This window comes from Artibeus jamaicensis, unplaced genomic scaffold (assembly GCF_021234435.1).
Source record: "Artibeus jamaicensis isolate MK-2021 breed Jamaican fruit bat unplaced genomic scaffold, CSHL_Jam_final scaffold_461, whole genome shotgun sequence".
NCBI lineage: Eukaryota > Metazoa > Chordata > Mammalia > Chiroptera > Phyllostomidae > Artibeus > Artibeus jamaicensis.
Window position 1 is genome coordinate 13,963,119 of NW_026522045.1, and position 144,179 is coordinate 14,107,297.

Sequence of the window (144,179 nt, forward strand, 5' to 3'; positions counted from 1 at the left end):
AGGCAACATAATGTAAATCTTACTCTTCACTTACAAATCCTTCAAATTGAAGTCAACTATTATTATCAACCACCCCCTCCTCAGTTACCTTGTCTGCCCATCCCAGCTTCTCCATAGCTAGGCTCACTGATCTACTTCAAAAATTCAGCCCTGTTTCAGTTTTCAGAGCAACCAATGCTTGAATTTGGAAGTGCTCAAGTGACTGGCTTTAGCCTCTTCCATTTCAAATTCCAATCATTGGTGGTTTTTTTTTTAATTGTTGTTCAAGTACAGTTGTCTTCATTGGTGTTTTTCATTACAGCACTCTCTCCTCTTTCTGATAGTTTCTGAATCCCAGTTTCTTTCTTCACCTCTGTCCTAGTTTGTAAAATGAGATATGAACCTAAAGCTTGAGCACATTAATTCTATAAGGGGGAGGATCAGGCAGAAGAGGAGAGGTTGCAATAAAAGAAAGGGAACTTCATGAGTGGATCAAAGTTCCCAAGGAGATGAGGATAAAGTCAAGAGCAAAGCTCTAAGCAGTGATATCAATCTTGATCTGGAAAAAGGATGCCTTATCCTCACAGACTGGAGAAAAAGCATGAGTTGAATGGAGTTGTAGGTAAGTCTGCTGTTTGAGAGGGCTGGAAGTTAAGATTGTTTCTGAGGCTGATTATGAGCTGGTTAACACCAATGTGGCAACAGCAGCTATTTGCAGACAGCTAAAGTGATTTCTGAGTGATCAATGGCAGTAATCTATCTATTGTTATAGATAGAGGTTTTAAAGACTTTATTTTTAAAATATATTTTATTGATTATACAGTTACTGTTGTCCCATTTTTCCCACGTTCTCCCCTTCCATGTGGTACTCCCATGCCTTCCAGCAATTCCCGCACCCACCTTATGTTCTTGTCCATGGTTCATGCATATAAGTTCTTTGAATTCTACAATTCCTACACTATTTTTAACATCCCCCTATTTTGTACCTACCAATGTGTGCTTCTTAATCTCTGCGCCTTTCCCCTTTTTTTCCTCCTTCCCTTTCCAACTAATAACCCTCCAAATGATCTGTATATCTATGATTCTGTTCCTATTCTTCTTTGCTCATTTTGTTATTTGGATTCAATTATTGATAGTTGTGAATTTATTGCCATTTTAATGTTTATAGTTTTGGCCTACTGTTTCTTAAATAAGTGCCTTTAACATTTCATATAATAATGGCTTGGTGATGATAAACTCTTTTAGCTTTACCTTGTATGGGAAGCACTTTATCTGCCCTTTGATTAAAAATGATAGCTTTGCTGGATAGAGTAATCTAGGTTATAGGTCCTTGTTTTTCATCACTTTGAATACTTCCTGCCAGTCTCTTCTAGCCTGCAAAGTTTTTATTGAGAAATCAGATGACAGTCTTATGGGAACTCCTTTGTAGGTAAGTAATTGCTTTTCTCTTGCTGCTTTTAAGATCCTCTTTATCTTTAATCTTTGGCATTTTAATTACGGTATGTTTTGGTGTGGTCCTCTTTGGGTCCATCTTGTTTGGGCTTCTCTGAGCTTCCTGGACTTGTATATCTATTTCCTTCACCAAAATTGGGGAAGTTTTCTTTCATTAATTTTTCAAATAAGTTTTCAATTTCTTGCTCTTCCTCTTCTCCTTCTGGTACCCCTGTGATTCGGATGTTGATGTATTTAAAGATGTTCCAGAGGTTCCTAAGCCTCTCTTCATTTAAAATTTTTTTCCTTCCTGCTGCTTTGATTGAATGCTTTTTCTTTCCTTGTGTTGCAAATCATTGATTTGTTTCTCTGCTTCATCCTCTCCACTGTTGTTTCCCTGAAGATTTTTCTTTATTTCACTTAATGCAACTTTTATTTCTTCCTGGGTCTTTTTTTATGGCATTAAAGTACCCAGTAAGTTACCAGAGCATCCTGATAACCAGTGTTTTGAACTGTGTATTTGCTAGGTTGCCCTTTAAAAAAAACACAGTTTATTTTGCTGCCCCAACCCCCACTGGATTTTACCACCAGAAGTTTTGGGGATTTATCTTCTTGGTGCTGGGACCCTGGGCTGGGTGGTCTGGACTAGAAGTAGGATCCCTCACTCCTGAGGTATTTAGTTTGTACTCTAGGTGTATTTTTTTCTAGAGTTGCAAGCAGAAGTGAGGCATGTTTACCTATGCCTCCATCTTGACTTTAAGTCCTATTGTTATATGTTTTTAATATAAACTTTGGTTTGCCAAATGAAAACTTTGCTTTCACACTGAAGTAGAGTTGAGGCTATCTGTGAATAAGGGAGGTGGGTATTTATAGGCTGTGTGAAAAGAGAGCTATGTGTGGAATACTTTCTAGCAGGAACAAAAAACTGGCCAAGGGCAAATACAGCAGTTCCCAGCTAAAATTGGAGCCTCTAGAATGTATAGCAGTACCAATCTACTCATCTTTCTCCAGCAACGACAATAGCTCAGATACAGAAGTGGAGAATGCAGTTTACTAAAAAGAAATATAATCCGAGGGGAGAGGGGAGGGAATTTCAGGGGAAAGAGGGAAAGTATTTACAGGAACTAGTATAAAGGACACATGGACAACAACTAAGGGAGGTGGAAATGGGAGGGAGGTGTGGAACACTGGGGGGTGGGCTGGGATGAGAGTAAAAAACAGAAAACTGTACTTGAACAATAATTAAATAAATTAAAAAATGTATATAATCAGTGAGCACCTACTTTATACCAGGCACTATTCTAGGCTGTGAGGATATAACAATGAACAAAAACAGGGTCATTTATATTAAAATGGCTGCATAAATCAGCATTTTCCATTTCACTTCTTGAAAATCATGCAAGAGCAACAAGGGAATTGAGAAAAGAGTACAAGTTTCATTCTATCTACTAAATAGATAAACTCTACAGACTCAAAAATAAACTTGCAGCTGCCAACAGTGTCTGAGATAGGGAAGGAATTGGGAAGAAGGGATGAGAAGTGAAGAGACAGAGTACTGATAGTGTAGAAAGGGTACAACAGATCTTGGTAAGCTTCAACAGAAATATACTTCCTGAAGGTGACTAGTACATCCTGATGTATCAAAGCTATTTCTCTAGTTTGCAACAACAGGACCAGTAATTAAGATGCATAGTGCAGTAAACCTTGTCCAGATGTTGTCCTGGACTAGGTTTGGATAAAAAAGACTGATGAGGTGGGATTAGACAAAGAACCACACAGAGGAGCCATATTTGCAGTAAGATGTGCATTTTTCTGCTTGCAAGGGATAGAATTTTGGGACAGTGTAGCATAGAAGAAGGCTACCCTGGCCCATTTTCCATCACTGGAATCTCCTGCAAATAGCTAAGATAGAATAATCCAAACCATTCTAAGATGGATAATAAAAAAGGGACCAACGCAGTACTGATAAAAATACTCCACACTGTCTTTTAAAGGTGAAAATTGCAAAAAAACAAACATCATACAAAGTGTTGCCACTGACTAGATAAAAATTATAACCAAACATTCCTCCACAAAATTAAAAAATGAGATAATCAACTCTCTGAATGAAAAAGTCGAAGTAGAGATTAAACTTTGGAAAGGATGGTAATGCAACAGAAGATAACGTAACTAATAAAACACAGTGGAAGAGATCAGACTCTGGATATATTTTAAAGGTGGATAAATAGCATTTGCTAATAAGTTGGATGTGGGATATGAATTTCATGTGCTCATCATCCATCCCAATGCCCTGGGAGGGTCCTTAGCAATTAGATCACATGGTAGTGTGTTTCTATAATATTTGCAGAAATAAGAGTGCATAATTTATTGGTTAAAATTGGTTAAGACTACTGTGATTACAAACTTGATCTGTCAAATTGAGTAGGCTATACTGTGCAGTTGTTTGGTCAAATACCAGTCTAGTTGTTGCTATGGATATATGTTTTAGATATGATTAACATTTAAATTAGTAAACTTTGAGCAAAGCTGATAACCCTTTATAATATGGGTGGGCCATATACCATCAGTTGAAGACCATAAGAGCAAGCACTGAGGTTTCCCAGAGCAAAAGCAATGCTGCCTTAATATTTCAAACTTGCCATATATACATATACATATACATATACATATACATATACATATACATATACATAAGCACATAAGCACATACACACCTGGATACATACATAGATACATATATACACGTGTATCCACATATACATGTATATACATATGCATGTACATTTCACATATATAATTATTGTGTGTTCATTTTTCTATAGAATCCTAATTAATATAACTGCTATCTCTTTCCAGTCTGATTTCCCTCTATTACACTTTCTCTCATGTTTGAGATCCAGCAAAGGGAAAGTTCAGTTGGAGATATATTTAGTTTGTGTTTAGTGACATATAGCTATGTGGTTTGCACACAGTTCTGTGTATAGACAAATCATTGCTAAACCATTCTGGTACAGGAATGGCTTTCAGATATGTTGATTCTTGCTCTGCTGACTTACGCAGCAAGGCTATACAAAGGTGCAAAGCCAGAGGTCTTATCACTATATGAATGTATCTTGTGGAACTTGGCACTGAAAGTACCCGGGTACTGAAAATAGTTTTGAAATGTATGGGTCCAGAAGCTAATCTGGAAAACTCTGTCAATACCTAATGTGCAAAATGGTATGCAGTGTATTCAGTTATCCCTAATGCCTAAACACAGACTGTTTTCTTCTGTTAGTAATATACTCAATAATAATAATAATAATAATAACATAAATAATAATATACTCAATTGTGTATATAATTTTATTTATTCTTTTATGGGAATTGCATAAAATATATTTTATCAGGATTCCTATGTTTATATAACACAAACTTGAGTAAGTTTTATAAGCATCAGCTGTACTTCAAGTGTGTGAAGTTGCATGCTTTAACTTTCCAACTACCAGTAAGAAAAATACACTTTAATCAACCATGCTAGTGGAAAGACTAAATTATCTTCCTATTTTCTTGACAGAAAACAGTACAAAATCCTTGTCATATGAAGAAACAAATAAAAATATGAAGCCAAAACTATTAAAAAAAAGTACTGTAGAGGTGTGTTAGGCTGTTAATTTTTTTAAAAATTGTCTTTCTTTTTTGTTGTGATGTTTATTGCATTTTCAAAATTTTTAATTAGTTGTGACTTCTAAATTCTAAATATTTTAATATATGGTTGTGTATTCATATTTTTAAAAATACTTCATAAAGAGAGCCTTTCAAATTGTCAAGTCTCCAAGATTCACAAGATGTGGATCTGTCCCTGGATGTGAGAGAAAAAAAAAGTTTTAAAAGACACATACTTTTTTATTTTGGATCTTTTCAATTTGATTTTTAAGAAGAACGCATATGTTATGTGTTTGTCACACAACTAGTTGCTAACACATAGGAGGTTACAAAATGTTTCCCTTTTCCTAGCTCTAGTTAGTCTCATGGGTATCATGGTGGCTCAGTGACTTCCATCCTTCTTTGGCCATCTACTGAAACATGATACATGCCTTAATTATTTCCTTTACTTTCCCTTGTTTATGCCACTCAGTCCTCTACAACTGGATAAATGCAAATGACCATAGAAATTTATCTTAAAAAAATGTTAACTGTTCTTGCCTTTCCCCTATTTTGATCTCCTTATATTTGGGAGGAAATTTATCCTTGTGGACATGTCTTTTTTCAGAAATAACATATGTAGTAGAAGAATGGAGTAGGTATAGCTAACACAGAATAAAATATCAAGTGTGGAAGAACCAGTGGAAAGAAATTAAAGCTTGATGACTAGATCTTAAGCTTGTGGAATATTTTAGTATATTCGGATTTCAGAATTTTTTAAAAATCTGTGCCACATAGCCAATTCTGGATCCATATGAAAGAATTTCTGAACTCAGAGGTAGTATTTAGTCTCGTGGAATCAAGGAATGTAAGAGCCAGAAGAGATATTAGAGATCACAATCCAGTGACTTCATTATTACATAACAGTCATTAGAGCTACATGAACTGGCCAAGATCATAAATATGGCTGTGGTTGTCTCAAGGACTGCAAGCCATGTAAAACCAACAACAAAAGTAACCAACATGTCTTATTTGATAAGAGCAAAAAATCCAGCCACTTAAGAGTCATATCTGGTTGACAAAAAGTCATATCTGAGAATAGGCAGATATTTTACCATAAATATTGGGTTGACCAAAAAACTCACTTGTTTTTTTTCCATAAGGTAGCTGTAGTAGCACTTAGTTGTCTTTAACTTCATTCAAAACAATTTTGTTAGATTGTATGGTGACAGCTGTCATCTCAGCATACATTTAAAAAATCAAAATTGGTGAATTTTTGTGCCCATTTATTGAAGATGGAAAAATACACAACATTTTCAGCATATTACACTTTATTATTTCAAGGAAGGTAAAAATCCAACTGAAAAGTTAAAAGAAAAATTTGTGTAGTGTATGGAGAAGGTGCTGTAACTGGTCGAAGGTATCAAAAGTTGTTTGAGAAGTTTTGTGCTGGAGATTTCTTGCTAGATGATGCTCCACAGTTGGGTAGACCAGTTGAAATTAGTAGTGATCAAATCGAGATATTAATTGAGAACAATTAATGTTATACTATGTGGGGGATAGCCAACGTACTCAAAATACCCAAATCAATAAAGTTATTGGTGAAAATGAAAAATGTGTCTTTTCTTTTATAGAAAAACTAAATGGACTTTTTTTGTCAACCCAATACTGAGTGAATGAAGAAAATAAAATGGCCACCTACTGAAGTAAGCATATGTGTGATAGTTAATGTCCAAATGGACTTAATTATTTAACTATGTATAGTGGGGAGTCTATTATGTAGCAGGGGAACTGAAAAGGTGACAAGAAGATAAATACCAGGAAATCCTTGGTCAGTGTTTCTCAAAGTATGTAGTCCCAGGATGAGCTGAATCAAAAACTCCTGCAAGCTTGTTAGAATGCAAATTCCTGGGTCTTACCCTAGAACTACAAGATAAGCTTCTCTACAGGCAAGGCAAGGAAGTGCATACTGAATAAACACCTGAGGTGATTTTAGTACAGATGGTTTTAATCAAGGAAACAAACAAGCAAGCAAAATAGAACCAGTGACATGGAAATAAAGAACAAACTGACAGTAACCAAAGGGGAGGGAGAAAAGGATAATGGGGCAAAGAAGGGAAAGGGTCAAGTCAAGGAACATGTATAAAGGACCCATGGACAAAGAGAATGGGAGATGGAGGATTGAATGTGGGAGGTGTGGGTGGGTAGGGCAGGGGAGAGTAATGGGGGAAAATGGGGACAACTGTGATTGAACGATAAAAGGACCCATACCTACCACCCCAGTGAGTCTGTAAATGTTCATTGTTAAAATTCAGAGTAGTTCTCTAGGGCTTTTGACATTAGCAACATAGACTTCATTTGACTGCAGGTCTGACATAAAAAGATTGCTTTTGCACATCTTACTCCTTTTGCAGGGAATGTTCATCCCCATCCCCCAGTTCACCATTTTAATGCTTACACATCCTTCAAAGCTCAACTCAGAGTCCTGCCTTCACATTCTGTCTATGCCACCCCATCCCCTTCTTTGCATTTTCTGTATCTTGAAACTTGTTCCGTTTCATATATCACCAGGAATTCCAACTGTGTATGTGCATGTGTGCATGCAGTTTTCTCTAATAAATTAGAATCATGGCCTGTTTTAAACTTTACAGCCTTTTACATAATGACATGTAATATGTAATTATTCAACAACTCAAACATGCCTGAAACCATTGGTTGAGACAACAGCAAATGTAAACAACATGGGAGCCAAAATAAATACCATGGGCTTGGTCAGTTTGTGCATCTAAGGTATGAATACTTGTGATGTGGTATGAAATTCTAAGGTTGTGGAGAACATTTTCTTCTTGGAAACTCACTGACTTAGGGGTCTTCATTCAAATGCCAGGGCAATTGCCAATAAATATAGAGTGTTTGAAAACCAAATCACTTATACTTTTTTCCTCCAATAAAAACCTTCCTGCAGGAAAAGGTGGAGGTAGAGAAGGTAGGAAACAGGAAGTGTCTGTTTCTGCAACTGTATAACTCATGGACTTTACGAATTGCTTATCACAGTAGGGCAGGTCCACAGGAAAGGAGATAAAGTACCACACAGATAATCAGATAAGTTACAATACTGGATAATATTTAGAAAGGCATCAGTGTGATATTTTTGAAGGAACACTTGCTTATTCTTCCCACAAATGACTATTCATTAGGAACCAGGCACAATATACTTCTGAAAGGAATGCTTCACAAAACTTTGTAAGAAGCTGTGGTTGACTTAATACCATCTTCTTTGTCCTGAAAAGAGGGTTGGGCTTTCATGTACACAGTTTTCAAAGTGCTTATCATAAGTATGGAGAGGAATGCAGCCCATATTAATTAAAAAATAAAATTCAGAATGAATTATATGCCTTCTCCCATTTATTTTGTAACAACCATCAAGTCTATTTTATTGCAGAAACTGTCATTTACAAGCCTGTGGGAATCTCATCATCTCAGTCAAGCTGGGACTGGGTGGTAAACAGGAAGCACAAGGAGTGCAGTGTAAAAGGCAGCTTTAACATTTTCAGTGAAAAGAGCCAACTTGTTTGTGGTATTGATTTGCTTTTAACAAGCTCCCTCAACCAAAACTGATGAATTGGCATAAGAACAAGGGTACAAAGGAAACATCAAGGGGCCTTCCAAAATGCTAACCAAATGATGAATTGTCTGCTTTGGGTGGCCATCACTTTATCCCCTGGAACCAGGAGGTAAAAAGATGCAAAGCTGTTAATACATGCTGCCTTAAAGTATTTAAAAATACATACACCCCCCCATCAGAGCATGCAGCCAATGGTGATGTCTTAATACTTTATAATCAAATTCCATACTTTAAGCAAATGCAAATTCTTCTGCATGCTGCCTTTAAAGAGAGATTTCTCTGCATACTGAATTGAAAGTAACCACTGATACAAGCTCAGGTAAAACACCTGCCTGGCCCTCACTAGAGTAGCTCAGTGGATTGAGCACGGGCCTGTGAACCGAAGGATCGTGGTTCAATTCCCAGTCAGGGCATGTTCCTGGGTTGCAAGCCAGTTCCCAGCAGGGGACACATGAGAGGCAGCCATACATTGATATTTCCCTCCTTCTCTCTTTCCCTTCCCCTCTAAAGATAAATCTTTTTAAAAATCTGTCGGGTAAACACCAAAGCATTTTCCACACAATAACACATTTTAAAATAGCTAACTTTATTGTCAGTGAAAAGATAGGCACAAAGTGGATTCAAACCTGCTTAATTTTATTTGAACTAGCTCAGTTGATTACAGAATAGGGTCTTAATTATTATGGCGCCATATACATTTCAAACCAAAGGTGATTCTTCTCTAGCTATCTGCCAACCCTAGCTATCCATTTTACAAACACATGCTATTAATCAAAAGGGATATCAGAAAGAGGCTTGATGGCTTTATGTAACCCATTGCTGCTACCAGAAAAAAAAACCCCTCCAAAACAGTGGTCCTACTGATAATGGATGGCACTTGGAAGATACATTCCAAGGATCATGCCGTGTTGAAATTGGTGGCAATTAGTCTATGGCTGATGCCTTCCTTTGAAAACATGTTCAGTAAGAATTCACACATTTAAGTAACATATTCTATATGGGAATGAGCAATTGAGATAACAGGAGATTGTATGACTAACAGACATGAGGGTATAATGTATAAAAGTTAGTGCATAAGTATACACTTTAAGTTGCCACATTATTAATGTTTAGACTTTTCATAAAAAGTAGTCTGCACAATAAGTTTGTTCATTTTCCAATTGTTGTACATACCCAACTGTGTAATAAGAAAAAGAGAATGTGACAGGTCTCTTAGCATATGTCCTATGGCAGATGATGGCAGGTATTTCAAGTTCCTGCTGTCCTCTCATCCTGAAGCTCAAAAGCAGCACTGAAAACAAATCCTTCATTAAAACAACAATCAAGATACATGATTTTATAAGAAAACTGAAGCTACTTTTATTTAATAAAAATCATTAATAAGAATTTTATATCAAGTAAATTTTGTTCTAATGAAGTTTTTCTGTACATGGGACATTGAAGTAAATCTGACTTAGAATGTCCTCAGAGATTGCCTTGCAATATAAGACAAGGTCACCCTCCTGTTCTGAGGTGCCAGTAAAATGCATAGATACGTGGGAGTGCAGAAAGATCCCCCAATATCACATTGACACAATTGTGAAAAGGTGGCTACCTTGAGATTTCTCCCGTAAACCTGAATTTTAAAAATGATACCTATTAGCGACCTTCTAAAAAGGCTTAATCTATCTTCTTCGTAAACATAATACACTGACATGGACTTCTTCCATCTCTTAGATGTGCAATTTATTTTAGCAAATTACCTAGGATTAAAAACTGAGCCAAAAAGGACCCCCTCTGGTGTGATGCAGCAGAGATGTTGTGGAAAGTTCAAAATAATACTTAATTAAGAACTTTTTCCTTTCCCCAAAACATATGAACCTAAAGAGATGGCTGCCACATAGTGTGGAATGCATGACATTTGTCACCTTAGAGAATGTAATTAAAACCATGGCTCCCAGAGCTAGCAAAAATTCTGGCAATATGTTATAACCATAAACAGAGTAAATGAAAAGGTTGATTTTTATTTTTACTTATTTAATTAGATAGAAAGTAGCAGTCCTAAAGTTTGCTACTTGATGTTTTTACTATTTAAGTTTTTTCTCCCTATAACTAAAAGGTAGTACAAATGAGTAGGAACACAACTTTACTTTTAATTTCCATTTGGGATTCACTTAATAACTGAGGATTTTAATGTGTAGGATAATCACTTCATTATTTAAAATGTCAAGACTAGCTAAAAGAAAATCACATCCCTTTCCCTCTTATCTCTTCCTTGCCCCCAAACAAAATCATTTTTTGGAAGGTAATTAGGAATGACACAAGAATACTATTATATAGGTCATTCCTATAGTTACAGAGGAACCCTGTAAAATAATCCAAGACAGCCAATCTCACAGCAATAGAAGTGAGGTTGATTTCTTATGGCAGATGTTTCATGTGACTCCATAATGAAGTCAGAGTCAGGAAAGAGGAAAACCTTGCACAAGGCATTGCAGGAGTGGCAAGACAGGAACTCATAACCCTAGAGAATCTCCTCAAGGCAGGAACATTTTAGAAAATTCATATGCCCTGGGCTGTGAAGATACCTTTTCTTAAAATGGGACTTTTTATATATGAATGTTCCCAAAATAAGCATGGTATTTGGCAGAGTGGAAAGCTGTGTTGTATGATCTTGAAAAGTCACTTAAACTCTCCAGATGTCAGATTCCTCATCACTAAAATGATGGGGTAGGGCTATTGTATTGCTAAAGTTCCTTCCAGCCACTGTGCCTCACAATGTAATGTATCAGACATATTCTTCTATTAATCTGGTTTCTAACTAACAGATCCCCAAACTTCTTCCTCTCACCCTTACATATTACCCCCATTCCCCACACCTCCCCCATACCCCTTGAAAACCAATATTGACATTGACTGTGAATTTATCTTAATGAAGGATAAATGACACAGAGCAGGGCCTGTGGCAAGAGTCAGCCCTTCTGTGTCCCTGAAGGCAACCCTTAGGCCAAGCTTGGAGCCATGACCTCCTTGGTCCCTGTCTACATGTGCATCTCCTGCTGCTCTACACAAGTATTTCAAGATGGAGTCACTGGCCATGAGAAGAGGTAGCTGAGGATACTGCTGCATCCCACCTCTCTTCCACTGCAGCATAGTACTTTGGACTTCTGATGCTATTCCCTTGGAGGTGATAGTCAAATATGCCTAAGAATTTAGGAAAACAAAATGAGTTATTTCAAAATAGTCACCAGAAATTCAAAGCATTCAACCTGTCACCAAAAATGCCTCCTCATTTGGCAAATGATTGGCAATTTGAGACTGGTGATACAACCAGTGAATTTGTGCTAAAGAAAAAACAGACATTAAGTAGGCTGGTCTTAGGAAAGGCAAGCAAGCTATTCATGGCTAGACACAGACCACAGAGGTCTACATATAGCAAGCCCCTCACATAATTCTCTATCAAGGCTTCTAAGAGAGTAAGTTTCAGCTAATTTACTATCCTAGCAGCTGAAAGCAATATATTAATTACCCAAGTGCATAAATTACTCCAGAGTGTATATATATATATGAATATGTGAACCTCTCAGAGGGAACCAAAAGAATCTACTTCCAAAGCACCACTGAAATGAAGATAAAAACAGTCCCTTGGCACAGGGTAGCTGAAAAATTGGAAGGGAAAATTAGCTCTAGCACCCTTCCACACCCCAATACTCCCTGCCTTTCTTCCAGTTTACATGGCTCCCAAAACTATTCCCTTTCATGACACTGAAGTAAGAACTCTCTCTGGATGTCGTCTAGATGGTAACTCTACAAAACAGCACACAGTCAAATTTTCTCTGGCTTTCCACTTCTGAACTACATGATACATACTGTCTTCCAAACCTACTGTGCTCTTCAAGAAAAAAAATATCTGGAATATGAAAAAGATAAACAAGTTTAAGCACATCAAACACATTTGGTGTATCCAGCTATTAATATCCCAGTATTTGTATGAATCCAAGTGACAATCTCTAGAGCACATTCTGATTAATCTGTCTTTAGAGGTACTCTCTAAATGTACCAAAAGAGTTGGAGTTCATAAGTATTATAATGTCTCAATAAAAAGTCCCTTTAAAAACATTCCCCCAACCCTTGTCCTCACCCTCAAAATAAGAACAACAAATGGGAAAAAATGATTAAAATCATTCTTGCTAATAAATTGCAGCTCTTGATTAGGCCATTTAGATGAGATATTCCACCATTTCTGCATCAGGCTCTTGACCCAGGATCTGAACAGCAGCTTTTCTTTCCAGAGTACTGGAGTGGAAAACGGGACCATCTAAATAGAAATAAGGGATTAGAAAACACTTAGGGACAGCACAAACACACAAATTTCTAGAAATGGACAGCTTTAAAGCCCGTATAGTCAATGGCCAAGTGAGATTTGCTTGGCACTCTGTCTTGTTCACCTGAACATTTATTTACCTCTATTTGGAGAAAGGCCTTGACTCATCCCTGTTCCCATCCTGGTGTCAGGTAAGTCATTTACAAACTCCCCACTCTCCTCTCTTCTGATTAATTCTCTTTAGAATATGAAGAACCTCCCTCCAAATGATCAACTATGCCCAAACAGCAGGCCTCAACAAACAAATCTGTAATTGAGGGCAGAATCAAAAGCTGCCTGGTACAGAAAATTATTACCTGTCTTATCTGGATTACACATCAAATTTGGTATAGACAAAGGCCGTGGTCCACAAGCAGCAGCCGGAGTTGTAGGAGCCTCAGCCTGAACCAAAGCTGGAGCTGGAGCTGGATTAGCAGGTGCAGCCAGAGATGGGGTTGGTATCTGAATCTGAGCCTGAGCAGAAGCCTGAGCCACTGTTGGAGTCAGAACCAGAGCTGGAACCGGAGCTGGAGCAGCTGGAGCAACCTGAACAGCGGCAGTGGCAACAGTAGGAGCAACAACAGTAGCAGCAACAGGTGGAATCTGAACAGCGGCAGCTGGAGAAACAGCGGCAGCTGGAGAAACAGCAGCAGCAAGAGCAGCAGCAGCAGCAGTTGCTGAAGATGGGACAGCAGTGGCAGCAGCAGCAACAGCCACTGGAGCAGCAGCTACCGTGGTGGTGTTGGTAGCAGCATTAGCAGTGATGGCAGCGGCAGTGGCAACTGTAGCAGGAATGGAGATGGAAGTAACAGCTGAAGTTTTGTTTGGTTCAATTCCTCGTTCTGTTTGGGTGCTGCAATCTCGGCTGCCTGTCTTAGAGTGAGCTGAGAGCAAGGGAGTCGAGGGCGGCACGGGCGAAGGTGTAGAAGGGACAGAGTCTGCACGGTAGTCTCCACCCAGGAGAATGCCTACAGAGTAAAGACAGAAAAAGATTAGAAAACTATATTTTATTCAAATACGGACATGCCATTATCTCTTTTTCCTTGTAGGAGGTTCAGGAGAAATATGAAAGGGTCTAACTCTTTGTACTCATGCAAATCCAAAAATAAGTTCATCAGGTACCTCTCTCTCATCATGGCTAAAATTTTCTTTCAGACTTGATACATCCCTTCTGGTTCTTATTCTCCAAGCCCCAACACATTATATTAAACCTTTAAGTGTCTTGGGTAGATGTTTTGATTTATTTTCCCAACGGTGATTGATTTCTACTGAGCTGTCAGAATGCTTCTACTTGGTTCCACTTATAACCAATACCATCCATTACTAGACAGATGGAAAGGATTGGTGGAAGAAGTCTGTAGTTACTGATGAGTGTGATGAGTGTGTAATCTAAGGTTCTAACCATGAGCATGGTCCCCAAAATGCCTACTCTAAACAAAGAACACCGCACGTGTCAGAGAACCAAGAAACGTATTAGAAGCAACAAAAAGAGCTAAAATTAAAATACCACAGCTTACTTCCTCAGGCTGTAACAATGTGCCTCATGGTATCTCAAATACTTCTGGGGTTGGACTAGAGGGGAAGCAATGGACAGGGAGGAATTGAAAAAGTACATTCTATTCTCACATCAGAACATTCTGGTAACAAAATGCCACCCAGCTCCAGTTAGCTTAATAAGAACTCTTGAGTCCTCAAATTTTATGGGAAAAAAAGAACACAGAAAAAAGTTGAAATTAAAAAAAATACTGCAAGAAGGGAATGCTGCATGGGCTTTGAACACAGACAAAAGATCCCACATGGTAAAGGCCAAATCTGAGAATTTTTAGAGGAAAAAATTATTTTTCCTTCCACTTAAATAGAACTCAGGATTCTTATCTTCTAAGGCCTTGGCTTCCACCAATGTTCTCTCTCAGTCAGACTTCACAGTATGGGGGAGCTCCTGATATGCAGCTAGCATTTCAGGAGGACAAAACCCCAATGCTATATATCTTCCTCTTTAGAATCTGGACTATGACTCCTTTCCCTTGCTATGTGAGCACATATCTAAGGCGGAGCTCTCTCTAAACATGTCACTTTAATCTTCCTTATTTGTTGTCACTACCTAGGCTCCCCTTCCAGCTCTTGTCATCCCGTTTCTCTTCCATGATAGGGGTGCCAGTCAGGGTGGAAGAGTGGGAGAGCAAGCCAGATCCAGCATTGGAAATGGACATCAGAGACTTTGCTGGCCGCATGGATGACAGCTGCTCCGTCTTACTAGGCTCCTTCCGGGAACGCTGCTGGAGTACCTTGATCATGGCATCCTTCTCAATAATCTGGGCATGGAGGGTCTTAATCCTGGGAGCCAAAGACAAAAAACATATAAATACCATGTTGCCATCTCCATATTCTGGTTTCACTGCCTACATGGGCTTGAGCTTCTGTTATTCGTTTGGCAAAAGGGTATCCTAGTTATCTCTCAGTAGTAAAACAAGGGAGAGTATGCTACATCTTTTTAAAGTGCCCTTCTGCACATCCAAATGGATAGCGCAGAACATCCAGGAATTGTTGCTTAAATTTTAGGAAGCCAAAGTAAAATATTGGTGAAGAGAAAGCTGTATATCAGAGTAAACAGCTAATAGTGGGTAGTATAGTAAAGACCCTGAGTCAACAGAAATGAAGTCAATGAGAAGGTGAGAACTTCTATAGATGGGCGACAACCTTTAGGTAACAAGTAAATGATCTTGAGTTTATAAGAGGCATCAGGTACCATATGAATGGATGTCCTTTTACTGAACACTCTGATGTGTCGTGCTAGAAAGAACACCCCAGAATGCAAATATCAACAGTTTAGCTCTGGCAGAGGGCAGATGGAAAGCAATTATCAAGGCCAATGGAGGAAAGAATTACTACTTGGAATTCCACAGTGAGTGAGAATACAGGGTAAAGGTCATTCATCTCAAATCATAAGTAACAAGGTGGCAGGGGCATAGGGGTGGGTGGAAGGAAGTATATTACCAGGTTTCCCAGTTGTGAATGAAGATGCTTGTCCTTCCCTATTGACCTATTGGGTCTCCATACTAATTTCTCAGATCCACCATGGTCCAGATCAACATCTTACCTGCCCTCCATATCAAGGCAACGCTTGTTGGCCATCAAGATTTCTTCCTCCTCCTTCTGAATGCGAGCTTCTAGAGCTGTGTCATAGCTGGTGTTAGGAGAGTGACTGATGACGGTTGTGTCCCTGGGAAGGAAAATGGCAGTAATAATAATGTGAGGGCAGCAAAATCAATAAACCCTATCTCCTTCCTAAGTCAAAGACATTGCTGGAAAAGCCCTAAACTGAAATCAAACTTATTAGGAATGATTGGTTTCTGGATGACTTACTGATGAGAGCTTTCAAGATAGAAAAGTCCAGCTTTCAGAGTTAGAAGAGGTCATTGGCATGGATGAAGCTGCAAAACTCAGTAAGGGGGCCTATGAGAGGTGTGCACAGGTTTGCCTTCAACACCAAGCAGACAAATATCCAAAATCTTCTGTTTTTTAGATTATGCTCAGGTGATGGAAATATATGGATATTTATATGTGTACTTTATATTATATTACATATAAGATACTATATTTCCATTTTATTCCCATGATAGTTATAAAATAAAAAGCTATACTTTGAAGAAGTTGAAGAATATACTAAACACCTATTGCTACAGAGAAATAGCAGTAACTACACTTGAGAGCTAGAAAGAAAGTATAGACACATCAACAGGTAGGGCAGGTAAGCTGAGTGAGAAGCAGGACCTTTGAGTCAGTGCCATGTGATCTCTAGGTAACGTAAATCTGAAACAATCTGGTTCCAAACCATTGAGTCTCCCCCAACTGACTGTTCTCTTGCCAGCATCTCAACAGCATGACGGATCATCATGTTCTACCTTAAAGTGTCTCAGGCCACTGACTCAAAGAATAATTAATGAAAAAAGTATGTGTGTGTGTGTGTGTGTGTGTGTGTGTGTGTGTACATGTAAGTAACAGTGAGAGGAGAAAAAGAAGAGGGTCTAGCCCATGGGTAAGGCTGATGCCTAAATAGCACAAGTCAAAAACATATGGAAATCTTTCACCCTGTCATAAGTCAGGTCATGCATGTTCCTTCAGTTCATTTACAACTAGCAGTAGAGAAAAAAGGAAACAAAAGGAAGAAAACTGGGTCTTATTTGAATAACTTTGAAAAGGAAAAGAGATTAGGAAGAATATTGGTGTAATTATATTGCTCTCAAAGGAAATCGGACAATAGGCTGGAAAAACAATGACCTGGCATTGCTTCATTATATTTCCTATGAGAATGCACATCTGTGGGAGAACTCTAGGCATATTTTCTGCTGGCAACTAGCTGTGTTGTCTTAGCTTAGAGATTGAGAATAAAGGGGCAGTGGAATGAAGAGGTAGAAAGTTGGGAATTTTGGTGTGTTCCTGCAAAAATACTGTTCCTCCAAACACTTGTGCCTTATATGCAAGACTGAAATGATTTGTTTGAATACAGATATAACTGGAGAGTAAGAAGGGGAAGGACTAAAATGGCTCTCATGATTTGCTAAATTCAAAATATTTTAGCATCTCAAAATTCTACACTTCCTCTGGTGCAGTTCACATACCTGAAAACCTACTGGGAATGGCCCTTATGTTCAAAGTACCCAAGAAGGACTGGCATTGTACAGTTTTGAGAGCATGAGCTCTGACTATAGTCCACACCAGGGTCAAGTCCCAGCCTTCCCAAGTGCACTGCCACTAACAAACTCTATGAACTCAGGAAGTCAGTTAACTCATATGTATAATGGAAATAGTAATTGTACCTATATCTCATGGGATCGTTAGGAGATGAAAGTGAACTATGCCAGACAAAGTAAAAGCACTCAACAAAGATATATATTATTAGAACAGAAAAGTATATGTAGAAGGTGAATAGCATTCAAAAGAGTATGACTTGAAAGAATTCCAGTTCTTGGTATAATTCTGGCAATTCCTGCAGTACAGAGTTCCAAGGTGATGGCTGAGGCTTCAGAGCCAGACCTCCCTAAAAAGTGCATGGTATCTATGGACACTGGGAACTTGAGCATATGGTTTGTCACTAGGGGAGCCAGGGCTGGCTTACTGCCATGTTCATTGCATAAAAGAACATTTGCAGGATTCAGAATCCTGCCAGCTAATTGATATGAACACTGTGAGCTCCTCAGGAATAGAGCCTGAAAATGTGGGGCACTTATTGAATTCTTACAGAGTGCCAGGACAGCCTTCAACATCAATCTTCTTTCTAAAAGATGGGCTACTAAGTGAATGACTTAGGCCAAAGCAAGTAAGCACAAAGTTTGAAGGAGCAAATTTACCTACTAACTTTCAATACTGTGAGACAATCCTTATGCGCATCAGTAGAAAAAAAGCTGAGCTTGAAAACACAACCTGCAAATCCCAAACTCTATATTCCTGAATTTACCATCCGTCATCTCCAATTCTGAAGTAAAGTTTCTGGCAATTATCTCTCTAGTCATTTTCTTTCTCCTTCCTTTCTCCAAAACAGTTATTCCCATCACATTACTTACATTGCTTTCTAGAATGTCATCTATGACTTCCTAATTAAAACATCAAGTGGCCATTTAAACTTCAAGTTCATCTTTTCATATAGGTAACAGCATTTTGTTTATTTAATATGTGAACTCAACCATGAGTATAGCAATGTAGGTGAAGACTAGGAGGCTGGAGAGTGGCTAGACATGATTAAGACTAGTCCCTGGCTACAGGAAACTTGTATGGGAGGCAAAAAAATTAATAATTAATGATTACAGAAATTAGTTTGGACTTTATTCCAACAGGCACTGAAAGTAATTAGAGCTTTTCAAGAGGAATGCAATGATCCCAGCTGTGTTGGTACAATAGCATTATCTCCTCTTGAAATGTGATGGAGGGGTTAGAGAATAATAATAATAATAATACTAGACTCAGGCAATAATACTAGACTCAGGCAGACTGGTCAGAAAGGTTATATAGTAATAATCCCAGCAAGAGATAATGAAAACAGGAACCAGTGCAGTGGCAAGGGAAAATGGAAATAGACTATATAGAAGGCACACTTGCTAGAACTTGGAGGCTATTTAAATTTGTATGTTAGGGTGAGGGAAGAATGAATGAGAACTTTGTTGTTTCTAAGTCAAATGACTACACTAGATGGCATACCACATATTTTCTGAGATAGAAAACTGAGGAGAGATTTTTTCAAAAAAACACTATAATGGGCTTTGATTTTAGGTACACTGGAATTAAGGTGTCACATAAACAGACATATAACAAAATCCAACAAGTTGTTGAAAATTCTAACTTTAATTTTAGAGATATCAGAGTTACTGTTTGAAGCTACAGTACAGAATAAGATGACTAAGACAATGGAGAATGGGAAAAAGAGCTGAGGATGGAAACTGAGAAAGGCCTACAATGAAGTTTGGTAGACACATGTAATATGTGTAATGAGCTTCTTTCTCCTGGCTTCCCTTTCTTCCTTCTTTTCCAGATTTACTTTGCCCAAAATAAAAATTAAACCTGAACATTCTGAGAAAGGTAACAACTTGATTTAATAATAAATGTAAGCTCACTTCCGCCAAGATGGAGGCATAGGTGGATGTACCGTGCCTTCTCACACAACCAAGTTTAGAGACAACTAAATATTAGCAACAGAAAACACAGCCAGAACACGGAAAATTGAACTTTTCGTAAGTCCGTTAACAACAAATTCTTCAGCCTGACCCGTAAGGGGCGAAACCAGCGGCTGGTGAAGCGGGGTTGCACAGGAGGACTCGGTCAGACTGACTCAGGCGCGCGGAATCCAGATGCGGAATCCAGGTGCAGGGTTGGACCTAGTGAGCAACCGAGCGAGCGACTAGGCGAGCAACCGTGGGGGAGACAGAGGGGGAGAGGGGCTGCGTGTTGACTGTGGTTGTGCATGTGTGCGCGGGTGGACAGGTGAGGGAGTGGGCGATTGGACCGGGTCGGCGGTCCCCCCGGCAAGCGGCAGTGGAGGGCGCCGCCATTTCCCTGCTCTAACCCCACCTCCACTTACAGTGTCATAACCCAGGTGAACTAAGTCGCTGCTCCTCACCCAGCTGTGAGAAACAGCAGAGGGGGTCGCCACTTCCCCACTCTGACCACGCTCCCACATACAGCGTCAAAACCCAGTGACCTGGGAGTCCAAGGCGCCGCTTCTCACACTTAAAGGGCTGGAACAGACCAAAAATGGCGCAAGAAGATCTCAAAGCCCCAGAGCCTATAAATCTAAGCAATGAAGAAATAGCAAAACTCTCAGACGCACAGTTTAAAACACTGGTCATCAGGATCCTCACAGAACTGGTTGATTATAGCCACAAATTAGACAAATATATGAAGGCGAAACTAATTGAAATGAATGGAATTGCACAGGACACCAATAGCAATGAAAAGGAAACTGGGACTCAGATCAATGGGGTGAACCAGAAGAAAGCAAATAATGGCCAAACAGAAAAGAGTCAAGAAAAAAGAATTCAAAAAAATGAAGAGAGTCTTAGGAACCTCCAGGACATCTTTAAAAACTCCAACATCCGAATTATAGGGGTACCAGAAGGGGGAAAGGCACAGCCACCAGTGGAAAACTTATTTGAACAAATAATAAAGGAGAATTTCCCCAATCTGGCAAAGGAAATAGACTTCCAGGAAAACCAGGAAGCTCAGAGAGTCCCAAAGAAGTTGGACCCAAGAAGGAACACACCAAGCACATCATCATTACATTAGCCAAGATTAAAATGAAGGAGAGAATCTTAGAAGCAGCAAGAGCTAAGGGGACAGTCACCTACAAAGGAGTTCCCATCAGACTGTCAGCTGATTTCTCAAAAGAGACCTTACAGGCAAGAAGGGGATGGAAAGAGGTATTCCAAGTCATGAAATCCAAACACCTACAACCAAGATTGCTCTATCCAGCAAAACTTTCATTTAGAATGGAAGGACAGATAAAGTACTTCTCAGATAAGATCAAATTCAAGGAGTTCATCATCACCAAGCCCTTATTATATGAAATGTTAAAGGGACTTATCTAAGAAAAAGAAGTTAAAGAAACATGAACAGTGAAAGGACAGCAAACTCACAGTTATTAACAACCACACCTAAAACAAAAGCAAACTAGAAGGACAGCTAGATCAGGAGTGGAAACATAGAAATGAAGATCTCAAGGAGGGTTAGCAACCGGAGACTGGGAGGAGGAGAAGGGGGGATAAGGTACAGAAAATAAGTAGCATAGACAGTAGATAGAAAATAGATGGGGGGGCAAGAATAGCATGGGAAATATAGAATCTAAAGGACTTGAGACACATGGTCATAAAAGGGGGGGTAATGGTGGGGATGGGGGGTAGGGTGGAGGGGAATGAAAGGGGGAATAGAACAATTGTAACAGCATAATCAATAAAAAATTTAAAAAAATAATAAATGTAAGCTCATAAATTACATGGTTAATCTATCTTTTATCCTTTTACTGCTCTTCAGAAATAAAGTCGCTGTTTATGAGTTGAAACTAAAAATCTGCACAGCCAACTTGGTTCTTTTCGGATTGAACTCCTACTCGGTAATAATTTTCCTCATCTATATTAAGCATTTAGAGAGGAATCTCTAGGGACGCAATAATAGAGTCATAATATAGGCCCTATATGTGATTATTTATAAAATTTTAAGTGACTAAGTAAAAAGCCTTAAATAGAAACTTTTGAACAGTATAATGGTTTAAGGTGTCAAAAAACGCAGATTTAAATCCTGTTTCTTCTGTCTCTTGATAGTTGTGTCTGATCTTGGATAAACTATTTAAATTGTGCCTCTGTTTCCTTATTGTGAGGATGAGAAATAATTGTGAAGTACTTAGAAGAGTACCTCATATAGTACATACTTCATGTGATTTCTTGCTTTGATATCTTTCTCACTTCACAAAATCAAACTGTTGGAAGGGGTATAAATAAATCACCTAATAATATGTATTCTCTCCTGAGGAAAGATAGTTGTCTATCCTTATGTTAAAAATCTATATTTTATTATTTTCAAAGACCAAACACTGGAAACAATTCAAACATCATCATCAAGTGAATGGATAAACAACTGTGATAAATCCATACTATTCAGCAATAAAAGGAAATAAACCATGGATACATGCATCAACTTGGATGAATCTCAAAATAATTATGCTGAATGAAAGGAGTCAAGCAAAAAGAGTATATACTATATGACTCTTTCCATATAACATTCTAGAAAAAGCAAAATTATAATGACAAAAAGCAGATTAGCTTTTTGGGGGCAGGTGTGGGAGGAAGGGATTCAGTTAAAGAGGAACAAAGACACTTTAAAATGTGTCCACTGTTTTGATTGTGGTGGTGGCTACATAAGTGTATACAATTACTAACATTCATCAAATCATACATTTATAGTAGGTGAATTTTTAATATGCAAATAATACCTTAATTGAAAAAATTCTATAACTACCAAGAATAGCATCCATACAGCATGTCAGCCCTGGCTGGTGTAGCTCAGTGGACTGAGTGTGGGCTGGCAAACCAAAGGGTCGCTGGTTTGATTCCCAGTCAGGCACATGCCTGGGTTGTGGGCCAGGTCCCCAGTACAGGACACATGAGAGGCAACTACACATCGCTATTTCTCTTCCTTTCCTTCACCTTCCCTTCCCCTCTTTCTAAAAGTAAATAAATAAAATCTTTTTTAAAAAGCAGGAAAAAAACATGTAATAGTTGTGCAAACTGTTATTTACATATGAGCTGTCATCATAGGAATGTATTAAGTGTGAGATACTAGCAGAATACTAGGAGAACCCCCCCAAAACTGGAATTATCTTCTGGAGGGTGGGCCCCTTGTAGTACAGGCTTCCCCCATTAGGTGAGTATTCTAGGAACCCATCTGTATCAGAGTACCAGCTAGTATTGTGAGAGGGTATTTTTAGCTTCAGTTATTTTTTTTGAAGACTCTTTCAATGCGTTTGCACATTACATGTTGGGTGATTTATGAGTGTACCTGCGCACACCACACGGAGTGTTCAGCAGATTTTGACCAAAAACAGAATAACCCCCATGTTCCACCCTCCCTATTCACCCAATCTTTTCCTAAGTGACTATATTTTGTTTCCAGGGAAAAAAAAAGCCCTCAAAGGGAAATATCTTGCTGATGTCGAAGAGGTGAAGCAAAAAACAACAAAAGTACTATAAGGTATTGAAATTGACGACAAGTTCGAATACCATATGATCTAACCTATAAGAGGAACCTAATAGACAGAACAACAAAGTATGATAGTGACCAGAGGGGAGGGAGGAGGGGGATAAGGATGGAAAGAAGGGAAAGGGATGAATCAAGGAACATGTATGAATGACCCATAGGCATTAAACAACAGGGTGGGGATTGACTGTGGAAGCCAGGGAAGAGTGCAGAAAGCAAAGTGGGAAAAATCAGGACCGTTCTAATAGAACAACAATAAAATATTTATTTAAAAAACTGTTTTGAACAAACAAGCAAACAGAATAAAAACAAAGACACTGAAATAGAGAACAAGTGGGCAGCGACCAGAGGGGAGAGGGAAGGGAATTTAAGGGGAAAAATGGGGAGGGATTTTGAGGAACAAGTACAAAAGACACAGGGATGAGGACTGGGGGGGGCGGGGATGGGAGAGAGGTGGGGAGATGGGGCGGGGGGGCTGGGATGGGAGAAATAGACAAAAAACTGTATTTGAAAAATAACTAAATAAAAAAAAAATTTTTAAAGAATCTTAACAAAAATAATTATGGCATTCATGAGACAGGAATTTCAACACTGACTGATGAACACTTGATGTTATTAAGAAATCATTATCACTTCTTCTACATACATGATGTGCTGTGACAGCTGGGATTTGCTTCCAAGTTGATGGGAGGAGAGATATGGATGTGGAAGTGGGCAGATGTTGGAGCTGGGTGATGGGTGCACGAGGGCTCACTGGATGATGCCATAAATATTTGCATTTGTTTGAAATTCTGCATCATATATTTTAAAAATTAAATTGGAATTTTAAGACCAATTTCTGAGATTCCTTAAGATATCATATATAGTTAAGACACGGTTTCCTCCAAATATCAAAAATCAATGTTTATACTGTGAAAAGGGAAACAAATAAGTAAAAAAATATTTTTTAAATCCTCCTGCCACTTTCCCTCCATTATCAAATAGAATGTGATGGCTTACATGTGATGGACTCATGGACACAGAGAATGTAGCCTTCAAATATAGACCTTCTCAAAGGGCAGGGATGGATTCATGTTAAGCATAGCCTTTAGCATACCTTGGATGAGCCAGAGCTATCAAATGGCAACAGCCACTCCCAAGAGCTATTTCATTTCTGAGTGGCATTTCTCTGGAGAGCTTTTCACTCCAGTTCAGGGACTAAACAAAGAAACCTACACATGTGGCTGAAAGAAATTGTGGCTTTGGCAAAGTAGGTGTGCTAATGTTCAGTTGGTCCCATCTACAATTATTCTGGCTCCTGAGGAAAACTGAACTATGATTCCAACAAGTTTATATGTAACCTTCATTTTCAAATCCCTGACCCTCTGCCCCCACAATCATTCAGTTCCTGCATAACCAGGTGAAAGAAAACACACTTAAGCAGAAACTGGGGTGAAAAACAGAACATTATTGAAGATAAAAAGAACACACTGGAAAAATCTATTAATTAGTCAAGTTTCTGTTCTCCCCAACCCCCACCCTCTGCCCTTCAAGGAGTGACTTTACCAGCCAAGTATTTACCTCTGAGCAGCTACAGTTGCAGCAGCATCCAGAGCAAAATGTCTCATCACGTTCTCCTCTAAATACTTCTGCTCCCACTTAGTCATATCAGCTTCCAAGGCCAGGATTCTCTCCTCCTTTTCACGAAGGAGCTCCATCAGTGCAGCAGCATTGTATTCCGAAATACTGGTGGGCTGAGAGTTGCCTTGGCGCTGTTGGGGGAGATGCCGAGACCTCTCAGATTAGTAGAAGCATGGTGGGCAAGTCCCATCTGAAGAGCCCCTGTATTTGGAAAGGATTACTGCCCAAGCCACTTCAGTTTGGATTCTGATTTCAAAGCAAGAGAAATGTTTTCCTCCTAAGCCCACAGAACTATCTGTCTGTCTTAGGCTTGAATATGAGATTCCCTTAATCTGAAAAAAAAGCTTGCCATATCAAATTGTCTTGCTGCTTAGAAAGTGGATCAATGTTTTACAAACCACAATCCCTGACTGTCTGTATGGTACACAATGAAAGTGGGAAGTACAAATCTAGGCTGTGGTCTTTAACTTGCTCCTGACTTGTTTGACTTTCAGTGAGTAATACAACTTTTTTTGGGTCTTGATTTTCATTCATGTGAAAATGAGGAGGGGAAAGGCCAGGTGATTCTAAAGACCATTTCCAATTCTAAAATGATTAGGAGTCTATTTGTATAGCATCTTCACTTCTTATTGAGTCTACTGTTTCTGGGGTTCATATGAAAAAATAAAAGGTGAAAGATAACAGCATTAAAGATTTTGCTGGGATTGGAAAGTAAGTAAGCAGGCTTCATCTTCACAATTAGGGGGCACTCTGGAGTAAGATCAGGTGGGGCACAAATCCTAAAGATGAGCATGAGGTGGGTTTTTTTTTTTTTTAGTCTTCATGTCAAACACCAGGGGAAAAAAATGAGCAATCAGGAATGTTCAAGTTTTCCAAACCTGTTGAATTCTGAGGGATTCCAGTTCTCTCTCTAGCCGTGTCCGGAGACGGTGCTCCAGCTGCTCACGTTTTTCACATGCTGCCTGGAGCTGTACAAGGGCCTGCTGCATCTTCTCCACCTTATCTACATATACCTGCTTCTTTTTCAGCTGAAAACCCAGGTTCAGACCATCACAAGATGGAAGAAAAGAGAACAAGATCAGTTGTGCAGGTTCCTGTCCACCAGTCCAGCCCTTTGTTTAGATCTTTTACTGTCCAGCTCTAAAAGAGTAAATTATGAGGTTTTTCATGATGAGTAGCAGACTGCCTTGAATTTATCACACAGAAAATATGACAAGGGATAGGAATCAGGGGCCTCTTTTAAAACTCTTCCTCCTTCCCCGTATCTTTTTCTAGTAGTAGAGTCTATGACACACTCTACTGATGGAAATAATAGTACATGGCAAGCTCCTAAGATTCCCATTTTGGATGTCCTCACCTTTGCTCTTCATTTTGAACTGCAATATTCTGAGGGAAGGTATATCTTACTTTGGTCATTACAATAGAGAAAAGCTATAAAAAAAAAAAGAAGAAGAAGAAGAAGAAGACTCTCCAGGAAAAAAAGCTTAACTTGGCATGGAAAGGAAGCTCACACCCCTTTTATGTAGAAGTCTCCTCTCCTAGTGAGAGAAAAAGGGTGGTCAATTGCTAAAAGTACAAAGAGTCTATCATTGTTTTTTTTAAGTCTGCAGTCCTGGTAATTACCTTTTATTAGGACAGACATCAGTTGCAATTTCTGCCTCACACATGAGCCTTAGCCTTAGTTGATAATATTGGACTGTAATCTTTCAACCATTTTTTCTGACACCTTTAAAGATTCCTAAAGACTCAAATTAATCAATCAAATCTAAAACTAACTAAGTCAAACATGCTTCTTGCTATCTGAAAGCCTATGAACCATATCCGAAAGCAAAGGCAGAAGTAGGCTAGGAAATAATTTCCTTACCAATTTGTTAGTAAATAAACAGATATGCATTTTATAAGACTTGCAGAATTACCTTTCTTGCTAATAAAATCAACCCATAGACTCTTTACAAAGCAGACAATTTTCCAATTGTCGTCATCATTTTCATGGAAGCTGAGGTTAGGGATACTTTCACTATTATGGTTTAAATCTGAAAACATTATTGATAAGTGAATCAAAAAGAAATTCAAGAATCCAGCTGAGCTCTAACTCTTCAATAAATTCCTAAACCCTTAAGCTCTCTACCAGCACTGCTGATACCCATTTAGCTGGGGCCAAGCCAGCAAAACCTGACTTCCCCATTGCAGAAACCAGGTAACTGATTAATGATAATGAGTCCTAATCACTACTATCTAGAATGCCCAGTCAGACACCAATGGTATGTTCTAATGGAGAACTCTCCTGTCTTATAACTGCTCTCTCCTCAAATTACAATTGTTAAACTTTCTCCAGGTAAAAGAAAACCTGTATTTTATGCTCCTAGCAGCCCCATGGTATGTTTTCCCTAGGTGACTGAGAAAAGAAACTTTAAATTTTTTTCTATATTTTCTTTAGATTTCCTTTCATTCTGAGGCCAAGTTCAATCTAACCTTATAAACCAGACGAGGCGAAGACTCGAAACAAAGAAACAAAAAATTATCATTCTCTTTATCTCACTAAGCTTAAACCTTCCTTTCCTTGGATCCATAACTACTTATTGGTAACAACACTGACTAGGGTGATGAAGACCTTAGGCCATGGATGCCTCTGGTTTCCTATTTGCTAAGCTTTGAATAATTGTAAAGCAGAATATATCCAATATCTTTCACCTTTTGGGTTCTATAATCCTCATAAGCTATTTAAAGTTGAATGCATTTATTTGTGAATCACTCTGAAAACCCTAGGGGAGCAGCAAAATGTTAATGCGAAGAATGTTAAGTATAATTACAGAGGCTTACAGCAGTTATATTTAAAGGTAATTAAAGTTACATAGTATGCAGTTCTTGTCTTGATGGTAAAGTACTGTGATGTAAGCTCAGAGAACTGAAAAATAAGCAGTTTAGAGCCAGGTAAATTTCTCCATGCTCTACCTTTCTTGAAAAAGAAAACCTCAGTATCTTATCAAAAGCATCCTCAGTAATTCTATAGCTGAGCCACCCTTCTGGAAGGGAAAAACAATAAAGGACCAGACAGTTTTCTGAGTTGGTTGAAGATAGGCATGCAGACCAGACAACTTCCACAAAGCAGACCCAGAAGAATGCCATTACACTTTCTTTCTTTGCCATTAGGATGATGTCTCCACAAGGTACAAGGACTCCTGGTGCTGTAATAATTCCTCTGCCCCCTTTAAAAGAAGAAAGAATGCAGTGCACCCATAAACACCATGATCACCTAGTAAATGCTTAATCTCTAGATAAGTAAGGATATAAAAAGAGAACTCTTTCCCTGGCTGGGTATGCCATTTAGTTAGAGCATTGCCTCGATACACCAAGGTTGTGGGTTCAATCTCCAGTTAGGGCATATACAAGCACCAACCAATGAATATACAAATAAGTGGAACAATGAAAATTGATGTGAAAGAAAGAAAAGAAAAGAAAAGAAAAGAAGAAAGAAAGAAAGAAAGAAAGAAAGAAAGAAAGAAAGAAAGAAAGAAAGAAAGAAAGAAAGAAAGAAAGAAAGAAAGAAAAGGGAGGAAAGAAAGGAAGAAAGATAGACAATTCCTGGATGCTACCAATGCAGGACCATGTAAATGCTACCAACAAAGCCAGCTATCATTTAAGTTACATACTGTTTTCTAGATCTCACCTATATGTAGAAAAAAACAAAGGTCTATGGTTTATTAAATTCACCACTATTTTAGATGTTATATGCCTCAGTTTCACCTTTATCGTGGAAATCCCCTCTTTTTTCACCTCACACCTACAAACTCATCTCCTGTGCTAGGCTTCTGAAATGTTAAATCAGTATCTAGAACATCCCTGGTGCCCAGCTTCACTTTCCAATGCTAGCAGAAATGTCAGTGGTTCTTATATAAAGAGAAGGGCCATGCCCTGGCTGGTATGGCTCAGTGGATTGAGTGCCAGTCTGCGAAACAAAGGGTCATGGGTTCAATTCCTAGTCAAGGTACATGCCTGGGTTGCAGGCCAGGTCTCCAGTTGGGGGTGTGCAAGAGGCAACCACACAGTGATATTTCTCTCCCTCTCTTTCTCCCTTTCTTCTCCTCTCTCTCAAAACAAACAAACAAATAAATCTTTAAAAACATTTTAGAAAAAGAGAGGAGCCATATAGTCAAATAGTAAAAGTCATGAGATCTAGCCTCAGACTGCCCAGGTCCAAATCTTGGCTCTCCTTTTCACTAGATATCCAACCTTGGGCATGGTACTTAATCTCCCTGAGCTTCCATTTACTTATTCATCAATAATATGGAAATGATAATACAATATACCCCTATAAAGATCAAATGAGATAACATACAAAGTATTTAGTAGAATGTCTGGTACAGAAAGTACTCAGAGTCTTCCTTTTTAAAAGAAAAAGTTAATGCCAAGTCACACATGCTCTCATATTTTCAACTTTTCAATATTCACTCCAGATAGCCTTGCCATGGTTCTCATTATCTCAGTAACTTTAATTATCATATTGATCTCTAATTAAGACACTAATAATGCAGCATTTTTTTCCCAGAAAGACATATAACATTAGACCTGAAACACTTTCTGAAGAACAGCTTCAGATGTCTTTATAGGGCAAGGCCCTTCATTAGAAATACAATTAAATGAAAGCAATGAGTAACTACCAGGATACCATATTCTCTCAGAATGATATGATTTAGAGCATCTCCACTTTAGGAGAAATAAATACTTTTAAGGTATTGTTTAACTAAAGACCCTTAGGCAGAGTGCATAACCCACAACATACACACATGCATGCTTACACACACACACACACACACACACACACACAGATACATATCAGAACTTTCTGACAGCAAAATGAAAGAGAAAAAAAATAAGGTGGTAATCAGAAGACTTGGATTCTAGTCCTAGCTCTACTCTTAATGGTAGTATGCTTACCTGTTTTCAGCTCCAGAGTCCCCATTTGTAAAAAATGAGGGAGGTTTTAGGTCAGCAAATCGAAATAGTCAGCAGCAGGCCAAATCTAGCTATGCCCATTCACTTATGGATTGGCTATGGCTGCCTTCCTCCAGTAATGGCAGTGATGACCAGTTCCATTTGTAAAAGAAACTGTATGGTCCACATAACTGGAAATACTCTCTAGTCCTTTACAGATCGATTGTCAGGCCCTGGAGTGATTTTCAAACTGTTCCAGAGTACTAGTTCTGTGGAGCGCTTCAGAGGTCACTGTGGTGGGTCCTGATATGTATTTTATATATTGGGGTTTTACATAAAACTTCATTTCTAAAAAAGACTGCTAACTCTTAGAATGAATATATATTTGTATGTTGTCTGTCTTCCCCAGAGAATGGAACTCTTATTTTACCTCACTCCTTCATTTTTCTCACACTTAACACTTAAGCATGGTTATATGACTTAAAAAGATTCATGAGGCTCTGGCCAGTGTAGCTCAGTGGATTGAGCACAGGCCTGTGAAGCAAAGGGTCACTGGTTCAATTCCCAGTCAGGGCACATGCCTGGGTTGCAGGCCAGGTCCCCAGTAGGGGACACATGAGAGGCAACCACACATTGATGTTTTTCTCCCACTCTTTCTCCTTCCCTTCCCCTCTCTCTAAAAATAAATTAAAAAATATTTTTTAAAAAGATTCATGAGGACCCCATGGTATTTCATCCCTCATTGCCTTTGGATATGACACTCTGTCTCTTGTGCACTAGGTTTTAAGAAGTTTAAACAACACTGCGATAAACAGATGATCTCAGATGTTCTCTAATAGCCTTTTAATTCACAAATATTCTATGAATCTAAGCTCCCTCCTTTCACCTTCAACCCTAACCAGTATGTAGGAGGGTTAGAGAAAATGGGACCCTAGAATTCCATATAGGCACATGCATGCAAGAGACAGAACATAAATGTGTATAGTTTCCATGGGATCTTAGATAATTTATTTCTCTATGTTTTCAGTGTTCAAGGAAGTAAAAGTTTACTTGAAATGTTTCTAAAACCAAAGTAGGGACTCAGGTCTAGAGATGGGTAGCCATGGGTCCCTAGAAGCAGCCAGGTAAATCCATCATTTAAACCAAATTCCCTCTATATACTCAGTAAATTGGAGAAATCATTCCATCCATTCAAATTTTCTTACCAAATGCCAATTTTCAAAAACTTGCAAAGCCCCCCTTTCCTTGCTTTTCTTAATTCTATATTCTCATATTGTGGTCCCTTAAGTCACTCTTACTTTCTCTCTTAATCATTTAGACCCACCTTTCCTTCCAACTTCACCCCTCACCTTTTGCTATACCTCAAAAGTCAAATTTATGGTAGTTTACTCTTTTGCTTCTATCCCAATAGTTCTTATCTGGGCACAATTTTCCCTCCAGGGAACATTTAGCAATGTGTAGGGACAATTTTGGTTGTTACAGATTGGGGTAGGTTGCTACTGGCATTTTGTGGGTAGATGCCAAGAATACTGCTAAATATCCCACAGTGCACAGGGCAACTCCTTAGAAAAAAATAATTATCTGGCACCAAATGTCAATAATGCTGAACTTGAGAAACTCTGTTCTGTGTCTCAGCATTATTGGAGATCTTCATCATGCCATACTTTCAACAGTCACTTTTATTCCTGTTTTTAAGGCTATCATGATCTCTTTCATCACAGACCTCTAGCAGTAAGATTTCTCACTTTGACTCTTTTTTTAAAAGACTTTACTTATTTATCTTTAGAGGGGAAGGAGAGAAGGAGAGAAACATCAATGTATGGTTGCCTTTCATACATCCCCTGCTGGGAACTGGCCTGCAGGGAACCAGCCTGCAACCCAGGCATGTGCCCTGACTGGGAATTGAACTGTGATTCTCTGGTTCGCAGACCTGTGCTTAATCCACTGAGCTACACCAGCCAGGGTTTCACTTTGACTCTTAATATGCTCCAGACTGCTTTCACTTTCCCCCAACTAAACTAACATCTGGATAGTTTAGTCATTATCATTATTTACCTTATCTTTTCAGTCTCAAAATTTTGGAATTTCTATTCCTCTCTTTCCTTTGTCCACCATATCTTATCTATCACTATGTCTTAATTCTAACTAACATCTTTCACATTCTTTTATTTCCTTATATTTTTATACCCTAGTTTAAGTCCTTATTTCATGATTAAATTATTATAATAACCTACCATATCTCCTCACTTTCAGTTACCCTCTCCCATCTACACACAAGCACACATGTCCACACACACAATCAATCCATCCTACAGTTGCTATAACAGAGTCCCCCAAGTAGTACATTATCAAACTGCCTTATTAAAGAAGAAAATAAATCTACTGCTAGCATATCCATTCAAGCAGTATTGATTAGGTAACTGCTATATCCAAGACACTTTTATTTCTCCTCTCTCACTTGTTTGGATGAGAGCTCTTCTCTCTCACCCATATCTCAAACCACTTAATGCTTTCCAATTCATCCATGGTCTACTATCAAATTGTCCCCTGTTCAGCTTAAGTATGCCTCTTAAAAATGCCTTTTATCAATATTCTAGGCTCCTATTGCTTTAAAATTTGACCAGACCTATGATGCACAAGATCAACCTTTACATCAGTCTGGTCATTTTATCTTTTCTTAACATATCAATATATTCTACAGGAGTCCTTCCTTCTTTCTCCCTAGAGTCTCTCATACATACCGTGTACACTGTAAGCAATCATTTTATAAGATTGATTTAATGTATACAATGAGGTCTATCCAGAAGGTATCTGGCCATGTAATATGAAAAATAGAAAACATTTACTGAAGAAGTTACAAGATACAAGAAACACTGTATACAGGACAATGATGCCTCAGTCCCCTTCAAAGTAGGTACCTTAGGACTTCACACAGTTCTCCCAACAGCTGCCTTGTAATATTTCTTGAATCTCACATACAGTCTGAAATCTCTTCTCTTTCAAAAGTGATTTTAGTTTTGGGAAAAGCCAGAAGTCACAGGGTGCCAGATCTGGGCTATAGAGGGGTGAGTCACCTGTGTGATTTGATGTTTCACTAAAGAACTCTGCATGAGACGTGATGCATGAGCAGACACATTGTCGTGATGAAGCTGCCAATTGCCAGTTGCCCATAGCTGCAGCTTTCTGAATCATCTGAATAGTTTCCATGGAAGAATGTTCAAGCTTAATGCAAAATTTGATGCAGATTCATTGTTTTACTCACACAGTCATTTTGAATGCCATGACCACACAGTACACATGCTCACTCAGTGGCATCTACCACCCCCACCGACTAGTCCAGTGAAGTCAACATCATTCATACATGCACATTCTAGTCCACTCTCCTTGGCTGCCAAGTAACATTGATATTATGCAAACTATTCTGGCTATATTAACAATGGCTGGACTTTTTCCAGACAGATCTTGTACATTCATTCAACAGATATTAACTGAATGATTATCACATGCCAGGCCATATTTTATAACTGAGAGCAGGAGTTATACAATGGGAAGTCAGACAAAGTCCCTGCCCCATTTGAGGGCATTATCTCATAAACCACTTAAAGGCAGGGACCTTCTATTTTCCTTCAAATCTCTCATAGATTCTAGTTCTACTTCATTGCTTACTCTTGGTGACCAATTAGTAAATAACTATAAAATACAAAAAAGATGAGCATAGCTTAGCTAACTGCAAATATACAAACAAAAACCCCATATTTTAAATGCATTTACTTTGATGAGTCAAGTGTTTCAAATACTTCCTATTAAGAGAGAAGTTTTTTTGAAGATTTTTTGTTATTCTCTTATTGTTGTCCCAATTTTTACCTCTTTGCCCTCCTCTGCCCATCCCACCCCCCATCCCTGCAGTCAATTCCCACACTGTTGTCCATGTCCACAGGCAATTCATACATGTTGTTTGACTAGTCCCTTCCCCTTCTTTCCACCATTGTCCCCCTGACTCCTCCACTCTGGTCACTGTCAGTCTGTTCCATGTTTCCATGTCTGTGGTTCTATTTTGTTTGTTAGTTTATTTTGTTCATTAAATTCCTCTTATAGGTGAGATAAGTTTTCAAAGGGGAAAACTAGGAGAAAGAACAACAGGAAAGTAACCTATTGAAGAATAGAACAAATACTCTTGAGCTCAATCATACTTTTCCATTGCACTTCTGCAACAATTTGAACCCATTCCCAAGCATTTGGCAGATATTTTAAACCCCTTCTGACTCAGGAAAATCTGATCCTTGCAAATGAATACCATGTGATCGCATCTCTTTCCAACAACTGTGTATGTCTTTCAAATTCAGTTTTTAAAGGATGGCTGTATAGAAAATTAATTCTAGCCACCCTAAAGTTATGAATTTGTCTCAGCCATCTGCAAGGAAGTGATTTACCATTAACCTTCTCCATTTATTCACTGATAAACAAAGCACAGGCTGGGATATTTTTAAATTAAGAGATTTTGTTTTCCATTAGATTTATCTCTAACTGTATAATCTGTATGCAGTTTGATTTTCTAATCTATCAAAAGAAGATAAAACTTGAAAGATTTGTAGAGTGAAGTACAATAATATATTTGGAAATATTTTGAAAATGTTAAAAAATATTGGGGGTAGGAATAAATAGGTAGAACAGAAAGGATTTTTAGGGCAGTAAAATACTATGTATGATACCATATTGATGGATACATATCACTATTTCCAGGGATAGGCAAAAGTATCTTTGCAGTTTGAGGGCATGAAATACAGTTTATTCTTATATTACTATTTATTAATTATTCCATTATTTTCCATACAAACATCTGTAAACCTACTTTCGCCCATCCCTGGGCAATTATGATGCATCAAATAGGTTCATCAATTTTAACAAATATACTACTCTGATGGGAAATGTTGATAATGTGGGAGGCTATTCATGTGTGGGGACAGTGGGAATACAGAAAAAAATTCTGTGCCTTCCCCTTAATTTTATGTGAGCTTATAATTGTTCTAAAAATAAAGTTTTAATAAATCATGAAAAAATATACAGGTAGGTAGTTAAAGGGGGGTAGACTATTATTACTAGCTGGATGAACACCAACATATACAAACACTCCACTGACTAAAGGACATTGAGAACTAGTAATATAGAACTGAGTCCTGTGCCACATAATAAGAGAGGACATCTTTTATTATGTCTTTCCATCTATTGCCTACACTTCCAAACACCCATTGTGTCACTAATGTCACAAATGAAGTATATTTTCATTCTCCTCTTCTTTAAATATCTAGTTATATGTTGCTCCATGAGCTTTCACTGATTTCTGTTTGATTTGATTTAGCCTTATCCAGGAGTCCCTGGCTCCAAGTAACAGTTCCCTCTGATGTAATCTGGTAATACACTACCCTGGTATTAGCAAGCTGCCTCTGTCCATTGCCAAGTGAATGTGGTCTATTGGTGGATATTAAAAGAATTAAAGAGTAGAAACCTGCTATCAAGGGAATGAAGTTCATTCTGTTAAAGAAACTAAAGAAAATGCACAGGGCTTCCAATGTGGGAATTGTAAAACCCAAAATCATCAGGAAAAACTGATAAAATCAACAGAAAGATCAATCCATCCCTATTTGGTGCAGAAGCATACTTTCTTAATATACTGGGTGGAGCAACACCTATTTCAAAGGAAATATGCTGCCATAAATATAGGAAATGCCATCCTTAGACGAAATGTCCTTTGAATAATCCAACAAAGTCATCAAAACATTCTGGAAGATTCCTGGTGGATATGTACTTTATCTGAATTTCTATCAACACTCTAAATGCATACATAATTCATATCATTGGATCTTCCATCTAGATTTATAATCCACGATAACCATTGTGTGAGTTTTGACTACACCATGAAAGTCGTATTGTTTGAAACGTATTTTGGATTAAACGTATCAATTTCTATGTCTAGAATACCTTCCTTTAATGTTGAGAAACAAGGACACTACTTATGGTACTGTGTGGGTAGGTACAATGGCAGAAAATTATGCATCTGTAAAACCAAAGAAAAGACAGATCAAATGAGTAGAAGATATCTTAAAAATAATGGGGAATATTAGCCATAGACTATTAATGATGAAAATGGAGTAAACAATTTTAGTTTGGAGACTTGAGTAAAGTGGCAAAGGGGCTCTGGAAAACGTATTGCCACTAAGAGTTATCACTGTGACACCTAAATCATCACCAGCCATTGTAGTTCACAAAAAGTTAATACTTCGACCCCAGCTGGCATGGTTCAGTGGGTTGGGCATCATTTTGCAAACAAATCAAAAAGTTACTGGTTTGATTCCTGGTTGGGACCCTATCTTTTATCCTTCCTTCTCCCTCTCCAAAATAAAAAATAAAAATGAAAGAAAAGAAAAAGAAAGAAACAAAGAAACGGTTAACCCTTGGGCCCCCTTTTCCCAAATTTCTGTGTTTGTCATTCTTGCCTAGGGCTAAAGAACGAGACTCACTTATCTTTCTGCCAGCCCTCCCACATTCCACTCTGTTTCTTCCTGTGTACTTTGCTTAATAAGCAGCCCACCTGTAGCATCTTCCCTCTTTGATCTCGCCAGGGCCTTTTTCCCACCCTCCCTAAAACAATTACTCAAGTGGTGGCTCGGCTCTGGATCATAAGACAGAAGACAGCCAAAAGCCTGGGCTGCCTTGAGTCTTGTGAGTGAATATGTCAGGCATCTGTTGAAACTCTCCAGAGAGGTCAAACTAGTGGGGGGAGGGGAAGGCCTGTTTGAATGGGAGAATACCACAGTTGCTGTAGGACACAAAGTTCTTTTGACTTAGAGTTTAATGAGCCTCCACTTGAATAGGACCTACATGTCCCGAAAGATAAGGGCGAGCATGGAAAGGCACCATTTGCCTCAGAGGGCTTCCTATAGCATAGGCTGAAAATTGGTGGCAAGTCCTGGATCCTAATAGTAACTCACAAAAAGAAAAGGTCTGCTCTTTACTTAGACTGCTATTCCCTTCTGGGCAAGATACCTCCCTCCATGTCAGCAGACCAGGGTCCATGAAAGAATCTGTACTGAACTTAGAAGAGAAAGTTGTGATTGCAGGAGAAAGTTTTCTATAAGCCTGAGGCATCATTTCAATTGTAGAGCTTAGAACACAGTGACAGAGTATCGTGGGCAAAAGGCTTAATAGAATTAGAAAAATGAAATGGATTTCAGAAGAAGCATCTGTATTATGACTTTGTAGAGAGAAAGAAAAATAAACGTGTGCATGGGTTCTCAAACCATTGAAGTAGTCATAATCTTTCCCTGACCATCTTTTTAAAACTTTTAAATTTTTAAAATTTATTTAATTTTTTAGAAAGAGGGGAGGGGGAAAAAAGAGAGGGAAATATTGATGTGAAAGAAACATCAATTGGTTGCCTCTGGTATGCCCCAACCAGAGACTGAACCCTCACCCTAGGCATGTGCCCTGACTGGGAATCAAACAGGCAACTTTATCCTTTGCGGGATGATGCTCCACCAACTGAGCCATACCAGTCAGGACTAACTTTTTTAAATTAAGATATAACTGACATATAACATTATATTAGTTTCAGTTGCACAATACAATGACTTGACATATATACTAATCTGAACATCTTGCCACAGTGCATAATAGTTACTTGAGTTACTTTGTACTTAGGCTAACAAAATATTCCCTAGACAAAAGGCTTAGTTTACATAAATTCCCCTATTTAACATTTGCTAAGTAGACTAAAGAAGTTTTCTTTGGAAAAACTTGTAAGAAAAATATCTGCTGTCATTTATAAACCATAACCAAACTATCGGTTTACATGAGACATAGGCAGTGATCATGCCTTCAAACATGACTTTACTTCAGCCATCTCAAACAGTAGGATACATTTTTCTATTCATAATGCCCTTCTAGATTTAGAAATCTACTAATTTTGTTAAGGAATCAAAATAAAGACTCCTTACTACATTAGTTCTAGAGCTACCTATTCACCTCCTTAATGTTCCATACTTAAAAATTTACCCCAGGAAGAACAAGGCCTAATGGGGGCCAAGTCACAGCAGAAAAGCAAAATTTCAAAGAACTAATACCAACTTTGAGTAAACCCTGCTGTCACAAGCTGCTAAAACAAAAATGGAAATAAGAATTAGTGTATTTTCCCTGAGTCATGATTTCAAGTCTATGTGCTAGAGGTAATGTGACTTGAGAGTCTTGAAGACATTACATCGGCTCTGTTTCTGGATTCTCTCAGGGAGAAGGCTATCAGCCTGTTCTACCCATCAAATGTTGTACCTCCTTTAACAACAGTGACTCAGAATTTCCCAACAACGAGATTACATGAAAAAGTACGAATTGGCCGAGGACTAAAAAATAACAATTGATTAGTTTATTTGAGATATCTGGCTGCTACATTCAATCCTAGGCCAATATTTAGGACTTCTTAAAATTATAAGTTGTAAATTTATGTATTTGGGGACAGGACCCTAGAAAACAACTAAAAATCTCTGGAACAAATGCCCAGAAAAGGTTTGAAAGTAGAAATGTATTTCAGGCAACTGGTTCAGTGAGGGCTGCACAGTAGGAACTACAAATTAACATACTCTATACATGTATATTTTCATAATTAATAATCAATTACCACTGAGCCCTGAGACAATACGTGCCAACATGGTTAGAGAGTGTTTGTCCCCATTTTCTCCAACTAGTTGGGCACCCTTCCTGGAGGGGCAGAGCAAGGTTGTTTCGTACCTCAACCTCACAGCAGTTGGAATAAGCTTCTCATAGTCTTGAAAAAGAGGGGCCCGGTGGGTAAAGCAATTTTCTTTTTAATTCAAAGAAGCAAAGGTTACTAAATCTGAACAAGCGCCCACATTTTCTTTTGGGAAATGGAACCAAAGGATGATTCAGACAGGGAGACAGGCAGCAGACTCTAGGGAATGAAGAGTCATGAGATTCCAGTTTTATTCCTGGCTCTACCCAAGACTTGCCATGTGACCAGCAGCAAGCTACTTCTTTTCAGCAGGTCTCTCAGCTTTCCTTTCTCTAAAAGAATACAGTCTTATTCTCATCCTATTTACTCTGTGATTTCCTTGCAAAAACAGGGTGTTAGGGAATATTTGAGGTGTACCAAAAGGCTAAAGGGTGTGCTAAGCTCCCTAGACTTGGAAACCAGGAATATATAAGTACTCCTCATTTATAATAAATCATCTTAGTGATATTTTTAAGTCATGAAGCAAGATATTAGCTTGATTTTACACAATTTGAAATTTAACAATTAAGCAATTCAAGTAAAAGGACATCATAGGTTAGAAGGTACTACCTACTAGAACAGTATAAACCCATAACCCAGCTCCAACAAGCATTTTAATACCCAAGACAGGAAGCAAAGTATATTTGTAAGTCAGGATATATCTAGAAATTAGAACCATTCTTACTGAGAGTGAGAGGAAACAGGCAATGAGTGAAGATAAGAAAGATAACTACATACAATAGCCAGAATGCTGAGGGCTTGTTTACTAAACACTCTGGTCTCAAATTTATATAACTTTCAACTTGTTTTAATGGAAGCTTTTTCTCTTAAAACAATTCAAATTTTAAAATATATAACTCTGTGAGATATGAAATTTTCTTTATGAAGTTATATTTTAGCATCAATTTTTTTGCTGGAACACACCTATGCCCTAAAGTGTAAAACATCTAGGAGTCAGCAGTACTCCAATACTGCTGTATTGTCATTGTAATGACAACTGACATCCAGAATCAATTAATGACAAGCCGGTAGCAAAGCTCCCTGTCTTTCACACAAACACAGCTTATTGTTGAAATTAAGTAACATCTACATCAAGACTAATCAGATACATATTAATCGTATGTTTAGTAGTTTGAGGGCCCTTGCATTTGTCAAGGAAAGGATCCAGCATTGCACACAAGTAAGTGACAACTTCACCCCACCACATACCTAAATTCCATAACCTAGCCGGGACCCATCTTTTGGCTTGCCATTAAATGTAAACTGTCTCTGGGCCCCATCCTGTCTGAGACACCCCAGATTGCTTTTATCCTAAAATCCATCTGCAAAATGAATGCAACAATAAGAGGAAGAGTCATCAAGATTCATTTGTTTTTTTTGCCCTGGCTGGTATAGCTCAGTGGATGCAGGCCTGCAAACTAAAGGATAGTGGTTCAATTCCCAGTCAGGACACATGCCCAGTTCCCAGTGGGGGACACACGAGAGGCAACCATACATTGATACGTCTCTCCTTCCCTCCCCCTCTAAAGATAAATGAATAAAAAATCTTTTTTTAAAGATTTTATTTATTTATCTTTAGAGGGGAAGGGAAGGAGAGAGGGAGAGAAACATCAATGTATGGTTGCCTTTCATGCGTCCCCTGCTGGGAATTGGCCTGCAGGGAACTGATCTGCAACCCAGGCATGTGCCCTGACTGGGAATCGAACCGAGATTGTCTGGTTCGCAGGCCCGTGCTCAATCCACTGAGCTACACCAGCCAGGGCTCTAAAAAATCTTTTTAAAAAAAGATTCATTTTTCACCTGAGGGAACCAACATCCCACTGAGCATGGAGAGACAAGGACCATTCTGACTTCAAGACCACTGAAGCACTTTATTTAATTAATTTATTTATTTAAATTATTTTATTGTTGTTGAAGTACAGTTGCCTGCATTTACCCCCCACCACTGCAGTACTTTAAATTAGATGAAATAATTTTCTAGCCTGTCCAAAATAAAGTCCTGTAAGGGCAGGTATGTATGTTATGTGTGTGTGAGTGTATCAGAGGTCACAGGCTTAAGGCAGGGCTAGGTACACAGTAAGGACTTGGGGAGAGGTTGTTAACTTATTATACAAATGAGCAAATGGAAACTGATCCTTCACTGTGGTGATTTTCTATTCTGGAGTAAAAGGAAGAAACTTGTGGAAAAAAAGAAATCAAAAGCCACACATCAGCATAGATATAACTAGAAGTAGCAGATGGTACTTTTCTGGTGGAGAACTATGCAACTGCTCGTTCAACAAAATTGGGAGCCCTTGGTGCCTTTGATTTCCCAACTCTTCCACTGTCAGGCTATCTGAGGAAACGACACATACCTCTTCCTCAAGCTTTATCACCTTGGCCTGGGCGTTACTTAGGGCCTGGTCTCGGATTTCGATGTGCCGCCTTTGGTCCTCGTTGGTAGAGCGAGCAGTGGCCAGCTCTGCTTCAAGCTTCTCCTTCTCCCGCTGGCTTTCCTTATCTATCAGGACATAAAATACCAACACTGGCATTCTAAACCTGGCTCAAAATCTTACCAGAGCAAAACTGTCAAGCATATCCATTACTAAATATTCTGGTGTTCTAACACATAGCTAAATGAACCAGGAAACCAAGATCTCTGGCTCTACCACTAACTTATTTTATAAATTAAGAACAGTCACTTAACAGTGTTTGTTGTGCAGAAGCAATGAGAAAGTAGCTAGCTATAAAGACTGTTACAACAAATATTTCACAAAAGAGAATAGACATTCATCGGAAGAACTAGTAGGCTTCTCTAATCAATTTTATATCTTCGGTCTTGTATTGGCAAAAGAACAATTAAAGCACTCTCCCTCAATTCCCCTATTGTTTCCTCATGAAAGTATATTAAATCAATATAAAAATTATATTTCATAAAATGCATAAAACTTCAAATCCCACCTTAACTCACTAACATTTTTAAACTAAAATCAATCCATAAGTGCATTGTATCTACAGATGATCATACAGTTATTCTCCATGCTTTTATAGGTCTCTCCCCTTCTAAATTGGACAGACCTTATACCAGAAACTTGAATGAACAATTTTGATTCTCATCTGGAGGTAGAGTACTCCCCTTCTTGAGACCTTAATATCTGAGTTTGTAGGAGAAACCCTAATAGGGCAGCCTCGCCTTCCTGCCTACTCTGACTTCACATATCTGTTCAGGTGTAGCTTGGCAAAAATGAGTATTTGTTGAATACTTAGTGCATATCAGGTATTGTTACAAGCGTAACCCTCAAAACCACATAAGGAAGATATTATTATCCTCTTCTCCATTTTGCATATGAGAAAACAGAGACTCAGAAGACTTGAGTAACTTGCAAAAGGACCCACAACTGGTAAAATAAGTACTAGAGACCATACTTAAGTCCAAGCTCTTCTAAACTCTTCCTACTGTACAGTAGTTTGAGCACACTACTCAGGGAGGCTTTTCAAAAGGGCTTTCTTGGCTCCTGCCACAGTTACAACTGAAAGCAAAGTCCAGAGGCAATAGAAATTAAAGAGCCACAATTCATGACCTTTTCCATGCCTATGAGGTAGAGCCCACTTTTCCCTTCTAGAACCATAACAGTTTTCACTCTGCTGTTAGTACAGTCGATCTGCTACATTATCACATTTTATAAATTAGTAGCAGAGCTACTAGAACACCTGAAATAACTACTCCACATAGGGAGAAATGTCGGCTAACAGATCCAACCCAAGAATCCATACATTTTTTGTTTGTGTTGTTTTGTTTCGTTTTGTCCTGGGAGGCTGCCACCCTTTCTACCAGCGAACTAGCTTCCAGGATAACCATGACACCAGAAAAGCAACTTCACAACAATTTACACTAGGCACTGATGACACCAGAAAAACTACATTCTTTCCTCTAAGACATAAAAAAAACAACCAGGAGGTTTAGGGAAACAAGAAAGAAAATGCCCCACTTCTGAAGGCAGAGCACAGTGGAGCAACTGAAAAAGGGAGGGCAATATTACAAGTGAAGATCAAACAAACTTGTAAAAGCTGACTGTAACCTACATGGAATGACTTGAAAGGACTATGGGTAGGCCCAGCAAAGATAGGGCCTGACAAGTCCCACCAAGAACTACTCCATCTGGGAGCCATACTAGGGAGACTGAGGGTAGAGGACATCTATTAAGGCCATCTGCACAAGTGGGGTTAGTTCATGTTTCCTCCGAATTCACTCTCCCTATGGACTCAATCTATTGTGCAGTTTTTATTGCTTGTTTTATACTGGCAATTGGAAAGAAACATTGTCTAACTGGGTGGAGTCCATTAGGGAATGATAAAGAAGAAGATTAATTCATTGTTCTGGTCTTAGGAGTATTTCCAGACAAAGGAAAAACACTATTACAAAGAAGACATAGTTCTGCAATCCCTATACCCTCCAACTCTGTAAACAGAGTCACTAGTTCAAGCCACAGCCATGTTCTCCCTCTAGCTACCTTTATAGTCCACTAAGAAGTAATGGTACGATAATACAAGGTGTTTTCACTAAGGGAATTCTAGGAGCAGGTTATGTATGCAAACAGTAACCATCAGTCCTGTGTGCTAATCCCATCTCTACCAGAGCCAGCACATGGAAGCTTCAACAACAAATCCTGTCAACATTAAAGGACCCTATGGTCACTAAGGTCCTTTTCAGCTACCCATGACAAAACCAGGGATTTCAAGAGACTTCTCTGGTTTCATAAAAAAAGAAGTCATGTGGATGTGACTAGATGTGGCAAGTAGCTTTCTTAGTCTTGAAAGTAAAGAACAAATTCTCCCAACTTCATGCCTGAACAGGAAAAAAAAATTCCCTGGATGAAATTCACTTTGTTCTGGCTGTTCTAGGCTAAATGGAACTGTGTGACCTTTCCCCACACCTCATTCCCATCCACATACTAATACCTGCTTCTAAAACTTTCACACTTACTTTTTGCAAAAAGATGAGAGATGGTTTTTCTGGTATCCTCTGTCCCCTCATATTCCTTCTCTGCAAGCTGCTTGTTGGCAGTCTCCAGACGCTCTGTGGAATTAAGACAATCAACAGAGTCCCATATACAAATTTTCATGCACATGCTGTTGGCCCTTTCAATATTGATCTTGGGCAAAACAAGCCTGCTTCTTCTTGTTACACAAATATGGATAACATAGACATAGGTTTGCAAATGCGGGATCACCAAACAATATTAAACCATGGCAAGAAAAGAGGAGTTAAGTCCTTAACAGTTTCACTCCTTGCTAATAAAACCTAAGTGCAGAATTCTAAATTTCAACAAAAGAATCAATCCTGGAATATATTTTTCATTCACCTGAAGAAAAACATCAGTGGGTTTCAAGATGGCAGTGGACTAGGACAGAGCAGATACCAGTTCCTAGTACAAAAGAGACAGAAACCTATCCGATCGGAGGAGGTGAGGCCAGCAAGCCAGCAGTTGCCAAGCATATATGAAAATAAGAGACCAGAAACCTCATCGGTCACTGAGGAACCAGACGGTAGGGAGACAGCAGCGGTACAGTAGTCTCTGGGACGGAGCAGGGAGAAACAGCCGGTGCAGGGTAGGGGAACCAGCGCCCTGTGGCGAGAGCCCAACGGCTCCTGGGACAGCCTTCAGCGCCCAGATGGCTCCCTCCCTGGGATTTTTCTGCTGGGCAGGCCGAGTGGCCCAAGCAAAGAGGTGTGGAAGAAATTTCAGCCTGCGGGCAATTTGGGGAACTAGTCGCTCCGCTCCACACGCAGTGTGTCTGGGCGGGTGCCTAAGGGCACCTAGGCCAACATTCAGCGCCCGGAAAGCTCCCTCCCTAGGATTTTTGGGCCGGGGACCTGCCAAGTGGCCCAACCAGAGGGGAGCAGAGTAATCTGTTATTTCTTTTAAACTTTATTACTGTTTCATCTTTCCATACTTTTGTCCTCTTTTCCCGGATTTTCTGTTTTATTTCTTTTTCTTTTCTTGTCTTTCTAAACTTATTGCTCTTTCTTCCATTCCCCTACCATTTTTTTCTTTCTTCCTTTTATTTCTTTCCTTATCATTTCTTTCTTTTACCCACAAGAGTCACAATCAACTTGAAAATATGAAAAGACCAGAGCTGGACCCATAGAAGAGGCCTCCCAATAGTAGAGTCAGAGAGACAAATTGCACATTGTTGTAGGAGAGAAGCCACAAGTTGCTGCATATTTGAGTAGGTGGAAGCAGAGAACAACAGGATAACCAAAAGAGGCTGCACCATTGAAATTCACAGGCATTCCACCACAAAAGTTCATACCATAAACCCAGGGTGTCAAAACAGATTAATCTAAGAAGCTGAGGCTAACAAGAAGAGTCTCACAAACAATGGGAAGACAAAGAAACAATCCCCAAATGAAAGGAAAGGAGGAATCCTCAGAAAGAATGTTAGATGAAATAGAGGCAAGTCAACTATCAGATACTGAATTCAAAGCACTGGTTATCAGGAAGTTCAAAGAGCTCACAATCAGCTACCAGAAACTACAGGGAAGCTACAATGATCTCACTGTGAACTATATCAACATGAAAAAGGAAATGGAAATTATTAGCAAGGGCCAAGAGGAAATGAAGAATACAATTTCTGAATTAAAAAACACAGTGGAAAGCATTAAAAATAGGGTGGATGAAACAGAAGATCGGATTAGTGAATTGGAGGACAAAGTAGAAAGCATCTCACAGAAAGAACAGGAAAGGGAAAAGAGGCTCAGAAAGAATGAAGAGAGATTAAGAGAAATGCAAGACAATATGAAACATAATAATATCCGAATAATAGGAATACCAGAAGGAGAAGAAGAAGAACAAGGGATAGAAAACATATTTGAAAGAGTAATGGGAGAAAATTTCCCTAATTTGATAAAAGAAAAAGTCACACAAATCCAGGAATCACACAGAGTCCCATTCAAGAGGAACCCAAAGAGGCCCACCTCAAGACACATCATCATTAAAATGGCAAAATTCCAAGACAAACAGAGAATCTTAAAGGCAGCAAGGGAGAAAAAAGAAATAACATAAAAGGGCGTCCAAATAAGGTTAGCCACTGACTTCTCAATGGAAACACTCCAAGCAAGAAGAGATTGGCAAGAAATATTCCAAGTAATGAGAAACAGAGGCCTACAACCAAGGCTACTTTACCCAGCAAGGCTCTCAATCAAGATAGAAGGCCAAATAAAGAGCTTCCAAGACAAAAGAAGTCTAAAAGAATTTGCTGCCACCAAGCCAGCTCTACAAGAAATACTAAAAGGTCTGCTTTAAGGAAAGGAAGGAAAAGAGACAGACAGAGAGGAACACAGGTACAAAAATGGCAATGAATAAGTACCTATCAATAATAACCTTAAATGTAAATGGATTAAATGCTCCAATCAAAAGACACAGAATAGCGTCATGGATAAGAAAGTATGACCCACACATATGCTGCCTACAAGAGACCCACCTCAGGACAAAAGACCATCACAGACTAAAAGTGAAAGGATGGAAACAAATTTTCCAAGCAAATGGACAAGAAAAAAAGCTGGGGTAGCAATTCTCATATCAGACAAAATAGACTTCAAAAAAAGAGCCATAAAGAGTGACCCAGAAGGTCACTTCATAATACTCAAGGGAAGAATCCACCAAGAAGACATTAACATCATAAATATATATGCACCCAACATAGGAGCACCAAAGTGTATAAGGAAAATCTTAGAGGAATTCAAGAAAGATATAGACAGCAAGACAATTATAGTGGGGAATTTTAACACCCTACTATCAAAAATGAACAGATCTTCCAAACAAAATATCAACAAAGATATTGCGGCATTAAACAACACCCTTGATGAAATGGATCTAACTGATATATACAGAGCTCTTCACCCCAAAGAAGCTAAATACACATTCTTTTTAAATGCACATGGAACATTCTCAAAGATAGACCACATGATAGGGCACAAAACAAGCCTCAACAAATTCAACAATATTGAAATCATACCAAGCATCTTCTCTGACCATAAGGGACTGAAACTGGAAACCAACCCCAAAGGAAAAAACCCAAAACACCCAAAATCATGGAGACTGAATGGTATGCTACTAAACAACGAATGGGTCAAGAATGAAATTAGGGAAGAAATCAAAAAGTTTCTGGAAACAAATGAAAATGATCTCACAACAACCCAAAACTTATGGGATACAACCAAGGCAGTACTGAGAGGGAAGTTTATAGCAATACAGGCCTACCTAAAAAAAACAGGAACATTTCAAACAAATGACCTTATTCTACGCCTGCAAGAACTCGAGGAACAACAACAAAAACAGCCCAAAGCAAGTAGAAGGAAGGAAAAAACTAAGATCAGAGCAGAACTAAATGACATAGAGACTAAAAGTACAATTCTAAAGATCAATGAATCCAGGAGTTGGTTCTTTGAAAAAATAAACAAAATAGACAAGCCTTTAAGTAGGCTCATCAAGAAAAGAAGGGAACGGACACAAATAAACACAATCAGAAATGAAAGAGGAGAGATTACAACTGACAACACAGAAATAGAAAGGATTGTAAGAAATTATTATGAAGAACTGTATGCCAAGAAATTTGAGAACCTAGGGGAAATGGACACATTTCTAGAAAAATACAATCTTCTAAAACTCAGTGAAAAAGAAGGAGAAAATTTAAATACACCAATAACAGCAAAAGAAATTGAAACAGTAATCAAAAAACTCCCATCACACAAAAGCCCCGGACCAGATGGATTCACAGGAGAATTCTACAAAGCATTTAAGGAAGAGCTAACCCCCATTCTTCACAGACTATTCCAAAAAATCCAAAAGGATGGAAAACTCCCTAACTCCTTTTATAAAGCCAGCATCATCCTAATTCCAAAACCAGTTAGAGACACAACAAAGAAAGAAAACTTCAGGCCAATATCGCTGATGAACATAGACACTAAAATGCTCAACAAAATATTGGCAAATCGCATCCAACAATATATCCAAAAGATTATACACCATGACCAAGTGGGATTCATCACAGGGATGCAAGGATGGTTCAACATTCGCAAAACAGTAAATGTAATTCATCACATAAACAAAAGCAAAGACAAAAAACACATGATCATATCAATAGACGCAGAAAAAGCTTTCGATAAGGTACAACACCAATTTATGATAAAAACACTCAGCAAAGTGGGAATAGAGGGAACATTCCTCAATATAATAAAGGCCATTTATGAGAGACCTACAGCCAATATCATACTCAATGGGCAAAACCTAAAAGCTTTTCCACTAAGATCAGGAACAAGACAAGGATGTCCACTTCACCACTTCTATTCAATATAGTATTAGAAGTTTTGGCCACAGCGATCAGGCAGGAAAAGGAAATAAAAGGCATCCAAATAGGAAAGGAGGGAAACAAAACTGTCACTGTTTGCAGATGACATGATAGTGTACATGGAAAATCCTATAGACTCTACCCAAAAACTGCTCAAACTAATTAATGAATTTGGCAGAACAGCAGGATACAAAGTCAATATCCAGAAATCAAAGGCATTTTTGTATACAAACAATGAATCAGCAGAAGCAGAAATCAAGGAAAAAATCCCATTCGACATAGCAAAAAGAAAAATAAAATATCTGGGAATAAACCTAACCAAAGAGGTAAAAGACCTGTATGCAGAAAACTACACAGCACTGAAGAAAGAAATCAGGGAAGACACAAACAAATGGAAACATATACCTTGTTCATGGATTGGAAGAATTAACATCATCAAAATGTCCATACTACCCAAAGCAATATACAGATTCAATGCAATACCTATTCAAGTACCAATGGCGTATTTCACAGACATAGAACAAACACTTCAAAAATGTATATGGAATCATAAACGAGCCCGAATAGCAGCTGCTCTTTTGAGAAAGAAGAACAAAGTAGGAGGGATCACAATACCTGATATCAAACTGTATTACAAAGCCACTGTAATCAAAACAGCCTGGTACTGGCATAAAAACAGGCACATAGACCAATGGAACAGAACAGAGAGCCCAGAAATCAACCTAACCCTCTACAGTCAATTAATATTCGACAAAGGGGGCAGTAACATAAAATGGAGTAAAGATAGCCTCTTCAGCAAGTGGTGTTGGGAGAACTGGACAGCTACGTGCAAAAAAATGAAACTTGAGCACAGACTTACACCATATACCAAAATAAATTCAAGGTGGATAAAAGACTTAAATATAAGCTGTGACACCATTAAAGTCCTAGAGGAGAACATTGGCAAGAAAATCTCAGATATTCCACACAGCAACATTTTTACGGATATGTCCCCTAGAGCAAGGAATATAAAGGAAAGAATAAACAAATGGGATCTCATCAAAATAAAAAGCTTCTGCAGGGCTAAAGAAAACAGTATTAAATTAAAAAGGCAACCAACTGTATGGGAAAACATATTTGCCAATGATACCTCAGATAAAGGTTTAATCTCCAAAATATACAAAGAACTTACACGACTCCACTCTAGGAAGACATCGAACCCAATTAAAAAATGGGAAAAGGACTTGAACAAACACTTCTCTAAAGAGGATATACAGAATATCCAGAGACACATGAAGAGATGCTCAATATCATTAGCTATCAGAGAGATGCAAATTAAAACCACAATGAGATACCACTTTACACCAGTCAGGATGGCTATAATAGACAAAGCAACAAACAACAAATGTTGGAGAGGTTGTGGGGAAAAGGGGACCTTAGTTCACTGTTGGTGGGATTGCAGACTGGTACAACCATTATGGAAAACAGTATGGAATTTTCTCAGAAAAATAAAAATTGACTGGCCTTTTGACCCAGCAATGCCACTGCTAGGATTATACCCCAAGAATCCTAAAACATCAATTTCAAAGAACCTATGCACCACAATGTTCATAGCAGCACAATTTACAACAGCCAAGAGTTGGAAGCAACCTAGGTGCCCATCAGTAAACGAATGGATCAAAAAATGGTGGTACATATACACAATGGAATTCTATGCAGCAGAGAGAAAGAAGGAGCTACTACCTTTTGCAACAACATGGATGGAACTGGAAAGCATTATACTGAGTGAAATAGGCCAGGCATTGAAGGACAAATACCATATGATCTCACCTTTGACAGGAAGCTAAAGAATAAAACAAACAAGCAAACAGAATAAAATCAAAGACACTGAAATAGAGAACAAGTGGGCAAAGACCAGAGTGGAGAGGGAAGGGAACTTAAGGGAAAAAGGGGGGGGGGGATTTTGAGGAACAAGTATGAAAGACACAGAGATGAGGACTGGGGGGGGGGGATGGGAAGGAGGGGGGAGACCGGGCGGGGGGGGTGGGATGGGAGAAATAGATTAAAAAAATGTATTTGAAAAGTAACTAAATAAAATTTAATATTAAAAAAAGAAAAGAAAAACATCAAAGTTATTCATTATAAAGTCTAGGATCATGTAATGTCAAAGCTGCAAGGGGACCACAGGCAGCATCTAGTTCAGATCCTTTATTTTATAGATAAGATAACCTAAATTCAAAGATAGAAAATAATATCCCCAAGGTCAAGATCATCAGTTTTCAAGGGGTTTGAAAGTGTTATTTCTCAACATTTTCAATCTTATTATGTTAAGGTAAAAATACAAGGAGGGAGTCCTAGAAACAATGGAAGATAAGACCAGCCTCTGTAAAACCTATAAAGTAAGAGAGACAGCACCAATTATGGGGGTGAACCAGGTGGGTTCAAATGTCCTAGGTTGGATACCATCTGATTAACACATCAGCTCCTCCCACTTTGATTAAGCAAACTTGGGGCCAAGTACTATTGTAGTCACAAAAATCTGGCCTGGTGTATGCCCTATAATTTACTAATCATACTAGTAGGCCGAACAAACCTAAAAGCTTCAACGTGTGCTCTATAGCCCTTCCATTCACCATCTTGACTTATGCTTCAGAAGTGATGCCCTCACCTCTCAGGTCCCTGTTGAAGTCATGCATTCTCCGAATCTCCCCCTCAAGCTTGTTTCTCATGGCTTTCTCCAGAGCTTCTCTTTTGGAGGATGACTTTACAAGATTCTCATATGCCTCTGAGACATGCTGGATTTCTGTCTCCACCTGAAAAAAAAAGACAAGATAGTGTGAACGGTTGGAGCAATAGGAAAAAAATGGTCTGAAAACACATGCAAATTCTTAATGACAGCTTCACCCAGGGCTTTTTAGATGGCCAGGAGGCAAAACACTGATAAGAAAAGTTTCCCAGAAGGATTTCAAAATTCAACCTTAAGCTCAGTAATTATCTCACTGGGTCAGGACAGTTCCTCAGGTTAAAAACGAATACAGTTTCTGCCTTCAGAGAAGCTGGTAGGAGAGAATAAATTTCATAAGTATAGTTATAAATGATTTTCATACCTGAGTAAGAATTGCTTAATTTTGAAAATAATAATGCATATAGTATGTAATTAATGTTATCCTAGAGCGCTTAAAGGGCTTTCAGATTTATTTTGATTTACCCTGATAGGTGTCTGTGCAAGAATACCTCTCCCCATTTTAGCAGAGAGAAGAGTTACATTGCCTTTCCCAATATGAAGTTAGTGGCAGAAGCAAACCATAGAAACTCTAAGCTTCGGGCTCTTACAGTAGCTCAGTTCAATTTTAAAAATATTTACCAAGGGCCAAATATTTAGAAAAAATCTTTAAGATGCTGTGGGTGTGTAAACATGAGTGAGAACATTATCGTTGCCCTCAAGGAGCTTGTGAGCTAATCAAGTATAAGAATACAGGGAAAGAGACATTATTAAGAAAAGTAGGCATAGTCCTATAAAGTGCAGGAGAGGAAGAGGTTATTCCTAGTTGGGGGGGAAGGGAGAGGAGGACAATTTCAGGGAGGAGGTGGCATTTAGAATCAGATCCTAAGAGCTGCATCAAGTTTCAGTGAGCAGAGGTGAGGGGAAGAGTATTTTATTCTGAATTTGTGAATGCATTCCCAGGATGACCTGTACTCCTGTTTGTCTGAGCACTGTAGGATACACAGGGGGAAGCTGATGAGATCTAGCTGCACAGATAGACTGGAGTCAGACCATAAAACGGCTTTAATGCCAGGCATTTGGACTTTACTCCACAGTTAGTGGGAAACCAGCACAGATTTTTTAACAGAAATGCATGGAGCTGTATTTATGACACTCCTGAAAATCTTGTAAATGGGAGAAAAAATCAAAGGGAAAGAAAAGACTTTGCCCTGAATCAGCCCAAAACAAGAAGAAAATAAGAAATTAGACTCCAAAGTCTTTCTGGAACCAGTATAGTTTTATTGCACATATAATAACCATAGAGATATTTGCATATAATTTGTATAAGACAAATAAACCCCAAGGTCTATTAAGCAATTTTCAGATTAAATTAGATTCTTGCAAACATTATACATTCCCTCTTAGTTTTCCACTATCCTCCTTAAAAAAGCTCAGGGTACTTTATGGGGAGAAATATCAGGCCCCCAGTGGGTTTGCCAAACAACTCAGATTCCAGCTGCCCCGCTCCAAAATTATGCCTGATGCAGGACGACCTGCAAACAAATGAGGCTTACACCGCAGAAAAGAGCAGACTTGAGAGTGTTTTTCTCCTTGCAGATGGAACCAAGATAGCATCACAGAAGAGGAAAACTGATGAATGGCATTTAGCGACATGATCTGCAAGGCTTGAGCCTGATAAAGCTTCTGTGTGAAATTCAAGTGCTGAGTAGAGAAAATAAACATTTCCATTTGAAAGAGCAGCTTGGTGTTGGTCTACTCTGGGCAGCCTTTAGAATACAAGGCTTTCCAGTTCCCCACAGAATGCCACACCTGGAAGGCAGTCCTACTCACATTGTTCAGAGTACTATTTCAAGATCTGTACCAATCCTTTCCCTACCCACCTGTGTAAATACTATACCCTCCCTCCAAAAGGGCAATTTCTACCCCTGTCAACAGAATCTTCCAGTAAAAGAATTCACAGAAGGGACTATCCACTAGTTTGCTTGGCATGATGGTCAGAGCAGGAGAGAAGGAGGGTGGTAGTGAATTTTCAGATTTATTCTGTCTACTTATTTATATCCCTCATAAACTTTGAGCCTCTTTATTTTTTCTAGCTCCATCTAGTATCTACCTTATTATCCCCACTTTCCTTTCCTCTTCTACCTCACCTGTGCCTCTTATCTACTGCAGTACTGGGTTGGCCTTCACTTACTCCAACACTCAAGCTGTTCTAATTACACTTGGTTGAGGCATCTTTCCCCATACTTGGGAAGAAACAACATAAATCCTATTCTGCTCCTCTACCTGTCACCTTTCCTCCCCCCCCAAAAAAAAATTCACCTGAGATCCTTTGGTGAAGAGGACCTATAGACAATCTGGGTCCATCCTTCAGTTATTGCATCAAAGATGTGGCTGGGGTCACCCTAAATAGAAAGTTTGGGGAAGGGTATCAACTGTTAAACCTAATCAGCCAAACTGCGCCAGTGTGCCACTAATGTGTGAATATGATCTATTTAGTGAACCAGTGTGATAGGGGTGATGGGTAGTATAGTTAAAGGAGTCAAGGGAGAAAATTTTAAATTGAGAGAAAAGCCATTGACAAACAGTTCTCATTTAACCCCAACAACCCCCATCCTGATTTGGGAACATTGGAGGTAAGTGTTTTTACTACATAAATATACTTAGCTTATGGTAAGTCCTCCTCTCTCCTTTAGGACCCAGACTTGGTGTTTACAAATTTTCGGCTTCATTCAGACCCCTGAAATTTCCACTTGTGGGTATTTCCTAAGGACAGAGTTGCTGAACAATACCAGGCAACCTTCCCTCCCTCCCCTGCTCTCTCCTCCCTGAACAGTTCACATTGTCTTTGTCTGACATCAAACCACATGGGCTCTACAATGACAAAAGCTGCAAAGAGGCTGCCAAAGGCGTAACCCTATTTACCAACAGCCCCTGGAAGCCAAGAGCTAGGGTTCCTAGCTTAGGGCACTCAAGAGCTAAAAACCCAGCTGCAAGAGACAGGAGGGGCCCAGGAAAAAATGTGACCTGGGGACATTCATTCCTTTTTCTACTTCCTCAGCCTAGGGCTGTCACCTGTCACCCAGCTGTGGTGCTAAGCCCCTCCTCACCCCCACACACACCAGAGAAAGAGAGCAGATGTTGAATTTAAACTGAAAGGGAGGACCAAAGCAAAAAGGAGGATAAAGAAGTGAGTGTTAAAAAACAGTTACCATGGGAACTCCTACTAGGAAAAGTGCTCTAAGCCCTTTGCAGAAAGAGGCAGGGAAGGATCTAACTTCAGTGGCGAGATATTTCTAGGAACTATGGTTTTATATTTACAATTCAAATTCAGCATTTGGGAAAATACAATCAAGACAAAAGTCTTTATGTTGGCATGTCCTTTATATACACAGATATCACCAGTGTTCTTGACCTTATGAAGATGTTTCTTTAACCTACTAGAATTCTAAAACAATCAATTAAGTTTACTCAAGGCTATGGTGTCTGGGAAAACCGTACAAATATGTTTTTTCCTCCACATAAATGTAAAATGTTACTTCTCCCAGAAAGACGGGCAAAGGCATATTCCAAAATTTGATCCATATCTTATCTTGAGATATAAGAATCCTAAAGACCTGCCCATAAGTCTGCAGGCACCCACAAATAGAGACTTTTACATTGATATTAAACATGTAAGATTTAAAGGAGACTCTAACACCCCAACATGAGGAGGGGCTCACCTTCTGCAGTCTTGCCACCTTTTCATAGCATCCTTCCAACTCCTGACGCAAGTTCCGGTTCTCATCTGAGAGGATCTCAACCATCTGCTGGGCTCTGGAAACAATGGCAAAAGGGTCTGCTGGCATTGGCTGATAAGAAGCAGAAGACTGCTGAGCCCTAGGCATAGCTGAATAGGCTTCTGCTGGCTGCTGCTGGTGATGGTGGTGGTGGTGTTGCTGCTGTTGCTGCTGCTGCTGACTCAGGCCTGGCTGGGCGAGGCGGTAATGATCACCCTGGTGAGCCTGATTAGGAAGGAAATGTTGCTGTGGCTTAGGTAGGTGAGCTGAGTGGTCTCCTTGGTTTGGAGCCGATGGATGTTGGGCAGGAGATAATCTAGTGGATGGTGGAGACTGCAGCAAGGACAAGGAACCCCCAGATGTGAGGGAAGAAGTAGGGCTGTGAGGCTGAGAGTTCCTGGCTGACAGCGGCAACGAGATGTCCTGTATTGTCCTGTAAAACATGGAGGGCATGCTAAGGTTAAGCTATCTCTGAAGGTACTGGACGAGAAAGGCACAAGAAAGAGAAATGAAGAGGCTTCCAGTGCCCCCAGGACACCTGCAACATGAACAGAGGGCAGTGTTAGATTAGGACTATGGGATCTCTGCCAAGACCTCTATAATCCTTTCCAGGCCTGACCTTCTGTGACTGCCTGATAGACAAGGACGTCATCCCATGGAGGGCTGAACCAGATGATCTTCAAAGGTTGCTTTGTGAAAATCAAAGTGATGTATTCCTATGCATTCAGTGCTCAAGTTGAGGGATTTTAAATGAGTCTTCTATGGGGTAATTTTTTTCACCTCATTTTAAAGTAAACCTTTTCTGACATTCTACATGTGCTCTGGTACACGTAAAGAGTCAAATTTAGAAAATGTGTTCCACTTGTCCAGAAGGAAAGAATAGCAAAAAGTAGTCAAAACCATCCCACTTTCTTGCTATCTGCAAGTCTCTTCGATAATAAACATTTCCAAAAAAATTACTTGAGGATACATAGATTCTTTTTAGAGATACCAAATAAGTGTTACTGATTACAGTTATTAATAGTTGGCTGATGTCTACTAGTAGTAATAATACCATGGCTTTGAGGGGGTTATATGCAACATTACTATACAATTTTTGATGTACTGAATAAGAAAATATAAGAACTGGAAAGGCCTTGATGAAATGATTTAGGCTAACTCTGTCATTGGACAGTGGGAGAAACAGATGTCCAGAAAGGGGAAACGATCTGTCAAATATTACAGTGAGTTAGTGGTGTGACAGAATAGAACCCTTGTTTCCCAATTCCCATTTCCAGTGTCAATCCACTACCATAATATATTGATTTCCACACATTGATGTTCAGATTGCCAGCTTATTGCTTACAGAAAGTTCCAGAAAGAGAACTTTGGTACATTGTTTAATGCAGCTCTTCCATTTTTATACCTAACACCAGACTACTAGCCATTAAAAGAAACAATCAGAGTATGTGAATGGATCACTTCCACCATCACCACTACCAGGAAGAGTATCTGTCAATATACACTAAGGACAAAAAGCTTATACACCCCACCCAAAGCATGCCCAGTGAACCTCATATACCCCCACATCCTGTGGATGCTTGTACTGTAGTTGACGTATGTCCATCCAGGGAAGACAGATGGCTACGTGCATGGAATTTGGATCCCAACAGTTTAGAGATCTTTTCTACTGCTAACTAGCTGTGTAACATCGCTCAAGTTATTTTATTTGCAAGAGCCTATTTCATTCCTGAGGTTGCAAATGAATTACAAAAATACTGGACTATTCTCATTTTGGACCTGAACAGGAATTACAAAGAGTCTCTTATCTACCTCTCAGTGAGACTGGTTGACCCTGTTAGTGATTTTACTTGTGGGATATCCATTTAATCTTTACACTAAATTGCAAAATTCATGGTGAAACCAGGACAAGTCACCAGGAGCAATTAACTTTTAACTGATATTCCAGATGCTAAAGCACACCTCTCCCATACATATTCAATTATCATTATTGTTCATTTATATATTCCTTGCAAAAGAGTCTCACTATTAGGAATTTTTATAGCTACGAAATCATTCCAAACACTTGCTCATGGATACCCAATTACCTGGATGTTCAACATCCAGCTCAAACCTGCTCAAGTCCTAGATTCTGTCTCTTAGCCCCATCAATGCCTCTGGTGTACCCACATTTTTAAAATTTCATACACGTCACTATAAACAATTACTGAGTTTTGAAGAGGGCATGAGAACTATTTGTGGATAGAAAAAGTTACATGGTACGCATGATTACAACTGGAAAGTTACTACCTTTATATAACCTTTTTCCAAGAGCTCAAAGCACTCATCCAATCAAAAGCCTGGAAGCTGTTTGCAAACTATTTGGGGAAGAGTCTTTCTCCATTTTCCATACTGTGGATCCCTAGTTTCTTTAAAGGTAAAATTGACAATGTGCTCTTCTTCCTCTTCAAGGAAAAGCTAACATTATATATAATAATTAGTGTAATTATATAATAATTATATAATATTATACATAATATAAATCACTTTCAATGGTGATTTTAGTTTTAGGAAAAACCAGAAGGCACAGGGTGCCAAGTCTGGGCTATAGGGGGGCTGAGTTCACGTGGGTGATTCGATGTTTCACCATCAAGAACTCTGCACAAGACATAATGCTTCAGCAGGCACATTGTTGTGATGAAGCTACCAATCACCAGTTGCCCATAGCTGCGGCCTTCTGAATCATCTGAATAGTTTCTGCAGGGGAATATTCAAGCTTAACACAAAATTTGATGCCAATTTGTTGTTCTCCTCGCTCAGTCATTTTGAATGCAACAGTCATACTATACACATGCTCACTTAATAGCATCTACCACCTCCACTGACAAGTACAGTGAAGTTGTCATTGTTCACACATGTCCACGCCAGTCCACTCTTCTCCTCATGTTAAAATGGCTGGACTTTTTCTGGATAGAGATTCTCCCTAGAGATAAATATAATGTCCTAGGATTTGTTGGGGCTTTTGAATAGGTTAGGCAGAAAACAGTGGCTTATATTTCATGGTCTCCAATCTAGTTCTCAAAATTTCAAAATTTAAGGGAAAAAAATGACCATATTAACCTTCATCTTCATTGTCAGAATTTGAAAACCCAAGGCCTGGGAGAGATTCTTTTTTAAAGATTGAATGCCCAGTTCTGAACTGGGCTTTCTCCCCGCCCTCTCCAGCTCCCTTGAGCCCCATCAGCAACCTAGGCCTCTCCTTCAAACAAATGGGCCACTGGTCTCCCTCCTGCCTGGATGCTGAATGGACCCTCCATGCACTGAACAGTTCATAGCCTCCTGGAGAAGACCACAAAATCTGTGGAAAGAGGTGTTCAGAGTCAAATAAGCCCAAAACTGCACTGGCTCTGGCCATGACTCTAGGCACTGCGTAAGAGATAAGTGGAAATAAAGCAGCTACCCCTCAGTTTCACAGACTGGAAAAGGAAGCAGATTTCAGTGCACCATGGTGTTGGGAAAACCAAGACAGTCCATCCCTGGCAGGTTTGCAAACATGAAGCAAGGCTTGGGCAGTTGCAAAGGGAGAGAAAGCCCTCCAGCCAATGAACTCCATCTGGGCTCCAGCAACCGCCCACCACAAAAAAGCAGGACCACATTAACTCTTGTGAAGTTCCCACGTAAGAGGAGAGGACTGAAAAATGGCAGGGGTGGGGGAGAGCTGGGGGGGTGTCAGAGGAGGTAAAAATATAGTCAAGATTAAGTAATAAAAGTAACAATAATAATAAACGTGGTAGCTGGGTTAGCAGCTCACTCCCCAGCACAGCAGCATGAACTCCTGCCCACTGGCATATTAACCAGGAACAAGCCTCCAGCAGACAATAGAATCATATGGTCCCATGGAAGCCCTGACCTGCTTCCCTGTCCCTTCTCTCCCTTCATCTTGCCCCTTCCTAAGACAATGTGGGTCCCTGGTGCTCTGCAGAAAAGGAAAAAAGGGCATATATGCAGGACTGAGGCCAATGGCTATAATCAGCACCCCCCCCCGGGAGCAGGGAGAACTTCCTCCCAGACACGAACAGCTTACAGAGACACAAGAGGGGATAGATAGCAAAGGTACACAAGGGGGGGATAGCAAAGGTAAGTCCACTAAGTTGACATAGCACCTTCCACCCTGCTACACTGACTGAAGGCCCCCACATCCCCAGCCATGCAATCACCCACCCCCACACACATACTACATACTTCTGGCCCACATGTATACAAGCCCTCACACTCTCACCAGAGCAGGTGCCACCAACAGCCTGGAATCCAATTTATTTTCCCTACAGAAATGGGGCCTTTTCCAGGCTCTGTGATAGTAAATATGTGAATCCTGGAGAGGGCCGCAAATTTTTTATTGTTTCTCTTGCACAACCAGCTATGCTCTGAACTGCAGAGTTAGGTTTTCCTTAGATTCCTCTAAACAAGGATTTTAAGAAACGTCATATCTGGGTATGACCTCAACAACTGAAAGGAGGTGGCTGCTTTGCAAACAGACAATACTTAATTTTTAAAGGCAGTTGATAAATGTATAAACCCCAAATGCAGAATAGGCTCAGCAATTAAAAAGACAAAGATTTAGAAAATGCTTAATTCTTCACATGGCTTGGCCTTGTTTCCTATCTGGAAATCTAAGCATTCATGATATTTATTTTTTAAGTGGGGAGGAGGGCATATGGAAGATGAAGTAATAAAAATGTTGTTTATAACATTTTGTTCATTTTAACAGCAAATCTCTAACATTTTACTGCACCTTGAAAGGCAAACAAAAGTTTTTTTGAACAGCACTTTGTTTAAAGAGCTTGCTTTGCATCCATATATGTAATTTGTGGATTAAGAACTGAGAATGTAGATCCTGGCTGGTGTGGTATAGTGGACTGAGTGCTGGACTGTGAAGCCAAGGGTCACCAATTTGATTCCCAATCAGGGTACATGCCTGGGTTGCAGGCCAGGTCCCCAGTGGGGGGGGGGCATGTGAGAGGCAACCAGATATTGATGTTTCTCTCCCTCTCTTTCTCTCTTCCTTCCCCTCTCTCTAAAAATAAATAAATAACACATTTTTTAAAAATAAGAAAATTAAAAACAGAACTAAGAATTTAGTCTTCTAATTATTTCATTCTAGCAGCAGTTACTTGGAAAAGTACTCACAAACTATTAAAGGAAATAAGGAGGACAAATGTATCACCACTTAAAAGTGTACACTTCTGGAATGCAATTCAACTACCTCCCCTTGCCAGTCATTTGTCAATAGGTTCCACTCCCTTGTCCCATGACCTGCAAACATTTTATTGGCAAAATTTGGCTGATGTAGACCCAAACTTCACACAGAGCATCTTTTAAGTTTGAATATTCATCAAACATATCAAGCACCCTATTCTTCTCCCATAGAGAAAAAAAAGAACTTTTAGATCAAAGTTGTGTATTAAAATACTGCTAAAGAGAGTAATGAGCATGGGCTTTACTGCTTTTGCAGATAGAAAAATAGAGCCATAGATAATGTATGAGGGAAGAAAAAAATACAATATCTTCCTGTAAAATAGATGCAGCTAAATTTCTCTGGTGGCTTAACAGCATGGGAAGAAAAAAATTCCTTTTTGGGTTACTTATTATTTATTTAGGTGGATCAAAGGACTTTTCCATCTAGCTTTAAACACTGTGGGAGCCATTTCTGATCATGAACAATACTGGTGACTGAGTTCTGAAAATAGCTTTCCTGGGAAGGGGGGCCATGTGCTGAGTGGGGCTTTGGTTTTTGCTCCACACCCCAGCCAACACACTCCCCTCCCACAAGGCAACAGACATCAGCCCATCCACATACAGTAGGTAGGGAGTCCCAAAAACTCTTCCATACTAATGGGAAGAACAAAACAAAAATCCCAGTTTCATTGACATCTTGCTGGCTTGGACGGGCTTCCACTAAGCTAAGCAATCCAAGAGACCAACCCTTCCCTGGGTCTTCCGTTTCATTGGGCAGGTGGGAATTGGGTTCTTGCTCTCAGTTAAACCAGAATAATCCTGTCCATTACCCCACTTCCTGTTCCAACCCACTTATCAGAACTTAGACTCCTGCTCTTTGAAAGCTGCACAGAGAAGGTTGAAAAAGGGTTAGGAAATGAACCTGAGTTAAGGAAAAAATACCCTAAACTGGAAAAGTTAGGGGTGGAGCCCAAAGTGAATTGCCTCTAGCTAAAAAGCTGTATCTGGAAGGAGAAAATTATGAAACACCAGGAAATGCAGAGGCATGCTGTTACCTGACCTCTACTCTACCCCAGTGACTGCTTTGTCTCCTGAGTCACCCAGTGAAGAATTTCAAGCCAAGAGGCTTTTCCTCAAAAGAATGAGGAGACAGGAAGCAAAGAGCCATCAAAGAGATAACAGGCCTAGTCTAGGGGTCCCTTATGGAAAAAGCCAACCTAGGTCCAGGCACTTCAAATCTCATGGTCACCCATAATTACCCATGGTAAAAGGGCAAAAATACCACATGAGGTCCATCTTTGTTGCCCATGGTTGAAACCTTCCCTCTGTCCCATATACTGACATACTACTAATCACAGACGTGGTCCCAATAGTAACAATCGGAACAATGAATGAAACAATGGAATCTAAAGTCTGGTTGATATAGTTGGTCCTTAAATAAATCAGAAATATACATGAGTAGGCAAAAAAAAGGTTTACAGTTCTAATACAAATGAATAATACAGTAATTAATACATAATAATACACGAATAAACTCCATCTTTCACAAACTCACAGGTATAAGCCTACTTTTGCCCACTCCTATATTTAAGGAGAAATAAATATATGGAACAGTTCAGTACTCCTGAACTAACAGCAAGTGGTACAGAAGTCTTGAGTGTATTTTGCCTTCTATATTTTAGCATATGACCAAAATTTCTATATAATATGATGTAAATTTAAATTAGATATCTAAAAACATAATAGGCAACTAACAAAGTCTCTACAAAAAAAAGATGAAGCAATCCAGACTTCATAAACTAAAAGGAAGTACAAGACAAGCTACATTCTGAACCTACACATGTATAGTTTCCCCACAATAATATCTGGGTGTTTGTTTAGTGCTTAAAAGAATAACAGTAATTCTGCAGAAAGATTTGTTCGCAAAAAATATGTGATGAGAGCTTTGCAGAGGCAAATAAACAGAAGTGACAGGATATTCCAGACAAATTAAAGTCCAGGATAATTTGCTTCTGCTCCTAAAGGAAGGGCTTAATAACTCACAAGATGGAACACTGGCCCTTCTTTCAATATCCTAAGAGATGGAAGAGCAAACAGCTGCTGAAATCATCCACTAGGCAGTTGAGGCTGTACTCAACCTATAAAGTTCAGGGAATGTTAATGCTGTGCTAATTATGAATAGAAATTCAGGTTGGCAGTAAATTTATTAAGTCAGGGGCCAGCCATGCATTGCAGAGTCTGTCATCCCAAACCCCTGCCCATTCTTTCCCTTAAGATTCCTAACACATAGCAGAAGTTGGTTGGAGAGGAGGTGAGAAAACTATAGAAAGGGAACTCTCTTACCTGGTTGCTCCATACTCAGGGGGATGCTGATACCTCATCAGTTGCCCCTCTGTTCGCCCTGGCTGGTTCAAACGATGCTCGCTATAGAAGTGCCCTGGCTCTTGGGGCTTGCACACTACAGACTGGGGTGGCATACCCTTGAAGGGATACTCTGGTGGGGGGCCTCGGTGTTCCATGCCCTTCATGCTATGCTGGCTTGGAGTCAGTGCTTGAGCCTTGTAGAAATCACTGGAACTTGTGGGACTCTTGTAGATGTCATTGGGTTGTGGTGGGGAAAGGGGAGTGCTGGTGACAGGTGGATGGGCCTTAACTCCACTGGTGGCCAGAGACATCTGCATTAGTCGTTCACTCAAAGAGCGGACATGTCCTTGCTTAAGGTCTCTGAGTCCTTCATCTTGGTGCATCTTCCCAGGATGAAGCCGCTGAACTGAGGGGCGTCCCTCAGTCCTCATTTTCTGGTTGGTGACTCCAGTGACATAAAAAGCAGCTCCAACACTGGCATGCTGTTGGCCACGAAAGTACTGGGACTGGACTTTGGCTTCTTCATAGGTCGGGAGTTCTTCATTATTTTGCATCCGAGGGGAAAGCTGCTTCTCCATGATAATGTTTTCTGACTGGATTTCCTGCCCCTGGGGTTCTTGTCTAGCAGGATGTGCCACAAGCTGTTGGTGGTGATCCTGGGAACTCAACACATCATTCTGAGGACATGGATTCCCACTGCCACTGGGGAAAGGAGGGCCATTCCCTGTGGCTTGCTGGTGTATGGCAAGCAGGTTGCGATTCTCACTAGGATTGCCATAGCGAAGCTGCTCTTGTAGCAGGCGCTGCAACACTGTGGTTCCTCCACTTGGCTGTTCTTCAGAATTTCTCATCTCTATTGCTGGTGGTGCCTTGTGTAGAGAGAGAGAAATTGGGCACCTGGGCTGCCCTTGACCTAGGAAGGGGAAACAGGAAGCTTAACACCCAGTTGATGGACAAATCATTCCTCTAAAGGGGAAGAAAATGGGTATTTGGGATGAGGATTCCATTGTAGATACAGAGAATTGATTATCTAAAATTAACAGATTAATTATTTGTGACTCTTGACTCTAGCATTGATATGATAAGGAACTAGGAGGCATAAGCAGCTTTATTTCCTCTTTCACTTTTTAGCATGGGTTAAATATTTAATCTTGATGTAACTCCCGGAGAGGACCAGGAAAGCCTGGGACAGTTAAGTAGAAGAATTAGAGAGAACAAATTCCCTACGTCCTTACTTACACGGTTTATCTCTCTGTATTCTATTTAAGTAAAAAATCCAACTCTTATGGCTGTGGCAGTGGGGGCAGGACAGTAGAGAGAAGTTACCTCGTAGACAGGATCTGTAAAGCAGTTCACTATGTAAAGGAAATTATAAAATGCCAAATAATAACTAATACAAAAAAAAGTGAAGAGAGCTTGGCTTGTACCAGATAGAAATGATCCCTGCTTGATGAAAATAATTTTCTCTGATCTCATAAAGCTCTGAAATACACACGCACACACACACAGAGGAATCTTTTTTTGTACTGTCCATTTTGGATGCTCCTTGGCTTAGTAAGAGAAGGGCTTGGGACAATCATTATTGACAAAGTTTCTCTTTCAACCATCCTGGAATTGTCTTTGGGATGTTGTTGTTGGGTAGGGTGAGTTTAGAGGGAATAGCCCTTTTTCATTTGAACTGTGACTCTGAAAGCATTTAGAAATTAAAACATAAGAAGGTCATCCTTTTGGAAAGAGTATAATTATAATATCCTTTCCATACCACTAATTTTTCTTAAGAAAGCAGTGTGGATCGAGTGAAACATATCAGTAGTAAGACAACTCAAGAATCAAATTCTAAGCATGGCATGGTTTTACAGGATAACCCAAACAATTGATTCCTCCTTTATTGTCTTTTGTCCCCACACCTGAAGATTAGTAGAGTTGACCTCTCACTCTGTCTCTCTCTCCCTCTATATGGTATAGTAGTACACACAAAGTTATTATAAGCTCACAAAGTCTTTGGACACAATCTGTCTCTTGCATTACGTACTGCAATTTCACATTACTGTTCAATAATAAAACTTTCACTCTAAGGATCTTAAGTAGTGTTGGATAATGGACATGATGTCACACAAAAAGTCACAATAAAGGTCAACCTAACCCACCTTCAGGCTCCTTGATGAGAATTCTGGAATTTTGGTTCTAAGGCCCTGGTTTCTATGTTAAATAGCCTCTAGTCTCTCCAGAAACGTGAACCCCTTTCTTTTTTTTTAAATTAATTTTATTTAGTTATTTTTCAAGTACAGTTTTTTTGTCTATTTCTCCCATCCCAGCCTCCCCCCGCCCCTTGCTCCCCACCTCCCTCCCATTTCCACCCCCCTTAGTTCTCGTCCCTGTGTCCTTCCTATTTGTTCCTCCAAATCCCTTCCCCTTTTTCCCCTTAACTTCCCTTCCCTTCTTTCTTTTAATGTTACAAAGATGAGTGACCCAGAAGATGTATATGGTAGATGGAGAGAAGTCATCTGCTCTCTTTTCACACTTCTTGCATGATTACTGCTACCTAGTTTCCAATTATTGGACAGAGTAGTTTGACCCCACAGTTAACCTTCCAAAGGCCCCTTTTAAGTCTCATTAATCCAATTTTGGGGGAAGTGTACACCAAGGGCCTAGCAACCTGCACTCAAGTTCTCTTTTCCTCCCTCCCAGTGACCCATTCAAACTTCTGTATTTAAACTATCAGATTGGGATTTTCTGATAGGCTAACGAGTATAACACATATATCTCTTTTGATGCTAAAAACTGGAAAGATGACTACCAAACCACTTTTCCTTGCTCGAACAATGGAAACATGAGTATGTATGGTTACAAAAAATTCACTTATAAACCCCTCCTGCAAGGCAGGAAAATCCAGACATTGAGCTGCCCCAGACCCTGAAGTAAGTACACCACCCCCTCCCATTTCACACCCAACCCACCCTGCATGCACACAGGCTTGAACACACACACAGGCGTGCGCGCACGCGCGCGCGCGCACACACACACACACACACACACACACACACACCAATGATCCATACCTATTTCTGCTTTCTTTTAGGCGTAAAGCCTTGATCAGGATAGGGAATTCTTGCTTATGAGCAGCTCCAGAAACCGCAACAGCAGATTACCTCTCCCCTAACACTCAGGTTCACGTTAGGTGCCGCCAAAGTCCAACCAGTGGTCACTCTGAAATGTTCAGGAAGGGGAGGGAGGAGAAATAAAAACGTCGTTTCCATTTTGCCACCAATGGCCAACAGTTAAATAAACCAGTCCTTCCAAGGAAATAACTCGTCTTCCCATGTGCTTGTCTTTTATATGAGTGGCAGATTCTATTTCCACCAGGACAAAAAGGAACCTCACTATCTAGCAGTGTGTTCAGAAGACTGGCCAGTTTCCAGGAGGTGGAAATGTGCAGGTCCGAGACTAGAAAGATTGCTCTTTCTAGCCTCAAAGCCAGAAAAAGCTGCTTCTTCATTTGAGTTGGGTTAATGGGTGATGACAGAAGCCACAACCACTGTCACCTTTAGGGTGCAACCTTTAAACTGCTATCAGTGGTAGGACAAGTAAGTGAGGATTAATGCCCCACATCCTAGAAGGAAAGGCAATCATCAAAAGGTAGGTTTTTGGTTAAAGATAAACGCTCAGTGGAACTCCCGATTCAACTGCTACAGTCTCAGATGGGCAGAAGCAACCTCAAACTCCTTTTTAACCAAGTCATTAAGTACCTATTGCACACTGGCTATTCCAGATATATGCCAGCTTCATGCTAAACTCAATGAGGAATACAAAAGACACATAACATATAGTTCCTGCCCTCACAGAGGTTACAATCTGATCAATGGCCCATTCATTCTTACTGGAGTAGCAAAGGCAACTGCCCTTCTCAATGCACAGCAGCAACCCTTGTCCTTCAAGAAGATGCCCCCACTTGCTTTCTCAGCACTTCCACAGCCCCGGTAGCTCTGCAAAAGGAAAAAACTGGATTCACACTAGAGAGATTAGCTGCAAACACCGACCAGATATGGATTTGAGATAGTTCTCATTTCTAAATACTGTTTTTTTCCCTCAGACAAGGCCTGCAGGTCCCACCAAAATATTTATCAAGCAGGCATTTGTGTTTAGGTGGTGTGCACATGATCCACATACTGATTTTCTTCCTGGTTTATGTGTGACTCACTCTTGTCACTTAAAGGAAAAGCTTTTTAAATCTGCACCAGAGACATCATTTATGGAGCAAGGCAATGCAAACAAAGCAAGCATGCATCTCTGTATTTTGAGAGCATGTCCAAAACATCCAAGTTTTTTAAAAAATCCACAAAACCACACAGTGATTAATTTAACATTATTTCCTTGCAGCATTACCAAAAATGAAGTGAACAGATACAGAGTGAGCAAACATGGAAATTTATCTTTCCACCTTGTTTCAGCCCAATGTATAATCACAATCAAAAGCAAAACAGTCTCCAGTCTGCAAGGTAATTATTTGGGGGTGTCTTCCCTAATTTCAAAGAGAGGAACTTGTAATTGGAATCAAAGCTGGACTGTTGACACAGCTATGGTAAATAACCACTGTGCTTCTATTGTCCAATTCTAAACAAAAGTTGTCTTTTTCTTTAACTGAAACATGCAGAAAACAGCCCAAGTCTTTTAAACTAGAACCCCTGGATAAAAACTACCATATAATTCTTTGCCAGTACTATTTAGATTCTTCAAGCCAATCTTGACAGGCTTGCTCCTGATGCCTAGCTCCTCACCAAGAAAACTTTACTTGTCCAAAGTCTTACTCTCTTCCCTTAATTTTATCCTCTGTCTTTCATATCCTTTTGAAAACCCAAATAATTTTATGTCAATCAGACACAGATTGTCCCTCCCCATTACCCCACCCCCTGGCCTTTTTTGTTTTTGTTTAAAAGCGGAAAAGAACTCAGCCTAAGGGGAAAAAAGCTTTGATTTCTCTCCAGTTTGCTGATATTTTTTCTTAAAGAACTTATGTTAATCTACACGTTAAAAGTAACAAAAAAAGGAACACACTACCCCATTTATTTATTAGAGAAATGAAAGGAAAATATTCCTGTTCTCACGTGCAAGAAATAAAGTAGTATGAACTCTGCAACCTTTAATCTGTCCACAGCTTTAATCACACCAACTGCTAGGGGTCTGACATAATCTTCAATCAATAAAATAACCTTGCTTCTCCTGGACACACTATTTCTAAGGATATTTGATAGAAGAAGAAAGGATACCTGTGGTTTTCTCTTTAAAAATGCAATTTGAGTCTATATATTCAATACTTCCGTAATAAAAACAGGGCAAAAAGGCCCAACTAAATTCTCACTCCATTTGCATTCATTGGCCTCTTCCAGTATACCTGGGAGATTGAGCCTGTACACATTAGTGAGAGCCCAAAGTTTTCCAAGCCAAGGCCCAGGAAATCAACATTACAAGGTGGCCAGGGCAGACCAAATTCCCACCCTTCAAATAAATTTTGAAATATGCCTATAAGACCTTCTCTCTACCCCTTCTATCTCCTGCTCCTATTCTGCCCCTGTCCCACACTCCACCAACCAGGATGAAGAATCTAGGAAACCTGTTTCTCTGCTAAACCTTGGTCAATTTATTCAAACAATTTTACTTCCAGCTAAATGGAAAGAAGCCAGTTCAAAATGTTCCCTATATCTGCATGTATGTACATGTGCATAACACACACACACACACACACACACACACAAACTTCCCACACACACAAAAAAGGCAAAATGGCCCACTGAATTCTCTCATGTTCTCTGAGATCGGTCTAATATTGTGGTCTGAAGTGTCCTAGGGAATAGCTTTCCCAATAGTCTTGCAACTCAAGATACTAATTCACTTCCTTTGAGAGGTAAGAAACAATGGTCTATCTGCAGGTTATCCCTAAACTTTCAGTGGGTAATGGGCAGGCAGTATAAGTACCATGGTGAAGAGCCTGGGCCCAGAGTTACCCTGTCCAAGTTGAAATCCTGAATGTATGGCTTACTAACAGATCTCATACGTGTCTCTTGATGTCCTCAAGCCTCAAATCTCACCATCTGCAAAATAGGGATAATGGTGCTCATATCTCACTAAAGTTTTTATAAAGCTGAAGTCAGATGATCCCTGTAAAGTGTAAACACAGAGCTTGGTACGAAGTAAAGGCTCAATAAAAGTTAGCTATTAATATTATTATTTCAAGGTAGCTTTTTTCTAGAAGGCTGCAGCAATTTTATAAAGTAAAGTTGTTTTTGTAAAACCTTTATTTGCAACTCAGCTTGTATGCAGAGGTTCTTAAGTTGGATGTTCAAACAAGAAAAACTTTTGGAAGACCCTTTTTATAAATGAAGATGCCAGAGCTTAAAAGTGGTCAGAGCTATGGCTAGAATACAGGTTTTATTATTCCTAGGAGAATAATACTTCCACTAAAATACAGGGTCTGGTACAAATAATGCCCCTTTTTAACTACAAAATGTTTTATTACAAAATCATAAACATGTAGTTATGTAACAAACAATATCACACTCAAGCACAACATGACATTTTAGGTGAAATGTTCAAATTGTGTGAGAGATTCACATACCCTACCAACCATACTTAAGCAAGCCTTACTTCTGCCAGACCCTGTTTATAATATATAATATTAGCTTACACATAGGAGATGCTTAATAAATATTTATTAAATTGAATTGACTCTAATTTTAAGAGACTATGAACCTGGCTTAATGATACCACCAATTTTTCAATTCAATTGGAAGTAAAATGACAATGGCAGTGGGGGAAATCCAAATAGGTAAGAGGGATATGTTTAGTAAGAAGTGTGGCAGAAAGACTTTACACAGTCTCTTCTTTTTAGATGAGGATATACAGATAGGTCAGAGAGTAACAGGAACCTCCACTGATCAATGTTTCCAGGCCCCGGTTCTAGGTCTAGTCAATATTATAACAACTTGGTCTTACCTCTTATTTAAGTCTAACACTAGTTTAAGAAAAAGCTTTGAGTCAGCCTCATCTCTTTGCTCCTATCTCTACCTCAATCTAGATTAGGTTAGAAATTTATTTTAAGAACCACAGTAAGGCCTTGGCATTTCCAAATATTATTGAGGATCAGTGTCACTTATCTGTTTCTGTGATGGCAACTCAAAGGTGTGCTCAATTTGGTCCCAGTTTTACTTTTCTGTATTATAAAGCAATTAAGCTAACATGTTAAAAGTCAACAAAATTGACTAACCCTAAAATGTACATGAGCAGAAAAATACTGGGTGACCAGAAAAATACTGTTGCTACCAGCCCTCCACCTCCCTCCCCACACATCAATTCGAAGGAAGGAATAAATAGAACAAGCGATCACATCCCATTTCTTCTTGCCTCAGAAAGGGTATAAACAGTCCATGAAATAAGATTGAGCAAAAACTGAGAAAAGTTTCAGAATATACCTAGAAGCTGTCTGCTTTACCAATATCCTATCTTTAATGGCATACTACCCACTTTTATTTTTACCTTATTTTATAAGTAATATATGCATATTATGCAAATACTTATAACAAAGAAAAATCATTCATAATCTTAACAACTAAAGCCAAACTTTGTTAACATAGAATATTTCCTTTAGCTTTTTTCTTTGTGCGTGTCTTTGCAAAACAATAAAATATGAATGTACATATAACTTTGGATCCTACATTTCACTTTATTATAAGCACCTTCTCCATGCTGGGGCATGAACTTCATAACAAACATTGCAATGACTGCGTAATAGTCCATTAAATGAGTGCATCAAGATTCACTTACCTATTTTCCAGTTATTCAGACATTTAAACTGCTTTTAATTTTGTCCCAATCTAAATAATGTTGCAAAAACATCTTTGTGATTTAGTCTTTTTCAATATTCTGTATTGATTCCTAATGATAAAATCCCAAAAGTAAAATTAACGAGTCAAGGAGCATGAATGTTTTTTACCCACTAAAAAAGTAAACCCACTAAAAATCCACTAAACCCACTAAAAAGGTAAAACAGCATAACACCAAAGCCCCATGAAATCTTTCCTTCACTTAATAAAAAATTATCCTCCTCCCATTTTTCCACCACAGCAAAGCAGAAGTTCTGGGAAGGTAAAGAGCCAAGAGAAGCAGTGTAGTATACCAGTGGCTTTCAAAATGGCAGAGTGGAATGTGGGCTCCCTTGTGAATCCAGCTTTCGTACACTTGCCCCAAATTTCCACCCAGCCAAGAAGCTAATTAGTAAAAGCATCAGGGGGGTGAGAACAGGTTCATGGCCTCTCCTTCTGGAGAGGCCTGTAATAACTTATCTCATGTTTCTTTTTGTCTTCAGAATGAATGATCTGAGAGTCAGTTTGAAGACATTCATTCAATTCTATTCACCCAACCTGCTAAAGTCTTAGAATTAAATTGATTAAATTGGTTAGTTTTCAGATACCAATATCCGATACACTTTAAAGGACAACATGCTATATAGATCTAAGTATACATAAGCAATGAGTCTGTGTACCTCTGTTTTCAGTCACAGTTAAGGAGGCACATTTAAGGTCAGCACAATTTAATATTATATGGCTAAGTGGCACCTGTCTTAAATGGTCATGTGTTATAGACAGAGGCTTATTTGCACACTCAACCATAAAAGTAATTTAGTCCTTCACTTGGCATAATGCTTTCTAGTTCCATCTATGAAATAAGCCAGGTGGTAAAAGACAAATACCATATGATCTCACCTTTAATGGGAACCTAAACAACAAAACAAATAAACAAGCAAAATATAACCAAAGACACTGAAATTGAGAACAGGCTGACAGTGACCAGAGGGCAGACCGGGGCAAATTTCAGGGGAATTTCCTGTAGGGTTTACAGGAACAAGTATAAAGGACACATGGACAAAAACTGGGGGGAGTAGAAATGGGAGGGAGGTGGGGATGGGTGGGTGGGCTGGGATGGGACTAAAAGTAGAAAACTGTATTTGAACAACAATTAAAAGAAAATTTAAAAAAAGGAAGGGCAATCTTAAAAAAAAAGTCATCTTGTCCTAAGGCAGGGGCGGAAACAGTCCAGAGATGCCTTAGCAAGAGTAGACACAATAGGCATTTCTTTCCCAGGCTGCTCAGTGAGAATTCTCAGAATAGGACAGTGCTTTCCACCTTCTCCTTTAAGGTTTTTCCCTAGTCCTCCTTAATCATCCCCCTGTTCCCACCTCCGCTCAACATGGAAAACTAATTCTCTCTCCTCAGTGTTTCTACTGGAGTTTATATACATCTCTATTAGAGCACTTATCATACCTTATTTTCTACAAACATTTATCAAGCACTTAACTATATAGCCAGACACTGTACAGGTCCTGGGGTAGATTAAAAAAAAAAAAGAAAGAAATAACAGAGTCCAGTCCTCAAGGAGCTCCCAGTCAAGCAGTGGGGCAGGATCCAACAGGAAACCAGAGGTATGAGCAGATTGCTCTGGCAACACAGAGAACCCTGCAAAAACTATGAGCCACCTAAGCAAAGGTTCTCAGAGGAAAGGACCTATGAGCTGAGTAAGAGACACGGTAACTGATAACCAAGTTAATGTTGGGGAACATGGAAAGGGAGCATCAAAGATAGGTTGAGATATATTTTAGAGAGTGATTGGCATATGAGTAACAGCTAAGGTCAAAGAGTGGGCTGGACCACATAGAGCAGGAACAGAATAGAACCAAAGAGGAATTTAGGTTGGGACCCTGAAAATAAGTGAGCATAAGTTAGATACTTCACAAGTGTGAGAGTGAGAGAGAAATTCCTTTATTTACGCATGGCTCTCCCCCGGCACCCCTTCCCCTTATACCTTCTATCTAGACCTTGAGATACACTGCTCCAGGAATGAAAGTTCACAGTTGGACTACAGAAAGGTAAAAGAAGTTAATTCTTATCCTTTAAGCTTCTAAGTACCCAGGCAGAAATCACTGCAATAGTTTGATCCAGAAATGAAGTTGCTAGACTACAAGATCTTAGAAAGCATGGGTTGAATGAAAGTTTTTATCTGTCATTCCCAACACCCAGAACTTTAATTGGTACATAAAATATGCTTAATAATTGCATACTGAGTAAATAACAACTTCCCAAAGACTTTGCTAGAGTCAACAGAAGAGAAGAAAAGGAATGAAAGTCGTATAATAGCAATAACAATAATAGCATTACCTTTACTTTCTCAGTCTTTCTTCTAAGACAAAATATCTTTCACTTCTGTTATTTTATTTGTCCTTCACAGCAGCTCTGTGAGAAAATAAAGGCAGATGTGATTAATTCCATTTTACAACTGCCAAAGCTTAAGTCCAGGGCAGATAGCTAATGATACCTAATTTGACCAAGGTTTCACCATGGCTCACTGGTGGGGCCAGAATAAGAATTCGTGTCTTATGACTTCCTATCCTGTGCTGGCTTATTTGACACAAACCTCTACAGAACTGACTCTCCAGTATTTAAGAGGACAGTTCACCAGATAAATTCATTAGGAAAACAGATTTCCTCCGGACTCCAACAGTACCACGAACAAGTTAGTGGACTGCACCTAGAAGAAAATATCCCCTTACCAACACTGGAACAGCTAAGTATAATTTGCAGCGGTACTCCTCTAACACAATTGGGAGCTCCCTGTTTTGCTGTACCCCTTTAGAAGGGAGCCCCATCTGCCTTCAGTCTGGTTTTTGTGGCTGAGTGAGGCTCAGGTACTGACTTCAGGAGTGGTATTCAGCAGGTGCAGGGACAGGAGGCGACATTTCATATCTTCATACCAAAGGGCCTGAGTCACTCCCTAATGTCAGCCCCTCCTCCTCGCCCTGACTTGCAAGCCCTAAGAACCTGTCTTGACTGAGTTGCCATTGCAAACAAAACTAATCTAGACCCTGCTTTCCCAGAAAAGACTAGAGTAAAATCAATTAAACTACAAGTAATATAACCCAGCCAAACTGACCACTCTCCAAAACTCTAGTGCAGACATATGCTGCACGTATAGCATCAGGGAATATACGTACAGAATGACTGGCCTCTACTATTTTGGGGGGAAAGTGAGCATCACGGCATATCCACATTACATATTTAGCTACTGAGCACTTATTCTATTTCAAATGGCCCTGAAACCTCAGGAGCAAGCATTCACTCACTTTAAACAGGTGGAGTACAAAAGAAATAACATGCTAGGAATCCCGCGCTCCAGTTCCCATCACTCTCCTTCAGGCTCCCAAGGGATAACTACTACAAGTACCATGTCAGAAAAGTCATCATGTTGACCTAATGGAAGCCTAACTGAGAGCCCAAGGCAAATAAAATGTTCTTGGGGGTAAAGGGGGTGTCATCAGAATTTTCTTAGCTCCAAAAATTGTTTGCTTTAAAAAAATTTGCCTCTCCCAAACACATACACACAGAGCAAACACAAACTAACTGTAGAAGAAAAAACAAAAATAAATATTACCTTAATGAAATCGTTTGTTGTCATTTATCGTATTTCTCCAACTCATAGGGGAAACTCAAATTAATAAGCTTTGGTTTACACTCCATGATCAAGAAAGTAAACCTGGCTACTAAACTGAAATGTGATCATAGTATATAAACAGATTGAAACAAAAATCTGAACTAAAAACATAATGTAATAATGAGAAAATTAGATTTCTTCAATATAGGTAATTTAACTAATTTCCCCACCTGTGATTTTTATCTCAGTTTCCTATCACATGAAAAATGTTATTAATTCAATGCAAATACATGGCTCTTAAAAACAACCCAAATGATTAAGTAATATACTAATTAGCTTCCTAACAGGGAAGGTTTTAATTGAACTATTCTATTATAACCTTCATCAAAGTTTCCAGGGCAACTTCACAAAAGGATGTCAAACCTGGCCCATATTTTTTATGCCCTTAAAAATAATTCTCAGTGCACAGAAACACAAAAAGCTTATTTCTTTTCAATGCTGTTAACACTCAGGCCACTAAATTTTCTGATGTCAGCAATCCCCTTCCCACAAATATTCCAAGTATGCAGAACCGTCATTCTCCTTTCAATTATGTGGTTTCTCTGCTCCTTTACTGATTGAGTCCAGGCCTCTCGGATAATGAAAAGCATGTGCAGGGAAAATGTGCTCTTAAAAAACACATACATCAGTTTAATCTGCATTATGAAGGGAGGGGAGATCATTTGTCCATATCAAAAGGATCAAAATGTAAAGGTTGCTATGAGTTATACAAAGAAAAAAAAGATTGGTATGATTGCCTAAACTTGGGGGGCAGTTATTGTGATCTGAAGCAACACCAATATGAATAAGAGAGACCCCTAAAACACGCCCTTTGCAGCTTGGCCACATTTATATTTAATGTTATCTTAATGTTGCTTTGGGGGGTATTTAAGTCCTGACATACACATGGAAATGAGCCACAAATTATACAGCAAGCATAAATATTCCATTATTAATAAAAACCAGCTGTGTATAAAACACAATGGCTGGGTTTCAGTTACTGGCTATCATCAGTATGTGTCACAAGCAAATATTACTCAAAACTTTCTCCTTTAAAACACACACACACACACACACACACTTACACATAAATATGCTTTACTCTTTTTAATCTTCTGGAAGAGCTTTGAAGAACTCATTAAACTTTATGGCTCATTCCAACTAATGTCTCTTTTGTAAGCTATTTTTTATCACTTTGGGAGATGTTAGAGTCCTCTTACTAGAACTTCAACTTACCACATAGGATGAAATGTTTCATTATTTTAAGAACCAAGAGGGTCAATAATACAAATAATGATACAACCAATGATAGTCAATAAGGCAATGAAGCAAAGGACACTGTAAGAGAGCAAATCTTATTAAAAGTCAACACCTGCTCAGGACCCTATAATAAGCATGCTCTACCATCATGCAAACACCTTTCTTCCAAAGACCTCAAAGCTTGTACCCAATATGAACCATGCCTAAACAATTAATATCCTTGCTTCCCAGGGTAGCTACTCAGGGTAGCTAATTCATTTACCCTGGCTCACATGGAAAATCAGAGAGGGTTGGGCAGAGAAACCAGATACTAACTTCAAGTCACACAGTGTAATGATATTTTAATAGTGAAAGTGACTTTACAAATGTGAAGGACAGTAAAAAGAGTTGAAAATCTACCAAAAAGTAGATTTTCAAAAATTATCTTAGGAGATACTGGCAAATATATCCATCTGCATTTCCCCATGAACACATATTATAAAAAACGTTCCTGTACTGAAGTTTGTACTAAGTACTAAAAATCCATACTTTATCTTCCTACTCTAATTTAAGAAGTTTAATCCAATTTATAATGAACCACTGGTTTCCAAAATTGAGTCCATCAAAAATTGAAGATCATATGTATAATTTTACTATCAAAGGAAAATTAAAGGACCCTGTAACTGAACTTCCACTATATGGTAAATGTCTCAAACGAAGAACCCATTAAAGTGTGTTATCTTACAACACCTACATCTCTATTTAATTGTGTATAATCCTTAGTTTCCTTACTACTTTTTTTGTGCAATTTAAATGTATTGTTTTCAAAGCTGTAAACTCTGTGTGTTCTTGCTTTGCTTTTCTCATTTGGGAGATTTCATAGTCTACACAAATTTGTACCCTCTTGATAGGATATCATGATACCGTGATTTGAGGATCATTGCTAGTGACTTAGACAAAGCAAACTGAACCCTCATTTGCTTTTTGCTTAAAAAGAATGATGGAGGGGTGACGGGAGGTGAAGAAAGTACAATAGCCCTGCTAGCTACATGATCACACCTAGCCTCTCCTGGCATTCGAGAAACAAACATATGTGATTCATCATGTAAATTCAGTCAGGCTCTGACTTCATGCCTCCACACAGGTTTACAAAGATAAGTCTTAGGTGGTCACCTATTTAAAAGCAACAGTGGACATTTCTAAGACTGTATGTAAAATCCACATAAGTTCAGAAAAAAGGACTGAAAGGAACTAGAAAAAATGAAAACAGGTGATCTGTTACGATAACGGCATTCTTGATGAAGTTTTGGGCAGGGTCTTAGCTTTTTAATTAGATATGTTGTTCAAATAAAAAACAGAATGCATTTATATAGATATATCATTCCAGACTTTTAAAGATATCCAGATGACTACATGATTGTATTTCTTACAACCATTGCACCCCATTCTAGTAGGAATCATTCATATTCACACCAGAAACCAAGGCCTAGAAAGAAAACCATAAACTTCTGAGAACTGGTTATCAGAATCACCCTGCCCGACCCTCACAATTCACAGAGGAAGAAATTTGCTAAGGGTGGTAAACGGAGTAGCTTCTTAGATTTAAGTTGCTGTTATTTACCTAAAGCAATTTTCTGTGTCCTTGGGTTAGTCAAATACAATAACAGAAATTAAAATATTTTACATATATGGTGTAGACCATACCATTATTACCATTACCAAAATCTGTGAAATCTGATTTATTTAGAGAAAGTCATACTAGCTCCCTTCTACAAGTGGTTGTAGGCTAGGACTAAATGTGGCCAGCATTATTAGAGGCCAAAATGATTCAGACAATTAATTCCATCCCATGCAACAAAAACGTTTCAAAGGACAACTAATAGCCTCACTTAACTCAAACAAAATCATTACAACAAAATTCTAATGTCTTCTAATGTTTTCTGTTCTGCAATAAATGTTTCTGAGAAGGCTCAGTTATAGTGAATTTTTATATATCAAGTAATAGCACAAAGGCACTAAACAGGAAAGCTAGTTCTTTCAAAGAAACCTGTAGTAATTTTTTATAAAACAAATGACCTCCTATTTTCCATTTTTAAGGCCAGATTTTGTGTGTTGTGAGTGAAGAGAGCAACTTTCCTCTTTTCTTTAGTTTAAAGGGGTTCCAAAACCCACCACAAAGCACAGTAATACTGTATGAACAGTCTGTTTAATGCACTCTTTGTTCCTGAGACCGAATTCTAAGCCTTGACTTGGGGGTAGGAGCCTAGAATTTAGAACCAAGTCTACAAAAGGCAGCAAGGAATAAAGAAGTAAGTAAGACTAAAGACATCATCTCATAGTAATAAACCAACAACAAAAATTCTTTGGGACAGGAAATCAATGGGGCACAATTCTAAACAAGTTGGTTCAGTCCCAAGCTAATTAACTTGTCAAGCAGATCTTCAAACCCACTGAATCCATGGGGATAAGAGGTGATATAATAGGAGATTTGGTAACATTTACCAATTTACTATCCTAAAAGGCTCAGTCATGGACACACATACCTCTCTCCACCCTTTTCAGTGGTTTTAAGCTGGGCTTAATGGGTGCAAAGGACAATGTCTTCCAGACTGTCCCTAAAAATAGGCTGTTCTCCTGCATTCCAAATGCTTAGCCTCCAGGGAACAGGCTACCTGGCCATAGGCATTTCCAAAGAGGAAATATATCCTCTATTCCTCCTCATTGGTAAACACCCCCTCAACCAACCAAAGAACTTCTAATCATCCTGAGAATTTGGGAGAAAGAAAAAAGAAATCTTAAAAGGGAAATAGAAGAGTGTGAAAAACTCCTCTTGCCTCCAAATGGAAAAAAACACATTAAAAAGCTGGATCAAAGGAAGAAAGGGGGATGGGGGAAGACTGCTTAATTACAAAGACACCCTTTTAAAGAAGGCACAGGCCCTGGGAGAGCTCTTAGGAGAGGCACAGAAGCAGATGTACCTACTTAGAATTCTGGCACTCAATGGGATCTCAAGGTCATAGTATCCATCCCTCTGCTTTCTGAATAGATTGTTCTTAAGGCATTCTAGAAAGACTCTGATTCATTCTTCACAAAACTTCACATAATGTAACTCCACAAGATTCCTTGGTTGTCTATCAGTCTAATAAATCCTATTTCATAAACCAGAAATGAGATTTCAATTTCCAAATTTGAAAGAGTACTGAATATGATTTTTAAAATTCCCTTCTAAAAATTTTTAAGTAAGTAAACAGATCCACAACTTTCACATAAAAAACGTTTGACCAAGCATGGTCAAACATTTACTTCATATCTAGAGTATGAAGTTAGGAAAAGCACTTTCAATTTTAGAGAACCAGTCTTTTTTGAAGAAATAAGTATCTTAAAATGAAGTATGATGTAGGGCCACAGTCTGTAAATGGCACGGCATGAACCCATACAAAATAGCTGGAACCTGAGTTATAATCTGTAAATAGATGCAACTACTCTACAACCACCTGGCTATTAAAATGTCCCAGGACAGTTATAAAATATAGTTTGGTCTGGCCAACTTATCCCTCTCAGCTGATCTGAAACATGATAACCTTTAAAATTGTCACCCTGTAAGGTTCCTTCTCTCCCTTCCTTCTTTCCTTTCCCCCATTAAAATCAACCAATGAAATTATTTTAAGATATAAGTCAATAATTTGTTTCCAAGTAAGCAATGTGGTTGTAAACATCTTGGTAACAGGTCTTTGAACACCACAATTCTTGTAAGTCAGCCATGCTTACTCAAGTGGAGAGAGGCAAAAGATGGGTGAAGATTTACTCCTCATCCAAAATGGCATCTCAAATTATTCTTAGCTGCTAAATGAGGGTGCTGAAAGGTGGCTTCAGAAAGGCTGGCTTGAGAAAGTAGTATTCACAAGCCTAGTTCAAGAATACTTAAATAACCTTAGTCCTCCATTATTGAAGATTATGGTGATTATCTTCCTCTCTGAATGGGAGAAGAGGGTTATAGTTTTAAAAAAAAAGTTTTAAAATGCCTCCCAACTTCCACTCTTCATGGTGGGGCAGAAGGGAGAGGGAAGAAGAACAAATTAGACACTCCAAGGTGTCAGAAAATTCTTTCTAAAATACATGCTAGAGATTAGAAATGCTGTTTCTCACAAACTTTCCCCTTCCTCTCTCATTTGATTGTATTTCATCCCTTACTGTAAATTATTGTAATATTATTAGTGGTAATTTACCAGGGATTACTCACAATCTACAAAGACTGTCACTGTCCCTTCTCTTCATTTTCATATATGGACAAATCCATGTTGCTGCTCAAGCACCAAAATACAGTGACCCAGGCTTGGAACCCTGAAGACACGTGCACAATCCCTCAAAACTAGTCACCAACATATAAGGCAGATAAGAGGCAACCTCTTCCTCACCAACACACACACACACACACACACACACACACACACACACACACACGAGTGTTATTGTAGATTACTCCCAGACTTTAAGACTTCAGGAATTCAGGGCCCCCAGGGGATGGGAGTGTGAGCCCCCACCCCAGCCCCAAGCATTTAGGAGGAATGCATCAAGAAATCTGAGATAAGCACGGACTTTCCTGCTGAGCTAAATGGAGATTTCAAGTTCCCTTAGGTTTTTAATTTCTTTTGTGCTTCATAACCTATAGACCTACCTTCCTACAAGAACCCCAGGAGACAAGAAAGTAAAAGTACCATCAAGTTGTGGTACCCACTAGCATCTCCATCGGACGAGAAAGGGACACTCATTTTTAACCAATTTAACTTGCTGCACATCTCGGAAAACTCAAGGCCGGCTGCAAAGAAAGTATAAAACATGGGTATCCCCACATGCTTGTAGATCGACTCATGCCGAGGGCAAATCGAGTTCATGCCACCATGGATCCTGCCCCAGTTCCCCACAAAAATTAACCACGAGTCTCCTACCCCTGAAAGCAACGAAGACAAGCTGACGAGTCTGGTTCGAGTGGCTTCGTTCCTGGGCCAAAGGCCAGGGATGAGCTGGGGGGAAGCCCCAACTCCCGGCTGCTCCTCTCCTCGCTGCTCTCTACGGGCTCTTCTTGGTGGCGGTGGACAGGCAGGATACCGGGCCAGAGGGCGGAGCAGCGGACGGTAGGAGGCAAGACAGACTGGAGGTAGGGGTGAAAGGGGCAGTAAGAACCAAGAGAAGATGAAGCAAAAGAGAGAGGAGATGGAGGAATAAATCAGGGACAACCAGCTCGGGCAGTCAGAAATCACCTCAGAAGGAAGGGGCGTGACTGCGATGAAGACAGCTCCAGGGCAAAGGATAGGAGGTAGGGAAGGGGAACGCAGGAGTGGCTTTTCTTCAAGCGGTGAGCGGCTGGAACCTCCCAGGAGCAGGAGGCTGGGAAGGGGAAGCAGGGGATGGACCATGAAAGGGGCGGAGTGGGGGGGGGCGGAGAAAAAAGGGAGGGAGCATGCTTGGACCCAGGAGCAGGAGGGAGGTGGGTAGGAGGGGAAGGAAGAGAGGCGGGGCCTGAGGGCGGGGAAGTGTCAAATAAACGGCGGGGTCCCGCCCCTTCGGCGAGGACTCTGGGCCCTCGCTCTAATCGTATTAACGTGGCACCATTCTGTTTCAGTCTATGCGAGGACTGGCTGGAAGGAAGGAAAGGGTTTTGCAAGACAACAATAATGATCTACAGCAACAGCGAAGCAGAGTCGCGTGGGAGAGCCAGTACAGCTCCTCACCCCACAGCAGGAGGAAGGGAAAAAAATAGAAATGCCGAAAAGTAGCTTCTCGCAAAGCTTACTTAAAATATGCGGAAAGGAGCAGCACTCCACTCTTTCGTTTTCCTTCCTCTCTTCCTACGGCCAGCAGCTCCCCACCCAGGTCGCAGCATTGGAAGACACCCTCTTTTCTTCCTCCCCACCCTATCTCCCACCACCCCACATCCCCGCCCCCTCCCAGTGGCGGGCTGCGCTAACGGCGGGGATGGCGTGGGAGGAACTCTGGGGAGTCTCAGCCTCTTGGAAGGGCTAGGACATCCGACCTGGGTGCAGCGAGCGGAGTGTAAGCCCCACCCACCATTTTCTGCAACTACCGGTTGGTGCAGCCTGGCCTAGGATTTGCTTGCAATTGGTCGCATCCGCCATGGATCCAATCCTTTTTTCCCACCCGCCCTCAAAATTAATGAAACCAAACAAAAGGCTATTGTCTAGCTCTCCGTTGACCCCCAGCTACAGCTGAGAAGAGAAAGATGAGGCTTTTGACTTCTCAGTCTTCTAAGAGAGTTTGTCGGCCGGCTCCAGTACACCTTTATAGCATTGCCCTGCCCTCTGGGCATAGCTTAACTTTTGTTTCCCTTTTATTTATTAAGCCATGAGGGGGGAAAGTACGTGAAGTGTCATCACATTTCCAGACAGCGAAAAAATTGATAATGCTTAAAAACACAAGGTTAAGAACATCATCCTGGGACACTTAAAATCAACCATTTTACATGTGTGAAATGCAAGCACAAGGAAACAGTGCAAGGGTAGTAAATAGAAACATGTCGAGTAACATGGAATTTGGAAGTAAAGAACTCATATAGGACTAGCACTTATCAGCCAGTTGTGCGACTTTTAAGTTGCTTAACGTCTCTGAACCTTAATTTTCCTATGTAAATAAAGGCTGTAAGATATACCCTTCTTAACTCAATGGCACTGGTATATAAAAATAAAACGAATAGTGCGTGAAACCTCTTTAAATCACAAAGCACCTCACGCCCATTTGTGTTTCAACTTGTGCATGTCACATAGTGGAGACACTCACAAGTGTTTGAAAATCAAATATTTTGCTCATCTGTTTTAAGCATTTACATCCAAGGTGTATAGGTTTTTTGACTATATTTTTAAAAGTCAACCCTTTTCCTACAGTTTTGGGGGTGGATATAAAGTTGACACCTTGCAGTTAGAGTAATAAATTACCCTTTTTCTAACCAGGGTGGATGAGATTTATTTTTTAAACAGTTCTGCAGTGGCACCACAGCCTAAATCTATTGTAGTGCTGGTATTGAAAAAAGAAATCATGCTGCGTATATCAGAAGTGAACTTGAGAAAACAAATATGAGGGAACATTTACCATGGAAACCACCATTCCCTACAGATCCATATTTCCTAGAAAAAATGTTAGAAAGAGGAAGCAAGTTTAAATACATGTAAGGCCTTGACAACACAAAGCAATTATAATGAACTCATGCCAATGAAAAATTAACATCCAAATCAAGCCTGCCTAACAGAAGTTTTCTGAAGGGCCATGGATCAAGGCATGCAAGAGAAAGTGTGCTGTTAGGAAACACTGTCATACCACGAACAGTCTCAGTAACCTCAGTGTGCAGAGCACTCTGCTAGTGCTGCTGAAAGATTCAGAAGCAGAAGCATGGGCAAAATGTACTCTCGGTATGATTCTGTGTGAAGTGAAGTTATTTGGATGATTTTTCATGAGCAAGGTAAAATTTTGAGTGTTAAAGACATGGACAAGGCCACTGTAATCAAAACAGCCTGGTACTGGCATAAAAACAGGCACATAGAGCAATGGAACAGAACAGAGAGCCCAGAAATAAACCCAAATCTGCATGGCCAATTAATATTTGACAAAGGGAGCAGCAACATAAAATGGACTAATAGCCTCTTCGACAAATGGTGTTGGGAGAACTGGACAGGTACTTGCAAAAAAATGAAACTCGAGCACCAACTTACACCATACACCAAAATAAATTCAAGGTGGATAAAAGACTGAAATATAAGCCATGACACCATTAAAGTCCTAGAGGAGAACATTGGCAAGAAAATCTCAGATATTTCACGCAGCAACTTTTTTACTGATATGTCCCCCAGAGCAATGGACATAAAGGAAAGAATAAACAAATGGGATCTCATCAAAATAAAAAGCTTCTGCATGGCTAAAGAAAACAGTATTAAAATAAAAAGAGATCCAACTGTATGGGAAAATATATTTGCCAATGATACCTCAGACAAAGGTTTAATCTCCAAAATATACAAAGAACTTACATGACTCCACTCTAAGAAGACAAGCAATCCAATTTAAAAAGTGGGCAAAGGACTTGAACAAACACTTCTCCAAGGAGGACATACAGAATATTCAGAGACACATGAAGAGATGCTCAATATCGTTAGCTATCAGAGAGATGCAAATTAAAACCACAATGAGATACCACTTTACACCAGTCAGGATGGCTATCATAAACAAAGCAACAAACAACAAATGTTGGAGAGGGTGTGGGGAAAAGGGGTCCTTAGTTCACTGTTGGTGGCATTGCAGACTGGTACAACCATTATGGAAAACAGTATGGAATTTTCTCAGAAAAATAAAAATCGACCTGCCTTTTGACCCAGCAATTCCACTGCTGGGATTATATCCTAAGAATCCTAAAACATCAATATCAAAGAACCTATGCACCACAATGTTCATAGCAGCACAATTTACAATAGCTAAGAGTTGGAAGCAACCTAGGTGCCCATCAGTAAATGAATGGATCCAAAAATTGTGGTACATATACACAATGGAATTCTATGCTGCAGAGAGAAAGAAGGAGCTACTACCTTTTGCAACAACATGGATGGAACTGGAAAGCATTATGCTGAGTGAAATAGGCCAGGTGCTGAAAGACAAATACCATATGATCTCACCTTTAACAGGAAGCTAAACAACAAAACAAACAAGCAAGCAGAAAAAAAAAAACAAAGACACTGAAATAGAGAACAAGGGGATAGTGACCAGAGGGGAGTAGGAAGGGAAGTTAAGGGGAAAAAGGGGGAGGGATTTGGAGGAACAAATAGGAAGGACACAGGGACGAGAACTAAGGGGGGTGGAAATGGGAGGGAGGTGGGGAGCAAGGGGCGGGGGAGGCTGGGATGGGAAAAATAGACAAAAACGGTACTTGAAAAATAACTAAATAAAATTAATTTTAAAAAAAGTGGGCAAAGGACTTGAACAGGCATTTCTCCAAGGAGGACATACAGAGGATCCAGGGACACATGAAAAGATGCTCAATATCACTAGCTATCAGAGAGATGCAAATTAAAACCACAATGAGATATCACTTTACACTGGTCAGAATGGCCATTATAAACAAAACAACAAACAACAAGTGTTGGAGAGGGTGTGGAGAAGAGGGGACCCTAATCCATTGCTGGTGGGATTGCAGCCTGGTACAACCACTGTGGAAAATAGTATGGAATTTTCTCAGAAAAATAAAAATCGACCTGCCTTTTGATCCTGCAATTTCACTGCTAGGATTATATCCTAAGAATCCTAAAACACCAATCCAAAAGAACCTATGCACCCCAATGTTCATAGCAGCACAATTTACAATAGCCAAGAGTTGGAAGCAACCTAGGTGCCCATCAGTAAATGAATGGATCAAAGAATTATGGTACATATACACAATGGAATTCTATGCAGCAGAGAGAAAGAAGGAACTCTTACCCTTTGCAACAGCATGAATGGAACTGGAAAGTATTATGCTGAGTGAAATAAGCCAGGTGTTGAAAGACAAATACCATATGATCTCACCTTTAACAGGAAGCTAAACAACGAAACAAAGCAAGCAAAATAAAAACCAAGACACTGAAATAGAGAACAAGGGGACAGTGGCCAGGGGGTGAGGGGAGGGAATTTCAGGGGGAAAGGGGAAGGGTTTACAGGAACTAGTATAAAGGACACATGGACAACAACTAAGGGGGGTGGAAATGGGAAGGAGGTAGGGAGCACTGGGGGGTGGGCTGGGATGGGAGTAAAAGACAGAAAACTGTACTTAAACAATAATTAAATTTTAAAAAGACATGGACACACCTGTTTTATGAATCAAGGGGAGATTATTCTTGTCTTGTTATTCAGAGCTTGGGGTGGACCACAGAGCTTGACAAAGTAGGTAAATGCTACAGACTACTACAGACAACAATGGCAACAGGATAGTTGTTAAAATTAACAATGTTGTTAAAATGGAAAAAATAAAATATAAACATGGTAAAATTAAAACTGTACTAAAGAGTGAAGCGTTCCTTTCTACCACTTCATTCTCATAGTCCTTTTCTCCCTTTCTCTCTATGCCCGTGTGTAATCTTCAAAATATATTATCCATTAAATATCCTTCCATCTCAGGATAATTTCCTTTACCTCATTCTTAGTTATGATAACTCAGTGTTCCATTGCATAGATATGACAAAACTTTTTAGAAGATTTTATTTATTTGTTTTTAGAGAGAGAGAAAGGGGGAAGAGAAAGAGAGGGAGAGAAACATCAGTGTGTGGTTGCCTCTCACACACTCCTTACTGAGGACCTGGCCTGCAACCCAGACATGTGCTCTGACTGGGAATCAAACCAGCCTCCATTTGGTTCGCAGGCCAGCACTCAATCTATTCAACCACATCAACTACGGCAATATTACAAAATTCTTTTTTTCATCTCCTCTTGAGAGGTGATTTTGGCCATTTCCCATCTTTTGCCATTACACAAAATGCTGGGGAATAAATCCTAGTAGCAAAGGCCTGGTGGCTTTGTTTCTAGGATGCCTGCCCCCAGCCTTGAAGTTGTGCTCAAAAGACTTTTCCAACCTCCTTCCCCACAGCTAAGGAGCCTTAATGCAATGAAAATGCCTAAAACACACGATTTCCTTAATACTCCCTCCTCAAATCCTGCCTTGGGCATTATTTTTCTCTTACACATTTAAATTTTGATAGGGAAGAATGAGCAAAGCTCCGAAATGAATGGTGGATCACGTTGTACGTGAGTCACTTGTTACCCTGTGGCAAACAACAGATTTTTTGGTACCTTGGAGGCTTTGCCCAGGTCTCTAAATGTCTTAGGTGTTCTTTGTCTCCTGCTACTCAAGACTCCCTTTTGTTTTTACCCCGAAAACCCTCCAGTTTGTTTAAACTGAATTTGAATGTAAAGCTATGCTTTGCTAACTCTACTTAAAAGGAAGGGGGAGGGGAGGCAAACATCAGTAAATATTTATTGAGTTACTATTATACACAAAACTGAAAAAAACAAGGAGGGATGTTATTTGGCTCCTGCCTTCAAGGTTATATGCAGAAAAAGACAACTAACAAACATTTATTAAGTGCTAAGTGAATGGGATTGATAATATGAGCTGTGAAAGTCGAAAGCAGGGAGTGAAAACTAGTTCCAGAGAGTGAGTTTATACAGCAAAGTATGCCACGCACATCTAATTAATCCCCAAATCATCCCGATGTCTTCATATCATGACTGTAAAAAATGTAGAAGTCGATAGCAGAGACCAGGATAATTAACTGCTAACTGTAAAACACCTTTGTAAAGACACTGGGTTGCCTAAGTACATTAAGAACCTCCACATATTGATAATGGATATAATGATCATTTTTAAGCTTAAAAGTCAATAGTCTTCATCCCCAATTATCTGTCTTGTTTGGCTTTTATCTTTTTTCAATAAAACACAACTCCTCCTTTAATATACAATAAAATCAATGTCTATGCTCTAAAAAAAATCAGTCTCCCCTAGAAACTTTATGCTAAGTAAAGAAGCCAGATACAAAGCACAAATATTGTATGATTCTACTTGTATGAGCTACCTAGAATAGACAGATTCATAGAGACAGAAAGTAGCATAGTGGGTAGGAGGGCCTGAGGAGAGGGAGGAATGGGAAATTGTGCTTATTCAATGAGCACAGTTTCTGTTTGGGATGATGAAAACGTTCTGGAAATAGTGGTCATAGTTGTTCAACATTTTGAATGTACTTAACATACTGAATTGTACACTTAAAATTGTAAATTTTAGACAGATGGTAGATATACATAGATAGATATGGTATATCCACAATAAAAAATAAAGGTAACAACCCTCAGGCTTGGTGTTAGGAAGCAAGATCAATAATGGAGGCTGCCAAGAAGAAAGTGGGACCCATGTATACAGGGCAGCTTTTCCATGGTCAACACCATGGGAAATGTAGACCCAATGTGGCCAGGGCTTCTGATTTTTCAAGAAAAACCAGAAATGAAATGTTTTAATGTAAAATCTCCTGGTTCTTAATTTTAGCAACTAATAAATATTTTAATTTAAAAAGTTTGTCCTTTGCATGCAATACTTTTTCCCAATGTACAGGAAAAGTAGGAAGAAGAACACAGCTCACAACCTATTCCTCAATCCCTGGCTAAGTTCTTCTGGAAGAAAAGACCACAAAGCCATAGTGCTTTGTATTGAATGACCTTCTTACTCACCCACCAAGTCACTTTGAGTGTGAAATGAATGCATCTTCCTCTAATTACTTGGTGAACAACTAAATCATTTAATGCATTTGGAAACAAAAGCAAAGGCAAGCACGTATACCAGATAAAATAAATCATAAGGATTTATTACTCTACATAACTCTCCCCTCCCACCCTACAAATATGTGAGACAAAAACTGAAAAACAGCCTCCTCCAGGACACCTCCTAAAATCAGTCTCCTATTTATTGACAGGGATATTAGCCTTGCTCATTATTGTAGAATACAATATCAGCTGTCTTCTTCATGTAGAAGCCAGCTGATCACAAAATAACAGCTTTATCTGAATGGGAGAGGAACAAAGGGACACATGTGCAATATAAGCACTGAGGTAAATGCTCTTCCTTTTGGATCTCTCTCCCCCTTCCCACCCTTTCTATGCATGTGTGTACACACACACATACAGTCCAGACACAGGAAGTTTGAAGCCTGATCCATGTGTGGAAAACAGCAATGTGGGAATTCAGGAAACAGCACCAGAACTGTGCTCCAAGGCCAAGACCTGCTGCAGCATTTGGGAGCCAAGTTACTCCTGGGGTACTTGTGGGATCCAGCATTTTGGAAATAAATTGGCTGTAGAAAAATGAAGCTGCCTGCAAGTCTATTCCCCAAGCATCTCGTAGGGTCCTATTTGAGTAACCTGGGTTTGCCTCTATGATTTATGGACAGCTTCACTTCAGCTTTACTAAATACCATCCATATCTCCTTCAGCAGCTTGAGTTTCTGGAAAGGGCCAGACTGGCCATACTTCTCAATACGGTTTGTTGGCAAAGTCCTAGGTTAACTGGAGCAAGAGGGAGATAGGGAGATGAAGGAACACATATCAAAGTCTGCACTCTAAAAGGTGGTGGGATGGGAGGAAGAATGTGATTTAGTCAAATGATAAAAAAACAAATCACTTAAAGTGAGTCAGATAGAAATTAAATTTCTGAGTCAGTAACTCTTTAAACGTACAGTTGCACAATTGAAAAGAAGTTCATGCTCCAGTATTACCCTTTGCAAATAAACTCTTGATTGATTCAGTGCTTTCTGTGTCTCTGTAGTTGCCAAACTGTCTGAGAGTTGTTATCCCGATTGGAGGAGGAGAAGTAGGCTGTGATTGCAGTGGAAATTTATCTTCTCTGACACACTGCCCAACTTCAAGAACTACAGGCAGAATGTAGGTCAATGCCATTCCCGTGTGATTTAAAGCAGACCCAACTTGCAGACCTCCATCAACCTTCTCTTCAGATCTTCCATGGTCTTGTGATATTTGCCAGGAAAGACCCTTGTTAAAGGGCAAATATGTAACCTGGGAAGGGTTAAATATTAAACCATCTTTGGTGTGCTCTGATGGAAAGGGTATAGACTTTTGGAGTCACTCAAGGTTGGATTGCACTCACAGCTCCAGTACTGACAGATGAGGTAAATTATTTAGCCAACCTGGGCCACAGTTCCCTCATTTGTAAAGTGGGGATAATTTCTCCACTGTGAGGGGTTCCTGTGAGTATTAAATGAAATAACGGGTAGAGGCCATATCATGGTGCCTGGCATTTAGTAGTCAGTTAACACAGTTTATTCCTTTCTGTCCCTCCATTAAGTCTTTTTAGGGAATTCTGGGGGGGGGGTAGGTCAATGGGTTTGCTTAGTGGCCTATAGGGATCAGGTCCATTGTAACCACTCTTGCCTATCAACCTTGCTCAGCAGTGCAATGTGGTACTAAGTATATGGGCTTTAGTACCAAAATGATCTAGTATCACAGTATGTGTTCTGTTGCTCAGTAGCTATGTAACTTTGGACGCTTTTGGAGCCTGCTCCCTCATTTGTAAAATACGTAGTAACAGCACCTATTATATAGGGTGGTGGTGAAAATAAAACGACAACCACATACAAACATTAGCTGATATTGTTATTCATAATATTTTGTGCAATGAGCTAACCAGTGTTTACTTTTTGTTATAACAAGCAGTTTGTAATCTAAACTAGTAAATGGTTTCACCAAGTGTTGAAAATCTTTAAGCAATGACAGCTATGTGTCCCCGGCTTTCTTCCTGGTCTTGGGTAAGGAATTTGGGGTGGTATTGGAGCATTTGTGGAAACCTTGGTCCCAGGCTGTTGGACCTCCCCATCACCCTACAGGATTTTCATAGTGCTTTGAAAGTAGGTGAGCAAAAAGAAGGACTCTTTGGAGGTGCTAAAGGAGATCCTAGAATGTTGTCACTGTTGAATATGGGCCTGGGACACTCAGGCCTCTAGCTCTTCAAATCCCACACTTTCCCCTGCCTTAGAACACTTACATATTTTTTTTCTGCCGGTGACACTACACTTAACTCCTGCACTCTATCTACTCTTTTCCCACTCTTCATCCTGCTAACTCAATCTTATTTCTCAGGCTTCTACTTAAATGTCACTTCTTCAGACAGGTATCCCCTGAGCAGTAACCTCTATCTCAGTCTCATGTTTATGTTTAAACATTCATGTGAATTGCATATTCTATATGATAAACTATATCAGAAGTAGTTTTAATATAAAATGATATAATATTTAACTTATTCAATAGGTAAATTATTTGTTTGTCTCCCAGTATAGAAATTTATTGGTCAAGGAAGAAGCTTTAGGCTTATCCTGTAGCACTGTTATACCTGGCGCCTTCTTACTTACTTCCTTATGGATATCCATAGGATGGCCCGAGTTAGTAATTTTTTATCATTATCCCTATCCTTTGATGGGAATATTGAATTAAATGATCTTTAGGGTTCCTTGTAACTCTTGACTGCTGACAGTTTTCAGAACACTGATGAAATCCTAGAGTGTGGAGCTATAGCAGAAGTGTCAGCCACATCCTCCTGCCTCCCAATTCCTAGATCATGGTGTATAATAGGGAGTTTTAAAGTGTGATGAGGAAATGTGGGTGTGAACTATTTAAGCAGAAGGTATGTTTATTTCATGCCTAGCAAGTAAGTGAGATAAGAAGAAAGTTCAGGCATGAGCAGTAGGGAGTAGATTAATTAGAATGTGACTGGCTGGCTCAGTGCCTTTGATGGCAAGAAGATAGTTTCAGATAATTTTATGGATAATGTTGCTTTCTGTACACCAATCAGAACTGTAAACAAGAAATAGATTTACTAAAAGGAAGCTCAGTGTAGTTGCAGACAGACATTTTTCATTCAGGCAGTACTGAGATAATATCTCCACAATCAACTGGTTATGTGACCTTGGATAAAACACTTAAACTCTCAAGTCTCAATTTTAAAATTTATTGGTTGAACAAATATGTATGAGTATTCAGTATGTGTTCAACACTGTTCTAATCCCTTGGGATACACTGGTGAACAAGATAGGCAAAATACCTGCCTTTATGGAGCTTATATTTTGGAGAGATGTGAGAATGTAAAGATCTTTGAGGATTTGTGATGTCCACAGAGTCTTGGACCATAGTAGATACTCAATAAATAGTATTTATTTATAATAATAATTAGTAGTAGCAGTAGTATTACATTTTAACAAAGTGCTCACCATCTGTGAAGCCAGGTAATTTTTTTTTAAGATTTTATTTATTTATCTTTAGAGGGGAAAGGAAGGAGAGAGGGAGAGAAATATCAATGTATGGTTGCCTTTCATGCATCCCTGCTGGGAACTGGCCTGCAGGGAACCAGCCTGCAACCCCGGTATGTGCCCTGACTGGGAATCGAACCGCGATTGTCTGGTTCGCAGGCCCACGCTCAATCCACTGAGCTACACCAGCCAGGGCTAAGCCAGGTAATTTTTATACAAACTTAAATTTCTACCCAAGGGGTTGCTAAAAGACCCTTGAAGAAAACTCAGGTGAAGCCAGGTAATTTCTGTATAAGGGATAATAGAGATGAACAAAGTTCTTGCAAAACAGTAATAGCAAGTGGCTTGTATGAGTTTTTCCATCCTAGGTGGCAGTTTTTTTCTACTATGGGTTTCTCAGTGGAGTTTCACTACAGCTAAATTTAGTCCAGGGTAGCCATAAGCAGTAGGTTTAAGCTCCATTTGGGTAAACTTTCCTCCTTCATTGTGTCCAGGTGATCAAAGAGCATAAATCTGGGATCATGACATGCCTTTACAACACAGGTGGCAAACACTGGGCCTGTGGGTTGAATCTGGCTCTCCACCTTGTTTTATTCAGCCTGGCACCTTGTTTCTACCTGGCAGCAGGGTCAAGCTCTTGCTTACCTGTTTATAGAGTCCTAAAATTACATTCGGCCCTTTGAAGGCAGCCTCGAGGCTGATGTGGCCCCCAGTGAAAATGAGTTTGAGAGCCCTGCTTTACAACCATTTTTGTCATGTTCCTACCCAGGTGACACTAAAGAAGCAAACTTTTAATATGCATTTAATACCTCACCCCTCTAGTCCCACAGTCCCCTTTCTAGAAGCATAGTGTCAGAAGGGGGCAAGAAAAGGAATGTGCTCATAATTTTTCGTGGATCATAGTTTCTAGCTTGATTTAAAAAGTTGCAGTTTTTACTTTGTTACAGAACAATAGAACCATGACTTGTTTCACAATTTTGGTAGTTCCTTTCACAAGGCGTCATGTTTCATGCACTATCACATTTCCAGCATTTCCATTACTGTTCCACTCCTGTAGGAGTGGGGCAGGCATTGATCAGGTGTTACAGTAATATTATGTGCTGTGGGCTAGCAGCACCCTTTCTTCCTCTCCCTTAACCTAGGTTTCAATTCTCACCATAGGTGTCTCTCTATCAGATTACTTATTACATTGTTTTGTCATTATTTATTTTCTGGATTCCCAACTAGACTTTAGGTTTCCCCAAGGTCACAGACAATGTATTATTTGCTGTTGTATCCCAACACCTAGCATATACTGCATCTGGCACGTAGTGGGTGCTCAGGAAATATTTGCTGAGTGAAAGAAACTTGTATTTCATGACAGGTTTTTGTGTAAATGAGGCATTTATAATCCTCTTCAATTCCCCATCCAACTGAGGCAGTAGATAGTCAGGAGGGAAGAAACTCCAGAGGTGCCCCGGGGCTAAGATAAAAGACATTGATACAGGACAGAGACTCTGTACTAAGACCGGTTGTTCCTGCTTTCTGGAAAGGCACTGAATCGTGAATGCATCTGCGCAGATGTTACATGACCCCTGCTTCATTATAATAAATTAACATTGTGGTACTCCCTTCCCCAGTGACCAATCATGGAAAATCATGGGAGACCACATGCACGGTAGCTTTAAAGTAATATAACTACTTGTACGTGTGCAATAAAACCCTGCTAAAACAGCCAGGAATATCCACCCTATAAGAATAGAATCCCTCCAGCCCCAGAGGTCAATCTCTGCCAAGAGTCGGCCCATTCCCATGTTCTGTGGAGTGTACCATTGCTTAATAAATCTGCTCTCTGTCTGCTATAAACTCTGTGTTCATTTCAGTTCTTTGTACACAATCACCAAAAACCTGTTACCTGTGATACTACTTTGTGTTTAAATTAAAAATCAAAGATATTTTTCTCAGCATTTTGGTAAACTGAGTAGGCAAACTCCTTGCTCTGGTGTGTCCCTCTGCCCCAGGTGGAAACCCTTTAAAGCCATCCCAACCCCAACCCGGCTTTCACAGTTTACCCTGAACATTATAAAACAAACAAAAAAACCAACAAAAAACAACAACAAAAAACCCTCATCATCCTGTTTTCTTGGAACGCAGTCTAGATTCAGAAATGTTTCAATTTAAAAATCTTTTCAAATTCCCAGCCTTCTGAAAGCCCTAAGATTTTTCACAACTCCTCCATCCTAACCTAATTGTTTATTTCTATCCTACCCTCTCTGATTCAAGCCACCTCTCCCAGCGATGTACTTCTTTGCCAGCCATTTTCCACCTTCACATTTCTAAGAACACTGGCAGTAGTGTAAAAGTAGCACTGGGTTTGGAATCTTGAGAGATTTGAGTGTGATGTTGCTACTGGCAAGCTGTGAGAACTTGGACAAGTAGCTGACCCTTCTAACTCTCAATTTCTTCATTTGTAAAAAATAGGAAGAACAATCTCTGTCCTGTCTTTTAAGACCACACTGGCTTGTTGTGAGCTTCAGATCAAACAATGTTTGTGAAACCTTGGAAACTGAAGTATATGGTTATTTTTGCACTAACCCTTCCTCCACTCAATTAGGCTCCAAGCACGTACTCAGTCTTAAAGGCTGTAGCTTGAGGCTATAGTGGGTGAAGGAAAGCATTGTTCTTCCTATCTTCTTGACAAGATGATCTAAGCTTAAGAGTTATTGCCCTCAGGTCTGTTCAGTAAGCATCATGGGGAGCCCCTCCCTTGGTTTCTCGGTAGCATATTTTTCAGGTGCTCTTTAGGTACTATGTAGTTTCTACTTTCAGACCTGTTTTCTCCTCCCTAGTGAAAAGTGGGTCCTGTGGGGAGAGGGGAAGCTAACATGTCTAAATTCTTTCTCTCCTGCATCAGAACTCTCAGAGTCCCCAGACTACAATTTTTCAGGCATAATTCCTTTACATACTTAAGGGTCTACTCCATAAGGTATTTTATACTGATCCTAGACAAGTAAGCTACATTTCACAGAGATTTTACTTATTCTCAAAGTGCAGGCTTGGCTGCTCGGTACAAAGCCTAGGACATTGCCCTCCGCCTTTGTAAAGGTCAAAAAAACACCCTGAGGATTTGCCTTGCTTCGAGCCCTGTCTTTGCATTTGAGTCTGCTTTGAAAGCTCTTGGGGGAATTCCCCAGGTTCAATTTGACCAGATGTTTAACATCCTGCTCAAATCACACTCCCAATTATGTTTTTCAAATTGAATAATTTTTGCACAGACCCTTATATTCACTCAAACAGGGCCTGTACTCCAGCTAATTCTTCATGCTGGGAGTAGTTGCCTTATTTGCAGGCTGAGGATCCGTGGTTAATTAGTCTTGGGTTTACTCTTTCCTTCCTTCAAAATCATCTTCACATTTACCCTAGAGCACAGGTGGAAAACACAAGGCCCACAGGCAAATTCAGCCCTCCACCTTGTTTTATCTGGCCTGGCACCTTGTTTGTACCCGCTGCAGTGCCAAGCTCCTTGCCCCTAGTTAAGGAGTAGTTACTTTTATACACTTCTAAAATTACACTTGGCCCTTTGAAGGCAACCCCAAGGCTGTTCTGGCCCGTGGTGAAAATGAGTTTGACATCCCTGCAGCCTAGAGGGTTTCCAGCCTCTGGTTCTGCAGAGTTGATTTTGCCACAATAAGTATTTTTCAAGTAGAGATCAAATTGAAATTTATACCACCACCTTCCAAGGCAAGAGTAGACAAACTGCTACTAAGAATTTTTAAAAGCATTTTAAAAGAGTTGTTAAAAGAAACAAGAGAGAATGTGTATCTGAGACTAGGTGTGTAGGCTTGCAAAGCCTAAAATATTTAGTATCTGGACCTTTACAGAAAAAGTTTGCTGGCCCCTAAAATGTTCCACAATATCCAAAACAAAGTTTCAAGCAGTTTTGAACTTATCACCTTCTTTCCCAAGTTACAGGAAAATTCTGACTTATTTATTGCCATATTTTACTATCTCATTTATATGTTCCATTCATTTTCTAGTCTAGCTGTGAAGAGTTTAAAAGGCTTCAGTTGTACTTCATGAACTAACATTTATTTTTTTCCCCAGGGAATAAACTAACTTCCTTTGGTGAAATTAGCCCCCAGTTCCCTTCCCTCCTCCCTTTGGCTTTGGTAGACACTTGGAAAGTGGGAGATCCTTGTTTATTTTCCCCAGATCTTAGAAAAATGCCCAAGGTAATTTGAAGATGGAGCAGATGTTAAATATGGGGAGATTTTTGTGGAAGACTAAACCATTGATACACTTAAAATACCACTACAAATGGAAACTAACTATTCTACTCACCAGGTGATTTATTTCCATAGCTATTTGGAGAAGGCAAGATCAGTTTACTAGGGCTCAGTTTACTCAGCAGAAGGACTGATCTCCTCTGCTAAAATGTATTTTCTGCCAGAATTTAATCTTACTCATTGGTTTTCTTCATGCACTGCCTTCATAGTTACTGAGGGTGGGCCACACGTAAAGACTCAAAGAACATCAGCAGTTAGTTCAAACACAAATACTCAGTGAATAACTATGAGATACCTAGCATGTGATTGGCACCATTTGGTGTACAAAGAAGTCTAAACTTGGACTCAGCCTCCAAAAACTGCAGTGTAGCTGGAGGTACAAATGCTAAAATAACTGCGTAGGGTGTTATCTAATACAATTCAGGTGAGAGAATAACCTTAATTTTAAATAGTCTCTCTGGATTATCCTTCTGATTGCATACATGTATTTGTCAAACAATCATTTTATTTTGAAAATATGGTTGCTGTAACCAGTTTTGTTGCAATAGGGAAGAGAGCCACATGATTTTTTGGCAAAGAAAGTATATTGAATGTGTTCAATGAAGACTACTTGAACTACCATAGGTAGAAAATTAGTAGAGGACATCCCAAGCTCATGCAATAATTGCATTACCGAGATTTACAATCTGAAAAACTCTGGTTGGTTTCCAGTAAAAGTGAGTAGACAGTTTGGGTAGAGGCTAGGGAAAGTTCAGTTCAGCTATGTAATTAATATTAACCTGGAGAAGAATATACTTGTCAAAAATGACCCCTGTGGTTAACTGGGCCCAAATTTGCTGTTTTTTTAAATTTATTTTTATTTTTAATGTATTTTATTGATTATGCTATTATAGTTGACCTATTTTTTCCTTCCCTTTATTCTCCTATGCTCTGCACCCCTCTCCCACCAGCATTCCCTGCCTTAGTTCATGTCCGTGGGTGGTACATATATGTTCTTTGGCTTCTACATTTCCTATACTATTCTTAACCTCCCCCTGTCTATTTGGACCTACCAATTTTGCTTCTTATTCCCTGTACATTTCCCCCCATTCTCCACCCTCCCCATCCCCACTGATAACCCCCCATGTGATCTCCATTTCTGTGATTCTGTTCCTGTTCTAAATGTTTGCTTAGTTGATGCTTTGGTTTGTTTTTTAGGTACAGTTGTTGATAGTTGTGAGTTTGTTGTCATTGTACTGTTCATATTTTTGATCATCTTCCTTTTCTTAGATAAATCTCTTTAACATATCATATAATAAGATGGTGATGATGATGGTGGTGATGATGAATTCCTTTTACTTGACCTTATCTTGGAAGCACTTTATCTGCCCTTCCATTCTACATGCTAGCTCTGCTGGATAGAGTAATCTTGGATGCAGGTCCTTGCTTTTCATGACTTTGAATACTTCTTTCCAGCCCCTTCTTGCCTGTAAGGTTTCTTTTGAGAAATCAGCTGATAGCCTTATGGGCACTCCTTTGTAGGTAACTCTCTCCCTTCCTCTTGCTGCTTTTAAGATTCTCTCCTTCTCTTTAGTCTTGGCTAATGTAATTATGATGTGTCTTGGTGTGTGCTTCCTTAGGTCCAACTTCTTTGGGACTCTCTGAGCATCCTGGACTTCCTGGAAATCTATTTCCTTTGCCGGATTGGGGAATTTCTCCTTTATTATTTGTTCAAATAAGTTGTCAATTTCTTGCTCTTCCTCTTCTCCTTCTGGCACCCCTATGATTCAGATGTTGGAGTGTGTAAAGTTGTCCAGGAGGTTCCTACACCTCTAATTTTTTTTTAATTCTTCCCTCTTCATTCTGTTCTGGTTGAATGTTTAATTCTTCCTTCTGCTCCAAACTGTTGATTTGGGTCCCAGTTTACTTCCCTTCACTGTTGGTTCCCTGTATATATTTTTATTTCACTTTGCATAGCCTTCATTTTCCCTCTATTTTGCAACCATACTCAACCATTTCTGTGAACATCCTGATTACCAGTGTTTTGAATTCTGCATCTGATAGGTTGGCTATCTCTTCATCGCTTAGTTCTATTTTCGGAGTTTTTATCTGTTCTTTCATTTGGGCTATATTTCTTTTTCCCAGTGCACCTGTTCCTTTGTAAGGGGCAGAGCTTTAGGTATTCACCAGGTCGGGGAAACTCATGATGCTGTATTGTGGCACTGCTAGTGGGGGAGTGCTCAGAGAGGGAACAATTCTGCTTGCTTGGCTCTCAGCGGGCTTTTAGTCACTTCCCCCGCTACCTACATGCAAATTGGGCCCTTCTGGGGCTGACTCCCATGTAGGTTGGTTTGTATACATTCTAGGACTCTGTGGGTCTCTCCAACAAACTCTCCTGGGAGACTGGGAGTTTCTCCTTCCAGCAAAACCTCCATGGGTTTTACAGCCAGAGGTTTTGAGGCTTTATTTTGCCACCCTGGAACCCTGGGCAGTGTGGTCTGCCTCAGTCTCCAGTTGTTCCTCCCAGTTTATCTGCATGCAAATGTGGGAATGCCCAGTCTGCTAGCTGCCCCCTTGCCTGCCCCAGTCCTCCAGCCACCACCTTGCCATGCTTCCTCTCTGCCCCAGCTGCCCATCTCTGCCCTTCCTACCAATCTTAATGAATGTTTCTTCTTTAACTCCTTGGTTGCCGGACTTCAGCACAGTTTGATGTTCTGGCAATTCTGGTTACTTTTTGTTTTGAAATTTGTTGTTGTCCTTCTTTTGGTTGTGGGAGGAGGCAATGTGTATCTACCTATGCCTCAGTCTTGGCTGGGAGTCTGAAAATAACTTCAAACGTCAAAGTTGTAGGAATAAAATAGCACATAGAGCACCCATATACTCTTCACTCATTTTCACATATTGTTAGCATTGTGCCCCATTTTCTTTTATGCAACTATCAAATCTATCTATAGTCTCAAACCATTTGAAAGTAATTTGCATGCATTATGACCTTTGCCTCTAAATTATTTAGTGTATAGTTCTCATTGATACAGATATTCTCTTTCATGCCACAGTGCAGTTAACAACTTCAATAAGTTAACATTGGTATGATATTTTATCCAATCTACCACTTGTTTGCAAGTGTTTTTAAATTAGTTCAATAATTGCATTAATAAAATATTGTCCTCCAATACAGGACCCAGTCTAGGATTGTGTATTTAAATTAGTTTCCATGTCTCTTTAGCTTCATGTAATTTGGAAGATTTCCACAAGTCTGCTTTATCTTTTACAACATTGGATGATCCATAAATTTTTAAAAAGTGAAATGGAATACTTTTACAAAGTATAATAGTTAAAAACATTAGCCCTGAGTGTCCAAGCTCTGCACCAATGAGCTGTGTGAATTTAAGCAAGTTACTTAATATCTGTCTCAGCTTTCTCATATGAAAGATAGGGTTGATAATAGTATTTCTTGAGGTTGTTGTGATTATTAAGTGAAATGATACACATACAATATACTGAATAGCAGCTAGCATATAATAAGTACTCAATAATGTTATACATATATAATTTTTTATTCCAATGCTAAATCAAATGTATATAAATTTACTGAGTACTTCTTACTTGCAAGATATTTTACTAGAAACACACAGAAGGAAAATGGCCCTGTGAAGATGGAGGCAGAGATTGGAGTTATATTGCAGAAGTCAAGGAATACCTTTGACTATCAGAAGTTGGAAATGGCAAGGAAAAATCTTCCCCTAGAAGCTTCAGAGGTGGTATAGCCCTATTAACACCTCCATTTTGGACTTCAGATCTTCAGAAATGTGAGAGAATACACTTTTGTTCTTTCAAGCCATTGAGTTTATGGGACTTTGTTAAGCAGCCATAGGAAACTAATACATGTCATTATTTGGGTACCCATGAGACATTTATTGCATGACTAGTGTGTGTCAGACCCTATGCTAGGCATTGGGGAATACAGAACTAGTACTGGCCATATTCTTGTGTTAAAGCAGACTTCAGTTTTCTATGACAGATTAGGGTATTTCCAGGGTCCTATAGATGTCCTTTCCTACCCTGTGACCTGGCAAAGACATATATTTTTGCCTTATTTTCTCCTGTATGTACAGTATATAGGCGCTCTAAAGATCATATTACTCCTGGCATTTCTGACAATTACTTTTATTGAGGGGCACAGTCATTCACACAGTTCCCTCCCATCTGGGGTGACCATCAAAGAAGAGTGGAAGAAGGGAAAGTTTGTAGGAATTATTTTATTTTGTTTTCTGCCTTTACCTTACCCAAGGAATCCATATCACCAGTGGCATTTCTCCTGCTCTAAAATGAGGAGCTCTTCACACACCTTATGAAACACTGTGCAGGCACCACACTGTGGCACTACTTCATTCCTCAAATATAATAAAATACACTTAATTTTATGTCACAATATGAGCTTTCACTTCAGGGTTCATTGTGAGTGTGGGGGAAAGTGCATATTAAATATCAAATAAATATTAACCCCAGTAACAGAGTCTACACCTTATCTCTTAGACCTTGCTGCCACCATGCTAAGCCCTTGGCAATCTGATGAAGTAGCCAGCATTTGTCTTTATTTCACTTCTACATTTATGGTTGGAGACCCCCTTTTGTATCATGCTCCACTTTGTCTCCTCTGCCTATACCCAGTAAGTGCTCTTACTTGAGTCTTTGTTACATTCTTGGGTTGGCCCACTGTGGTAATTTTGCCTGCTAAGGCACTGATAAAAGGGGTCAGCATAGGTATGCCCCTTCAGAGAAGAATTTATTTTTTCCGAAAATATTTTAAATATATTTTATTGATTATGCTATTATAGTTGTCCCATTACTCCCTTAACTCCTCTCTGCCCTGCACACCCCCTCCAACCCACATTCACCCTCTTTAGTTCATGTCCATGAGTCATACTTTTAAGTTCTTTAGCTTCTACATTTCCCATACTCTTCTTGCCCTCCCCTTGTCTATTTTCTACCTACCATCTATGCTACTTATTCTCTGTACCTTTTCCCCCACTCTCCTCCTCCCACTTCCCTGTTGCTAACCCTCCATGTGTTCTCCATTTCTGGGGTTCTGTTCCTGTTCTAGTTGTTTCCTTAGTTTGTTTATTTTTTTAGGTGTGGTTGTTAGTAATTGTGAGTTTGCTGTCATTTTGGTATACATGTTTTTTATCTTCTTTTTCATAGATAAGTCCCTTTAACATTTCATATAATAAGAGCTTGGTCATGACAAACTCCTTTAACTTGACGTTATCTGAGAAACACTTTATCTGCCTTTCCATTCTAAATGATAGCTTTGCTAGATAGAGCAATCTTGGATTCAAGTCCTTGTCTTTCATGATTTGGAATACTTCTTTCCAGCCCCTTCTTTTCTCAAAAGAGATAAGGTCTCTTTTGAGAAATCAGCTGACAGTCTAATGGAAACTCCTTCGTAGGTAACTGCCTACTTATCTCATGCTGCCTGTAGGAGTCTCTCCTTCATTTTAATCTTGGGCAATGCAATTATGATGTTTCTTGGTGTGTTCCTCCTTGGATCCAGCTTCTTTGGGACTCTCTGAGCTTCCTGGACTTCTGGAAGTCTATTTCCCTTGCCAGAATGGGGAAGTTCTCTTTTATGATTTGTTCAAATAAGCTTTCCACTTGTTGCACTTCCTCTTCCCATTCTGGCACCCCTATAATTTGGATGTTGCAACATTTTAAGATGTTCTGCAGGTTCCTAAGCCTCTCATCATTTTTTTTTTTAATTCTTGTGTCTTCCTTTTTTTCTCTTTGGTTGTTTCTTTCTTCCTTCTGGTCCACTCCATTGATTTGAGTCCCAGTTTCCTTCCCATCACTGTTGGTTCCCTGTGTATTTTCCTCTATTTCACATAGTGTAGCCTTCATTTTTTTTTACCTGATTTGTGGCCAAATTCAACCAATTCTATGAGCATCCTGATCACCAGTGCTTTGAACTGTGTATCTGATAGGTTGGCTATCTCGTTGTCGCTTAGTTGTATTTTGTCTGGAGCTTTGATCTGTTCTTTTGTTGGGCCAGTTTTTTTTAAAGTGCTTTTTTTAAACTTTTTTTTATTGATTATGCCATTACATTTGTTCTATTTCCCCTCCTCCGTTCCGCTCCACCCTGCACACCCCTCCCCCACCATTCTTCCCCCTTTAGTTCATGAACACATGTCTCAAGATCTTTAGATTCTGTATTTCCCCTACTACTCTTATCCTCCCCCTATCTATTTTGTATCTACTGTCTATGCTACTTATTTTCTGTACCTTCTTCCCCCTTCTCCTTCTCCCACTCCCCTGTTGCTAACCCTCCATGTGATCTTCATTTCTATGGTTCACTCCTGATCTAGCTGTCCTCTTAGTTTGCTTTTGGTTTCGGTGTGGTTGTTACTAACTGTGAGTTTGCTGTCCTTTCACTGTTCATCTTTTTTATCTTCTTTTTCCTAGGTAAGTCCCTTTAACATTTCATATAATAAGGGCTGTGATGATGAACTCCTTGAATTTGGTCTTATCTGAGAAGCACTTTATCTGCCCTTCCATTCTAAATGAAAACTTTGCTGGATAGAGCAATCTTGGATGTAGGTCTTTGGATTTCATGACTTGGAATACTTCTTTCCAGCCCCTTCTTGCCCGTAAGGTCTCTTTTGAGAAATCCGATAACAGTCTGATGGGCACTCCTTTGTACATGACTGTCCCCTTATCTCTTGCTGCTTCTAGAATTCTTTCATTTTAATCTTGGCTAATGTAATGATGATGTGCCTTGGTGTGTTCCTTTTTGGGTCCAACTTCTTTGGGACTCTCTGAGCTTCCTGGATTTCCTGGAAGTCTATTTCCTTTGCCAGATTGGGGAAATTCTCCTTTATTATTTGTTCAAATAAGTGTTCCACTGGTGGGTGTTCCTCTTCTCCTTCTTGTACCCCTATAATTCGGATGTTGGAACGTTTAAAGATGTCCTGGAGGTTCCTAAGCCTCTCCTCATTTTTTTGAATTCTTGTTTCTTCATCCTTTTCTGTTTGGTCATTTTTTTCCTCTTTCTGGTCCACTCCTTTGATTTGAGTCCCAGTTTTCTTTCCATAACTATTGGTTTCCTGTGCATTTCCATTCATTTCAATTAGTTTAGCCTTCATATATTCCTCTAATTTGTGACTATAATCAACCAGTTCTGTGAGCATCCTGATCACCAGTGTTTTGAACTGTGCATCTGAAAGTCTGGCTATTTCTTCATCGCTTAGATTTATCGGGTCTGGTGCTCTGAGTTGTTCTTGAGCCATGTTTTGATCTGTTTGTGCCTGTGATGTAGGAGGAGATGCGCCTTGGTGTTTACCGGGGCGGGGCCACCCAGGTCGCAGGTTTGTGGGGGGCGGGGTCAGAGAGGGAGCAGTGGCGGTCCTCTCCGCTTGCCCAGTCCGCCTCACCACTCGCCCCCGCCTGCTTATCCAAGCGCAAAGTTGCAAGTCTGCCACCCTTCACCAGTTGCTGGGGACTGCAGGATCTGTCTCAAGGCTCACCTCTTAACTGATTTATCTGCATGCAAATGCATGACCAACTGCAGACAGCCAGAAGTGCCTCTTCCCTGGGTTCCGCCCATAGCTAGCCCACACCTGGGATCCGTGTCCTGGCTGCCCGTGCACCGCCCGGATCTTTTTTGCCCGACTGGCTCCGCTGCTGGTTTCGCCCCTCTCACCGGTTTAGCTGAGTGGTTGTTTCCGGATCCGTGTTCGATTTTCTGTGTCGTTTGGTTGTGTTTATTATTGTTAAAACTTTATTTTTTTAGATTTGGTTGTGTGAGGACAAAAAGTGTTCCCACCTACGCCTCCATCTTGGCGGAAGTCCCCCAGTTTTTTTGTTTTGACGCACCTGTAATGTAGTGAGGGGTGGAGCCTTAGATATTCACCCTGGTGGAGCAACCCACGTAGATGCAGCTGCTGTTTGTGGGGGATGGGTCTGAGAGGAAACAATGGCGCTTGCTCCACTCTCTACTGAATTTTGATTACTTCTGCCACTTTCCCCAAGCAAACTGGGCCCTTCTGGTGCTGATTTCCATGTGGGTGGGTTTATGTATGTTCTAGGACCCTGTGGGTCTCTCCAAGGAACTCTCCAGTGAGGCTGGGAGTCTATTTCAGCGCCTCAACCTCACAGGTGTTTTTAATTGGTGTTTTTAGGCTTTATTTCCCCTCACTGGAGCCCTGGGTTGTGCAGTCTGTCTTGATCCCCAGTTTTGCCCGGTTTGTCTGGGAGTGAATATGGGATCCCCTGGTCTGCCAGCTGGCTTGCACACTAGGCTTGTCCATAATCTGCTGCCTCTCTGGATTAGCCCATTGCCACCCTGTGTCCGGGGTCTGCCAGCCGCCACTTTTTTTTGCCACAACCCCTCTCCACCTGGCTGCCCAATTCTGCCCAGCTTGCTGGTCTGGATGAATGTGTATATTTTTCCTCCTTAGTTGTCAGACTTCCATGCAGTTCAATTTTCTGTCAGTACTGGTTGTTTTTTGTTGTTTCTAAGTTTTTGTTGTCCTTATTTTGGTTGTGCGAGAAGGCATAGTGTGTCTACCTATGCCTCCATCTTGGCTGGAAGTCTCTCTTATTTTTATGTTAAGAGATGCCTATCTTAGAAATTAAAATCCCTCACAACCAAAAAATATATAGCTCTAATGAAGAACGGGCATGCAGCTGATCAACCCTGTTGGGGAGGTCCTGTACCCTGTCATGTTCATGTACTCAGTTACAAAGGACATGTATGAAGCATGAACTCTTTTCCTTATCATGCCACACATTTTATTTCACTCATTCAGCTCACTGTATTCTTCACAACAACCTCGTGATGTAGATATTGACATCTTAATTTTAAGGAAAAGAAAACCGAGGGAACAGAAAATTGAAGTGACTTCCCATGGTCACAGCGCAGTCATGTGTAAAAGTTAGAACTACCATATTTTGCAATGTATAATGTGCACTATTTTGCCCAAAATTTTTAGTGAAAATAAGTGTGTGCATTATATATGGGTAGTACTAATTCTGTATCTATATGTTTTTAATTCTTTTGTTTATGCTTTTGTGTTAAAAGTGTAACACTAGAAAGCAATGATATGTGTTTACAAAAAAATACCCTGAAATATGGTAATCAGTTTTTTTTTCTAAATGTAAATAGGTAAATAATTGAATTAAAAATTAAAATGAAAGATTTTTTCCCCTGAAAGTTTGGGCCAAAAACGTGAGTGCATGTTATACACAGCAAAATGTCTGCTTCCCAGTCCAATACTCTCTTCTGTACAGCAATGCCTCATTAAACATGTTATAAATCAAAGGAATGCCTCCTTATCTGCAAGATTCTGCTTTGATCATTATAGGATGAGGTGGAAATGAGTACAGCATGCCCATGCCCTCTAGGAACTTAAATATATTTCCTTCAAATCATATCATGTAGTCAATGCCTCAAGGCTACTCCTGCACCCCTAGAATATCTCATAGATTGTCTTACAAAGGTCTAAGGAACTCTCATGCAGAGAGTCACTCAGGTCATGGAGGAAAGGGGTAGGTGGTTGGTGATGCTTTCATTCAGATGCTTTCTTGAAGGCAAAAGTCTGAAAGTCTTCCTTGTACAATATAAGTCCAATTCCTCTCTGGGTAAGCAGTAGCTTCCTGTTAACCTCCACTACACTGCTAACATTCCCCCTCCTAGAAGTCAGCTGACTCTCTTAAATAGGTTGCACTTTTTTTCTGTTGAAATACAAATTCTTATAACATTAAAGCTTCACCTCTCCAACAATGAGCAGTTTCTGTGGTATCATCAGTATGACTTTTTATCTACTCATAGTATCCCCAAATCGTCCACATATGAACATCCTCCCTGACCCTGTATTTTCAAACTCCTGTCACCATCATGTCTTCTCTTCCTGTATTTATCAAACCTGTTCTCCAGAAGGGATTAGTTATCAAACTTTTATATATCATGAACACATTCAAATTCATTCATCCATCCCAGTAACAAATGCTCTAGAAGATGTACTATATCTAGACATCATTGATAGGAAAAAAAACATGAATACTTTCCCTTAAATAACTCATTTTCTAGTGGGAAAAATAGATCATAATGATATAGTAGAATATTATTCAGTTTGTTTTTTTATCATTTTTAAAGGTTTTGTTTACTTAGTTTTAAAGAGGGAAGGGAGGGAGAGAAATATCATTGTGTGGTTGCCTTGCACATGACCCCTACTGGGGACCTGGTCTGCAATCCAGGCATGTGCCCTGACTGGGAATGGAACTGATGACCCTTTGATTCACAGGCCAGCACTCAATCCACTGAGCCACACCAGCCAGGGCATCATTAGTTTTATATTCAAAGCAAGACCACAGTACCATCGAAGATAGTGGAACATCTAAATCCACACTAGGAGAATTAAAGAATGGTTCCTCAAAAAAGTAATGGCTAAGAAAAGTCTCCAACAGTGAACTAGTAAAGAAACAAGCAATGAAAAGGTAAGGATTTCAGAGAGATTGTTGTGGGGGCAGGGAGTTTTGTAGATCTGTGGTTCTGGTTTGGGTAGTTAGGCGATAAGGTGAATAGTGGTGTCATTCATGGAGATGGGTAATACAGGAGGTGGGAGATGAGAATAATGGACAGATGATATGTTTGGTTTTATACATGTTAATTTTGAGATGTCTATGTAATATTTAGGGAATTTCAGCAGGCAGGTTGATACACAGATCTTAGATGTGACAGGTGGTATTGGTTTTGGAATCATTAGTCAACATGTCTCCTTGATTTTCTGTGAGGTCATAAAATGTCTTTGGCTTCTGAATCCTCAGCAGCAGGTAGAATAAACATTTGTATTGGGAAAAAACTTCCAGGTATTCTTAGAACGTTTTCATAGTCTTGGCCATTGGCTGGCCTTGCCCTGCCAGCTCAGTCTGGCTGCTCTTGAACAAGGATAGGTGTGTAGACTTTGGTTGTGAACTATGCTGTATGCAATGATTAAGGTATTCTTCAGGTGGTGGTGAAAGACACAATAAAATCAAACTTGGTGCCTGTCAGTCTTGATCCCTCACTAAGTAGCATTTATGCATCAAGAAGAACAGGATGGAATATAAAAGAGGTGTATTCCTGGCATTGGCCTTCTTTGTTCTTAATGCTTTGTAATGTCTTCCTGACATCCAGTTTACACATCCTCTAAACCATCCTGAACCATCACAAGGTTAACATTCATAAAACACCACTTTCATCAGTCTCGCAAGCCTCCAAATGAAACACTTCTGATTATTTTGGTTGTTATTCAAGTTCCTCAAATATCTAGTCCTATCTTACTGTCAAAAAATGGTTGCTGCTACCAATCAAATGACAACAGTAGTCATCAATCTGGGGTTCAGTAAAAGGAGAGACTTTATACAGGAGAACAGCTCACAAAGCAGAGAAACACAGCCACCAGTGGAAAATGGAAGTGTGTTCCCAAAGACAAATGGGAAGCTGACTTACATGCTTATATATAGAAATTGCCTTCCCTGATTCCTGATTGGTCTATTTTTATGCAAATGAAGACTCCACATTTGCACAGTTTCTTTAGTCCAAAGAGCACAGTCCTGAATGATCAAAATTGCACATCCTGACTGGTCTTTACAGAGCTGTTCTGATTGGTTGGTAGAGATGTCAATAACGATATAGCTGCACAGCACCAGGAGCATGAGGCTGGTCTCAGGCCTTTGGTAGAAATACAATTCCATGAACTCCTATATAAAGGTAGGCTTAGCCACCAGGAACATTCTGTGGGAAACTTGGCAGCACAGTCTGTGGCTTTTCCCTGTAATGCAGCATGCTTGAGAGGCCCCCTGAAAACATCAGCTGCTAGACTCTGATTATGAATTTGGGAACACTTCTGACCAAGACTGAGGCATAGGTAGATACACATTGCCTCCTCCCACAACCAAAAGAAGGACAACAACAAATTTCAAAACAAAAAGTAACCAGAATTGCCAGAACATCAAACTGTGCTGAAGTCCGGCAACCAAGGAGTTAAAGAAGAAACATTCATTAAGATTGGTAGGAAGGGCAGAGATGGGCAGCTGGGGCAGAGAGGAAGCATGGCAAGGTGGTGGCTGGAGGACTGGGGCAGGCAAGGGGGCAGCTAGCAGACTGGGCATTCCCACATTTGCATGCAGATAAACTGGGAGGAACAACTGGAGACTGAGGCAGACCACACTGCCCAGGGTTCCAGGGTGGCAAAATAAAGCCTCAAAACCTCTGGCTGTAAAACCCATGGAGGTTTTGCTGGAAGGAGAAACTCCCAGTCTCCCAGGAGAGTTTGTTGGAGAGACCCACAGAGTCCTAGAATGTATACAAACCAACCTACATGGGAGTCAGCCCCAGAAGGGCCCAATTTGCATGTAGGTAGCGGGGGAAGTGACTAAAAGCCCGCTGAGAGCCAAGCAAGCAGAATTGTTCCCTCTCTGAGCACTCCCCCACTAGCAGTGCCACAATACAGCATCATGAGTTTCCCCGACCTGGTGAATACCTAAAGCTCTGCCCCTTACAAAGGAACAGGTGCACTGGGAAAAAGAAATATAGCCCAAATGAAAGAACAGATAAAAACTCCGAAAATAGAACTAAGCGATGAAGAGATAGCCAACCTATCAGATGCAGAATTCAAAACACTGGTAATCAGGATGTTCACAGAAATGGTTGAGTATGGTTGCAAAATAGAGGGAAAATGAAGGCTATGCAAAGTGAAATAAAAATATATACAGGGAACCAACAGTGAAGGGAAGTAAACTGGGACCCAAATCAACAGTTTGGAGCAGAAGGAAGAATTAAACATTCAACCAGAACAGAATGAAGAGGGAAGAATTAAAAAAAAATTAGAGGTGTAGGAACCTCCTGGACAACTTTACACACTCCAACATCTGAATCATAGGGGTGCCAGAAGGAGAAGAGGAAGAGCAAGAAATTGACAACTTATTTGAACAAATAATAAAGGAGAAATTCCCCAATCCGGCAAAGGAAATAGATTTCCAGGAAGTCCAGGATGCTCAGAGAGTCCCAAAGAAGTTGGACCTAAGGAAGCACACACCAAGACACATCATAATTACATTAGCCAAGACTAAAGAGAAGGAGAGAATCTTAAAAGCAGCAAGAGGAAGGGAGAGAGTTACCTACAAAGGAGTGCCCATAAGGCTATCAGCTGATTTCTCAAAAGAAACCTTACAGGCAAGAAGGGGCTGGAAAGAAGTATTCAAAGTCATGAAAAGCAAGGACCTGCATCCAAGATTACTCTATCCAGCAGAGCTAGCATGTAGAATGGAAGGGCAGATAAAGTGCTTCCAAGATAAGGTCAAGTAAAAGGAATTCATCATCACCACCATCATCATCACCATCTTATTATATGATATGTTAAAGAGATTTATCTAAGAAAAGGAAGATGATCAAAAATATGAACAGTACAATGACAACAAACTCACAACTATCAACAACTGTACCTAAAAAACAAACCAAAGCATCAACTAAGCAAACATTTAGAACAGGAACAGAATCACAGAAATGGAGATCACATGGGGGGTTATCAGTGGGGATGGGGAGGGTGGAGAATGGGGGGAAATGTACAGGGAATAAGAAGCAAAATTGGTAGGTCCAAATAGACAGGGGGAGGTTAAGAATAGTATAGGAAATGTAGAAGCCAAAGAACATATATGTACCACCCACGGACATGAACTAAGGCAGGGAATGCTGGTGGGAGAGGGGTGCAGAGCATAGGAGAATAAAGGGAAGGAAAAATAGGTCAACTATAATTGCATAATCAATAAAATACACTTAAATAATTGAAGGAAATTATTTTCAAGTAAAATATTTGTAACTGTACGGGACAATTATTGGGGAACGCAATTTCTCCCCTTTTTAAAGTACTTGTATATTATGCTAAATAAGTTAATAAGATATTTTAGCATTGCTATCCAAATATGCTAATGTTTATATAATGCCTACTATGTTCTAAGAACAGTTACATGTATTTTCCTATTTAACAAATCCAAACACTATGTTATTTATTATTAATCTCATTTTACCAATGCAGAAACTGAGCTTCGTATAGGCCTAGTGATTTGCTTAAAATCACAGGACAATTATGTGACAGAGCTGAGATTTGAATCCAGCAACTCTGACACCAGGTCTAGTGGTTTCTACACTACACTACCATTATATCCAGGAACAAGTGGCCCATTTCAACACCTCTGGGCATAAAAATCTTAATTGTTACCCTGACTTTCTGACCCATTGATCATAATGTCAGTTGGTGGTTTTTCTGCCTTTTCTGGCTCCACTAGAGGGTATAGACTTGGGCCCTGAGGAGCCAAAAAAGGAGGATCAATCTAAGGGAAAAATATTCTGTCCTTGTTTGATAAGTGCAATCAGCACTCTCACATGAACAGAAAATGTTGAATTATTAATACACTCCCTTGGGTTTATTAGGTACAGAATATCTACAGGCCTTCACTTTACTCAGGAAGTATGTAAAACAAACAATCCCATCTGAAAGTGAGGCTATTTTTTTCTGTCAGTCTCTCTATTGAAAAGAATAGAGATTAAACATACTGCTTAATTTCATATTATTACAATATGGCACAAACATAAATTTGTTAAATGTTGATTGAAAAATTCTTTATGATAGTATGGGCATAAACCAATTAATATATTCATTGAATATATATAATATTCATAGATCTGGAATAAATACAGTGGGCTCATATGGTAGATATAACTATATTCTCAGGACTTAAAAATTAATTAGGAAAATTAGACAAAACCAGAAAATATTACTACAGTAAAAGGTGATGCTTAGGAAATGACTATATAGGACAAAAGTGCCATAAATACCCAGAAGTTAGATAATCATTGTGATCTGGATTTATTAGGAAAGCTATTTTTTTTTATGAACTGGACCTTGAATGATGAGTAAAGTTTGGACCGGCAGAGGAAAGGCATTCCAGCATATGGTCATTGAGGTGTGAAGACATAGGTCTCATGAAATAGAATTGAGTCAGATTGTAACGTGTCTTAAAGTTGGTCAGCGGAGGCTTATTAAAAGTTTCAAGCAAGTATGTCACAAAATCAAGGCAGTGTTTGTAGAAGTCCTGCCAGTAGTGAGTAGAATGGAATAAGTACTAGTTCACAATCTGGATACACTTTAAAATCACCTGGGGGCTTTGAAAAATACTGATGCTTTGGTTCCAAACCTAGAGGATCTGATTTAATAAAAGGGGTATAGTCTTGGCCTTAAAATTTTAAAAAAGATCCCCAGGTATTTCTTATATGCATCAAAATTTGAGAACCACTGCAATAGAAGGAGATACTAGCATGGAGACCAGCTGGAAGGCTAGTATAATGCAAGCTTAAGATCATGAATTCTGGGATTGCTGAAATGGGTGGCAAAGGGAATAGAAAGGAAGGTTTAGATATGGGTGAAATTTCAAGGAAGAATGTACTAAATTTACTTCCGCCAAGATGGAGGCATAGGTGGAAGCACTGCACCTTCTCGCACAACCAAGTTTAAAAATAACAAAGTTTTAGCAACAAAAACACAGCCAAACCACAGAAAATTGAAATAACGGAAGTCCGACAACAATGAACCATTCAGCCAAACCAGTAAGAGGGGCAAAGCCAGCAGCAGATCGGGGTTGGGCAGGAAAGATCCATCGGACCCACTCAGGTGTGTGACACAGGCCCGCCGGCAGCCGTGGGTGGATCCCAGGTGTTGGGGAGCAGGAAGATCCACTGAGGGCACAAGGCGGTGGACTCACTGAGGGCTGACCACGGTCACACCTTCGCACGCAGATAAACCGGTGAAGGAGGGAGCAGTGAGACAGACCGTGTAGGCCCCAGGGGCAGGAAGTGGCAGAGGGGACCACCATTGTCCCTCTCTGACCCTGCCCCCACATACAGCATCACAAATCTGCGACCTGGGTGGCCCTGCCCTGCTGAACACCTGAGGCTCCGCTCCTCATACCTAACAGGCACAAACAGATCAAAACATGGCTCAAGAACAACTCAGAGCCCCAGACCCGATAAATCTAAGCGATGAAGAAATAGCCAGACTTTCAGATGCACAGTTCAAAACACTGGTGATCAGGATGCTCACAGAACTGGTTGATTTTAGTCACAAATTAGAGGAACATATGAAGGCTAAACTAATTGAAATGAATGGAAATGCACAGGAAACCAATAGTCATGGAAAGGAAACTGGGACTCAAATCAAAGGAGTGGACGAGAAAGATGAAAAAAAAATGACCAAACAGAAAAGGATGAAGAAACAAGAATTCAAAAAAATGAGGAGAGGCTTAGGAACCTCCAGGACATCTTTAAATGTTCCAACATCCGAATTATAGGGTACCAGAAGGGGAAGAGAAACAGCCACAAGTGGAAAACTTATTTGAACAAATAATAAAGGAGAATTTCCCCAATCTGGCAAAGGAAATAGACTTCCAGGAAAACCAGGAAGCTCCGAGAGTCCCAAAGAAGTTGGACCCAAGAAGGAACACACCAAGGCACATCATCATTACATTAGCCAAGGTTAAAATGAAGGAGAGAATTCTAGAAACAGCAAGACATAAGGGGACAGTCACGTACAAAGGAGTGCCCATCAGACTGTTATCGGATTTCTCAAAAGAGACCTTACAGGCAAGAAGGGGCTGGAAAGAAGTATTCCAAGTCATGAAATCCAAAGACCTACAACCAACATTGCTCTATCCAGCAAAGTTTTCTTTTAGAATGGAAGGACAGATAAAGTGCTTCTCAGATAAGATCAAATTCAAGGAGTTCATCATCACCAAGCCCTTATTATATGAAATGTTAAAGGGAGTTACCTAAGAAAAAGAAGATAAAAAAGATGAACAGTGAAAGGACAGCAAACTCACAGTTAGTAACAACCACACCTAAAACAAAAGCAAACTAAGAGGACAGCTAGATCAGGAGTGAACCATAGAAATGAAGATCACATGGAGGGTTAGCAACAGGGGAGTGGGAGAAGGAGAAAGGGGGAGAAGGTACAGAAAATAAATAGCATAGATGGTAGGTAGAAAATAGATAGGGGAGGGCAAGAATAGTAGGGGAAATATAGAATCTAAAGAACTTGAGACACGTGGTCATGAACTAAAGGGGGGAAATGATGGGGGAGGGTGTGTGCAGGGTGGAGGGGAATGAAGGGGAAAATAGAAAACTGTAATGGCATAATCAATAACATATATTTTTAAAAAGAATTTACTAAATTTCAGGACAGACTGTATACAGGGAATGAGAGGAAAGATTTAGAAGGAAGATTGAAAGATACCAACAAGCTTTCTGGGGTTAATGTCTTGTTCATAGTAAACAAACAATTTGGAGACTCATTCCCCATTAGCAGAAATCTGTGTATCAGGGAGCAAAAGCCAATTTGGGAGAAAGAAGGGAATTTCATTCCAAAGGCAAGTACAAGATGACAGCAGGTTATCTAAGTCATCACTCACTTTTGAGAGCTAGGACTGGGATTCTGAGGCAAAATCAGAATCAATGACAGCCAATTAGAAACCATCTTCACAGTTTATAGTTGAAATCCTGAGGTTGGATAATGTCACCTAAACAAAAGAACATAGTAAGAAGATAATCAGGTTGATGATAAAATATTAGGGAAGGCTGAGTCATATTTTTGTTGTTATTTACCAGTCAGAAGGTCCTGTACACAGTGGTAAGCAAAGAAGAGCAAGTTAAAACAGGAGCCATAAGAGTAGAATTGTACAGCTATTTTAAGTAGAAATCAAGTAGATTGTAATCCAATTGTGTTGGCAAGCCACATCAATGGCTATGTTAATCAGTTGAGTTGTACATGCTAAATGTGACAATAAGTGCTAGAAATGTTCATAGGAAGGCAAGAAGGGTAATTTTAGACTATGACTTTGTGCACATGTTGTTTTGAGATTGCAAGGAAGGATGAAAAAACATGGATTCAGAGATAGAGAGAAGCAGAGGTAAGGAAGCCAAGTTTAGCCCTCTTACAAAGCAGAGCCTAAGGCCCATATCTTCTGTCACCTTCCCTGAACACTTCAGCATACTGTCTACCCTTTCTAGCTTCCACAGGCTCCATCCTTAATATATTCATTCCTTGAATCTAGCCTTGGCCTGAGTCAGTAGACAACCAGAGCAATACCCTTAATTTGCCAATGATGTCCCTGGGAGAACATTAGAAAAATATTGTATGTCTGAGTAGATGAGTCCTTTAAATGAGTATGAATCAGGTGGTTAAAATAGAAAAAACTATCAGATGACTTTAGTCCATCTCACAAAGACTTAAGAGCCTTCTTAACATTCATTCATTTAAATATTTAGTGAATGAATGTGTTCTACATGTTAAATACTCTGTATCCAGAAGGAATGTGGGAGGGTGGCCCAGATAATTCCACTGTTGCTGTGGGACAGACTTGACTGTGCCTTTCAAAATAATTTGAAGTTTCCCACCTATGGTGTAGGCATGACCTGAGACACGGCACAGGTTACTGAATTAGCTCATTATTTGTTTAATGCCCTGCCATTTGTTTGACATTATGTAGACACAAGACTCTTTTGAATGAGGAGATTGTATTTGCAGATAGAGTCATACATAACTGGGGCATTGGAATTGCAATCCAAACAACCTGTCAAACGTTTCAGTCACACATAGCAGGAATTTAATTCTGTTGCTTTGGAAATAGTTGGAAGCTAGTTTCACAATAAGAAGACAAGCTCTTGAAAACAAGGAGGGGCGGGGCTGGGGTGTGATTGACAGACTGGCATTAGTATTTGACAGCTATCCATGATTGTTTTTCCATGAAAATGGTGATTCTTTAAACCAGTTTTAGATTCCTGCTTCTATTTTTTTCATGAAGAAACCTCCTTTCTTCAACTCTTCTGTGTAGTGTCAGTAAATGAACTGTTTTCTCTCAAATCATGCATATTGCCTTGCAGCCTTCCTCGATATATCACAAACATTTGGATGTGGGAAGGTAAATGGCCAGAATAACCATTTAGGTCATATGGGCTTTCAAATGCATCTGTTTACATACAGAGGGTACCTACATAGAAGACTTTTGTTTCAGGAGATGTTTTACCCTGATGATGAACTTTAAGTCAATGAGTCATCCTTTATGGTCTGAAAATGTGTAAAAGTATTTGAGAGAGGGTGCACCACTTTTACAGGCTGCTTGTGTCCTGAAGCAAAATTGCAAGCATTGTGTGTGACACATATAAGTTATATTGGATGATGGATCTTTACAAGACTGGGTTAAAATGGACACCTGCATTTCCCCATGTTATTTCAATTACCGTGTTATAGAATATAATACTAGTTGCAATGATTGATATTTTGAGAACTACACATAAGATTGGTATAATATAGTCATAATAACTATTACAGTTAAGTATAGTCATGATCACTTTTCCCCTGATTAAAACTTTTCATTTTTGTATATCTCTAGATTCCCATAGAGATACTAACTGTACTTCCAAAAAGAATTCAGGAAGTCTCAAAGTTAAGTTCCAAAGGTTTGTTTTCTTGAACTCAGAAACAATTTCCCCATCTAAATAATGTTATAAATAATGGGCATATTGCAGTCCACCCAAGACTACTTAACCCATAAAGTGCTTGAAGTAAAGCACTGTGTACAACATATACAATAGCATTTCTATGAAAAAAAAGTTCACTTCCAACACAGGAAGACCAGAACAAAGTTTCTTTTCCTCAGTGACTCCTTTCCATTGCTGTCCCCTCCTCCAACTTTGAATCCTTTATCAGTTAGGTAGTATAAAAGGGAAACACCCTTGGCTCTAAGACTGATGTGGTTTCTTTAAAGGCAGGAGAGAAGAAGGAATGCAGAGACTTTAGGCATTTGAGGCTGGCCACCCCTTTTCTTTTCCATCATCAGGTTTTGGTCTGCTTGTGGCCCTGGCAACAGAGTCTCTTTAAGAATTTTTTTACAGGATTTTGATAGATATGGTGGAAATGGGGATAAAAATGAACAGATCTGTGCTTCCAATTTTCTATATTCATTCACTCACTCACTAACATGTTAATCAATTCCTATACTGCAAGTACTGTGCTCTAAACCCTAGGGATACAACATGAATGAGCTGTGAGGTCCTCCCAGTCTAGTGAAAGACACAGACATACAAATAAACCTTTGCAATGCAGTGTGCTACCTGCAGTGATAGACTGCTGTACTAGGTAGAGTGGGAGTACAAAAGAGGCAGTGTTTTGCTTGGCTTTAGGCGGGGTTCTCAAAGAAGGCTCCAAAGAGCAGACACTAAGCCTAGTCTAGATGGATGAGGTGTTCCTCAGGCAGATAAGGGACACTGAGAAGGCATTTTGGCAGAGACAAGAAGTCATGAAATACCTCATGTTTGGAAATATAAGAAAAATTTGGTGTGGCCAGAGTTACAAAATAGAGCAGTGTTAAGAGATGGGGCTAGGCAGAAGCTATAGGTGAGGGGCTTTTTATGTCAGGCTGAAGACTGCATGTTATACCATAGTGGGGACTGCTGTGGTCAGATTGGCATTCTAGTGGAATGGAAAATACATTGAATGGGAGACAAATGGGAGGCAGAAATCTTCTAAGAAGGACAAGAAGAGAGAAAAATATTTACATTCAGTTATTTTCATTTTTAAATAAGATCAAATTCAAGGAGTTCATCATCACCAAGCCCTTATTATATGAAATGTTAAAGGGACTTATCTAAGAAAAAGAAGTTAAAGAAACATGAACAGTGAAAGGAAAACAAACTCACAGTTATTAACGACCACACCTAAAACAAAAGCAAACTAAAAGGACAGCTAGATCAGGAGTGGAACCATAGAAATGAAGATCTCAAGGAGGGTTAGCAACAGGGGAGTGGGAGGAGGAGAAGGGGGAGAAGGTACAGAAAATAAGTAGCATAGACAGTAGATAGAAAATAGATGGGGGGCAAGAATAGCATGGGAAATATAGAATCTAAAGAACTTGAGACACATGGTCATAAACTAAAGGGGGGGTAATGGTGGGGATGGGGGGTAGGGTGGAGGGGAATGAAGGGGGGAACAGAACAACTGTAACAGCATAATCAATAAAAAAATTTAAAAAATAAATAAAAATAAAAATAAAAAAACTAACAGAAAAAAAAAGAAAATTAAATTATAAAATACATCTAACACAAAATTTGGCATCTTAACAATTTTCTAAGTATACAATTTAGTGACATTAACTACATTCATATTGTTGTGCAACTGTCAGGACCATCACTCTTCACAATTTTGTAATCTTCCCAAACTGAAACTCCTTACCCATTAAAAAATAACTCCCCAAGGAAGATGGCAGAGGAGTGAATGGAAGTCACACTGACCTCCTCCCAGGACCCATCTGGAATTATAACTCAATTGTGGAGAAACCACCTGGAACAAATAACTGAGCAATAGCCTAAGAGAAGCATATAACTTTAGACATACAGAACCAGCTTCAGCAAAACCAGTCTGGTAAGGAGTGTGATGGAGACTCGAGAGGGCTGTATGGGTGCCTGTAGATAACAGTGCTGGCGGGATAATTAAACAGGCAGTTGGATACCTACGACAAAGACTGGGGTCTAAACCCTATGCTAGGATTCCCAGCCTAGAACACCAAAGCCCAAAAGTACACAGATAACAACCAGTGGAAGAAGCAGCAGGGTTGCTCTCTACCAGAGACAGACGATTGGAGATGCAAGAACAATTTAAAAGGCCAACACAAAAATTTTCATTTGCAGCCACTTACCCAGGGCTCAGGCAAAGGCAGGGGCAGAGTAGGCAGCAAACACCTGAGGAGAGACTGGGGACAGAAGCCTTGGGGAGAGAACTGAGAGAGTAGCTGCTGGGATCCTGGTGCTGAGTCATCCTCCAGACATCAGCGACCTTTGTGCTCAGGAAGACCTTTCCCCTCTGAGTAACAGTAGCCTTAGCGGAAACAATAGCTCCGACCCCAGCAGGGTCTCTGCTCTGGCCCTTTGGTGCTTAAGCCTCACTGCTGAGTCCTAGTGACCAGATAAACAACTGATGAAGACAGCCACAGATAGTAGATCACTAGCAAAGGAAGCACAGAGTGGACTAGAGAGCCTGGGGATGGAAGCTTTGGGGAGAGAACTGAGAAAGTAGCTACCTGGATTCAGTGCTGAGCCAACCCCATATGCAGCAATCATCTTCGTCAGGCAGAAGATGCCTCCTCCAAGCAGCAGCTACCTGAGGGGACACAATAGCCCCCACCACAGGAAGGATTTAGTACTTCCCTAGAGTGCTTAAATGTGACTGCTGAGTGCAGAGGGACCATTTTAACAATTGAAGGAGACAGACAGTGACAGCTAATCACTGGAAATATTGAACAGGCTCCCTAAAGTCAGATGGCGCAAACATCCGACATCACCAGAGGCAGATCCAGAAAAAAAAGAGTGGTAAATACAAGAGACTACCTATATGAAAGTCACTGTGGTTTCCATCATAATTTGTGATATTTCCTTTCCTGTGTAGCTTTATAATATTCATTTCTTGTCCAGCAAATTTGTATATAATAAGTCACTAGATTTTATACAATAGTGTATTTTAATCTACACATTTTGCCCCTACCTTCTTTTAGCCCATCTTACCATCCTCTTTTCTTGCAATTTTGTCATTTCAAATTTAGTTTTCTCTCTAGCTACAACTTGTTTCCATCCCACACTCTTACTATTTCTCCCCTGTTCAAACACTAAAAATGAATTCTCTTGTCAAGTGTCATTTCACATCCTTTGGCCCAGCTATTAAAATACCCATGTTCTCTTTACACATATAACAAACTTTGCTAGTTGGTTGTGGGTAGGGCAGTTGTTGTTGCATTGTTTTTTCAAGGCTATCTCTAGAGCTTCACTAATTGTGTATTTTAAATACACATTTTACTGGACCCTTCTCCTACTCTTTTTTTTTTTTTTACTAAAATTTTGATTATGCCATCTTAACTTGTTTTTTTCTTTTTTGTCTTTCTTCTATTTCTCTTTCATTCTGCCCTTTTATTTTCCTTTATCCTGCTTTTTTTCTATTCCTTTACATCCCAAATTTTAATTTTTTCCTCACATAGTCTAGTTTTTATTCCTCATTCTTAGTATTCCCCCTCCCTCTATCATTACAAAATTGCTCTCCATTCCCCTAAACATCTCTTAGACTTTTCTTTGCTTCTTTTTTCCCTCTTATTCCCATACCACCTATATTAATTTTAGCTCATTTGTTGTTGTTAGTACTCCTGTGGATCTTTCTCTCCAATTAGTTTCCTATATTTTAATTATTTACTATTTTTCCTTCCTTTTTCTTACTCTTTCTCACTTTATTTTATACTATTTTAATTTATGTTTAAACCCAATATTATATGTTTTCCTTCTCATATCCCATTCCACACTCTTCATTCTCTTTCTTTATGCATAAGGTAAAGTTTACCTTCTGTCCTCCCATTGCTCCAAATTCCAACTCTTATCAGTGCTCTTCCCTCTACCCTCTCAAAATCATTTCTCTTTCAGTAGGTGATCTCATATCCACTCTCTTTTCTTGTAATAGTCTTAATCTCATTACATACTCATTAACACTGGTTCATTAGTTATATAGACAGTGGGGGGGTTCTATTTGCGGGTGTGTGTTTATTCTTGGACTCTGTGGTTCTGTTCAGGCAGTGCCTGCACAATAGCACACAAAACATTGTAGACAAAGTGACCCTCAGTCAACCAGCATCAGGGAAAGACCCACAAAAGAACAACCCAACAATAATCAAAACCCATTACATCCAGAAAACCAGCATAAAAGGCATAAAAGACATCCCAAGAACATCAAGTTCAGGTGATCAAGGAGATTGCACTACTGTATCTCTCAGACCTCCCACATAGAAGTTCATACCACAAAGTCAGAGTGTTAAAACAGATCAATTTAGGAAACAAGAGCAAACAAGAAGTGTCCCACAAACAATGGGAAGACAAAGAAACAACCGCAAATCTAAAAAAAAGGAGAAATCCTCAGAAAGAATTTTAAATGAAACAGACACAAGTTAACTATCAGATATTAAGTTCAAAACAATGGTTATAAGGAATCTCAATGAACTCAGTATGAACTAACAAAAAGTATAGGGAAATTATGAGGAACTTACTGCAAATTATATCAGCATGAGAAAGAATATAGCAACAATCAACAAGGGACAAGAAAAATTAAGAATAATTTTTCTGAATTAAAGTATACAGTAAAAGGAATCAAAAGAAGGCTTGATGAAGCAGAGAATTGAATAAGTGAGCTGGAGGACAAAGTAAAAAAAGAGCAAAAAAAGATAAAAGATTGAAAAAGAATGAAGGGGGGGTTAAGGGAAATGCAGGACAACACGAAACAGAATAATGCCCATATAGTAGGGATATCAGAAGGAGAGGAAGAGGAGAAAGGGATAGAAAACCTGTTTGTAAAGTAATAATGAAAAACTTCCCTAATTTGATGACAGAAGAAGCGACACAAGTTGAGGAAGCAGAAAGCATCCCAATTAAGAGGAACCCAAAGAGGCCCACTGCAAGACGCACCATAATAAAAATGACCAAATTTCAAGACAAAGAGAGGATCTTAAAGGCAGCCAGAGAAAGAGGAAGTAATATAAGGGAGCCCTGATAAGGTTAGCCGCTGACTTTGAAAAAGGAACATTACAAGCCAGAAGTGAATGACAAGAATTATTCCAGTTAATGAAAAACAAAAGCCTGCAACCAATACTACTTTATCTGGTGAGACTCTCACTTAAAATGGACTGCCAAATAAGGAGTTTCCTAGACAAAAGAAGGCTAAAAGAATACACTTCCACAAGATGAGCGCTGAAAAATATGCTAAAGGGACTGCTTTAAGAAGAGGAAGAAAAACAGTGAGAGAGAAAGGAACAAAGGTACAAAGGGAATTAAATGACAATGAATTAGTACCTACCAATAATAACCTTAAATGTAAATGGATTAAATGCTCTAATCAAAAGATGTAGGGTAGCTGAATGGATAAGAAAACATGACCCATACATATGCTGCCTACAAGAAAACCCACCTCATAACAAAATACCTACACAGGCTGAAAGTAAAGGGATAGGAAAAAATATTCCATGCAAATGGACAGGAAGAAAAAAAGCCATGGCAGCAATACTTATGTCTGACAAAATAAATTTCAAAACAAAGGCCATAAAAAAAGATCCAGAAGGACTCTTTCTAATACTTAAGGGAAGAATCCATCAAGAAGACATAAACATTATAAACATATATACATCCAACATAGGACCACCCAAATACATAAGGAAAATTTTGGAGGACTTCAAGAAAGATATGAACAGCAATACACTTATACTAGGGGATTTTAACACCCCACTGTCAAAAATGGATAGATCTTTCAAACAAAAATCAACAAAGATATTGCAGCATTGAACAATGCCCTAGAGGAAATGGACTTAATTGATATATATATATATATAATCACCTTTCATCTCAAAGAAGCGAAATGCATATTCTTTTCAAATGCACATAGGAAATTTTCAAAGATAGACCACATGGTAGGATACAAAACAAGGCTCAATGAATTCAAGAAAACTGAAATCATGTCAGCCATTATCTTGGACCACAAGGGCTTGGATATAGAAACCAACCTCAAGAAAAAAATTTGAAAACCATTCAAACTCATGGAGATTCAAAAGCATGGTATTAAACAATGAATGGGTTAATAATGATATCAAGGAAGAAGTAAAAAAGTTTCTGGAAACAAATGAAAATGAACTCACAACAGTCCAAAACCTATGGGACACAGCAAATGCAGTCCTGAGAGGCAAGTTCATAACAATACAGGCCTACCTAAAATATATATGAAAACATTTCATATAAACAACCTAACTGTACTTCTATAAGAACTGGAGGAACAACAACAAAGATAGTCCAGAGCAAGTAGAAGGAAGTAAATAACCAAGATCAGAGCAGAATTATATGACATAGAGGGTAAAGAAACTATCCAAAGAATAAATAAATTCAGTAGCTGGTTCTTTGAAAAGATAAGCAAAATTGACAAGCCGTTAAGCAGGCTCATCAAGGAAAAAAGAGAGGACCCAAATGAAATCAAATGAAAATGGAGATATTACACATGACACCACAGAAATATAAAATATTGTAAGAAATTACTGTGAAGAACTATATGCCAAGAAATTTGAAAACCTAGGCGAAATGCACAAGTTTCTGGAAAAATATAATCTGCAAAGACTGAATAAAGGGGAACCAGAAAGCCTGAACAGACCAATAACAGCGGACAAAATTAAAGCACTAATCAAAAAGACTCCTGGTACACAAAAGTTCACAGAAGAATTTTACAAAGCTTTTAAGAAAGAGATAAACCCTATCTTCACAGACTATTCCAAAAAATCCAGGAAGATGGCAGACTCCCAAACTTTTACGAAGCCTGCATCATCCTTATCCCCAAAGCAGATAAAGACACAACAAAGAAAGAAAACTACAGGCCAATATCACTGATAAACATAGATGCAAAAATCCTCAACCAAATATTGCCAAACCTTATCCAGCAATACATTTAAAACATCATACACCATGATCAGGTGGGATGTATCTTTGGGATAAAAAGATGGTACAATATTTGAAAAATTAATAAACAATACATAACATAAGTAAGAGGAAAGACAAAATCGTATGATCATATCAATAGATGTGGAAAAATCATTTGATAAGGTACAGCACCCATTTATAATAAAAACACTCAGCAAAGAGAGGATAGAGGGAGCATTCCTCAACATAATAAACGTCATATACAAGAAACCTACAGCCAACATCTTAATCAATGGGCAAAAACTTAGAGGTTTCTCACTAAGATAAGAAGCAAGACAAGGATGTCTGCTTTCACCACTTCTATTCAACATGGTATTGGGAGTCCTAGCTATAGCAATCAGACCAGAAGAAATAAAAAGCACCCAAATTAGACAGGAGGAAATAAAATTGTCATTGTTCGCAGATGACATGAAAGTCTACATGGAAAACCCTACAGACTCCACTAAGAAACTACTCAATCTAATAAGTGAATTTGGCAAAACAGCAGGATATGAAGTCAATATTAAGAAGTCAAAGGCATTTTTGTACACTGACAATGAAACACCAGAAAGAGAAGTCAGGAGAAAATCCGATTTGCTATAGCAACAGGAAAAATAAAATACCTAGGAATAAACCTAACCGAGGAGGTAAGAGATATGTACTCAGAAAACTACATAACACTGAAGAAAGAAATTAAGGAAGACACTAATGAATGGAAGCATATACCATGTTCATGGATTGGAAGAATTAGCACCAACAAGATGTCTACACTACCTAAAGCAACTTACAGATTCAGTGTAATCCCTATTAGTATAACAATGACATATTTCACAGACAGAGAACAAACATTTCAAAAATTTATATGGAACCATAAATGACCCCAAATAACTATAGCAATTTTAAGAAAGAAGAATAAAGTATGAGGATTACCGTACCTGGCATCAAACTATATTACAAGGCCATGGTAATCAAAACAGTCTGGTACTGGCATAAGATCAGACACATAGATCAATGGAACAGAAGAAAGTCTAGAAATAAACCTCAGTCTCTATGGTCAATTAATATTTGACAAGGGAACAGAAACTTAAAATGCAATCAAAATAGCCTTTTCAACAATTGGTGTTGGGAGATCTGGACAGGTACATGCAAAATATGAAACTTGGCCACCAATTTACACCATAAACAAAAAAAAATTCAAGGTAGGCAAAAAAATTAAATATAAGTCATGATACCATAAAAGTCCTAGAGGAGAAGATAGGCAGGGAAATCTGAAGTATTCAACTCAGCAGTATTTTCACTGATATGTCCCCTAGAGCAAGGGACATAAAGGAAAGAAGAAACAAATGGGACTTCATCAAAATGAAAAGCTTCTACACAGCTAAAGAAAACTTTAGCAAAATGAAAAGGGAGCCAAATGTATGAGAAAATATATTTGCCAATTAAATCTCAGACCAGGATTTGATCTCAAAAATATATAAAGAACTTGCATGACTGCACACCAGGAAGACAAACAACCTAATTAAAAAACAGGCAAGGGACCTGAACAGACACTTCTTCAAGAAGGACATACAGAGGGCCTAGTAGCATATGAAAAGTTTCTCAGCATCACTAACCATCAGAGAGATGCAAATTAAAACCACAATGAGATACCACTTTACACCATTCAGAATGGTCATCATAAACAAAGCAACAAACGACAAGTTTTGGAAAGGTTGTGGAGAAAAGAGAACCCTAGTGCATTGTTGGTGGGAATGCAGACTGGTGTAGCCTTTTTGGAAAACAGTATGGAATTTACCCAAGAAACTAAAAATTGAACTGTGTTTTGACCCAGAAATTCCACTGCTGGATTTATACCCTAAGAAGCTTGAAACACTAATCCAAAAGAACCTATGAACTTCAATGTTCATAGCAGCACAATTTGTATTAGCCAAGTGCTAGAAGTAGCCTAGGTCCCCATCAGTAAATGAATGGATCAAGGAACCATGGTACATATACACAATGGAATACTACGTAGCACAAAAAGAGAAGGAGCTCCTACCCTTCACGATAACATGGATGGAATTGGAAAATATTATGCTAAGTGAAGTAAGCTAGATGGTGAAAGAGAAATACCATATGATCTCACCTGTAAGTGGAACCTAATTAACAAAACACACTGGCAAGCAAAATATAGCCAGAGACACTGAAATGACAACAAACTGACAGTGACCAAAAGAGAGAGGAGAGGGAAATGATGTGGGAAAGAATGGAAAGGGACATAAATGAACATGAATTAGGCACCCAGGAATAGAGCCAAGCGGGGGAAGGATTGAGGGTGGGAGGTGGGTGTGGGTAGGGCAGGGGAAAGTGGTGGTGGGAAAATGGAGACAACTGTATTCGAACATCAATTTTAAAAAGTACAAAAATAAAAATAACTCTCTATTTTCCCCTATCCCAAAACCCTGGCAACCACCATTTGACTTTCTGGCTGTATGAATTGACTACCCTAGCTACCTCATATAAGTGGAATTATATAGTACTTATCATTTGGTGGATGCTTATTTTATTAATGTAATTTAAAAAATAAGGGCAATTCATACTTATGGTTTTAAAAATTATAAATAATATCAAAATGTACAAAACAAAAAGTAAAAGCATGGAATAAGTGACAGATTTCATTAAAGAGATTTTCAATACCTCTTTGGGAACTAACATTTGCTGATTGTATGCCATATAACTCTGTGTTGAATGATTTACACGTGTAATTTAATTTACCTCTTAAAACATACACAATGTTATTCAATGTTGAAGGCTGGGTTTCCATGGTTTCCAGATTATATATAGTTTCCAGAGAAATGGGGTCTTACAAGAACTAGGCAAGTACTCAAGGTAAATGCCATAAAGACTGCAATGTAGAGAAGAGTGTCTGTGCTAGCAAGCAAACCAAAATATGCCGTGGAAACCACAGAATCCCAGCCTTCAACAATGAACAGAATAGATCAAAGCAGGGGGAGAGCATATAGTACAGGTGGTATTGTGGTTCAAAGGATCCCCCTCATACACACTGGTTCCTGAGCTTGAAAGAGTAGTCAGACATGTTCCCTGGTGAGGACAGCACTCTTCTCAAGCTGTTTGTGTTGACTTAACTACTTTTAGGTTGGATTGTTTGTCCAACCTAAAAGTTCTTAAGTCAACCCAAACAGGTGGTAGGAAAATGGAGATAATTGTATTTGAACAACAATAAAAAATGATTTAAAAAAGAACTTTTAGGTTAGCTGCCACAAATTGCTGACAGGGCTTTGGTCCTTAGGTATAGCTACCAACTGATATATGTTATAGCTATTGCTACACTAGCCTAGCCTTAGAGTATTTAAATTGTATTTCATGGAAACATACTAGTTTTCTATAAGATGTTAGTATGTAGCTATCAAAAACAAACAAATAAAAATCCCTGGTTAAATACATTTGAAAAACAGTGCACACTACATGCTTCTCCTAAAGATTCATAGCACATATGAGCTATTAAGACCTCTGAGATGTCCTGTAATAAATAATAGATAACTTGTTGAACATTTAAATCACTAATTCCCAAACATTTTAACCACCATCCTTTTTTTTCTCTCTAGCAACATCAATATATATGTGGTGGGATTCTAGTGTTCTATGGAACCCAGGTAGCTTGTTGGCTAGGCTGTATCGGTTACCCAGGAATTGACAAAGTCTGCACTGAGGCAGCATCCCAGATATTCAGGATTCAGAACTGTGCTCAATAAGCAAGAAATCAAGGAGATATCCTTAATTTCAAGTGTGATTGGAGTATTTCCGAAATGTATGAGGTGATGACTTCTGCCAAAATGTTTAACTAAATTTTAAACCTATAAGTTCAAGTTGTTTAAGCTTCTTTACACAGAGCCAGCTCACAACTTCCTAGTTCCCACTCCAGATCCATAACTATTATTGGGGCTTCATTGTCATCACTGTCCAGGATTGATGACGGAACCCTCTTATCCATTACTTCCTAGGATACATTTTCTCTTGCCTAGATCTCTGAAAGGCACACACATTGATGTGAGTTTGAGAGAGAGATGAGAAGATAATCACCTACCAACTGAATACAGTCAATGTTATTACCAGTTCATGTTCCTCAGTGTAACAACTCTGAAATTTCCCAGAGATATATGAACATTAGATTTCCACATTGACTAGAACAACATGGGATTATCAGTCTATTTTTACAGTAATGTGATGTACTCTAAGGTGCTTGCTTGAGTGAATAGAACACCTCATTCTGGACAGATCTAGTGGCAACATCAATTCTATGAAAAACTCCAGAAAGGTCAATTCATCCTTCTGAGTATCAAGTTTCTCATCCTGTAAGAAATAAAGATGCTAACTACTAATGTCCACATTATTCTTTACATATCAAAAATATGCCATGAATTGCCTAGTTTTTCTAGGTTTCAAAGGATAATCAGTAACATTCCAAGGGAAACCTGTGGCATAGTGATAAGAACACAAACTTTAACACTGCATAGACTAAATTTAAACTCTAACTCTGGAAATGAACAGTTTTGTTATCTTAGCGAATTAGTTAAAATAGAGTAGCAATACCTATATAAATATGGCTATTGCCTCATAATGTATTTAAAATACCCAGCATAATGGTATGAACAGAGTAATAATAATAATAGAACCATTGACTACATAACTAATATGTGTTCGTTGTACTAAGTACTTTATATACATTATATAATTTAATATCTCTAATACTGTTTTATGCATGGACTTTTATTATTCTGAATTTGATTACAGACGTGTCATGGACTTTGGATCTACAATACGATCCATTGTTTTGAAACTGGATTCTCTCAAAAACACACACAAATCTATGCATCCTTAGGCAGATCTCCTGCTCCCTATCTTTCCTTGACTATAAAATCTCCTACTGTGGCCCAAATATATCTCCTGAATCTGGAGGGTTCATCTTTCACAGCTTACTCTTTCATACTTCTCATCTTTACACTATCCCCGTATCTTTGAACAATGTCTCCATTTCTATATTTGTTACAGCAAAATATGCAGGTTGCCTCATGACCCTCAATAGACTCTCATAAGATAATATATTTTACAGATTACATATTTATCAAGAAGACTCCATTGTAGATCAATGTGTTTTTCTCCATTTTATCTTCCAGTTCCAAGCATGTTCACTGCTGTCTTAACAAAGATTCTAACAGCAAAAATATTCTTCAGCACAGCAACATCTTAGAAAAAAACTTAACTCCAATCTGTGTCAAAGCCCTGGAGAACATTTGAATAATGATCCAAATCTGGACTCTTCAGCTCAGAAAATTAGATCAAGTGCTTGTATCTTTTACTGGTTATATCTTGGTTTTTATGTCTAGTATCCCTGCTTCCTTTAGAGGAAATCCTCCTCCTACTGTCCAATAATCTGATTCTGGTGAGAAAGATGCTAATAATAACACCCCATGACATTGGCCACTGGGGTGGACTTCTGACCCAGGCCCCTTCAAACATAAAACTCCATTCCTCCAACCATACCAATTGTTCTTGGTTGAGCATGCAACAAAGCTTAGCCAATTCGTCTTTTTCCTTGAGGTTTTCAATTTTGAGCTAGACAAAAAAAAAAATGACCTTGTTTTTTAGGTTATAAATCTAGAAGAAGAAAGGGAGCTAAAAGCAATCCTTATTCTTGGCATAAGGAAAAACTATCTTATTAGAAGAGAGCTGCTGCTTTTCCATAAGAATGGTTGGTTTTGGGCTCCTAAATCCTATCAAAAAAGCAAGAGTTGGTTTCAGTGAGCCCTACCAGCCAGCAGATTAGAGTCACAGCTTGGCTTCACATGGGAATCAACAAGCCCAGCACAAGTAGAGGCCTTCTCAGATTGCTTCACAGCTCAGGTAGAGTGCCCCAGGCAAAACACAGGTAGGGGGCTGACCTTGGCCTGCAACGCCTGGGAAACCCTAGGACTATTGTAACCTGTGGACAGCTACAGACCATGTTGGAGCACTACCACCCTTCCTCTGCACAGCTGATCCTCCATGGAGGGTGGAGGTTGGTGGTCAGTGGTCACAGCCAGTCCTTGCAGCTTACTGGCCTGGGTAAATCCCTGCCATTGATCTGCCAACAGCAATCAAGCCTCATTTACAAGAGAAGGGGGTAGACAGCCCCCTTCTATATATTGAAGAACCCCCCTTTCAGGGTTTCTTTAATTTCATAGTTTCTAGACTTCATTCAACTCAATTTTGTAGTACATAGAAACAAACACAGGGAGTCTGCCAAAATGAGGAGACAAAAGAAACATGGCCCAAATGAAAGAACAGATCAACACTACAGAAAAATAGCTAAAGGAAAGAGAGATAAGCAATCCATCAGATGCAGAGTTCAAAACACTGGTTATAGGAATGCTCACAGAACTCAGTGAGGAGCTCAGCAGCATGAAAAAGATCCAGTCAGAGACTAAGAATACACGAATTGAAATAACATTTTACAGGGAAACAACAGTAGAATGGATGAAGCTGAGAATCAAATCAATGACGGAAACATAAGGAACCAAAAAACAACCACAGAGAATAAGAAGAAAAAAGAATCCAAAAAAATGAAGATAGTATAAACAGCCTCAACAACTTTTTCTTTTTAAGAAAGAAAATGAGTCTTCGTACAAATGTTGGAGAACATAAATCAAGATAAAAAGCATTGGAGCAGCTTTCAAGATGGCGATGGAGTAGAACGGAGCAGATATCAGTTCCTAGTACAAAAGGGAGAAAAACCTGTCTGATGGGAAGAGGAGAAGCCAGCAAGCCAGCAGTTGCCAAGCATATATGAAAACAAGGAACAAGAAACCTCGATGGTCACGGAGGAACCAGACGAGTCACAATCAACTTGAAAATATGAAAAGACCAGAGTTGGACCCATAGAAGAGGCCTCCCAATAGTAGAGTCAGAGAGACAAATTGCACTTTGCTGTAGGAGAAAAGCCAAAAGTTGCTGCATATTTGAGTAGGTGGAAGCAGAGAATGACATGATAAATGAAAGAGACTGCACCACTGAAATCCACAGGCATTCCACCACAGAAGTTCACACCATAAACCCAGGTAGTCAAGACAGATTAATCTAAGAAGCTGAGGCTAAAAAGAAGAGTCTCACAAACAATGGGAAGACAAAGAAACAATCCCCAAATGAAAGGAAAGGAGGAATCCTCAGAAAGAATGTTAGATGAAATAGAGGCAAGTCAACTATCAGATACTGAATTCAAAGCACTGGTTATCAGGAAGTTCAAAGAGCTCACAATCAGCTACCAGAAACTACAGGGAAGCTACAATGATCTCACTGTGAACTATATCAACATGAAAAAAAATGGAAACTATTAGCAAGGGCCAGAAGGAAATGAAGAATACAATTTCCGAATTAAAAAACACAGTAGAAAGCATTAAAAATAGGGTAGATGAAACAGAAGATCGGATTAGTGAGTTGGAGGACAAAGTAGAAAGCATCTCACAGAAAGAACAGGAAAGGGAAAAGAGGATCAGAAAGAATGAAGAGAGATTAAGAGAAATGCAAGACAATATGAAACGTAATAATATCTGAATAATAGGAATACCAGAAGGAGAAGAAGAACAAGGGATAGAAAATGGATTTGAAAGAATAATGAGAGAAAATTTCCCTAATTTGATGGGAGAAAAAGACACACAAATCCATGAGTCACAGAGAGTCCCAATCAAGAGGAACCCAAAAAAGCCCACTTCAACACACATAATCATTAAAATGGCAAAATTCCAAGACAAAGAGAGAATCTTAAAGGCAGCAAGGGAAAAAAAAGAAGTAACATACAAGGGAGCCCCAATAAGGTTAGCTACTGACTTCTCAATGGAAACACTCCAAGCAAGAAGGGAATGGCAAGAAATATTACAAGTAATGAGAAACAGAGGCCTACAACCAAGGCTACTTTACCCAGCAAGGCTCTCAATCAAGATAGAAGGCCAAATAAAGAACTTCCAAGACAAAAGAAGTCTAAAAGAATATGCTGCCACCAAGCCAGCTCTACAAGAAATACTAAAAGGACTGCTTTAAGGAAAGGAAGGAAAAGAGGGAGACAGAGAGGAACACAGGTACAAAAATGGCAATGAATAAGTACCTATCAATAATAACCTTAAATGTAAATGAATTGAATGCTCCAATTAAAAGACATAGAATAGCTGCGTGGATAAGAAAGCATGACCCACACATATGCTGCCTACAAGAGACCCACCTCAGGACAAAAGACCATCACAGACTAAAAGTGAAAGGCTGGAAACAAGTTTTCCAAGCAAACTGACAAGAAAAAAAAGCTGGGGTAGCAATTCTCATATCAGACAAAATAGACTTCAAAAAAAGGGCCATAAAGAGAGACCCAGAAGGTCACTTCCTTATACTCAAGGGAAGAATCCACCAAGAAGACATTAACATCATAAATATATATGCACCCAACATAGGAGCACCCAAATATATCAAGAAAATCTTAGAGAACTTCAAGAAAGATATTTCCAGCAACACAATTATACTAGGGGATTTTAAGATCACACTATCAAAAATGGGCAGATCTTCCAAACAAAATATCAACAAAAATATTGCAGCATTCAACAATACCCTAGATGAAATAGACTCAACTGATATATATAGAGCCCTTCGTTGCAGAGATGCTAAATACACATTCTTTTCAAATGCACATGGAACATTCTCAAACATAGACCACACAATAGGACACAAAACGAACCTCAAAAAATTCAAGAATATTAAAATCATATCAAGTATTTTCTCTGACCACAAGGGACTGAAACTGTAAACCAACCCTAAAGGAAAAAAACCCAAAACACCCCAAATCATGGAGACTGAATGGTATGCTATTAAACAATGAATGGGTCAAGAATGAAATTAGGGAAAAAATCAACAAGTTTCTGGAAACAAATGAAAACGATATCACAACAACCCAAAACTTATGTGACACTGCCGAGGCAGTCCTGAGAGGGAAGTTTATAGCAATACAGGCCTACCTAAAGAAGATAGAAACATTTTAAACAAACAACTATACTCTACCCCTGCAAGAACTCGAGGAACAACAACAAAAACAGCCCAAAGCAAGTAGAAGAAAGGAAATAACCAAGATCAGAGCAGAACTAAATGACATAGAGACTAAAAGCACAATTCTAAGGATCAATGAATCCAGGAGTTGGTTCTTTGAAAAGATAAACAAAATAGACAAGCCTTTAAATAGGCTCATCAAGAAAAGAAGGCAGCAGAAACAAATAAACACAATCAGAAATGAAAGAGGAGAGATTACAACTGATACCACAGAAATGGAAAAGATTGTAAGAAATTACTATGAAGAACTGTATGCCAAGAAATTTGAGAACCTAGGGAAAATGGACACAGTTCTAGAAAAATATAATCTCCCAAAACTCAATGAAAGAGAAGTAGAAAACTTGAATAGACCAATAACAGCAAAAGAAATTGAAGCAGTAATCAAAAAACTCCCATCACACAAAAGCCCTGGACCAGATGGTTTCACAGGAGAATTCTACAAGGCATTTAAGGAAGAGCTAACCCCTATTCTTCACAGACTATTCCAAAAAATCCAAAAGGATGGAAAACTCCCAAAATCCTTTTATGAAGCCAGCATCATCCTAATTCCAAAACAAGTTAGAGACACAACAAAGAAAGAAAATTTCAGGCCAATATCTCTGATGAACACAGATGCTAAAATCCTCAACAAAATATTGGCAAATCTCATCCAACAATGTATCCAAAAGATTATACGCCATGACCAAGTGCGATTCATCCCAGGGATGCAAGGATGGTTCAACATTCACAAATCAGTAAATGTAATTCATCACATAAACAGAAGCAAAGACAAAAACCACATGATCATATCAATAGACGCAGAAAAAGCTTTCGATAAGGTACAACACCCATTTATGATAAAAACACAGCAAAGTGGAAATAGAGGGAGCATTCCTTAATATAATAAAGGCCATATATGAGAGACCTACAGCCAACATCATACTCAATGGGCAAAAACTAAAAGCTTTTCCACTAAGATCAGGAATAAGACAAGGATGTCCACTTTCACCACTTCTATTCAATATAGTTTTGGAAGTTTTGGCCACTGCGATCAGGCAAGAAAAGGAAATAAAAGGCATCCAAATAGGAAAGGAGGAAACAAAACTGTCACTGCTTGCAGATGACATGATAGTGTACATGGAAAATCCTATAGACTCTACCCAAAAACTGCTCAAACTAATTAATGAATTTGGCAAAATAGCAGGATACAAAGTCAATATCCAGAAATCAGAGGCATTTTTGCATACTAACAATGAATCAGCAGAAGCAGAAATCAAGAAAAAATCCCATTCGATATAGCAAAAAGAAAAATAAAATATCTGGGAATAAACGTAACCAAGGAGGTGAAAGACCTATATTCAGAAAACTACACAACACTGAAGAAAGAAATCAGGGAAGACACAAACAAATGGAAACTTATACCTTGTTCATGGATTGGAAGAATTAACATCATCAAAATGTCCATACTACCCAAAGCAATATACAGATTCAATGCAATACCTATTAAAGTACCAATGGCATACTTCACAGACATAGAACAAACACTTCAAAAATTTATATGGGACCATAAACAATCCCGAATAGCAGCTGCTCTTTTGAGAAAGAAGAACAAAGTAGGAGGGATCACAATACCTGATATCAAACTGTATTACAAAGCCACTGTAATCAAAACAGCCTGGTACTAGCATAAAAACAGGCACATAGAGCAATGGAACAGAACAGAGAGCCCAGAAATAAACTCAAGTCTCTATGGGCAACTAATATTTGATAAAGAGGGCAGTAACATAAAATGGAGTAAAGATAGCCTCTTCAACAAATGGTGTTGGGAGAACTGGACAGGTACTTGCAAAAAAATGAAACTTGAGCACCAACTTACACCATATACCAAAATAAATTTAAGATGGATAAAAAACTTAAATATAAGCCGTGACACCATTAAAGTCCTAGAGGAGAACATTGGCAAGAAAATCTCAGATATTCCACGAAGCAACATTTTTACTGGTATGCCCCCTAGAGCAAGGAATATAAAGGAAAGAATAAACAAATGGGATCTCATCAAAATAAAAAGCTTCTGCTTGGCTAAACAAAACGGTATTAAATTAAAATGACAACCAACTGTATGGGAAAACATATTTGCCAGTGATACCTCAGAGAAAGGTTTAATCTCCAAAATATACAAAGAACTTACATGACTCCACTCTAAGAAGACATCTAACCCAATTAAAAAATGGGAAAAGGACTTGAACAGACACTTCTCCAAGGAAGACATATAGAATATCCAGAGATACATGAAGAGATGCTCAATATCGTTAGCTATCAGAGAGATGCAAATTAAAACCACAATGAGATACCACTTTACACAGGTCAGGATGGCTATCATAAACAAAGCAACAAACAAAAAATGTTGGAGAGGGTGTGGGGAAAAGGGGTCCTGTAGTTCACTGTTGGTGGGATTGCAGACTGGTACAACCATTATGGAAAACAGTATGGAATTTTCTCACAAAAATAAAAATCGACCTGCCTTTTGACCCAGCAATTCCACTGCTAGGATTATATCCTAAGAATCCTAAAACATCAATTTCAAAGAACCTATGCACCACAATGTTCATAGCAGCACAATTTATAATAGCCAAGAGTTGGAAGCAACCTAGGTGCCCGTCAGTAAATGAATGGATCCAAAAATTGTGGTACATATACACAATGGAATTCTATGCAGCAGAGAGAAGGAAGGAGCTAATACCCTTTGCAATAACATGGGTGGAACTGGAAAGCATTATGCTGAATGCAATAAGCCAGGTGTTGAAAGACAAATTCCATATGATCTCACCTTTAACAGGAAGCTAAACAACAAAACAAACAAGCAAGCAGAATAAAAACATAGACACTGAAATAGAGAACAAGGGGACAGTGACCAGAGGGGAGAGGGAAGGGAATTTAAGGGGGAAAAGGTGGAGGGATTTGGAGGAACAAGTATGAAGGACACAGGAACGAGGACTAGGGGCGAGGAAATGGGAGGGCGGTGGGGACTATGGGTTGGTGGGGGCTGGGATGGGAGAAATAGACAAAAAACTGTACTTGAAAAATAACAAAATAAAATTTTTAAAAAAGAGAAATGTTTTGAGGTAATGATGGCTATGATCCAATAAAAATTTGAAAGAATAAAAAAAAGATAAATAGCATTAGGAATTGAATCAGGTAAGCAGTTCAAAACAAAGTCAGTTATCATTCCCAAGTAATATTTTTCTTTTATTTTCCTCAACATATAGCCCAGGGTTGTACTATTTGCACAAATCTGACCTACAAACTTACAGAGCTATGCACACACGTATTCACTAAGGTCCAATGAATGTCAAAAGCATAATTCTTTGACAAAATATCAAAATTTATATGTTTTGGGAATTAAAATTTAGATGACTGAAACGTGAGTGTGTTAGCTCAAAATTAGCTAAACCTGAAATTTTGGTGAGTTTACTAAAAAAATGACACCTTTGGTAGCTCTATTGTGAAGTTGTTTTTATTATTGCTCAAGTACAGTTATCTCCATTTTCACCCCACCACATATCCCTGCCTCACCCATTCCCACCTCCAACCCTCAAACCTAACCCCTTTGGCTTTGTCCATGGGTCCTTTATACATGTTTCTTAATGACCCTTACCCTATAACCCCCTTTTATCCTTCTCCCCCCTGTTATGTCAGTTTGTTCTTTATTTCAATGTCTCTAGTTGTATTTTACTTGCTTGTTTTGTTGATTAGGGTCCAGTTAAAAGTGAGATCATATGGTACTTGCCCCTTACCATGTGGCTTGTTTCACTTAGCATAATGCCCTCCAGTTCCATCCATGCTGTCACAAAGGGTAGGAGCTCCTTCTTTCTTTCTGCTGCATAGTATTCCATTGTGTAATTGTACCAGTTTTTTTATCCACTCATTTACTAATGGTCACTTAGGTTGCTTCTAGCACTTGGCTATTGTAAATTATGCAGTTATGAACATTGGGGTCCATAGGTACTTTTGGACTGGCGTTTTAAGATTCTTAGGTTATAATCCCTGCAGTGGAAGTTCCAGGTTAAAAAGAAGTTCCATTTTTGTTTTCTGAGGGAATTCCATACTCTTTTCCACAGTGGCTTCAACAGTCTGCATTCCTACCAACAGTGCACTAGGGTTCTCTTTTCTCCACATCTTCAGTACTTGTTTACTGCTTTATTTATGACTGCGGTTCTGACTGGTGTGAAGAGGTAATTAATTGCAGTTTTGATTTGCATGTCTTTGATGGGTAGTGATGCTGAGAATCTTTTCATATGCCTCTGGGCCCTTTGTATGTCCTCCTTGCAGAAGTTTCTGTCCAAGTCCTTTGTCTATTTTTTAATTCAGTTGTTTGTCTTCCTGGAGTACACTTGTATGAGTTCTTTATATATTTTGGAGATCAAATCCTTGTCCGAGATATAATTGGCAAATATGTTTTCCTATACATTTGGTTCCTTTTTCATTTTGCTAATGTTTTCTTTAGCCATGCGGAAACTTTTTATTTTGATAAAGTTCCATTTGTTTCTTCTTTTTTTTATGTTCCTTGCTCTAGGGGACATATTGGTGAAAATATTGCTGCATGTAATGTCTGAGATTTTCCTGCCTGTCTTCTCCTTTGGGATTTTTATGGTGTCACAACTTATATTTAAGTCCTTTATCCACCTGGAATTTATTTTTGTGTATGGTGTAAGTTGGTTTTCGAGTTTCATTTTTTTGCGTGTACCTGTCCAGATCTCTCAATACCATTTGTTGAAGAGGCTATTTTGATTCCATTTTATGCTTCTGCCCTCTTTGTCAAATAATTGACCATAGAGACTTGGGGTTTTTCTGCGCTCTTTATTCTTTTCCATTGATCTATGTGTCTGTTCTTATGCCAGTACCTTACTCTTTTGATTACAGTGACCTTGTAATATATTTTGATGTCAAGTATCGTGATTCCTCCTACTTTGTTCTTCTTTCTCAAAATCACTGTAGCTATTTCGAATCATTTATGGTACCATATAAATTTCTGAAATCTTTGTTCTGTATCTGTGAAATATGTCTTTGGTACTTCAATAGAGATTACATTGAATCTATAAATTGCTTTGGGTAATATGGGCATTTTGATGATGTTAATTCTTCCAATCCATGAACACAATATATGCTTCCATTTATTTGTGTCTTCCTTGATTTTTTTTTCAGTGTTCTGTAGTTATCTGAGTATAGGTCTTTCACCTCCTTGGTTAGTTTTATTCCTAGGTACTTTATTTTTCTTGTTGCTACAGGAAATGTTTGTTTTCCTGATTTCTGATTCCAATCTTTCATTTTTGGTGTATAAAAATGGCTTTGATTTCTGAATATTGACTTTGAACTTCTGCCACAGCTTTAAAGGTTGAATATTTACCTCACAGGGGTGCCAGAAGGAAAAGAGAAAGATTAAGAAATTGAAAATCTCTCTAAAAAGTAGTAAAAAAAAAAGTTCTCTAATTTAATGAAGGAAATAGACATGCAAGTCCAGGAAGCACAGAAATTCCCATTTATGATGGATGAAAAGAGGCCCACTCAAAGACACATAATTTTTAAAAGGCCAAAGGTTAAGGATGAAGAGAGACTCTTAAAAGTAAGAGAAAAGAAGTTAGTTACCAGAAGGTTGCCAGTTGGGTGGAGGAGGGGGAGAATGGGTGAAGAGGTGAGGGGATTAAGAAGTACAAATAGGTAGTTACAGGATAGCCATGGGGATGTAAAGTACAGTATAGGACATGAAGTAGCCAAAGAACTTATATGCATGACCCATGGACATGAACAATGGCAGGGGGATTGTCTAAGAAATTGGGGGGTGTTGGGTAGAGTGGGGCAAAGAGGAAAAAATCAGGACCACTGTAATAGCATAATCAATAAAATATAATTAAAATAATTTAAAAAGGAAATAGTGGAAAACAGTATGGAATTTCCTGAAAAAACTAAAAATTGAATTGCCTTTTGACCCAGCAATTCCACTGCTGGTATTATACTGTAAGAATCCTGAAACACTAATTCAAAAGAATCTATGCATGCCAATGTTCATAGCAGCACAATTTACAATAGCCAAGGGCTGGAAGCAACCTATGTGATCATCAGTAAATGAGTGGATAAAAAATCTGTGGTACATTTACACAATGGAATACTAAGCAGAGGAAAGAAAGGATGAGCTCTTGCCCTTTGTGACAGCATGAATGGAAACTGGGAGCATTATGTTAAGTGAAGTAAGCTAGGTGGTAGAACGAAAATACCATGTGATCTCACCTATAAGTGGAATCTAATTAACAAAATAAACAGAAAAGCAAAATATAACTAGAAATATTGAAATTAAGAACAAACTGATAGTAACCAGAAGAGAGTGGGGAAGGAAATTATTGGGGGAAGAAGAGAAAGGGTCATCAAAGAACATGTATAAAGGATCCATGGACAAAGTCAAAGAGGGGTAGGATTGAGAGTTGGAGGTGGGGGAGGTGGGGTGGGGAAAAGTGGAGGTGGGAAAATGGAAACAATTTTATTTGAATATTAATTAAAATGATTTTAAATATAATATTGAGTGTAAACTGCAATTGAAAGATAAATTAAAAATAAATAAACCAATAAATGAAGGCTTTACAAAAGAAAAAAGTGGCCCATAAACCAAAGGGTTGCCGATTCAATTACCAGTCAGGGCACATGCCTGGGTTGCTGGCCAGGTCCCTGGTGGGGGGCATGCAAGAAGCAACCATACATTGATGTCTCTCTCTCTCTCTCTGTTTCTCTCTCTCTTCCTCTCTGTCTAAAGATAAATATATGAATAAAAATCTTAAAAAAATAAATAAGATTTAAGGTGAATTTTTAAAGTTATTTTGACTTTATCTCCAGTTAACTTCTAGCTAATAAGTTACCTAGTTACCTCTGGTTATACTTACTTATAAATAGTTGTTCACAAACCTTGTTTCCTTTTCTTAGGGACTCAGCTGAACTACTGTATTTTGCTGTGTATAATATACACCCACATTTTCCCTAACTTTCAGGAAAAAAAAATCTTTTGTTTTCATTCAGTTTGTTTACTTATCTATTTTTAGAAATAAAACGAATCACCATATTCCAGAGAATTGCTTTACATATGGATATTATTATTGCCTTCTACAGTTACACTTTTTAAAAATATATTTGATTGATTATGCCATTACAGTTGTCCTTTATCTCCCCTTCATTCCCCTCCACCCTGCACACCTTTCCCCAACTATCCCCTCACCTTTTGTTTATGTCCATGTGTAACAAGTTCTTTAGATTCTATTTTTCCCATACTATTCTTGACCTCCCCCCTGTCTATTTTCTACCTACCATCTACGCTACGTATTCTCTGTACCTTCTCCCCTCTTCTCCTCCTCCCACTCCCCTGTTGCTAACCCTCCATGTAATCTCCATTTCTATGGTTCTGCTCCTGATCTAGCTGTCCTCGTAGTTTGCTTTTGTTTTAGGTGTGGTTCTTAATAACTGTGAGTTTGCTGTCCTTTCACTGTTCATCTCTTTTATCTTCTTTTTCTTAGGTAAGTCCCTTTAACATTTCATATAATAAGGGCTTGCTGATGATGAACTCCTTGAATTTAACCTTATCTGAAAAGTACTTCATCTGCCCTTCCATTCTAAATGAAAGCTTTGCTGGATAGAGCAATCTTGGATGTAGGTCTTTGGATTTCATGACTTGGAATAATTTGTTCCAGCCCCTTCTTACCTGTAAGGTCTCTTTTGAGAAATCAGCTGACAGTCTGATGAGAACTCCTTTGTAGGTGACTGTCCCCTTATCTCTTGCTGCTTCCAGAATTCTGTCCATTTTAATCTTGGCTAATATAATTATGATGTGCCTTGTTGTGTTCCTTCTTGGGTCCAACTTCTTTGGGACTCTCTGAGCTTCCTGGACTTCCTGGAAGTCTATTTCCTTTGCCAGATTGGGGAAATTCTCCTTTATTATTTGTTCAAATAACTTTTTCACTTGTTGCTCTTCCTCTTCCCCTTCTGGTACCCCATATAATTTGGATGTTGGAACATTTAAAGATGTCCTGGAGTTTCCTAAGCCTCTGCTCATTTTTTAAATTCTTGTTCCTTCATTCTTTTCTGTTCGGTCATTTTTTTCTTCCTTCTGGTCCACTACCTTGATGTGAGTCCCAGTTTCTTTTCCATCACTATTGGTTTCCTGTGCATTTCTCTTCATTTCAATTAGTTTAGCCTTCATTTGTTCCTCTAATTTGTGACTAAAATCAACCAGTTCTGTGAGCATCTTGATCACCAGTGTTTTGAACTGTGCATCTGAGAGGTTGGCTATCTCTTGGTCACTTAGAATTAGTGGGGCTTTGAGCTGTTCTTGAGCCATAATGTTTGGTCTGTTCATGCCTGTTACATGCGAGGGGCAGAGCCTTAGGTGTTCACCAGGGCAGGGTGACCCAGTTACTGGGTTGTGATGCTGTATGTGGTGGAGGGGTCAGAGAGGGGCAATGGTGTTTGTTCCCCTCTCTCCGAGTTCGGTCCCCTTTGCTGCTTCCCTTCCCACAAGCAAATTGGGCCCTTCTGGTGCTGGTTCCCTGGCGTGTGGGCCTGTGCACCCTCCAGGGCCCTGTGGGTCTCTCCAATGAACTCTCTGTGAGCCTGAGAGTCTCTCCTGACACCTTGTCCCCCGAAAGTTTTTCCAATTTGTGCTTTTAGGCTCTAATTCCCATCACTGGGGCCCTAGCCTGCAAGGTCTGTCTCACTGCTTGCTCCTTTGCTTGGTTTATCTGTGAGTGAATGTGTGACTATAGTCAGCCAGCTGCCTTGTGCCCTCACTGGGTCCACCTGTTGCCACCCCATTCCTAGGATCTGCCAAGGGCCAACTGCACGCCTGGGTTGGTTTGGGTCTGGGGGATCTTTTCTGTTTCCTGCCCGACCCCACTCTGCCGCTGACTCCACCCCTCTTACCGGTCTGGCTGAATGGTTCGTTGTTGTTGGACTTCCATACAGTTCAATTTGCTGTGTTTTGGCTGTGTTTTTGTTACTAAAACTTTGTTGTCTTTAAACTGGGTTGTGCGAGGAGGCACAATGTTTCCACCTATGCCTCCATCTTGGCCAGAAGTTAGAGTTACACTTTTAATGCACAAACATAAATAAAATAATTAAAACATTTATATAGACATGGGATTAGTGCTACCATTGTATAACGAACATCCTTATACTCCCCTTAAAAATTTGGGCAAAAGTGTGGGCATTATACATGGCAAAATATGGGTACTTTTTCCATTCCTCCATTGTCTGTGTGGGGTCATCTTACTTGTTCTCATCTATAAAATGTGAGCAGAAGTGTTATATCTCTTCTGGGCAGAGGTAGGTAAGAATGGATGTGTTTTCTGTACATTCTCTTTCTTTACCCCCCACGATCATCTTAAAGGCCATATGTTGAGGATAGTGGCATTGTAAGATTGAAGGGGCCTGGGTCTTTTAATGACTGGCTGGAGTAGATGGCCTTGTGTTTCTTTCTGACCACATTGGACTTTAACTTAAGAAAAAAGAACTTTTATTGTGTAAACCACTGATATCTTGAGGGTTTTTTAAAACAGCATTTAGCCTATCCTGAAAAATATATCCTATCATTGTACTTACCATACTGTACTGTAAATTGCCTGTTTTATTTATCTGTCTCCTTCATTAGACTGTGAGATTCTGGAGGAAAGAACCAGTGTGTATTTATCATTATTGTATCTCTAGTATTTAGTGCGGTGTTCAGTAGAATAACTATGATAATGGATATTGTAAGAATACAATGAATGAATGTATATGCACTGAAAGGATTCCCCTTTTTTCTCACTAATAAGAATCACTCTTTTTAAAGCGATGGTAATTCTTCACTAATGGAAACTTAGAGCCTTTCTTGCATGTATTGATTGAAGGTAGGTAGAAGAACTTTATAATGGTTTTAATCTAAGTGATAATGTTCCAAGATCAACCAGTGGCTCACTCACAGTAGGTTTGAACCCCTTAGTTTGCATACTTGAGTCACATTTTAAGTTGCTTATAAACAGCCAACAGAATTTTTTTAAAAAGCTGAATTTCTCTTATGGAGTCCATAGATGTCAGTATAACATAAAACAAATATACTGAAAACTGGATTCATGGGATAAAAAGTGTGTGTAGCAAGGATATTTTGAAATTCATATGTATGGGGTTGATGAAATGGCAATTCAATTAGTCATTCTGGATAAAAATCCAACCAACTGAGCAAACACAATGAGCCAAACTGGTATTTGGCAATATGTAGCCCAAAGGAAATCTGGTTATTTGAAAAAATTTTCTCCTTTCACAGGGTGAGCAATCATATACAGACATGAGCCTAGTGTTTTTAAAATAAGTATTTGTAATTATCAAGTAAATTTAAGTAAAATCTCATGAATTTCTAGAACATTTTAAAATGTGGCAGGCATTTTTTTCAGCTTCAAAGAAAAAGAAATTTGCAGCGTTACATGGAAACATTGTCTGGCGAGTCTTGGAAAAGGTCACTGAAAAGATTTCTGAGACACTTCTAGAACATTCAGGCTATGCCACTTCCTGAATAGGTTTGTCCAATTGAAAAGGAAACTCAATCCAAAACAAAACAAAACAAAACATGAGGGTTATCTCAAGGTATACTTCATTCCAGCTATCCACTTTGCTTTTATTTTACAACTATTCTTTTAGCTTTGTTTGATGCAATCTGAGTATGCATGGTATTACAGAGTGCTGCAGGGCACTGATTGACTCTGCTACACTTCAGTACACTGGGTATACTTTTTTTTACTGTTCTATATGCATTTTTACAACAGGTCTTCTAAGGAAAGTACAGAGTGACAGGCAACTATTGTGCTACTAAAAGACAATGAAGATAAGGTTGCAATTTTCCAAATGAAAGTCTTTAGTTATAATTGCATGCATAACACATTCCTTAACCCACTTACATAGGAGACATTGACAATTATTTTTGAGATTCAAAAAGAGACAATTAGGTCTATATTCATATGCTAATAAGCACTGCATTATTTAAACCTTTTTTTCTTTTTAAACTATGAAAATTAGAATTGAACATTGGCAATGGAAACATAAAAGTAGTAATTAGTTTCCCCAAAGTGCAGCTTTCCCCATAAATATATTTCAGCTAGGAGGTTTAGTAGCTATTTTTGACAATAAAATTTGGTGAACAAACCTCATTTTCCCTTGTAGAAAAAGCCTTTAAAATACAGAATATCAAGTTACCTCAAAAACATCTCTAAGGAAAGCAAAGTTTCTACAAATATTGCAAACTTCCCATTTCTTATTTTTGAAAACCTGCTTTCATAAAATATGCTAGAACCTCCATTTAATTGCTTTTCTTTTTGGAAAAAAATGAAGCAGGAAAGGGAGCAGAAGCTATCCCTGTGTTTTTGTTAATTGGTATTTGTTGTTAAAGTCAGAGAGATTGGGGAACATGGCTATTTTAGTTCTTGAAAATTAATCCGGAGAAATTTCACAGAATATCTCAGTTTTTAGATGTGACTCTCACAGTGTATATTCAATAGGCTAATGTTCAACATTTGTTAGGTTGGCTGGGTAATGGTTAATTAAAAATCAAGCCATAAAAATACTCTCTCACTTGCTAGAGGAACAGATTTTAATTTTCCAGGTTTATCATGAAATAAATAATCATGAAACCCAAACAAATTCACACCTTAATCAGGGTGTTTCACACCGCACATTGATTATTTGGTACATAATGTCTACCATTTGCTCCTTATTGAACATTACGTACCACATCTGCATAATGCCAAGTTACTGAGCAATCCGCATGTCTGCTGCTTTTGTACAATGTTTAAACCGACTGAAAACACTAGTTGAAATAAAAATGAGCACACCACACACTGATGTAAGATTTTCCTCTCAATCAGGATTTATAGGGGACAGAATTGTGAATTCTTCAGATATGGTACTTCCATTCTTCATTTATCTAGCACAAAAAACAATTGGTTCTTCTGAATGGGTAAGCCACTTAGCCTTTTTATGCCTGAGGTTTTTTTAATCTGTCAAATGCCTATGATAATGAATACCTGTCCCACAAGACTAGCATGAGTATCAAATGAGATATGGAGTGTAAAAGGCTTTGTAAATCATCCAGTGCTGTAGAAGTGCAATGTTTTAATAATAATAATAACCTGTTAAAAGTTGATGTGGCTTTTGTTTTGTTACAGAAAACAACTCAGCTGCTTTCCGGTGTATGGAGTGGAACTTTATTTACACACGAGGACCCAGAGGAGACAGTCTCCAAATTCTGGGCCCCGACCAGTGGGGAGTAATGGCTTATATAGGGTGAGGGGGGCAGTCTGTCACTCAGACCCTTACTTCTGGCATGAAAGCAGGAAGCAGCTTACAGAAACAAGAAAGCGGAACTGCTGATAGAAGTTAATACGAATTTCTTTGTTCTTACTCCTCAGTTACTTAGTTACTTGCTCTCCCTGATCCTGTTGACTCAGCTGCGAGCCCCCTCCTGGGCAGGCTATTAGCCATCACATTCATCATATTGATTCAGTGGCTAGCTCCCCTCCTGAGCAGGCCACTACATTTCCCCCTTTTGATGCTTGACAGTGCTGTTGACTGCTCTAGCATCACTTTATGGTTATTCTTGTATGTCAGGGGGTTGTTGTAATTTCTGATAATGGTATCACTGGAGGGACAGGATCATGGCAGTGGCTCTGCAGGTAACTGTTGCTTCTAAGTTCTGAACTATGATCCGCAGGATACAGGGGCCGAAGTTTAAACCTAAAAAGATAATAATTAGGGGTCCTAGAAAGGGAAGTATTCATTAGAGCCAGGCTTGAGGATTTATCCCTCAACTTCTCTAATTCTAACTTTCTGTTTCTTTGGTGTGGCGATTTATATTTTCTCTGATTTCTTTAACTTTCTTTGCTACGATCCCTGACTGATTTACATAGTAGCAACATTCCTCTTCTAGGAACATACAGGTCCCCCTTTTCCCTGGATTCAGAGCATTAGTGAGGTTTCTTTCCTCATCGTTTTCCTCCTCCTGTGATTTACTATCAGGGAGGGGTTCTGAGACCCCTCTTTTCTTCTGGAATTATATAAAGGACAATGGACGAAGGTCTTATCTTCTTGTAACTACTTCTGGCTGGACGTGGATGTCGTCTTACCTACCCTTGGGTCATGGGTACCCTGTAAGAGGAGGGGGGTGCAGCACGGAGAGAGTCCTTCCTGTGAGGGGAGGGACCTTACAGGATCCTGATCAGTTGGCTGTCACCAGGAAGTCGCAGGCTTGGTGTCCAAAAGCTGGCATTACTGGACCATTGGCATCCTGATCAGGTCATATTCTGGAGGTGACAGATTAGGCAAGAAATTGGAAGCACGATTAAATCATAACCATTAAATGACAAAGGCAGGGACTTCAGTAAAGAATGGCTTATCTGGAGGAACGTGTACAAGGCATACTACACCTATCCAAGACTCTTGTGGCCCACTATACTTCACTTGGGCTGAGGAGAATACACTAGTATTTCCCTCCTTTTAGATTTCTGAGCCCCTTCTGTCCAAGCTATCAAGACAGAAAAGGAAAAATCAGTCTTAAAGTGAAGCCTAGAGACTGCCCCAACCGTTTATCAACCTAACTACTTAGTTCAATCAAGCTGTTGAGTCTCAGGGGGGCAATGATGGAGATGGGCTCCTTAAGTGAGGCCTATA

At 39.2% G+C, this 144,179-nt stretch overlaps 1 protein-coding gene across 4 annotated transcripts; it reads right to left on the minus strand.

Moving 5' to 3' along the window:
- Positions 1 to 11,526: 11,526 nt before the first annotated feature.
- On the minus strand, positions 11,527 to 80,549 carry AMOT (angiomotin). Of its 4 annotated transcripts, none has more exons than XM_037167202.2 (15): positions 80,495 to 80,549; positions 79,650 to 79,852; positions 72,156 to 72,230; positions 65,013 to 65,160; positions 61,933 to 62,866; positions 54,319 to 54,808; positions 50,543 to 50,687; positions 43,529 to 43,621; positions 40,920 to 41,065; positions 25,736 to 25,885; positions 24,798 to 24,988; positions 16,099 to 16,221; positions 15,103 to 15,335; positions 13,319 to 13,969; positions 11,527 to 12,956 (listed from the first exon to the last, which is right to left on the minus strand). In XM_037167202.2, the coding sequence occupies exons 5-15, from the start codon at positions 62,802 to 62,804 to the stop codon at positions 12,859 to 12,861; spliced, it is 3,192 nt and encodes a 1,063-aa protein (XP_037023097.2). In that variant the 5' UTR covers positions 62,805 to 62,866; positions 65,013 to 65,160; positions 72,156 to 72,230; positions 79,650 to 79,852; positions 80,495 to 80,549; the 3' UTR covers positions 11,527 to 12,858. The 4 variants fall into 4 exon arrangements, with proteins under 4 accessions (XP_037023097.2, XP_037023098.2, XP_037023099.2 ...); XM_037167203.2 differs by lacking the exon at positions 80,495 to 80,549 and adding an exon at positions 79,962 to 80,069; XM_037167204.2 differs by lacking the exons at positions 65,013 to 65,160; positions 80,495 to 80,549 and having other exon boundaries at positions 79,650 to 80,069.
- Positions 80,550 to 144,179: the final 63,630 nt, after the last annotated feature.

Bases quoted from the DNA above. Each gene is read 5' to 3' on its own strand.
- AMOT (XM_037167202.2), bottom strand. From the start codon at position 62,804: ATGAGAAATTCTGAAGAACAGCCAAGTGGAGGAACCACAGTGTTGCAG. The intron at 15,336-16,098 runs GTAAGATGTTGA...TTTGGCTCCCAG, and splicing joins TGCCTTGATATGGAGGGCAG to GATTAAGACCCTCCATGCCC. The intron at 13,970-15,102 runs GTAGTGACAACA...TTTACTCTGTAG, and splicing joins GAGCTGGAAGGGGAGCCTAG to GCATTCTCCTGGGTGGAGAC.